General features: G+C 38.4%; 1 protein-coding gene and 1 pseudogene across 2 annotated transcripts; both read left to right on the forward strand.

The window, feature by feature from the left end:
- The first annotated feature begins 1,406 nt into the window (after positions 1 to 1,406).
- NTN4 (netrin 4) lies at positions 1,407 to 106,791 on the forward strand. 2 transcript variants are annotated; one of them, XM_060165280.1, is made up of 10 exons: positions 1,407 to 1,801; positions 4,638 to 5,167; positions 39,939 to 40,217; positions 64,446 to 64,572; positions 66,598 to 66,786; positions 90,482 to 90,695; positions 91,056 to 91,171; positions 97,380 to 97,448; positions 100,216 to 100,386; positions 105,388 to 106,791. In XM_060165280.1, the coding sequence occupies exons 1-10, from the start codon at positions 1,747 to 1,749 to the stop codon at positions 105,522 to 105,524; spliced, it is 1,887 nt and encodes a 628-aa protein (XP_060021263.1). In that variant the 5' UTR covers positions 1,407 to 1,746; the 3' UTR covers positions 105,525 to 106,791. The 2 variants fall into 2 exon arrangements, with proteins under 2 accessions (XP_060021263.1, XP_060021264.1); XM_060165281.1 differs by having other exon boundaries at positions 91,059 to 91,171.
- Positions 40,458 to 43,323, forward strand: LOC132529196 (small ribosomal subunit protein RACK1-like; annotated as a pseudogene).
- Positions 106,792 to 144,179: the final 37,388 nt, after the last annotated feature.

The raw sequence follows: 144,179 nt of genomic DNA on the forward strand, positions 1-144,179 counted from the left end.
TAATTTTAATGTCTCCCAAATGGATGATGCTGACCTTGCCCCAGTCCCTCCTGGGAGATATAAACTTCTTACGTGTCCCCAGCTGAGTCATAAATAATATCTACATATGCCCCAGAGCTCTGAACTGTCGTCATCAGTAACACACACAACTGAATGGTATCTGTAAAGTAGATAATTTTCTGGAAAATATTTAAAGGCACAAAATGAACACTGCAATAAAAAATTGCTTTCTACTTAACTTTAACCAATTTCCCTGGATGTGTACGTAGAATTATATCTTCACAGAACTTGCAAAAGTCCCAGACTCAAGGGCTGTGTAATCTTCCATAAGCAGCAGCCCTGAGCAATCCTATCCACAATTAGCTGCTTGCCGTCGCTACTAAATTGTTCCCCATACGTTATTACACAACATTATTGTTTCGCAGCACAACTGGAGAGAGAGTGCTTGGAAGGTCCAAAGAGGTTGTCTTAGTCGTGCCCCTGCCCCTAGACAAGGATGTTCTTAAACTGGGTACTAGCTAATCCTGTGACCCTTTTCTTTTAGCACCTTGAGTTTGAATTAGGGAACACGTTTTACATCAAAACAGATACACCTCGGATGAAGTAAGCATTGATTGTTTAGCCAGGATGCCCTCCCCCACCCCCCGAAAGTCAGCAGAGAAGCGGCGGATGCCACTTAGCAGTTAATGAGCTCTCCCTTGCCCTTGACCCCGGACTGGATCAGGGGTTCCATCCCTGGGTCGTTAGACTCTGGGAGAAGGGGTGGCGGGAGAAGAGGAGGGCTTGTTTTTGTTGGGGGATGTAGGAAGTAGGAGCTAGCCTGTTTCGCGGTTTTTTAAGCCCCTTGGCATGCCCTGACCTGATCAAGAGGGAGTCAACTGCTCTCTGGAATGTTCCGGGAGAAGGTGGGAGACTTCTTCCAGAGGAGGCCTGTGGGTGCTGGAGGGCACCAGGGGGGGTCACACAGGGAGATGCAGGGCAAGAGACGGGAGGGGCACGAGAGAAGCTGGGGTGCGAGGTGACGGACGCGCGCGGGGGCTGAGGCGGGCGGGTGGAGCTGGCAGCGAGGCAGCGGGGGCGGCTGGTCGGGCGAGAGGATCCCTCCCCGGGCGGCGGCGGCGACCCGACCGCGAGGGCTACTGCGCCCGGGCTGTCAAGCGAGCGCGGGGGGCGGGCGGGAGGAAGGGGTGGAGGTGCGAGGGGAGGAGGGCTGGCACCGGAGCGCCGCGGTGTCGGTGCAATAAAAATGCATCCCATGGAACTGCCCATGGAGAAGGACGGGACCGAGACGCAGCAGCAAGAGGACGTGGTAAAAGCGGAGGAGGACGCCCAGGAGGCGGTGGCGGCGGCGGCGGCGGCGGCGGCGGAGGCGGCCGGGAAGTGAAAGGTCTCGCAAAGTTCAGCGGCTGCTGCGGGCGCCGAGCCCCGGGCTAGAGGCGGAGGAGCTCGCAGGACCGCTCCGCGGGGCAGCGTGGCCAGGCGGGCTATGGTGCCGGGGCTCCCGCCGCCCCCGAGGTGCCCGCGCCCCTCCAGGCCGGTGCGCGAGGGTCACCCCACCGCCCGGCGCGGCCCCAGCCCGCAGCTCCCCGCCGCCGGCGCCCACTGACCGAGCCTGGCGCCCTAGAAGGAGGAAGAAATAAAGAGCCCGGTTCCTCCCGAGGACTGCTGGCGCTTCATCCCGCGGCCGCGAGGGCTCGACTCCTTCCCGCACCTGCCCGGCCCGGGTCCTCCCGGCTCCTCCCGGCCATGGGGAGCTGCGCGCGGCTGCTGCTGCTCTGGGGCTGCTCCGCGGTGGCCGCAGGTGGGTGGTGACGCTGCCGGGCCCCCAACCCCCTTCCTTCGCCCCTTGTGTGCCCCACCTCAGAACTCGGGGGTGCAGGCGAGTGCAGGTTGAGAGCGCAGAGCTCAGCTCCCAAGGATGAAATGAGTGGCCATGTTCCGCCTCCTTTCCCCGGGTCTCAGCAGTTTAAAATACTACTGATTTTTTTTTTTTTTTTTTTGCAACTGCGATACACATGCCTTTGGATAACCCGATATCCTGGGTGCGCCCTGCCGGAGACAGCGCGACCTTGGTTTTTTTTCTCGGTTTGGACTTGTAAAAAACTGCCTTTCCATTTTGTGAGGGAACAAAGGACCAAGCTCGCCATCCCCCGGCACTTCATGGCCTGAGGAATGATGGGGAGGGGTGGCCCAGCGACCCTGGGCGCGCGTGGGCCGGGGCCGCTCTCTTGTTGAGAGCGATCGCCGTTGTCCCCGACCTCATGCTGGGTACTAGGGAGCCAGGTAGGGACACCTGGGGCGGGGTGAGTGGCCTCTCCCTGGGCAGTGGCTAGAACTCAGTGAGACCCCGGGCTGGGACGATAGGTAGTGATCGCCCCGGGTTGCACGGAGCCGGCCTGCCGCCCTTGGGGAATTGGTACCCTGGCCGAGGCTCCGCGGGAGGTCGGAGGCGGGTCTGCTTCCTGTCTCGGTAACTGGACGACCGATAGAGGCGTCGTCAGATGCGCTCTCCCTCCCACTCCCGTCCCGGCTGCCTTGGGTTGCCCTTGGCCACCCGTTCCTAGCTTGCCGTTTCTAAATTTGGGAACCCCTTTTGCTCCTCTCCCTCCTCTTGCAGGTCACCTGGTTTCCAGCTAGGCGTAAGTGCGGTTCAGGGTGTAAGGGGGAAAGAAAGTGAGGGACTCTTTGGCCACTTGGTCTCTCAAACGCATCTCGCTTGCTCCAGAAAGGGGAGTGTGGGCTGGAGGGACGGACTGGTGGAGAGAGAGCACTGGCACACTTCTCCCTTCCCTTCGGTTTCATCCACTCAGCCCCCAGAGACGCTAGCATGAAGTAAAAGCCAGGCTTGGAGTCTGCATCCCAAACGCGTCGGACTCTTAGGAGCATCCTTGCTATACTTGGATGGTCACTTCTTTAGGGATCTCTAAGTATTGTGTCCACCGATTATTTATCTGGCTCCAGTCTTTTCTGGATTTCTTCCTAGTTTGGGGTGGGGACATCTAAAATTATTCAGTACTTTTCCCAAGGAGCCGTTAAAGGTCTAAGCTTTTACTTTAATTCTTGCTACTTATGCACCCCTGCATGCTGTTATGCATGCTCCCCCAGCCACAAGGTGAACTTTAATAAACCTTTCCCTTTTCAAACCGTGTTATGGCAAAAACATGCAAGCAATCAAGAGGTTGTAAATAAATATCACAAGGCAAGTGTTTCAAGTCAAAAATACTTGTACGGGCAGTATATGATTTTCCCTGAAATGCTTTACAGGTGAGTCATAGCACACTGTGTGTTTGGGTGATCCTGGCCACAAGCAACTGTTGCCGCAGCTAATCAGAAAAGTGGCAAACAGAGTCCAGGCATAACGCACACTTGAATTTGACATTTAAAAAATATGCCTAAGGAAGCCCTTTCTTATGGTTGCAAAGAACCATAAGGCTCGTGAGGCTCGTGATAGTCAGTTGAGTGTGTGAAATGTCTCTCTTTTGGTCTAAGCTGTCATTTGGCTTCTCCAACAGTATAGTGATAACGATTCAGAGATGCTCCCTCTTAAGAAGCAGAAACGTTCAATTAGCCGGAATTTGGGGTTTGACTTCTTTTTCCTTTTTTTCCCTCTCTGTTTTAACTTTTAAAATAGATAATTTTGCTTCAGGTATTCATAATTAAAATGACAAGCCCAAATTAAGGATTATATTATGTAGTCAGGATGTTAGTAGGTGTATAATGTTTATCATTTTAAGTAATTTTGAAACATTAAAGTCTGTTGGACCTTTGTTTGGGTGGAAGCGCATGTTTCTTTAGGAAGGTGTTTTAGTTCACAGATTATGTTTAAAGGTCCTGTTAGTGGCTGCCAGACTGTAAACATTCTCCTGTTAAGCAAACAGGTAACTACTGTAGAACCTGTCATAGGTAGAAGCACTCAAGAGGCAGAGAGGGTGTCAAATAAGCTTTTCTGTCATTTGGCAGTTTAGAGGGTTTTTTCTTACTTACATTTACTTGATATTAAAAATAGATATTGCACATCTTGGCTACAGTGGTCTCTAGCTTTGTATCCCTAAATGAGATCCCATTGTATACCAATACCTCATATTGATTTTCTTAGGGAATTGGTCCTTTCATGTTTTCGTCTTAAAAATATAGTAGAATTCTACATTTCCTCCTTAATGCATTCTCATAAACATGTTAGATAATGCTAAAGACTCAAATTATATTTGAAAGACTAAATTGAGTGATCTTAAAAACATTGTTGGTTTTTGGTATTATTTATGTCATGACTTCAAAAGCAAATGAGTGTATTTCAAAAATAGAGACTGTTAGAAAGCAGTCCCATTATCTTTACCCAATGTTTCCACTTTCCTTCCTCTTGCCCTTTACCCAAACTGATCTTATTTTCTTCTATGGGAATTTTACATGAAACGGGCACGCAGGCACACACTCACACACACACATGCACATTCACACACTTGCATATGCCAATAGTATAAATGCAGAACAGTATTCATGCTCAAATTCGGTAGCATTTCCTCTTTACTGAAAGCCTTGGGGCAATATGGGGATAACTCGACTGTTGAAGATGGACTAGGTGGACAAAAGAAGTTTCCAGATGGGTTTGTCTTGAATAACATATGCTCTCCCATCCCTAGGACTGAGTGGAGTGGCTGGAGTGAGTTCCCGCTGTGAAAAAGCCTGTAACCCTCGCATGGGAAATTTGGCTTTAGGAAGAAAACTCTGGGCAGACACCACCTGTGGTCAGAACGCCACTGAACTGTACTGCTTCTATAGTGAGAACACTGATCTGACTTGTCAGCAGCCCAAATGTGACAAATGCAGTGCTGCCCAGCCTCACCTGGCTCACCTGCCAGCTGCCATGGCAGACTCATCCTTCAGGTTTCCTCGCACGTGGTGGCAGTCTGCTGAGGATGTGCACAGAGAAAAGATCCAGTTAGACCTGGAAGCTGAATTCTACTTCACTCATCTGATTATGGTGTTCAAGTCCCCTAGGCCGGCAGCCATGGTGCTGGACCGGTCCCAGGACTTTGGGAAAACATGGAAGCCTTACAAGTACTTTGCAACTAACTGCCCGGCTACATTTGGCCTGGAAGATGATGTTGTCAAGAAGGGAGCTATTTGCACTTCTAGATACTCCAATCCTTTCCCGTGCACTGGAGGAGAGGTAAGGGCACATGTTTAACTCTACACTGTAAGTAAGGTAGAAAAATGTTACCAGCCCACATTTTTTTTAAAGCATGAAGGTATACTTGTAGCAACATGAGTGAAATTAGAATTTTTCATGAGCTTTATTTGTCATAAATTATTTCTCACCCTTAGACATGGATGTGTAATCATTTTCAAGCAGGTTGCCCACTGGCTAGGTTTAAGTCAGATTTCTAAGATTTTAATATTTTTCATTTTAAGAAAGAGGAAATATACAACATTATCATTTTGCCTTAGAGGTTTAAAAGGCTACTGATTTCTTCAGTTAGCAGGACTGATTACTGTGCTTCTGAAGAGGCAAGAGTTACTGAGACAGCCTGTTCCTGGAGCCCATGCTGGTATCTTCCTGAAACTGTTAGCATAAATAGGAAGTAAATAAAAACAAAACCAAGGGAGAAAAAAATATGTTTGTCAGAAGGATACTTTTATATAACAGAGGAGTTTTACTGGTAAGATTGCAAGAGTGCATAGCAAACAAATGAAGGTAGTTTCTTTTAAGATGCAGAAACTCTTTTTGGACACACATACACAATAGTTGCAGCTTAGAGTCTGGGGTCTATCCTGGGCGCAAGACCATCTCAATATCATTCTGCAAAACAGCCTCCTTAGCTACTAGTCCAATTTCTGTATGGAATGTTTACTCTTTGTTTCATATTTCCCCTCTCCTAAGGGGGAAACATGTCTTTTTTAACTTGTACAGATGTACCTAGAAAGCCCTCCCCCACTGAGATATGTGAAAACATGGAATTTAGAGGCAATTGAGAGAAAGCAGATTAAAAGAATAAAATACCTTCAACGTGTAGATCAAGAAATATCAATGCAGGAAAAAAGAGAAGAGAGAGTATAGTATTTCTAATTCTAGTACATGACACAAACACACAGAGTAGATAAGTGGTTCTCAACAAGGAGTGATTTTGTTACCCCCCCATCACGAGGGGGACATTTTTGCTGGGGAGAGGGACACTGTTGGCATCTAGTGGATGGAGGCCAGGGATGCCACTAAGCCTCCTACAGTGGGCAAGATAGCTTCCCTCCCACTCCTGTTCCCAACAAAGAATTGTTAGCTCAAAATGTCAATAGTGTCAAAGTCGAGAAAGCCTGGACCAGGTGTTAAGCATATATCCAATGCATGTATTACAATGGCTTCAGAGACTAACATAATCATTCTTCTAGCAGTCATTTATATTACTGTTCACAGGCTTCCCAGATGATTACATTTAGTAAACATTCATTGAGCCCCTACTATGTGTGTCAGGCATTGTACTCAGTGCTGCTAATTCTGTCTTTGGTTTGGGGGACAGGGGTGCTTGCCAGGGACTTGATGGAAGGACTGGTTTGGAAACTTCTTCTCCCTCCTACCACAGACCCATATGGACTTTTGCCATGTTACCCAGCTACTTCTTCTTCTGTGGACACTCCCCAGACCAGGAACGGAGTTGCTGGCACCAGAGCCGAGCAGGATGTGGTACAAGCAGCACACAGACTATTTTCCATTCTTAGTCTTCTTTCCATTCTTCTCTAAAGTTGGCTTAATATTGTAAACCTGCATGCACCCTGTCATGATGGACATTTTTAAAGATACCAGGACAGGAAAGAGACAGATAAGTTAGACTCATTGTTTTCTTCCGTGGAGAACACTTTGTGTTGCAAACAAATGAATGGCTTGAACTCTCAAATTGCTTTGGAATTGATCCACAGGCTCCTATCAGTTGCCTGCATCTCAGTGCTACTGGGCCATGTGTACCTATGAAGTAGCAAAAATAGAGTTTCAGTAACCAGATGGCAGGCATGCTTGCTTAGCAAATATCATATTGAATGTATTACAATGGCCCAGCAATTACTTAGAGATGACTAAAGGAACATTTATTTAACCTGTAGCAGAGCAAAATCTTGTCTTCTTTAAAGCCAAACTACTTATTGTCATCAACGCTTACATCAAATTTCAAGCAGAGACTAAAATTTACGTTAGATAGATCTTTCAATGTGCAGTCACCTTTTATATCCAGTTAAAAAAATTTTTTTTACTGTAGTTGTTATTTCAGCAGACATATTTCAACGGCAAGAAAAACATCAAGGGCCACCTAGTTCTCTCTAGAGCATTATTTGCAAGTGTACATTAAACTATCATAGAATTTCTTCCCTTCAGAGACAGGTTTGAGAATGAATCTTTCCCTCCTGAGTTAGAGAGTAGAAGAGAGTCTTCCTCAAAGGTAAGGACCAGAGGAAGCCCCCTAGGAAATGATTATTATCTACCTCTCGCATGTTGCTTTGGAATATAAATTAGTGCTGAGCTACAAATTAATTTTTCAGTACAACCCTGTATCCTCAATCACTCTCTTTGAAAACTGAGTGATCAGAAAAATAAGCCAATTAATCTAGCATCAAATAAGTAGTCTCAAATTTCATTTACTCCTTATTTATAATACTATAGACCTGTATCTTCCTCCATTCTATATAAGACTTCTCAGGCTTTCTCTAGGTATTATCCTACTACTCAGACTAACATAAATATATCCCAGACTTAATGTGTTTCCATTATTCATTCTAAAATATTTCTTTGGGCTTTTAGGGCCCTAGAGAGTCCTGTAGTTTCATGTCTAAGAAATCAGATATGCCCATCTTCAGAGTGGAAGGCACCAGTCATCTGAAAAAGGACTTTAAAAATATAGGCCCGAAAAATCCACCCAGAAGAATACTTTTTAAATCCAAGAATAATTTTTAAATTTAAATACTTTTTAAATCCAAGTCAAATCTACTACACAGAAACTTTCTAAACTGGTCAGCAGTTTCAAAGAATAGGATATGGTTATCCTAAAATGTGTCTCCTTTACAGGAGAGGAGATAGGCTCAGAGGTAGGGCGATTTGCCCAACGACATACAGTTAGTTAGTTATGTGGCAGCGCTAGGACTAAATCACAAGTCTTCTGACTTTAAGTGTAGTATTTGTTTCATAAAACCATGTTCTCTCTCCATTACCTCTAAGAATTGCTAGCAAAGAGCTATCTGCCTTTCTCCTCGCTCACTCTCTCACATTTGCTATTCATTTGGATGTGACATGAAGGTGAAAAAGAATTTGCCAGATGGCTTTCTCCTGAGCAGGAATGTCCTCTGAGATGTCAGTGGTGTTCTGGGAATGAAAGTTTCCATGGCCAAACCAGATTGGGAAACACTGACTGGGTTTAACAAAATTAGACATTTATAAGTATATAAATATTCTCATTATGTGTCCTCTGTCTCCAAGTGGGAAGTATAGGATGGGACATCCCCAAACTTATTTGCCCATGCAACCCTCTTTTTGCAGAACTCCGATGACTATCTTTCAGAACTCTAGAGATCCTCAGAGCACAACTTGGGAAATGCTGGGGTGGAGGTATTAAGTGCTCCCAAAATCCTGGTAAAAGGCACAGATGGGGAAGGTGTTGTTCAAGGGGTACGAAGTTTCAGTTATGCAAGATGAACAAGTTCTGGAGATCTAATGTACAACAGTATGACTATAGTTAACAATACTTTATTGTGTACTTGAAATTGTTAGGAGGGTGGATCTGGAGTATTCTCACCACACATACCGAAAAGTGGTGACTATCTGAGGTGATGGAAATGTTAACCTGAAAGTGGTGATTATTTCACAATATTTATGTATATCAAATCATCAAATTGTACACCTTAAATACATGCAATTCTTAATTTTCAAATATACCTCCATTTTATTTTTAAAAAAGGCACAGGCAGATGTGGTGCTTGGCATGGTACTGGGAATGGGGGTGGGGAAGGGGGAGATAGAGAACAAATAACTAAGTAAAATATACAGTATGCCAGAGTGTGATAGGTAGTAAGGAGAATATAAAACAGGGTAGGGGATAGGGAATGCTGGCAGGGGAGGGCTTGCTGTTTCTAAAACAGGTTGAAGGATTTGTGTTTGATGGAACAGACAGTGACAAGAACTCTGAGTTCCTGGCAAGTTTTCTTGAGTGAACAAAATCTGTACTTAAGGGTCCCATTCTTTCAACCTGTTGATATGGAAAAATGAAGTTGTGTATTAAAATGACAAACATTGGTAAAAATCCCTCTTGCTAGTGTTTCTTAAAATGAGAGCATTTGAAAAGGAACCTGAATGTCATTGATGGAAAAGCACATGACTGATGAGTAATCTGAAGCCTGAAGAGAGTTAAGTGACTTGTCTACAATTACTCAGCTGAAATTCGTACTTCCTGACTTCTAGCCCAGTGCTGTTTCCATTATCCTAGTTTGAAATTCCTTTGTACCAAGCTGTGTAGTGTGAAAGATACAAAAACTATATACATTCCTTTCCTTCGTAATCCTTACAGTCCAGTGGGTGAGAGATTACATGTGATAATTTATGGACTGATTGATTAAATAATGAGGTAGTGCATGATTAATTCCCCAAGTATGTTGTGAAAATAATGTGCTTTGCAAGATCTGAGTATCTATTTGTCTCTTTAGGCCATTGAAAAGGAGTATATTTCAATACCTTGTGATACCTTGTGATAAAGTCAATATGGCACAAATGTGCAGAAAATGATAAATTAATCAGGTTTTTACAGGTATTTATATGTATAATGTCCTAGACAATATTTAGGATTTTTAAACTGAAAAGATAAAACGAAGTAATACATGAGTAGAAATGCTTTCTAAACACTACTCTTTGGTTAGCTACTTGTTTTCTTCAGTCATTGAAATGCGCTCATGCCTCTTTTTTCAGCAGCATCAGTCATGAGTCATAGTGGCAGCTCTTATCTACTGAAGCTTTCCCATCTGCCAGGCATTCTGTAGAGTCCTCTGCATGCCTTATTTTCACAAGAACCCTGTTAGTTGGGTACAAGTATTGACCCCATTTTACAGACAAAGTACCTGAGACTTAGTGAGTCAGAGTAACTTGGTTAGAGTAAGTAAGTAATGAGCTAACCTGTGCCAGAGCTGGGATGATTAGCTTGCTTTAAAATTATTTATATGATTAGGTTTTGTTATAACTCCAAAATTAAAAACAAAACAAAACTAAAACTAAATTGCTCTGGTAATTATGAAACTGTAAAACTTACAGTTTAATTGATAATTTGTAATATGGGTTTGTGAACTTTGCATAATAAAGTTAATTTTTTTTACATTAGATAGAAAAATAACCAGTAAAGATTCTTTGCACTTAATGTTACCCAAGATCATTTAAAATAAACTATATGGGAATGAGTATTACAGTTCTTCAGTACCATTTAGCATACTTTTTATTTGATTGATTTGTTTGTTGGGTGGAAGGGAAATACTTTTTATCTAGTTGGTAACCGCTTTAAGTAATTCTTCTAAGTTATTAATGTTATGCTTTGAAGCATATTCTCAGCTACAATTTTGTTGAACTTTTTTGAAAATAAAATGTTGTATATATTTGTTTAGAGTGTTTCAATTATCCACACCCTGGGGCTACTCCCTTCCTGTAGGGGTGAGGCTAGAGACTTACAACAGCACATTTTAAAAAATGGCTTTAGTTTAAGGAAAACCCACAGGATGGTTATCAAATAAAATTATTCAAAGGAGCTACATTAAAAATTCGAACAAACCCAGAAATTAAATCAATAAACTTTGACTTATTGATTTCAATGGGTGAATACCCCCCCACCAAATACCTTCTTTCTAGCTATTAAAAAAATCTGTTTAGCATCTGCTTGCTTCGTATTTGTTCTACTTGATGGTTTAACTTTGCCAGTATTTGGTTGTAATTTTCTGGAAACTTTGAGAGATCAGATTGCAAAATGCTGCGTTAGTAACTGATGATTCATATTGAAAAATTAAGGCCAGACAATGAGGAACAGACACCTGGAGGTCAGGCATATCTGGGCATACAAGGTAACTTCCTACCAAGGAGCGGAGAACATAAACCAGGCTGGGAGTATTAGAGGTTGGGGGCTCTGGAAGATGAGGAAAATGAATCATGCCAGAGAATATGGAAGTTGTTGCTTCTGATCAGTAATCAGAATTGTCTGAAAAGTCACTGAACGTAATGTCTCTCTGGTCTGCACTCCCATGCACCCTGGTCACTCACATGTAACTATAATATCATGTCCCCCGTCTCTTCTATTCCTACAGTGGTCACTTCGTGAGGAACTTTGTCTCCTCTCTCCTTGTATTCACTCTGTGGCTCCCAGGCCCCCAACCTCTGAACCTAGCACAGATCCCCACAGGGCATGAATGTCCAGAGTACATGTGGAGAATACTTCAGGACAGCGAGGGGGCTGGTGCTGAACTGAATTATAGGAAAATAACTGTAAAATGATAATACTGTTGACTAATTGTGTTGGATGTTACACGACTCCTAAGTATCCTTTCAAACTAGTCATGATTCGTTCATTCTTCTTACAAATATTTATATAGTGTCTCCTATGTGCCAACTATTTTAGGAGTTGCGGACACACAGCAAAAAGTCAAAAACTGCTGCCCCTGAGATTACATTCTAAATGTAAGGTGCTAAACAAGTTAAGTAAGTAAAATATATGGAATGTTAGATAGTATCAATAATCAGTGTAAATTAAGAAAGAAAAAAAAAAAGCAGGGAAGGGGGCTAGGAAGTAGGAAGGGGGTTTTAAATGTTTAGACAGAGCTCCCAGGGAAAGCCTCACTGTGACTTTTAAATTAGGAACTGAAGGGAAGCAGAAATGAGTCATGGGCATGTCTAGGGGAAGAGCAAAGGCCCTGAGGAAGTCTGCCTCCTACTGATAGGACTGTGAAGAGGCTGGTGCTGAAGCAGAGGGGTTGAGGTGTAGTATAACAGGTGAGGTCAGAGGTCAGAGGGATAACGGGGAGGTGTGGGAGATTATGTGGAGTCTGATAAACAGGTGCCCAGGATGGCCCAAATTTACACCTAGATCACTTAAATCCTGTTCATTATTTGTAGCATCCCCTTTCACTCTCAAAGAGATCCCAGTTTGGACAATAAGTTATTATAGTCATTGAGTTTTACTCTGAATGATACTGGAAGCCAGTGGAGTCTTGAGCAGAGGGGCAATATGATCAATTTATTTTTAATAGGATTTCTCTGGTTTGTGTGTTAAGGAAAGACCAAAGGGGGAAGCAGGGAGACCAGCTAGAACGCTGTTGCAGTAATTCAGGCTAGATCTGATGGTGCCTGGACAGAAAGTAGCAGTGGAAATGGTAAAAAGCTGTTGAGTTCTGGATCGGTTTTATGGATAAAAGCCAACAGCATTTGCTGACAGGTTGGATGCAGGGTATGAGAGAAAGAGAGAAGTAAGCATGTTTTTAGCCTGAGCACCTGGAAGAATGGGATGGCCAATTACTGAGATGAAGAAGACTCTAGAGGGGACAGATTTGGAGAGGAATGCCAGGAGCTTATATGTGGACACGTTAGGTATGAGTTGCCTGTGAGACATCCAAGTGGAAATACCGAGTAGGCAGTTGGATCTGTGAGTTTAAAGTTCAGAGGAGGGTTCTGGACTAAATATATAAACTTGGGAGTCATCAGTGCAGAGATGATGTTTAAAGCCATGAAACTGGATGAGATCATCAAGGGAATGGGTGTGGATAGAAAAGAGGAAAGTCCAAGAACTGAGCCCAGGAGAGGATCAAAGTTAGTCCACTGACGCTGCCATTACCATAAACGCTTGGAACTGCCCAGGCTTATACAAGAACCAGTCTTACCAATCTGCGGGTTGGTAATTAAATGGTTGTTTAATTAAGCAACAACATGAATTCGAATAACATTGACTTGCTACAGTCGAAACAGAGGGTACAAATCTAAAATGAAAAGTCAGAGGGAAGGCATGAGAACTGCAACTTTAGGTTTTCAAAAGATGAACCGAAACAAATGAGGAGAAGGGAAAGCACTGAGCAGGTAATGAATGATGATAGAAAAGGGAGAGGGAACAGTATTGAAGGAGAATGATAACCCTTGAAAATATCATGCTGAAAGAGAAATGTTGATTTTAGGTGCTTTCAGATTTTAAGGGCCTCACATTCCATTTTATCTTGACTCATCCAACTTTTAATCTTTTTTTGACCCACAATTCCAGCTATAGGAGCAATTTTTTGGGATGATTTTTTTTAAAAGGCATTTTTTAAATGCCCCTGAGCTATTACAGTATTGGAAATGAAATTAAAATATAGCATTGTACACATTTTTTCTGCTTAGTGGGTTGTGAAATTTAATTTTCAAAATGTGACGGAGAACATCTACCTAAGGCAAGGGTGCTGTGCAGTTAATCCCGTTTATGTAGAAGTATTTACATTTTCACAATCTTGAAAAATATTAATGTTTTCATTAATGCTTATGTATTAATGTTTAGTTGTTCTATTAAGGAGGAGAAGAGAAAAGCATCATTTAGAGATCACAGTATAATATGCCAGTTTCTATTATGTTGGGCATTTTGTACACATCTCACTTTATCTCTAAGAAACAAGCTCTTTTCCTGGATAGTTTGTCTTGTTAACAAACAAACAAAAACAAAACACCAACCCTCTTCCTATGTCCTATTTCACTCGTCTTCCTAACTTTCCTGTAACTGACAGGAGCAGAAGTCTTTCAAGGCATCAGCTATGTTTGCCGATGTTACTTTACACTTCATAATCACAGTTCCTAAAACAAAACAAAAAAAGTATGAAAAACATTCAAATGCCTTCTGCGTGACATCATCTGTGCTAACACTCTGCCTTTCGGCAGCTACTGAAAAAGGTTTCAGTGTTTTCAAATTAAATCAAAGAGAGAAAATGTAATCACTCCCTTATACTGTTTAATCTCCATTAAGAATTTGTGTTTCTTTTTATTTCAGCCAACCTGACCTTGCTGAGGTCTTTGAGGCTTTCCATCAGTTCCTTTTGTAATTGATGCCTACATTTTTCTCATATCCTGTGTCCCAATGAATAACCCTCTGACTCCACTCCCACCTCCAAATAAAAAGCAAAAGTAAATGGAGGCCACATCAACCACTTCTCTGTCAGAAGAACTAGGCACCTCACTCTCCAACAACCCATGTTCACCATCCCAACACACCCAAAGGGGGAGGACACTACACTCAGCCTGTTGTAACAGTAGCTCTCTCTCTGATGATTACCAGAGTTCAGAAGAACATAGGCCCACTGGGGAATCCTTTCTGGGGTAGGGGACGTAGTGAAGAGGTATAGTTTGCAACAACAGAAAGGTAATCGTCAACTCCTGCCCACATGCTCTATCAATCCTCTTTGTTACTTTTGGCCATTTTTCTTTCTAATTTTTATTTCTTCTCTTTAACAATTTAGTTAGGTCACATTAGACCACTTCTTTTATCTCTTCTTTGGCCCCCAAATATCTATTTGTCTGCAAAAATGGACATGATACCTAGCCTGCTCCCATGATTTTCTCTCTGGAATCTTCTGTCAGTTCTCTCAACTCCATTGCCCCCTTGTCTGTCCATCACATCCCCATTCTAGATCAATTCTACTGTTCGCCTTCTCGCTCCTTCAGCTAAATAGCTGAACTCTAATGGGAAAAATAATAACACAATTGTGCTGAGAGATACCTCTACAGATTTATGTTTTCCAGCCTGAATTTGGCCCTCAAACTTCCCTGGAAATCCTTTTTCCGTCAGCTCCCTTTCATTCCTGCAATGACTCTTTCAAAGTGTCTTCTCCTCTCCCTAAAACCCCTTCTCACACCCATTGCTTGCTCTCAGCCAGAGTTTGCCTCTTACCTCACTGAGAAAATAAAGACCTAAACAAACAGCATCACTGTCTAACCCAGAAAGACCCATCAAGGCGAAAACTGAGATTCATTCTCGATTCTTTTCTCTCCTTCACCCAGCCTCAGCCAGTCCCCAGGGCCTGTCCCATTCTGCTACTGCAGTGTCTCTTGAGTACGTATGCTTCTCTCCATCCCCACAGCTACAAATGGTGGTGCAAATCATTTCTATGTATTATTGCAATGTTCTCCTGAAGGTTCTCTCTACTCTGTCTTGCTTGCTCCCCAATCTGTTCTCTGTACCACACTCTGAAGGATCTTTATGAAATCTAAAATGTCACTTCTCTGCTTAAAACCCTTCACTGACTCTCCAGTTTCCTCATAACGTAGTCCACGTTGTTTAATGGGGCACGCTAGGTCCTTTCTAATACCTGCTGCCTCAGCCTCTTCACTGCCGCTATGCCCCAGCCTCCAGCTCTATCTATTGAACCATCGTATTACCCCAAGGTGCCATGCTCTTTCTTATCCGCTGACCCTTGCACACATGCTTTCTTTTCCTGAGATGCTCCTCTCCCCAAGTCCTACCTCTCATCCACTTAGCCAAGTTGTCACTCAGGTATTTTTGGATGGATGGATGAAAGGATAGATAATTGCTATTGATCCTTAAGGACTTTCCTTAAACTTCACCTCTTTCCAAAATCCTGGGTTAGGTGCACTATGTATGTGCCTTACACCTGTGCATCCTTATCACACGCTCACCTCTGTCATGGCGTTTATCGCATTGTTCTGTGAGCTCCTTAAGGCAGTCCAGACCACACTTTGAGAAACGCTAGACTTGCATCTAACATGTTGCCTGCTAAATAGCTGTTTATCAAATATATGAACTCTGAGGCATTCTTATTGTTAAGATTATCTATAATAACTATTTGTTACCTTTTGTTGTTCATCTTTATGGCAGAGCACCTGGTCTGCAGGCACACTAAACAGTCTGTTTGAGAGATGACTTGCTAAATGTCTGTTAAGTTAGCCATTTAGGATGACAGATCCTAAGGCAGATAGTTAGTTAGTACAATTTCTCAACAAGAACAATGTCGTAGCCTCCATCCCTTTGCAAACCCAAACCATAGGCTCTATTTCTAATCTGCAAAGGCCTGGTACAAAGGGTTGCAGTTTAGATGGAAAGGTACAAATCTATCAACACCTGTTGGAAAACAGCAGAAGGTGCATGTAAAGGTTAACTGGGGGATTTTGTTTAGTTTTTCATTGAAATCATTGGAAATGATTGAATAGAGGGCCTCATGCTTCTGCTCCTGCAGTGCTTCCAGCTGGGCTTCTTTTCACAATGCTGTGTTGGGTGCAAAGGTGGGGTTTTTTTGTGATTCTGGAAAACAATCACCTTATGACATGGCCTCTGGACAAACCTGTGCAGCTATCTGGTTCACTCAGATAAACTGCCAAAGTTGTTACTCCCTATCCCTAAGAAATATTATTTCAAGTAAGCCAAACCCCACTCACCTGCATTTCTAGAGCTGGGAGGAGAAACTAGCTTTGAAGAAAGAGGTTTAAATATTCTTTTTTTGAAAAATCGAACCAAAAAAACTTAAAAATATAGAACTTGTAAGTTATGTCTCTTTCTTATTATCTGAACATCACTGTAGTATATTCCTGCCTTCAGGGAGCTCACAGTCTGATCGGGACTTTTAAATTGCTGTCTCTTAAAGTATAAAAAAATAATTGAAAGGTGGAGAAGGAAATTCCATGGAAAAGTGCACATGTGTGAAGAAGGTCAATGCTCAGAATGGTTGGAGAGTATGGAATGGTGGGGAATGGAGAAGAGAGAGGGATGAGGGAAGATGAGGCTAACCCTGAAGGCTCAGTGCAGATTATACAGGATCTAGTGTGCAAAGTATTTTGGACTTGATCCTGTGGGTAGTGGAGATCAATCAGTAGCTCTGGGTAAGGATAACATAATCAGAACTGTTTAAGAAAGACAACTCAGGGAACGTTGTGAAAGATTCTTGAGCAAAACTTATGAGATTAAACTTAATAGTGATAAATTCCTCTTTTCAAAAATCAGCTGTAATACCACCAAAGAGGTGTGACTTATCAGCCATTCATGTGAAAAAGACCTGAGGGTTTCGTTTGACTGTAATCTCAATGTGAGTCAACAATACATCACGACTGCCAAAAAAGCTAATGCAGTCTTAGGCTGCATTAATAGAAAAATAATGCTCCAAACAAAAAGAGAATAGTCCTTTTGTTGTGTTCTCTAGTCAAAGCACAGCTAGAATATTATGTTCAGGTCAAGATATTCCTATTTAGAGAAAGCTGAGCAGAATTGGTGAGATCAATTAGAAACCTCATTATATCATGAACAATTAACTTGGGATATTTCGCCTGTGAGAGAGGATTTATGGATGTTCAGGAATTGCTAGCATTCTTCAGATGTTTGAAGAGGGATTAAATGGACTCTGATGCTTTCAGAAAGCAAGAGTTTGACCAAAGAAAGACTTTTTAAAAAAACGGATGTATCCAAAAGACAAAGTGAGATCCATTGAGTTTCTCATCCCATGAAATGTTTCAGCTAAGGCTGAGTGAGCCTCTATGAGAGATGTTACAGAAAGGATTTGTGTACAGATTTGAAGATTTGTCTCAGGACCCCTTAATGTCTCATCCACCTCTGAATACATGGGTTATGCCATAGAGTGAGTAAATGACAAGAAAATTCTTTACATCCAAACTACTCCAATAGCAGGGGTCTTGGGCTGGATACTGCTTAGCTAGTCACATCAGTCTTCCTGCTAGCTAGGCAGGAGCCCTCAATTTTGGTGTAATCTTTTTGGGGAGATCTCATTTCTTGCAAGGTGAATGGGTCCTTCTTCTTAACCACTGAACATAAGGAAGTCACTTAACTGCTAAAGAAAAGGGTGTCAGCAGAAAAAGAAATGAGTCCCTACTCTCTCTGAGTCTCTATTTTGTATGTATAGATGATATTTTATCTATAGCTTGTATTTCTAATGCAGTGTGATAGCATAAGTGTAGGAGTTGGAGGCCCATATCAGGTCCATCACCAGGTTCTGGTGGTTCTATCTCTAATTGGTTCTCACCTCCACTGTTACCACTTTAATTCAAGTTCCACATCTCACACCCAATCCTCTCAAGTAGCTTCAATGGCTCTCTTTAATTTAGGGGTCTTAGACTCTTCATTTGTAAATTGAATCAATGTGAGAAAGGACAAAATAAGGCACATATAAATGTGTTTTATAAATGGCTAAGTGCTCTATAAATGCTAATTATTATTAACAATAATATAGTTCAATTACGTTATTAGTGAAGTGCACTTTTAGGTCACTTCATCCAGTCAATCAGCAAATATTTGGATGCCCACTATGTGTCTAGCACTATCTCAGGTTCTGGGGATACAGTAGTAAACAAAAATAGACATAAAATGCATTCTAAAGGCCAGGCAACTGACTTACAAATAAATTTTTAGAACACAAACCACTTGTAAGTTAGGGACATCCTGTACTAACATTGGTTAACTGTCAATGTTTTTCAAGAGCATCAAGGGTCTACATTTTTGCTTAGTGCTTTTGGACAGCTATTTAATTAGAGAACACATCAGTCTTGGTCATTTCATAGTAGAGTGAATATAAAGAATTATATACTTTTTTTATTAAAGCAGTAGCCCAGTCATCTTCACAAACAGGCAAAAATAGACTAGAAGGAGTTAGATTTAGAGAAAAATGAACAAATCCGATGTACAAAGAACAATTCATGTCTCTTCATTCCATATTTAGTTCTACATATCTATTGTGACTCTACAAATTCTTTTAAAACTATATTATGAATGTCAAGTACAAGATAAAGAACTAAGTTTTAAAAGATATTTTTAGATGGCAAAGTTATGTTAAGAGATAAGTATGAGCTTAAAGTAAAACTTCTTATCAAAACTGAAAAAAAATGTATCCACCTACACCTTGTTGGTATTTTGGACTCCAAGGAGGAATCTCCAAGTGATCCCAGTAAGAGGTTGCTCTGTAGGGAACTCAGAGTGAGTGAGCAAAGTTCAGTTCCTGACCCTGGTCTGGATTCCCTATTTGGACTTGTCTTTATTCTTTTGTTAAGAATAGATACTCTTCATGACTTTGTATGGTAGGTTTGTTGTTAAAATAAATGGTCTTTTAAAACAATATGCTTGAAAAAGTCTCTCTTGAAGTCCTGTTCAAGTTAGTCAGGGAGTTATAACATGTTTAAAAGATTATCAGTTTGAAATACTGTAACCAGAACAGGTGGGAAACACCTGTTTTCCAAGAACTTTATAAAATATGCACCAGGCGCACGTGGAAATTCATGGGCCAAGAGTTCAGTGATGTATTATTGCTGTTCCTTTTTAGTTCTGCTTTTTAAAAAGCCCAGTTGAGAAAGCATTTAGCTACTTCTGGACGTTCTAGCAGGTGCCGTAAGTGTAACCAGAAGGCTATGTTACTTGTGGAGCTGGCCGCTGGTACTTTCATCCTCAGAGGCCATTTTAATCTCCTGGTCAGTTTCAACCAGTCACCTTCATCCCTTCAGCTGCTTATGGAGACAGGGGGAACCAATTCTGTTCATATGTACCTACTGAATATTTAGACTGCTCTGGCCACCCCCAACTCCGCTTCGTTACGTCAGCCTTACCTGCCAGTTTGCCTGTCAGTTTAGTTGGTGTGTAACCAGAAATATTATTTTCTCATGAACTAAATAATACAATGACAGATACTATGGAAATATGCAGATAATGTTACGACATTCTATTCACATATAGAAGTGACTCTTCCCTTCCCTACCTCCCAAAATAATGACACTGGAATGGCAATCTTGCCTCCCTGTTTTACCGTGATTGTAGGTGCATGCTCAGTAGGCTACATAAATAATGTTCTCATGGCGAATTCATTTTTTTTTTTACTTTCATACCACTGTCCCTACTCATCAACTCCATTTCTTCCCAAATAGCTGTATTGAAATACTATAGGTGTTTTAAAATCTGAATATTCCTTAGGTTACAGAAAAACCTTTGAAATGCATTTGGATTGAAAAAGAATTGGGAAAAAATGTTCAGGAGTAGAGTTTAGAATTTGTTTGACATCTTAGAGGGGGAAATGTGAGGAAAATAGTGTCATTGGTTGCTTACATATATAAATAAAACAGAGGTCATTTGCTACCTAGCCAGAGTGGTAAATGGTCTAAAAACTACATGATATGAGACACTGTAGATATTTTACCTGGAAAATGAAAGTGAAGTTGGTGGCTGCCGTTAAATGTTTGAAGGACTTGCTTGTTGAAAGTAAAATAGACTTATTTTGTGTAGCTTCAAGATCAGTATTAGAAGTTACAGAGGACAGATCTAGCTTAACACAGAGGAACTTTTTGATAATTAGAATCATCAAAAAATGAAATATGCTGCCTGATGAGGGTGTGGGATCTAATAGAGAACAGATGGGTATCAGCCATTCTAGAGGAACTTCCAGCATTGAGAAATTTGGTTAAACGGCCTTACGTGCTCTTCTGATTTAAAAAAATAATATTTGGGGCTGTTTTCTGACACCGCTTTTCACAGAGCTCGCTCAATTTTCAAGAATTCGGGAACAACTGAAATCCTACGCATGACTGATTTTTCTTATTCAGTTTTGTATCCAGAGTACCTAGCACAGTGCCTGATACAAAGTATCTCCTCAATAAATAATGGTTGAATGAATAAATGCTTCTTTGATTAAAAGGCTTAATGTCACATAGACCTGGAATTTTATCTTTAATCACAGCTCTGTCATCACTCAGAAATGACACTGCTGATAAGAGACACAATTAGGATTTATATTAGCCAAGCTTGCAATCTATCCAGGTTGGAAATGTCTTTTTCTTATCTAAAGTATGAGAAAAAAACATTTTTAGAAACTGAAATGAGATTTAATTTGTTTCTCTTTGGAGGTCAGGATTTTTGTTATGGGCGTTCATGCTCTGTAAGCTCAATGGCTTAAACATCCTGAAAATTCTGTACTTCCAGTTCTTCTCTATAAATCTCTACTCTGGAGTGGAAGGAAACATAGACTAATTTTATAGTATTTATTGTTTTCCATCTTTTTAAAAATTTTTTATTTATTTATTTTTGGCTACGTTGAGTCTTCATTGCTCTGTGCGGACTTTCTCTAGTTGTGGCGAGTGGGGGCTACTCTTCCTTGCAGTGTGCGGGCTTCTCATTGCAGTGGCTTCTCTTGTTGTGGAGCATGGGCTCTAGGCGTGCAGACTCAGTAGTTGTGGCTCGTGGGCTCTAGAGCACGGGCTCAGTAGTTGTGGTGCACGGGCTTAGTTGCTCTGCAGCATGTGGGATCTTCCCGGAGCAGGGCTTGAACCCGTGTCCCCTGGATTTGCAGGCGGATTTTTTTTTTTAATAAATTTATTTTATTTATTTATTTTTGGCTGCGTTAGGTCTTTGTTGCGTGGGCTTTCTCTAGTTGTGGCGAGTGGAGGCTACTCTTCGTTGCGGTGCACGGGCTTCTCACTGAGGTGGCTTCTCTTGTGGATCACGGGTTTTAGGCATGCGGGCTTCAGTAGTTGTGGCTCGCAGGCTCAGTAGTTGTGGCGTACGGGTTTAGTTGCTCTGCAGCATGTGGGATCTTCCCAGACCAGGGCTCGAACCCGTGTTCCCTGCATTGGCAGGCGGATTCTTTTTTTTTTTTTTTTATAAATAATAATATTGTGAAAGAACTTGGCTCGTTGACGGAACATGGTGTTTTGTTTTGTTTTTTTTCAGATGTTTGGGGTAGGAGTTTAATTAATTAATTTATTTTTGCTGTGTTGGGTCTTCGTTTCTGTGTGAGGGCTTTCTCTAGTTGTGGCAAGCGGGGGCCACTCTTCATCGCGGTATGCGGGCCTCTCACTATCGCGGCCTCTCTTGTTGCGGAGCACAGGCTCCAGACGCTCAGGCTCAGTAGTTGTGGCTCACAGGCCCAGCCGCTCCGCGGCATGTGGGATCCTCCCAGACCAGGGCTCAAACCCGTGTCCCCTGCATTAGCAGGCAGATTCTCAACCACTGCGCCACCAGGGAAGTCCCTTGTTTTCTATCTCTACAAACATATAAATTAGGGATACCAGTCTTTCAGTTGAACTGATTGTACTTCATTACATGTAGGTCAAAGTAGAGAAAATAATATCTACTTTTTATCTTTTAAGCCAGTTTATTGGCTTTTATTTCTGCAAGTTTCTCCTTCTAATTAGCTTTCAGCTCTCTTCTTTAATTAATCTCTTGCAATTAATCCTTGTATGTCAGACTAGAACTTAATGGGAAAAGGTGTATGAGATTTATCTCTACTGGGAAAACTTTTCATGGTGGCGATCAACACCTATCTTCAAGGTCTCCTACAAGTGAAGGACAAAGTGGCCCTATGCTACCTATTACCATAGTAATAGCAAATATTTATCTGTGGTTTAGAGAAAGTCAGGAGGTCCCTTTGAAGTCTATTTGTTTTGTAGCCAGGATCTCCCCTCCAGGGTAACAGTGTTTAAAGTTTGATATATTTTTTAAACCTTAAGCAGTACATTTTGGTTGCTCCTGATTAAGTCTCTTGAATGAAAAGTTGAAAGCACATTCTAGTGGAGGTTTGCATTATGAAAATCCTCCAATAGGCACACAAATGTTCAATAAGAAAGCTAGTTTTAAAGTCAAACTAATTGGGACTTCCCTGGTGGCACAGTGGTTAAGAATCCTCCTGCCAATGCAGGGGACACGGGTTCGAGCCCTAGTCCAGGAAGATCCCACATGCTGTGGAGCAACTAAGCCCACGCACCACAACTACTCAACCTGCACTCTAGAACCCACGAGCCACAACTGCTGAGCCCACATGCCACAACTACTGAAGCCCGGGTGCCTAGAGCCTGTGCTCTGCAACAAGAGAAGCCGCCGCAATGAGAAGCCCATGCACTGCAATGAAGAGTAGCCCCTGCATGCCGCAACTAGAGGAAAGCCTGCGTGCAGCAACAAAGACCCAACCCAGACAGATAAATAAATAAGTAAATAAATTTATAGTAAAAAATAATAAAATAAAATAAAGTCAAGCTAATTGCCATCTGTGGTTTTCTATGGTACATAGTTAGGGAAAGTGTTTGTTTTTAATTTATATGTATATATGCATTTTTATAAGGAAGATTAATTGAGGAGATAAACAGAGGGGAATAAAAATTTTAAAGCCTTTAACATGAAAAAATGGCTGAAAATTTTTGCCACAATGGACAATTTCCCTGGCATTCAGTCTTGTTAGCGTTTAAGAGTTGTCTTACTCTTTTTTTTTTTTTTGAGTTGTCTTACTCTTAAAGAGGAGGATAAAAGAAAAGAACTACGTATTTATAGAAATGTAGATATAGTAGACTTAGAGAATTCTTCTGGGTGTTAACAACTGAGTGTTCATGGTTTATCTTTTTTCAATGTGGGTAGGTTTTGTAAGTAAACTGGAGATCCAAGGCTGACTCTTCTAGTGCACTTCATTTAAAGGAATATCTCAATTGCTGTGCTTCAGGAAAATTCACTTTTCCGTGTGCACAATTTTACATTCTGCATTAAAGTACCTTGATATTACAGTTAAGCAACTGAGGCATAGAAGAGGGTAAAGAGCTTTGTTCTGATCGTGTTGAATGACAGCAGGGCCAAAGTGAAACCCTAGGAACTTTTAATTCAGTAAGTGAAATAGCTACCCAGAGCTATTGTAATATCATCTACTTTGAAAAAAAAAAGGGGGGGATATCTGCAACACTATGGTTTCTGCTCCTTAAATACTGAGTACACCTCCAAATACAACAAATTATAGAAAGCAGTTTCATTTGCAAGTTTCATTTGCTCAAGGGAAAGATCTCAGGTAGAATCCTCTACCCTTTAGGGAGGAAAGGGAGATGGATAGGGAAGGAATAAGAAAGAAAGAATAATTACATTTAAGTATTCAAAGTGATCTCCTTAAAATCAGTTAGGTTTTCCCTTTTGTCTCATTTCTGACACTCAAGAAGTTGCAACATATTAAAAGTTAGCAGTTTGAAATGGGATTTCTTCTTCTGCTTGTGAAGGATTAACTGCTGTAGGAATTACCTTTCCACATTAAAAAACTACAAGACGAGGAAAAAATATGTGATACAATTATTTCAGACTGGCCAACAGGCAGCACAAGACTGATCTCTGGGGAAACAAATATGACAAGCCCTGTGACTGTCCAGCTTATTGATGGGGCATTTCTAAGGCATGGCATAGGAAGGGGAACCCAGAGTCCAGTGATCTCACTGACTTGAGGAGATCAGTGCTCAAGGAGGCCAAGGCAGCTAGAATTTGTGGGGAAGAATACTGGAAAAGAGGAAGCTGCAGAAAGAGAGAAGTCCAAAGATCTGTCCAAAGGTCCCCTCAAATCTTTGGCTGAATACTGAGCTGCTTATGTGTGAACTAAAACTCTATGAGAGGGGGAAAAGAACTGATAGAATGCAGAGGCTAGCTGAACAATTCCTAGTATTCCCAGAAGGCTGAGAATAGTTCATGTTCCTACCACCCAAAGTGGAAAGACCTCATAATTCACAGGCACTGGGAAGGGTTCTCAGAAGGGTCCTCAGATGGCCTTACTAGTGGGGTTAAATTAGCTCTAGAATAAAGACTAAACTGGATTCACCCTAACGAAAATTAAAAACAATGCTCAAAACAATTTGACCCCAAGTAAATTAACTGCAGAACAAAGTCTAACCCTACTTAGAGAAATGCATCAAAATCAAGCAACCAGCAACATAATATTTACAAATGTCTAATGATTAATCAAAATTAACAACCATGACACACTAGTATATACAAAATAGGTAACTAATAAGGACCTACTGTATAGCACAGGGAACTCTTCTCAATACTCTGTAATGACCAAATGGGAAAACAATCTAAAAAAGATTGGATATATGTATGTGTATAACTGATTCACTTTGCTGTACAGCAGAAACTAACACAACACTGTAAATCAACTGTACTCCAATAAAAATAAAATAACATAAAAGATCAAAAAAAATATAACAACCATGAGAATATGACTCCTGATCAGAAGAAAAGTCAATTAATAGAAACATAATCAGAAATGACACAGCTGATAGAATGGGCAGACAAAGGCAATTAAAGCAGCTATTATAAATATGCTCCATATGTTGAAGAAAACACAAACACTGAAGATAGAAATAGAAGATATAAAAAAAGATCCAAATGGAGCTTCTAAAGATGAAAAATGCAATATCTGAAATGAAAATATACTGCAAGGGGTTAACAGCAGATTAGATAGTGCAGAAGAAAAAACTGGTGAACCCAACAACATAACAATGGAAACTATACATTAATGAAGTACATAGAGAAAAGAGAATTAAATGAAAAGAGTATTAGTGAACTGTGGGACAATATTGAGTGATCTGACATTCATGTAGTTGGAATCTAAAAGGATAAGCAGAGGACAAAAAAAATTTTTTTTAAGGAATAACAGGCAAATCTTTTCTAAACTTGATGGAAAGTATAAATCCACAGATCTAATAAGATCAATAAACTTCAAGCAAAAGAAACATGAAGAAAACTATACCAAACAAAGCCGTCAAGGTGATTCAATGAAGAAAAGCTAGTCTTTCCAACAAACAGTGCTGGAATAATTGGATATCCACATGCAAAAAAAGAAAAAAGAAGAAGAAGAAGAAAGAAAATAAAGAACTTAGTTCTCAGCACTTAGTTCACACCATATAGAAAAATTAACTTGAAATGGACTGTATATCTAAATGTAAGAGGTAAAACGATAAAACTTCTAGGAGAAAATATTTATGACCTTGAGTTAGGCAAAAATTTCTTATCTGGGACACAAAAAGCACAAATCATAAAAGGAAAATATTTATAATTGAATTTCATAAAAATTAAAAACTTTTGCTTTTAAGACACCATTAAGAAAATGAAAAAGACAAACCTCAGACTGGAAGAAAGTATTTGCCAATCACATATCTGAATATATATTTACATATCACAACTCATAACTCAACAAGAAGAAAAACAACAAGAATAAAAATGGCAAAAGATTTGAACAGATACTTTACCAAAGAAGATGTATATCAAATAAACACATGAAAAGATGCTCAACACCATTAGTCAACAGGGAAATGCACATTAAAACCACAATGAGAGACTGTTCACATTCACTATCAAGGCTAAAATTAAGAAGACTAACAATACCAAGTGCTGGTGAGAACGTGTAGCAACTACAATTTTCATCATACATTGCTAGGAGAAATGCAAAATAGTACAATTACCTTAGAAAACAGACTTGCAATTCCCAATAAAGTTAAACACGCTTTTATCAAACCACCTAGAAATTCCTCTAAGTACCCATGAAAAATAACTTAGGTTCTCACAATGACTTCTATGTGAATGACCTTAGCACTTTTATTCATAATAGCCAAAATCTGTAAACAACCCAAATGTCTATCAATGGATGAATGAATAAACAAACTGCCAAAATTCTTCAATTGCTTCTTTCTTGCTTCCTTTACTTTGTCCCTTATTCTTTCTTGAAACCTTTACAAACCGTTCCTTATTCCATCTAGGCTCTCAAAAGTCTTCTGTGAGCCAGCCAACCCCTCCCCCATTTTTTTCCTCAATCTTCTTCCTTGCCTCCTGAATTGAATATGCCATTAATAACTACATTTTCTTTCTTTGCATTCTCACTTCCTTTGGCTTTTACGAAAATGAATTTTCATTATTTTCCTACATTGCTCACTGATCCTTCTTTTGTATTATTTCTGGCTCATCTCCTTTCTTCTGGCCTCTAACTATGAGTGGCCCCTAAAACTTAGCCTTTAGTTCTTAGTTTTTGTTCTAATATTCATTTTTTTTGCCTCTCACCTATGGGTGTTCTGCCCCACCCTTCCCCCACTGCCTCCACCATGGTTCAAGCTCTTCTCTTTGCCAGATTTATTCTCCTGCTCCAATTATTTATATCCCCTGATCACTTGCTTTAGACTTTTAATTATTCTATAACCAAACAAAATTAGTTGTGATGTAATGGTAATAACACTGAACTTGGACTCCAACAACCTGGGTTCAAGTACTAGCTCTGTCACTTACTAGGTAGGTAAGTTTGGACATGTCAACTAACACCTTCTCAGGGTTTCTATATCTGAAAAATGGCAATGAATAATAACCACACCATAGGTTTACTGTAAGGATGAAATGAGATAAATAAAGGTGAACGCAGTTTGTGACATGTAAATCCTTATCAAGCATGAGTATCATATTTCCACAAATATGTGTTAACTCTTCTACGTGCCAAGCATTCGCTGTACACTGGTAGGCAAGCAAACAAGGCCCTCTGCACTCATGGGGCTCACAGTCTAGAGAGGAATATAAGCAATTAAAATAGACATGGTTAAGTTTTAAGTCTGAAAGAAATAACAGGTGCTTGAAGTAGCACGTTGGAAGAACATCTTGTCTAGGCGTGCAGTGGAGAGGAATGGTGAAGAAAGTGACATCTAGGATGACACCTAAAAGATAGGTAATGAGTTGGCCAAGTAAGGAGGTCAAGCAGTGGGTGACAGTGGCAAAGAGGTGTGAAAAGTATTCCAGGCAGTAGAATTTTATGGGCATAGGCTGGGAAGGGAAGGGAGAGAGACCGTGGCGCTTTCTAGGAACAGAAAGTGTTCAGTATGACTGGAGTATATCAAGTTGAGTACACAGAGAGGGAGCAAGAATTGGAATTTTCACAGGCAGTGAAAGCAGAGAGATCATGCATGCAATTTCCAGCATCGGTGAGGCAAACAGAAGGTATCAGGGACCCAAGATGAAGCAGAGGGTATTCCAGACTGTAGGCCGAACATGGTTCTAGGAAACAGAAGGTAAATGCTGAGAAGATACTCAGGTTGACATACAATCCACATCTGAAGGGCCCGTCAATGAATCCTAGCCACTGGGCTGCATTTACTGATAGGGCTCAGTCCCAAAGAAGAGAGACTGGCAAAAACAAGGCATGTCCCTAATAAAAAGCTATTCACCAATCAATTTTATTTATAAAGAGCAGTAATTTTTCAAGGTGTTTCTATATCTGATATCTTTTTAAAAATCTTCACTGTATCCCTGTGAGCCAAACAAGAGTAGCTATCGTTACTTTTATGAAGGGTACAGTTATTCACATCCATTAATAAAATAAAGGTGGCAGGCACAGTTAGTCCCATCCATTATTAACATGACAAGGGGAAATGGGATAAATCATATATAATATTTTCCTTAATCCTCCACTTTAAATTTAACTTTAATTCAGGAATGGCTAGCTGCCAAACAAGTATAAAGTGGGATATAATGGAAAAATCATTAGATTGGAGGTCAGGAAACTGGGTACTAGTCTTAGCTCTGTCACAAGCCTATGGATTGACCTTTGGCAAATCACTTTAAGCACTCTGCGTCTCAGTTTCCACTAGTTGGACTAGATCATCAATTGCTAAGGACTCTTTTGACACTCAAATCCTATGACTCCAAGTACTGAGGGCAAAGGAAAAGCTGGGATTCCAAATGTATTGAAAAATGTTTTAAAATTTATTTTTAGCCCCAATCTTTATTTTTATTTTGGTCTTTCTGTCTTGTTTCTTGTTCCTCCTTGCAGTTCTGTCGTTTCCCTTCCCCCTGAAGATATTTAAGAAGCTGCCTTTTCATCATTTTAAAACTGTAAATATGCCCTTGAAACATGCAAAGAGGCTTTTGTGTACTTACAAATCGAGGTTATTATAGTACAAGTAAGTCACTTGAGTGCACTGCATTCCTCAGCTTGCTCCATTGAGAGCTTTATTAGCTTATATTGTCCTATCTTAGAAGAACTAGTTGAGTAGATAAGACTCTCCCACTTTAAAAGGTGGGCTATCTGATGAAAAAGGGTGCTTAATGCTCTAGAGTGTAAGCAAAAGGATTTTGGCACTGCCCAAAGACAGACACACTTCTCTAAGACAAGCAGGTGCTCCACTTAAAGTGGCACAGACAAGGACAAATGTTCTAAAATTAAACCAACCAGCTGCTCCGCCACAGATGCCCACCTGTTAATTATGCTATCTTTTCCTTGTCCAGCCTTCTCTCTCCATGAAACCGGAACTCTCCACTCATGGCAACCCTTAAAAAGCCTGAAACTTCACATACTTTCCCAAAGGTTACCTACCCAGGAAAGCAGAAAGCTGGTTTCAAAAACATATTAGGGTACATGTACTCAAAGAATCTGTGCTCTTTGAGCTTTTCGTCTCAAATTCCTAAAACCTCAACTTAAATGGTGCCAGCAACTAACTTCAGAAGTCAAGTGACATAAAGCCATCCTTGTTTGCGTGGTGACAGTATAAAACTAGAGTGTGTGGATCGCACTAAATTTTAGGAACTTTTTAAGTATGGGAATTTGCACTTTTGAGATAGCTTGATAAACAGCAGAAATGAAGACAAATATATCAGTTTCTATGTTTAGGTCTTAGGTGTGTCATCAACCTAACAATATACAGAACAGTTGTCAATGTGTAGTAGTTATGAGATTCAAATGAATTTATCAGATGCTATTTGTAAACAACTAGTAAACAACCACATAAAACAAATGATGGCTTTATAATGTAATTGGAAATATTTCTTTTTTTTCTTTTTCCATTGAAAAAGAGGTAAATATATTTTTATATTTAACATAATTTTTAAGAGAGAATAAAACATATATATATATATATATATATTTCCAAAAGAAACACTGGAAGGAAAACTAAGAACAAATAAAAGGCACTGCCTTCAGAGGAGGGAGAGGACATCAATAATATGAGACTTTTCTAGATAGACTCTATATTATAGTTTTGCCTATGGAAGCAAAAATGTTTTACATATTTTAAAAAAATGAAATCAAGAAGAAAAAAGGCATCTGTAAAGGAAATATTTCTTAATACAGATGTTACTCTAACCAGGCTTAAGTAGAGTAGGGAAGAAGTGTGATTATTTTTCTAATATAGAGTTAGTTATTACTGTAGATTATATTAGGCAAAAGTACCAGGGATTCCTCTCTAAATGGGTTGTCATCCTGGCAGTTGGTGTAAATTTATTACTGAAAATACATTATTCAAATTTGGCACTCAAAAAGTATTTTCATATTGACTAATAGTAAATCCATTTTTTTCAATAAAGTAAAATTTTTAAGTAAAACTTTTAAGTGGTATAAGATTAGCAAACAACTAAGATACCTTTAAGATGATAAAGTTTCTTGTGAAGTACTATGTGCCTAGTATATTCTCTTATGAATAAAATTCACATTATATAAATAAAATTTTATTACATTTATATTATTATTATTTTGGGGGGTGGCCACACCATGCAGCGTGTGGGATTTTAGTTCCCTGACCAGAGATCAAACTCGTGCCCTCTGCAGTGGAAGCGCAGATTCTTAACCACCAGACCGCAAGGGAATTCCCATATTATTATTCTTGTATCAGAAAATAAAAATAAATCTGTCTTAACATGATTCTATATTGGCTCAGTCTTTCAATATGTATTGTTGAGAATCTATCAGACAGTAGTACATGGGAATACAAAGATGCATCACAGCATAGCATAAACATAAAAATATAAAGTAGAAGATTATAATAAGTATCATAAATTATAAAGAAAGTTATAGTGAAGGTTTACCTGTCTATTAAAATATACAAATTACCAAAATTGAATTATCGAATAAACTTATAAAGTTTAAATGCTTATGTTTTCAATTATTTTTCCTATTTCTTAGTTTGATAAGCCCCATAAGAAAACTCATTTGTTCTTCAAGCCTTTTTATCTGCGGAATGGAACCACACTTCTAGCTTTATTATGAAAATTTCAATATGTCATTTCTATGATATTTTTATACAAAAATAAGGGCTTAGTCCAATTACAGTTTTATAAATTGTATTTTATACAATTAAGCTCTCTCGGTTCTTTAGACTTCAGCTCTCAGCCAAGATGCAATAACGAGAACCAGACTAACCCTACTGCCTGAAACAACTTGAAAAAAAAAAATGGACAAAATATAGATGAACCATGTTTTCAGGTGCTGCACATCAGGCAGTAGAGGACAGTGATCCCTGGGAGAGCAAAAGCAAATGAGGTGAACCCTATGATTGCCCCAGCTTATTGCCTGGAGTTTCCAGGCTGGAGTACAGGGAGGAGGAACCTAGGAGGAGCCTAATGGATTTCCTGAATTAAAGAGCTGAGAGTCTGGGAAGGCCAAGGTGGCTACAGTTTTCAGGGCAGAGTACCAGAGAAGAAACAGCTGCACTGGAAGAGGCTTCCAGAGATCTACAGATGGTCCCCCTCAAGTCTGCAACTGAGTACTGATCAACACATGTGTTTAAGAAAACTACCTGAGGCCAGAGAAAGAACCACCCTAAAGGACAGAGGGAGAAAATCCTCAGAGGTTATATAGGACCAGGACTAGTCAGCCAGAATGGAAAACCTTATAATTCAACCTTGTGATGCATCAGTAGAGTAATTAGAAGGGTACTGCCTGAGTAAAAGTACAGAGCCAGCCCAATACTAATGAATGCATCGGCCCCACCTAACAAAACTTAAAAGCAAGCCTCAAAAGGAGCGAGCTATTTCCAAGTAACTGCACCCCAGAAAAGAACTCAAGAATACAAAAATATCCCAGCAATCAACAAGGTAAAATTCACAGGCTTCCCTGGTGGTGGCCTGGGTTTGATCCCTGGTCAGGGAACTAAGATCCCACAAGCTGCGTGGCACAGACAAAAAAAAAAAAAAACATGGAATGGGATTAGTAGGTTAGACACTACAGAAGCGAAGATTTGTGAAGTTCAATATAGAGCAATAGAAATATGATCCAATATGAAACACAGGGAGAAAAAAATGCAGAAAAATAAATAAATAAATCAGCAATTTAAATAAATCAGTGAATTGTGGAACACTTTCAAGCAATCTAATATATGTGTAGTTGGAGTCCATGAAGGAGAGAAGAGAGAGGAGGGGAACAGAAAATTTAAGAAATAATGGCTGAAATTTTTCTAAATTTGACTGTAACTATAAATCCACAGATCCAAGAAGTACAACAAACCTTAAACACATGAAACAGGAAGAAAAATACCCCAAGGCACATCATAATCAAATAGTTTAACAACCAATAGTAAAGAGAAAACCTTGAGGCAGCAAGAGGGGGGAAAAATAACACATTATATACAAAAGAACAAATACAAGAGTGGCAGCTTTTGTACAAAAACAATGCAAGCCAAAAGACAGTGGGGCAGAACCCTGAAAGCAAAAAAATTGTTAACCTAGACTTCTATACCTGGCAAAAATAGCTTTCAAAAATGAAGAAGAAGGGACTTCCCTGGTGGCACAGTGGTTGAGAGTCTGCCTGCCAATGCAGGGGACACGGGTTCGAGTCCTGGTCTGGGAAGATCCCACATGCCATGGAGCAACTAAGGCCATGCGCCACAACTACTGAGCCCACACGCCGCCACTACTGAAGCCCGTGCGCCTAGAGCCTGTGCTCCGCAACAAGAGAAGCCACTGCAATGAGAAGCCCGTGCACTGCAACAAAGAGTAGCCCCCGCTCACCGCGACTAGAGAAAGCCTGTGCGCAGCAGCAACGAAGACCCAATGCAGCCCAAAATAAATAAATACATAAATATTTTTTTAAATGAAGAAATAAAGAATTTTTCAGGCATAAAAAGCAAAAAAAAAAACCAAAAAACAAAAAACCAGCAGAGCTGCACTACAGGAAATGTTAAAAAAAGTCCTTTAGGCAGAAGAAAAATGATACCAGATGGATATCTAGATCTGTGCAAAGGCATAAAGATCATCAAAAAGGGAAAATAGGTGGCTATATGTAAAATAATTGTTTTCTTATTTTTAAAATCTCTTTAAAAGATAATTGACTTTTTAGAGAAAAAATATTAACAATGTGTTATGGACTTTATAATATATATAGAAGTCAAATGCATGAAAACAACACAGATTGAGGGGAGGAAATGGGAGTACACTGCTGTAAGTGTCTTAAAGTATATGTGAAGTGATAAACATTAGTTAAAGATAGACTGTGCTAAGTTAAAGATGTATACTATAAATCCTAAAGCAATCACTATTTTTTCTAAAAGAGTTATGACTAATAAACAAAAACAGAAGTAAAAAGGACCCTAAATGTTCAATCCAACAGAAGAGAGAAAAAGAAGGGCACAGAATATAAAGCAAAAAGCAAGATGGTAGATTAAACACAACCATATCAACAATCACATTAAATTTAAAAGGTTTAAACACTCCAATTAAAGGCAGAGATTATCAAATTGAATAAAAAATTTTAAAAGACACAATTATGATGCTTATAAGAAATCCACTTTAAATATTAAGACATAAGTAAGTTAAAAGGAGAAGAATGGAAAAAGATATACCATGCTAACACTAATCAAAAGCTTTTGATAGTGGCTATATTATTATCAGACAAAGTAGATTTCAGATAAGAGAATATTACCAGGGATAAAGAGGGACATTTCATACTAATCAAGAGCCAATTAATCAAGAGAATATAACAACCTTACATGTTTATGCACCTAATAACAAGGCTTCAAATTGCATGAAGCAAGAACTGCAAGAAGGAATAGATAAATTGATAATTATAGTTGGAGATTTCAACAACTTTCTCTCTGAAATTGACAGAACAAGTAGAGAAAATCAGTGAGGCTATAGATGATTTGAATAACACTGTCAACCAGCTTGATCTGATTAACATTTATATAACACTTCACCAGCAACAGTAGTATATACAATCTTTTCAAGGGCACGGGAGCATTTATCAAGATAGACCATATTCTGGGCCATAAAACAAGTACCAATAGATGTAAAAGGATTCAAATCATACAAAGTATATTCCCTGACCACAAAGGAATTACTTAGAAATCAATAATAGGAAGGTATCTGGGAAATCCCCAAATATTTGGAAGTTAAATAACATATTTTTGGATAACCCATGGGTCAAAGAAGACATCAAAAGGAAAATTAGAAAGCATTTGAACTGAATTAAAAATGAAAACACAACACAGAAAAATTTATGAGCTGCAGCTAAAGAAGCACTTAGGGGAAAAGACGGTCTCAAATCAATGGTCTACAGTTCCATTTTCAGAAACTAGTAAAAGAAAAGAAAATTAAACCCAAAGGAAGCAGAAGAAAGTAATAAAGATAAAAGCAAAAATGAAATAGAAAAATAGAGAAAAATCACTGAAACCAAAAGCTGCTCTTTTGAGAATATGAAGATGTCTAGGGTTTCAAAAACCATTAAATAACAGTTGCAGCTATGATCCTGAAGCTTCTATTTTTGGTAACTAAGAAAACTAGACCAGAAACCATGGGAAATATCTAGTATTTGTATGTGTTTGGGTGCTTGCTCATGCCTGCCTGATTTGTTTTCTGAAGAACATGAAAGATCTTGTGTGCTACTGAAGAGAAAGAATCCATAAAGCCGTTTGAAATGTATTACCTATTTTTACATAGGTATTTATGCAAATGTGTGTGTTCACATGCTCCTCATCAAGAGTGCAGAACTGGTGGTAAGACCATCTTGCTTTCTTTATTTTTCTAAACCCTATTCCCTATTTGGCTTCTCCTTTTAAAAATGCTATTTGGAGAAATCATTCATTCATTTATTCGTTCAACATAATTATGAAATGCTACAATATGCCAAAGACTGTGGGACATGCTGGGGGACACAGCTGTTAACCAGACAAACAAGATGCCTGCCCACTGAGCAGAGTCTAATGTGAGATACAGACAAGTAAATAGGCAATAACAATGTACTAGTGTAAAAATGCTGTCATGGAAAGAGCAAGTGCCAGAGGAGTCCGTGGGATGGTAATGAACTTGGACCTGAAATATTCCTCAAGCTAGCAGCTGAAAAGTTTTTTTTTAATGTGATAACTAAGTTTCTCAAATTATTATGATTCAACACAGGCAATAAAATTTTAGGTACAAAGCAATATGTCAGGTATGAGTTCAATACTGAAAGAATTCCTTGATTATTACGTACCAAATACTTCCTCTACTTCTTATTCTGTTCACACTGTGTTAATACTCTGTTGAAATTTCTATCTCAGAGTATAAATAAGACATAAAGAATACAATTTTTACTAACTTTCAGTATTATTGAGAGTTTTTTGTAAGTATTCCAGAAAAGAAAGAACATATAGGTGATTCTAACCTGTTCAGAACTTCTTAAAGATCTCTTTGTTTTAGTGGGGCATAAGAAGTGGCAGAACCTAAGCCAAGATTCCAGATCCTTAGGCAAAGTTTGAGGGATTCCAGGATTAGAGAAGTGAGGCAAGACCAGAGAAATGTGAAGATTCCAAAGATTATGTAGGAAAGGGTCCATGATTCATTCAAGAAACTCAGATAGCTTTTAAAACTATGCATTCCGGGGCTTCCCTGGTGGCGCAGTGGTTGAGAATCTGCCTGCCAATGCAGGGGACACGGGTTCGAGCCCTGGTCTGGGAAGATCCCACATGCCGCGGAGCAACTAGGCCCGTGAGCCACAACTACTGAGCCTGCGCGTCTGGAGCCTGTGCTCCGCAACAAGAGAGACCGCGATAGTGAGGGGCCCGCGCACCGTGATGAAGAGTGGCCCCCGCTTGCCGCAACTAGAGAAAGGCCTCGCACAGAAACGAAGACCCAACACAGCCAAAAAATAAATTAATCAATTAATTTTAAAAAAAAATTTAAAAAAACAACAACTATGCATTCCTTTAACTCTTGATTTTCTCATTTGGAAATGTGTCAGGATATTATTATAAACTTCCATATTCTAGCTACAAGACTGTACATTGTAATGTTATACTGAAAAGTTGGAAACAACTTAGATGACTAACAGTAGCAGTCTGGCTGAATAAACTATGTCATATCCACACAATGGAATTCTAACCAGGTTTTAAATTATGTAGCAGTGTTTCTCAAAATTTATTGTGCATCAGAATCACTTGGAAGGCTTGTTGAAGCACAGATTTCTGGGCCCCATCTCCAGAATTTTTGATTTGTCAATCTGGTGTAGGGCCCAAGAATTTACATATCTAACAAGTTTCCAGGTTGATACTGATGATATTAGTCTGGGGGCCACACTTTGAGAACTACTGATGTATGTAGAGTTATTTTTAACGATTTGGAAGAATATTCACAAAGTGTTGCTAAGTTGAAACAAAGTTGTTTACATTATATTTTGTATTTATACATATAGAAGTTTAGATGGAAAAATATTATCAAGCTGGTATCCCTGGTTGCCTTTAGGATGGATTGAATTGTAGTTTTTTAATGTCTTCTACATTTTGAGTGACAGATTTTTCTGTAATGAGCATAGTATTAATCACTAAAACATAATCAAATTTCTTAGTTAAAAAAATAAGATCATGAAATCCTGGCCAATGGCACTAACAAGCTGGAAACATCAAAGTGGGCTTGATCCTAATCCCCCTCTGGCTTTTTAACTATGTCTTGTTAGGAGTGCATCTTCAGAAGCAATCACAGGCAGAGGAACAGTGATGGGCCCATAGGTACATCCAGTTCCTGATGGGGACAAAAACAGAAGAGGCTGATATTATATGGAGGGCTTCTACACTTTTTCTTCCTTCATTTAAGTAGTGCCATACAGGCTTCTTCTGGGGATATTTGAAGAAAAACTGGGTGGGACCCAAAAGGCGACCTGCCAGAAGTTTGAAGCATCTGGATTGGCACACTCTTTGTTTCCTGACACAGGGTAGATCCATTTCCCAGGGTATCAGATTAAGGCGTCTCCTTTCTGGAAAAAAGATTTCATGGTTTAAATTCCCATCCACTTTTGTGTCTGTGGCACTCCGCTGTCTCCTTTCCAGCACGCAGCCTCAGGGGTCATGATGTCCGTTCCCTGCTGATATCAGCGTGCCAACTGTGGTGTCATGCACACCAAGCACAGAGCCGCCATTCAGCTTCCACAGTCTGGGTCCAGGAAGCAAAAGAGCTTCTAAGTTCCTACAAACCTTGACAGATCTTCCTGTAGTCCTGCATGTGCTGAACAATTCTCACGGGGAGGGAGACAGAGGGAACTAGGGTAAATGTCAAGGGTAAATATGTGCCAGGAGCAGAGACAGCAAACAGTTGCCACCAATGTTCAGGAAAAGGATGGGTGGGTGACAGTGTAGCATGCAATAGACTTTTCAGTGGAATACTTATTTAGTTAGCACTGGTTACCTTTTTCCATGTCCTTGCACCACTGTGCTTGATAAATTGGGAGGCAGCCACATCACTGATCTTATTTAGAGCAAGAGTGCGTCACAAATGTCTAACATAATGCCAGTGTTTGGGAGTCATATGGAAAATAAACCCCATGTAAAGCTCACAATGGATTCAATGCTTTTTAAAAATTTTTTTTAATGATTCAAAATATGAAATCATGTTCTGATTTAGGCTGTTGTTAAAAGAAAAAGACATTAATTCTATATTGACTTTCAAATAGGTGACATATTGTTTATTGGAAAATTTTATTCCATACTATGTTGCTTTCTACCATTTTCCATGTGAATAAATGGTGCAGAATATTGTTTAAGATACAACTTTTTTAAGTTTTGCAAGTTCAAAATTAGCTACATATGCAGATACTGGTTAGTAATTCATTATTGGTAACTATTGCTTTAATACAACTTCTCACCTGTCCCCTTCTGGTGCTATGACATGAATTCAGTGTGTCAATCTGTTTAGGACCCTGTAAAAGGAAGTTATTTGAAATTCTCACCTATTATTTGAGTGCCAAGAACAATGTTATAGTTAATCAATTCATTTACCAAAAATTTATTGAATACCTATTCTGTGCCAGGCACTGTCCTGGGATACACCAGTGACTCCGCTCAAGAAGTTTACATTCTTGGGACTTCCCTGGTGGTGCAGTGGTTAAAACTGTGCTTCCATTGCAGGGGGCACCGGTTCTATCCGTGGTCTGGGAACTAAGATTCTGCATGCCACGTGGCCCCCCCAAAAAAAAAAAATCAAGTTTACATTCTAGACGAGGAAGACAGTAAAACATTAAGCAACTACAACTAAAATGTGCAGGTGGTAATAACACTAAGAAAAAAAATAAAGCAGGGCCATTATAAGGACTTTGTATTTTATTCTGAGAGACATGGGAGGTCTTTAGGTGCGTGTAGATCTAAGCAAGGACATGGTCCAATTTCTGTTAATAGAGAATCACTCTGGCTGCTGGATGGAGAATTGGCTATAGGAGGCCTAGTGCTGATTATCACCTTCCCTTAAGTTATATTTCATTGAGGACAGTTCTGTACCAATAGACCTGGAGATGTGATCCTACAGAGTAGATTCTTGCCTTTTTATACTTTCCGTGCAAAAGCAATTTATAAAATGAAATTTTTCTATCCAAAGTATTCCTTAAAGAAAAAAATTTTTTTTCTGGAAAGTTACTTTTAGGTACATTCTCTCTAAATGGGAGTTTATCCAAAGCTTACTTTTTAATAATTACTTTACTTTCATACTACAGTCAGCCCTCTGTATCCACAGGCTCCACATCTGCAGATATGGAGGGCCAACTAAGGGACTTGAGCATTTGCAAAATTTGATATCCAGGGGGGCCTGGAACCGATCCCCCACGAATACCAAGGGACGACCGTTATGTGGTTATCAAAATATTTCTGTTTTTTTGTAAATAGGGTTTTTTTGACATATTTTTAAGAAGTCAAGAGATGCTTAAGAATTTTTCAGAGGAGCTTTGTATTTCTTACTATATAAATCAACAAGATTGATTGAGGTGTTTTTTTTTTAACTGCATAATGAGGTGTAACAGTGTTGCCCTCCTTATAATAATGCTTTATGTTACATTATATTTATATTCATTGGTTTCCATGGGCAGTGATTTCCCTTTGCATTAACCTCTACTCCTCCAAAGTAACAGGTCCACTAGAGAATTTGCACCACCCCACCCCAAGGCCCATTTTATTGCCCCTGTATAATGTATAGACTCACAGACATGTCCAAAGTCTGTCCCTTCTGAGCCTTCCTCCCTCTGGTTTCCTCCTCAGAACTAAAGCCTTAAGTTGCCTGTAGAGTCTGTCTATAACCTACACAATAAAAAGTCTCATTACTTAGTTACACCTTGCATTTAACCAAAAGTGCTGTTAACTAACTTGATCAGGTACATTACTCACTGCCTTGGATTCAAGTGACTTCTGACTAATTTTAGAAATCAAATCCACCCTCAAAGGGTTGTATATTTACTTCCAGTAAAAATATTCCAAATATATGCCACAAGTTGCAAGGCAGATCCAGAAAAGGAGAATCAAAAATACTCATAGCGAAAGTGGTCCCAATTAATAACTGATGAGTCTTTAAAAGGGTCATACCTCATTTAGAAATATAAGTGCCTGGATCTTTATTTTGCAGTCACTTCCTAACTGGTCTTCGTGCTTCTATCCTTTACCCTTTATAATCCATTCTCCTCGCAGAAGCAAGAGAGAGTTACCTTTTTTAAAAATGCAAATCAGATCACATCACTTCTCTGCCTATTACCTTCCAGTGGCTTCCCACTACAGTTAGGATAACTCCACCACGGCCTATAAAGGGCTCTCTATTCATGATCTGTCATACGTGGCCTCTGTCCTCCTCTCCACTGCCCCCTTGTCCCCTGAACTCTAGTCACACTGGTCTTGTTCTTCCTTGGATAAGCCAAGCTTGATTCCACTTCAAGGCCTTCAAACTGGCTGTTCCTTCTGCCCAGAATGCTCTTCCCCCAAGATCTTTGTATGGCTGCCTTCAACCCAAGAGTCAGATTTCTGCTGATTACTCAATTTATACTACTTCTGCATCCCAACAGGCAGCACATCTGTTCCTTAGAATAACAGGGCAGCTCTTCCCCAGGGGTGATCAAGGTCTGAAAACCTCTTGTTATCTTATCACTTGCAGATAATAAAAGGTATAAATCAAACCAGTACTACACGGGGCAAATAGTTCAGGGTTTGCACACAGTCCTATATATGCACAGCATTTTCTTTTTCTTTACAGGTTATTTTCAGAGCTTTGTCACCACCGTATGATGTGGAGAACCCTTACAGTGCCAAAGTGCAGGAGCAGCTAAAGATCACCAACCTCCGTGTGCAGCTGCTAAAACGACAGTCTTGTCCCTGTCAGAGAAACAACCTGAATGCAAAGCCTCAACATTTTACGCACTATGCAATCTATGATTTCATTGTCAAGGGCAGCTGCTTCTGTAATGGCCACGCTGATCAGTGTATACCTGTTGATGGCTTCAGACCTGTCAAGGCCCCTGGAGCATTCCACGTGGTATGTAAAACAAGTCCTCACTTACGAAAAAAAATCATTTGGTAGTCTAAGTTCCCTTAGAGTGTGTCTGTGCTTACATGGTTCTTCTTCTTTCTTCCTCTGCTGATTCACTTCTCTGACTCCATGCCCATCCTATAAAGTGCCTATTAACTTGTTTTTTAATCTTCGATTTTAGAATTATAAATAGTCAAGTATGATAACCAGATTCCTTGGAAAACATCCATGCCAGTTTTTAGTACCATGACTTCCAGATATAAAGTGTAAGGCGAGCAGTAGAAGAGGTTGGCATAATCATATTTGTGGCATTATCACATGGAAACCAGCTTTGACAGTAAATGCATGCCATTGTTAAGGAGATTTTAGAGTGTAAAAAATAAGAACTTCAATTTAATGCCCAGTATCTTTTGCTGGCCAGCCAGTAGAATGAAGAGTAATTTTCCTCTGTAAAGAGTAGCCTCTCACCCTAAGGCAGACTTAAATGCTCTCTCCTCTAGGCTCACACTTCTCACTGCGCTTTCCTCTGAACTTTTACTTGTTTGCATCTCCCAGGAGATCACGAACTTCCTGAGGACAGGGACTGTGTGATCTTCATATCCTCAGGACCGAGTGTATTACCTGAGCCAGAAGAAGGTGTTCAGTAGGTGTTTGGTTGAATGATAGCAACATAGGAATAGGGAGATGATGAAAATTACTGTCATTGTCTTCACCTCATCTTCTTCCAGAAAAGATACAGAGTGGCTCAGACAGCAAGTACCTTGTTGGGATGCATCCAGAGCTGTGAATGAGGATTAGGCAAGTAGGAGAGCACTCTAATTCTTTCTTTTTATGTTTTGCTCTGATATTTCTAATCAAACCAAACCAAAAATAAATAAATAAAACTTAAAAGGCCTCAGAATATCCTTACTTCATTACCTAAAGAGTAGACTTACACATTTGTCTTCTTTCTCCCAGCCCTGATATAGGTACAGCCGTGAGGGACCATGAACCAGTTAGCCAGCAGGACAGTCTGTGTTAGCTGGGCTGAGTTGCTGGGGTGCAGAATAGCATTGGGGTAACTGAAATGACTAGGACAGTAGCCAGGAAGTTACAAAAATAGAAACAATGCTGTTACTTCTAGAAGTGAAGCTGGGGCTTCCAAGTTGAAGGGAGTGCAATACTCATTCAACAAACATCTACTAGTTTCTACTCATTAATGGACTTTTGAACCAATATTGTTTCAAATAAAGGATGGAATAATTTGTTATACCTAAGTTAATTGGGTTCAGGTATTATTCAAATAGAAAATAACCTAGATATTCTAGATACATGTCAACCAACTAGACTGAAACAGGAAAATTTGCATGAGGTAAGATGCTAATAAATTTCTGCCATTATATTTAAGTGCATTAGCGAAGGAGAGCCGGCTGGCTGCAATGTTCTGAATGTTTTTGTCCCCGCCCCCAAATTTGTATGTTGAGACCCTAATCCCAATGCGATGGTATATGGAGGTGGAGCCTTTGGGAAGTAATTAGGTCATGAGAGGGGAGCCCTCATGAATGGGATCAGTGCTCTTAAAAGAAGAGGCCAGACAGCTAGCTAACTCTGTTTCTGCCATGTGAGGACACAGTGAGAAGTCTGCAGTCTACAACCTGGAAGAATGCTTTTACCAGTACCTGACCATGCTGACACCCTGATCTCAGACTTCTAGCCTCCAAAACTGTGAGAAATACATTTCTGTTATTTATCATCCACCCAGTCTATGGAACTTTGTTCTAGCAGCCCAAACGGACCATGACACTGGCCTTTTGTTTCCTCAACTATCTTTGTAATCCAAGCCTTATAGGATTATTTCAGGGTAGAGTCCTGAGCAAAAGGACAGATACAAGCTTAGAGGCCCCCAAAACATGGCCCAGAATAGGCCATATCTGATTTGTCTCATGACCTATGAGACAACCTGAATGGCTCTGGTCAACCAAACTAAATTACCAGAGTTCTCAAGAGCCTTATAAAGCATTCATGAGTATGGTTTAAAAGCAATAGTTTTGAGACTTCCCTGGTAGTCCAGTGGTTAAGACTCCACGCGTCCACTGCAGGGGGCATGGTTTCGATCCCTGGTTGGGGAAATAAGATCCTGCATGCCACATGGCCCAAAAAAAAAAAAAAAAAAAAAAAAGCAGTGGTTTCTTTTTTTTTTTTTTTAAAGTAAATCCTCTGAATGTAAACTTTCAAAGAGTTAGCAACACTTTCTTAGGCTGAAGAGAAAATTCTGGAAGTTTTTATTATTCACTCTGGGTATATGCAAATAGACTGTCCAGGGTGAGAGCCACTGGGAGTGGGTATCTTGCATTTGCTTCTCACCCGATAGCAGCAATCCCATCATCATCTCCTGTGCCCGGGACAAGCTGGCCAACGTATGGAACCTGGAATACTGCAAACTGAAATCCAACCGTATCAGCCCCCCGGGCCACCTGAACACTGTGACTGTCTCTCCAGATGGATCCCTCTGTGCTTCTGAAGGCAAGGGTGGCCAGGTCATGCTGTGGCACCTCAATAAAAGCAAGCACCTTTATATGCCAGATGGTGGGGACATCATCAATTCCCTGTGCTTTAGCCTCAACCACTGCTGGCTCTGTGCCACCACGGGCCCCAACACCCAGCTCTGGGACTTGGAGGGCAAGGTCACTGTAAATGAACTGAAGCAAGAAGTTATCAGTACCAGCAGCAAAGCAGAGCCACCCAGTACACCTCTCTGACCTGGTCTGCTGATGGCAAAAGTCTTAAAATACAACTGTTCTCTACAATCATCTGCCAGCCTACCAAGGCTTGGACAGTGGTGATGGTAACATGGATGTCTGGGCTGTGCACCACTTCATTCAAGAGGGCATTAGTGTTTGTCTCTGCCGATCCTATGCCAAGAACACGGGCTTACATGGTGAGCATGTGGGAGCCTTCACTGTGGTCCTACAAAGATGCTGATGAAGCCAAAAGGGTGGAGTCACATTTGAAGATCTCGATCCATCCCATGTATTCTCAATGGAGCCCTGACTGCCTTAACCATTGTGACCAGCCTGGATTTGCAAAAACAACGGTTGCAAGAAGTGAAAGGCATGGCCAACTGTGTCATTAGATTCGGATTCAGCTTGTCTCCAGCCTCAAGAAAGAGGGCTTCTCCCACAATGGGCAGCAACATCGCTAACCAAAGTGGCATGTTTTATTTCACAGGGCTAATGCCTGAACAGGTGGAGTGGCTGACCAAGGAATTCTCCATCTACATGACAAAGGTCAGCCACATCTCTGTGGCAGGGGACACAGACAACTGGGCTACCTTGCTCATGACATCCACCAGGTCACCAAGTGAGTTCCCTGATGAGAGGGAACAGAGACAACCTTCCTGTCTTCAGCCTCTGCAGTTGTGAGATTCACACGGAGGATGAGGGAGGGTGAATCATTTTTTTCAGCCACAGTGCTTAACACTCAGCAATGTGTTTCTCAGAAAAGAACATGTAGTGAAATGGGGCAGAAACATCCGTGGCTGGTCTCTGGAACTTTGTGGCTCTAAACAAAATTTTCCCCATACTTGTATTTCCAGCTTTTCTGTAAGAATTTACATGTGTAAGGAAGTAAGAGCCCCCCAAAACCTGCCAATCACTCCATTGTAATATTTCAGAAGCTTGAACTGAAGCGCCCTGCAGTGTCGGGGGTTCCTCTGTGGATCCAGCATGTGAAATAGCCCCTGTCCAAGGCTTCGTGAGAAGACCTAGCTCTGACATTAACGGTCAGCCTGTTTGTTCTCCAGTGGTTGAGGAGCCTTGTCAACAGACCATATTACAGAAATCGTGTTCTGTGAAAACCAGCAAGTCTGCTGCCACTGCCACAAGAAAAAGAAAAGATGCCGTCTCCTGTCTTACATAAGTGAAAAGAAAGAAGGCTCTCCTTTTTAATACTTGCAGGCATTTTTAATGTTCCTCTCTTTTCCCTTATCACTGCTGTTCTTTTCCTTAGAAAGATCTAGAACTAGCCTAGATTTTCATCCTGTTCTACTACTTGATTGACCATCAACCCCATCCTATCAGGATTTACTTACTTGAAGAATGAAGAACATCATTTACTGCTCATCCCATACCCTCACCTCTCTCAGCAAGGAGTAGTGGAGAGTAGGTAACTGCACTTTATTTCAGCAACCTCTTCAGTGATTATCTCCTGTCGGGATGTTGCCTCTGGCCAGTCGGACCTCATACTTTCATTCAACGTGGTTGTACAGTCACTCATTTCATATCATGAGTAGGCCAGTGCAGTGTTGTACCAGACAAGAGAATTCCCTGGGCTTTGGTGTTAATCTTTGTGTGCTGCCAGCCAGGCTTAGGCTTTTCCCTTTGGAAAGGTAACCTTCATCTGCTCTAATCATGTAGACTTATTGCAGCTTGGTTTCTCTGCCACACTAAAGTTACTGTAGACCCTGCCCCCCGCCACCCAAATAGATAATTATCAACCTAAAAAGAGGATCTGGATAACCATGAAAAGGGGATTGTATAGTAAGTGGTTTTTTCCATTTCAAAAGGATATTAGAATGAGAAGTCTCCATCCTAGAAGACCCTATGGGATGGAAACCTCATTTCCTTACTCATCTCAGGCTCCTTTGAAATTGGAAGCCATATCTTCTTAAAATAATACTCATCTTGTGACATCCTACTCCCCAGCTTATGTACTGATTTCAACTTCTGCAACAATGCTGGTAGCCCCCCGTGCTGTAACTATAGCATGTACCAAAACCAGGCAAGACCAAGTCACACGTGGAGCTAGGGCCAGGTAAGGGGTTAGAAACAGGTAAGTGGCCAAGGCCATGATGGCTTGCAGGGATCTGGTTCCAGAAGAACTCTCTTTAAAAAAAAAAAAAAAAAAAAAAAAGCCATAAGCAATTGGACCAGCAGAGGCTTATGACTGGAAATGTGAATGGTTCTGGTTTCAGATTTTTCCCATCCCTAAGCTTAGGTGCATTTTATTTTCATGTATATATTTCTTCTCGATTATAAAGAGCTGGTATTAAATTTGGACATAGTTGCCTGGTTTGAATGTGATATTCTTATCCCTATGATTGCTTAGCTGAGCAAACTGCACATTAAACGCATAGTCTTTTGCTTTATTAAGAGCATGGTCATAAGGTCAATTGTCCTCGCATATTTGTGTATCTGTGAACACCATTCATTATACATATGCAGCTGTAAATAACCAGATTCATAAATTGCGCCTGCAGAACAGAAGGTAGCCTCTTAAGAGAGCATTCTTTTACTAGTCAGCTTGTCATAGGTATGTGTGTATAAATCTGACTTTCTTTAGCACAGTTTTTCTTTATATCAGTCATTCTCAACGTGTGGTCTCTGCACCAGCAGCATCAGGATTACCTCAGAACTTGTTATAATTGCAAATATATATCCAGTCCTACTGAATCAGAAATTCTAAAAATGGGGCTCAGGAATCTGTGTTTAACAAGCCCTCAGGTGATTCCAGTGCTTGCTAAAGTTTGAGAGCTGCTGCTTTATAGACTATGCCAAATCCCCTGCAGCCAATGTTGTGAGGATGAGTAATTAGTTAATGAAATCTGGTTTTACGGGCTAGAATTTTTGATGGCTAATGACAGAGAACTAGGGAAGTTAATGGAAATGATACTTAGTCTGTTTCTTAAGCTACATAAGATTTTAGGGCCATTTTCCTTCTTTGGAAGAGGCGGGTAGGAAAAGGCATGAAGTGGGGTACCAGTTCGCAACCTCATTTACCTTTAAACACTCCTCCTGTGTCTTTTAAAGTAGTACCACCTTTTCCATGTTTCCCCTTCTTCCCAATCCATTCCATTTAGCCTTCACCAGTTCAGTTTTTCCTTATCTGTTCATGTCACTGGAAGGCAGAACAGCACAGTGTTTAAGACCCTAGCATTGGAGTCAAATAGATCTGGATTTGACTCCCCACAGCATTTACTAAATTAATGTCTCACTGAACCTCAGTTCCCTAAGAAAATGAGAACAATGTCTACCTTATATAGTTATTGTGAGGCTTAAAAGTATGATAGCCAGTGCCTGGCGTATGGTAGCCTCTATCTACATTGCTGTTGTTATCTTATATTATCTCAGCCTTTTCTACCACATTTCTCACAGACACTTTCTCCCCAGTAGCGACAGGAATAAATCATAGTGTATGTGCTTTTTGACATGTTTACAAGGCTAGAGTTTTTGTGTCAAGGAAAACTGTACTTTGATTCCAGCCTGCTGGGATCCCAGAAACTATGTGAAGAGGAGATCTCAAGCTTTTTCTCCTTGCAGCTGGGGAGAACTGATGTAGTTCTCTTTTTCCCAGCAGCTGGTGATTTTACAGCTGTTGGATGATGGATGGTAATAAGAAGGAACATGGAACGTTTCATTGTTTTACTAAAATATCATTCATTGGATAACAAGAGGCCATAGAATGCCGTGGAGAATTGTTTAAATGCCTTGAGTTACACTAAGGTTAAAGTGGATTTTTCTTTTGTAACCAGAAACTCATTATAAAAGAGTGTCAACATTTTGACTAATGTGTTCTGAATCTAAAAGAAAACATTAAAACCTATGGAACCATAATGTGGGTTTTGAGGAAAATATTACTTAGCCTACCTAGCTGTGTAAGGCAAGTTTCAGAATCATTCATAAAGTTTCATTACAAAAATTTTTCTCATCTGAATCTGAATACATTTATTCATGTTTTATATTTGCACATCTTATATGTCATGTTTTATAAATTCAGGACAGATTTAAGACCATAGTTTTCTTTTTAAAAATTCTTTATTGTACTGTGAATAAGCCAAATGGACAATAATAATTAGAAAGCTCTTGGCTCTTCAAGGTATTAAGGAAAAGAGCAGAGGGTTTAAAAACAATCAGTAAAGTTATTAAATGAGAATATTAAATCAGAATTTTAAAATATTTTCATAGAGCAAACATGCATGTATATTTGGAAATGAACATCTATAAATTAGTGTCAGGTCTTCTCAGCAGAGAAAAAAATAATTATCATGGATTATAAATACTGCTGATAATAGTTACAACTTTTTAAATGCTTATAGTGTGCCAGGTCTTGTGCTGTCATGTTACAAATGTTATTGAATTTAATCTTCACAACAACTGCATGAAGTATCATCATCACTTTCTTTCATAGGTGAGGAACTGAGGCCTGAGGCTTGGGAATGCTAACTGATTTCCCAAAAGTTAATAAAAAGTAGAGCTCAGGTTAAATTCACCACCCATTCTCTTTTTGTTGTTGTGTTGTTAAAAACTTAATCTGTACTTAATCTATACTTGATATTATGCCAAGAACAGAGTAAAAAAGAGGGGAGAAAGCACAGGAGGGCAAGTGTGGTAGGGGTGGGCTCAAGCGATTGATTATCATCATGGATCATGGAATCTAAACTGAGCAAAGGGAATTCCCTGGTGGTCCAGTGGTTAGCTTTCACTGCCGAGGGCATGGGTCTGTGTGGCCCAGCCAAAAAATAAATAAAAAATAAACTGAGCAAAGAGGGAAGTGAGGACACAAGAGAGCAAACACTAGTCCCACAACCAAAGTTTCCTTGTTTTATATTTTATAAAGCCCTTTCCCATGCATTATTTCACTTGATCCTTACTACAATCCTAGAAGATAAGCATTTTTGTTTCTATTCTGCAGATAAGGGGAACTGAGGTACAGATAGATTAATTTACCTGCTTGTAGTCACAGTGATAGAGAGCAATTTCTCACATTCAGAGTTCTTACTACCATACCCTACCTCCACCACCAATATGGTACCAAGAAAAAAACTCTCATTAAAAAGACTATTTTTATAGGAATAGGTAATCTATCCAAGTCATCTAATTTCTGTTGAACCAGAAATTATCATTGATTCTCTCTTCTCTTCTATTCATTACTGAAATGGCTCAAAGGGAAAAAAGAAAGAGTAAAAGCAATAAGTTTGGAAAATCTACAAAGAAAATAATTCAGAAGTGACTATCTTTTGGGGGGTATGAATCATCTTTGATCAGTATCTTTGGTTTTATTAGGAAGAGGGATTTCTGGATCTACCATTCTTTACTTCCATCTTTAGCCATAAATCATTTTCACTGCTAATGAAAGGCAGCAGCAATCCCAAGCAGTTCACTTGTCACATTAGACCAGGAGGAATGGGTAATCCTATCACCAAGGGGCGTGCAATGTTGTATTCCTAATATTAACAAAAGAGAAACTGTCAGCTTGATGCAGTTAGTGTGAGACTATTCTCAATTCATTTCAAGGTCTCAGAGTTCTTCTTTCAATATTCCTACATTAGTATAGTATAACTTTGCCAGTCATCCCTTGGCAGTGAATAACTACGTAGAAGGTGTACAGAGAGTTTTTTATACTTCATTTACTACCTTGTGTTTCCTAGTAGCAGGGCAAGTCAGTAAAACATGTTCATGGCTGCAAATTGTTAGTGTTTTGACTATAAGATTGCAAATGAATCTAGCCTTATTTTCCCTCTAAACAGTAAGACACACTCTCTTCTAATGGCAAAAGTTGCCTGAGATTACTCTTTTTATTTGATGATTAGGAAACCAGAAGACTTTAAACCTAGAGGCGTTACAAAATAATTTTTGCACTCAGGAAAGGAATTCCCTGTGGGGTTCCTTTCAAGGGTTCCCCCAGAACATTTAAGTATTTGTTTATAGGCTTTTGACTACTTCACAGAGAGGTTGAAGGATAAAAATACCAGAAAGCTAAAATGTTAGTGTGAGAGCTGACATCGCTGAAAGTAAAATATAAGCCAATAGGAAAGTAGGTTGATTCTCCAAATAGTATAATATTTGTACATTCAACTTTTCATGAACATGCTTTACAGAAAGTGAATCACATGTATTTTTAGGTCAAAATTTGGGCACTGTAAGGATACAAAAATGAGTTTCTTTAACAGGTTTAAGCTGCTAGTTCTATAGATTGGGAAACAACAACTTAAATTTGACATTTTTCCTACTGTAAAATACTCCTCAGATATTCAAGGCATATCTCACTTTGCCAATTTTCTTATGAATATTTCCTTTTCAGTCCAGTAGCATTTGGGTGTCCATCCTGTGGATAGCTGGGAGCCTAGAGTCAGATCTCTGGATCTGGAAAGTCTAGTCTCCCTGTTTAATTGCTAAGATAATGGAGTGAGTGGAGGGTGAAGCTACATGGAAAGAGAAAAGCTGAGGTTACAGATTATCTGACTTCTGGTTCACAACCCCAGGTCTCATATCTCTGTGGTATTTCATTTGTGTCTTGCCAATTTTGTAAGAGCTGGAAATGTACTTCAATTTGTCTTAAAACAATTACATTCAGTAGAAGATAAGTTGTAATTTAAGTCCTGTTCCCTCTTATGAGGCGAATTTTAGTTAAAGGTTAAAATACACACACGCACACACATACAGACAAGTATATAGATATATATAATAATTATTCCACAAGATGGAGGAACCTCACAGCCATTTCAAATAGTGAGGAAGACAAGGTCTCTTAATCTTGGCATTCAAAACCTTAATGCTATAATTGGAGCTAGAGTCATCTTAGCAATGTAAATATTTAATGGAATAAAATAGTACATGTGTGGGGATACAGAAGTAGTATGGTATTTGTTAATTCTTAATAAGATTTTTTTAATCATATGGAATTCTGATACTTTTTTAACTCTCGAGCTCTTTAGATAGAAAAAGCAGAGAAAATTATGGTTTCAAAAACTACAGTATATTGTATATGGAAATGGAAAAATGATTACTTTTTCCTACTATTAAATATGTTATATATACAAACAATTATGAAATTTGTAAAAGTAAACACTGATCAAGTGTCTTTGTCCTTCAATTTTTGCATCTCTAAGGGCACCAGTACCAGGCATGTAACTTAGCTGGCTCAGTCAGCTCTCAGAATTCCTGAAGGGCAATGGTTTCATTGTTTCCCAGATAAGCCCCTAGTAGGCATTAAAATTAAAGGAAACATGGAATTGTAGTATTTCCATGTGCTGAATAGAGGCTAAAGATCATAATTGTAGTATATTTATCTTCTAATTCTCATTTGTAATTTAATTCAATTCTCATATGTAATAAAAAGAGAATTACACTTAGGCACCTAACTTCACTAACATGCAAAGCAAAGAATGACAGTCTATTTTATCAAGCAAGTAGGTTATTAGTGGCCTTGACACAAAGCCTCAATCATTCCTCAGACCTCTAAGAGTCCGCTGTACTTATCACGATTAAAATATTTACTTCACTCTGTTATTTGCTTACATATCCAGCTTTCCCTATCTGCTAAACTATCTGATTTTTTAATGGCAGATACTGGGATAGTCACCATGTCTAGCATATAGTGGGTTCAAAAAATCCCCAGTCAATATATGAATGAATTAATCAATGGCATTGAAAAAATAAGAGATTCATTTCAGATAATAATGTTAAAAATATCAATAATAATGACTGTTCTTGATTGTGTCACACATCTACATATATTTTCTCTTTTAATTCTCAAATACATGGAGCCAGTACTATTATCCTTATTTTATAGGTAGGAAACTATGTCTTGTTATTAAGGAATTTACCCAAGATGATTGAGAGCAGGGATTGGAAACCCCATGTATCTAATTCCAAAATTTATTCTCTTTATGTCACATTTATCTACATAATGCTAAGAAAAGAACCCAATTTAAAAATGGGCAAAGGAAAAAAAAAATGGGCAAAGGTTTAAATAGGTATTTTTCCAAAGAAGACATGCAAATGTCCAATAAGCCCATGAAAAGATGCTTGACATTCGTAGGCATTAGGGAAATGCAAATCAAAACCACAATGAGATACTGCTTCACATCCACTAGAACGACTATAACCAAAAAGACAGATAATAACAAGTGTTAATGAGGATGTAGAGAAATTGGAACCCTCATACATTGCTGGCAGGAATGTAAAATGGTGCTGCTGCTGTATGGCAGGTCCTCAAAAAGTTTAACATAGAGTTATTATATGATCCAGCGATTCTACTCCTCAGTATCTGCCCAAGTGAATTGAAAACATATGTCTACACAAAACCTTTTACATGAATGTTCATAGCAGCATTATTCATAGGAGCCAAAAAGTGGAAACAACCCAGTGTCCATCAACTGATGAATGAATAAACAAACTGTGGTATATCCATACAATGGAGTATTATCCAACCATAAAAAGGAATGCAGTACTGATACATGCTACAACGTAAATGAACCTTGAAAACAGTATGCTAAGTGAGAGAAGCCAGACACAAAAGGCCACATATTGTATTATTCCTTTTCTATGAAATGTCCAGAAAAAGCAAATCCATAAAGACAAAGTAGGTTAGTGGTTGCCAGGAGTTGGAGCTCAGGGAGGAATGGGGAATGACTGCTTAATGGGCACAAGTTTTCTTTTTGGGGTGATGGAAATTCTCTGGAATTAGGTGATGGCAATGATTGCACAATTTTTTGGATATTCTAAAAACCACTGAATTGCATGCTTTACAATTGTTAAAATGATGAATTTTATGCTATGTGAATATAATCTCAATAAGAAAAAATCAAAAGCTAAAAAACAAACCAACCAACCCATGGCTGGTTATAAGGGAACTTTACAAAATGAATGTATTTCTTTTCAAGTCCCAGTCATTAAGCCAACTGTTTTAAAAAGCAGTACCTTTGGATGGATGGGTATTGAAGAAAACCAATTCTTTCAGTATCTGTGGTTGTTGTTTCTGGACATATTCAAATGATCACAGATGTGGTAATGACTGCTTTCTGATAGAGTTACCAAACAAGCATAAGTTTTTAATATCAGTACTTCCACCTTAACCTTTCATATGAGCATACTCAATAATGAAGACAATATTTTACAAGATTCACCTGGAAACAAGCAATTTTCCAATATGAAAAGAAGCACCTGAATGAATTAATTCAACAACAAAAGACTATGGAAGAAAACATGCCCTAGCAACTGGCTTCTTGTACTATAATCAGGGGCTCATTTATCTTAAGTCAACTTTTGTAACACCCTCTGCACTGTATAGAATACTGAGTGACAGTTAAACAGAACTGTCAAGAAAAAAGGAAAACAGTGGGAAATGTGAACTAGAATGAATTTTTAAAAAAAGAAAGAAAAAACTTTGTATAAGAATGCAAAATAGTGGGTGACAAGGAATTTTCCTTTAAAATAACCAAAAGCTATGTGAATACATTGAGCAAGCGAATGTCAATGTGGTGAAAAGTACTTAATAATCCCCCACAGCATTTCTAATAGAATTTACCTGGTCCCCAACTAATTATAAAAACCCATCTAAATCCTCAAAGACATTGAACAAAACCCCACAAGACCTTCCTTCTTTCTTGCATCAAATGCTGCTTGACAGATAAGTTGCTTACAAAACGAGTTCTAGTTTTTCCCTTCACTTAGTTTCTTAGGTTCTTGTCTGATAGTTTTAACAGCATAGGAGAAGTTATATATTGTTAATTCTACTTTTGCTATTTCTTTCTAAGATTATTCAAATTAAATAGATACTAAAAAATTGAAATTGATATGATCCCTTTTTCCCTCCAGAGATTTTATCATAAGAAGTTATTTTAGGTGTTTGTGGGAAGGAAAAAAAAAAATCTTCCTGATGACATCACTGTTCTAAGATGGAAGCCTCTAATATTTTAGAACTCTCTTGGGAGTTCTGTTCCCTGTTTTGCCACTGATTTGTGTTGTGACCTTGGAAAAGTTTAAATATAAAAAGACAAGTGCAAAGTGAACTTATGAAAACAAGACTTAACTGAGATCAAACGAAGAGCAGAGATGGATTGGTCACACGGCTATGTATGATAGCAACTGTCCCAGTGACTCAACACAGTAACGCAGGCAGTAATCGGGCTTGAAAGAAATTTCAGATGCCTTAGCTGTATACTAAGATAGTTTCTTATATAGTACTTTAGGAAAGTCAAAGTCTGCCTATAAAAAAGAACTGCAGCAAGACTCTAATGATATTTGTCAGTCTTATCTTGAAGAAATTGTAGCTGTTATAGAGGAGAAAAGGAGATAATTTGATATTATGAGGCAATTCCTCAGATACACTGAAATAAATGTCTTAAAATCAGAGTACCTTACTTTATTGCATTGTACACATGCAAATCTGAAACCAAATTATGCATGTAACCTAACTATTCATTTGTAGGATTTATCCAAATAAATATACCTGTTGGACAGACATCATTTTTAAAAGCCCAGTAGTCAGAAGTAATTTTTAAAAACCATTGGAAACAAAAAGCAAATAAGAAATAGTTTTATGTAAGGAAGTAATGATAGAAAAAACATCACATAAATTGGTAATAGTATGATCTTATCTAAATATAATCTTCATAAGCTTCCTGAGCATCACAATTTTTAGTTTAATGCTATTTTCACTTTTTTTTTTTTTTTTGGCGGTACACGGGCCTCTCACTGTTGTGGCCTCTCCCGTTGCGGAGCACAGGCTCCGGACGCGCAGGCTCAGCGGCCATGGTTCACGGGCCCAGCCGCTCCGCGGCATGTGGGATCTTCCCAGACCAGAACTTGAACCCATGTCCCCTGCATTGGCAGGCGGATTCTTAACCACTGCACCACCAGGGAAGTCCCAAGGATACATTTTTAAAGAGTAAAGCCATGACTGTCACACAGATATAAAATAAACATGTGTCAACCATTTTACTTAACTCTGTAATTAATGAGGTACCAGTAAGACCTTATAACTGCTTCAAAGGAAAATTCGAAGAACCACACATACACTGGTAAATGAAGAAATATACAAAGAGGTGCAAAATAGGTCAATATGAAGGGTAATGATCAATTGCATTGTCAGACACAACTGATTTGCATTTCTATGGACAAGAGTTATTTGAATTATTATTCATTTTCTACAACTTACAGAGTTGTAAAATGGTTCAGTGATATGATAATAAAATGCAAAGATGGGCAGAAGACCTAAGTAGACATTCTCCAGAGAAGACATACAGGTGGCCAACAGGCATGTGAAAAGATGCCCAGCATCACTAATTATTAGAGAAATGCAAATCAAAACTACAATGTGGTATCACCTCACACCAGCCAGAACGGCCATCATTAAAAATTCTTCAAATAATAAATGCTGGAGAGGGTGTGGAGAAAAGGGAACCCTCTTGCACTGCTGGTGGGAATGTAAATTGATACAGCCACTATGGAGAACAGTATGACAGCTCCTTAAAAAACTAAAAACAGAACTACCATACGACCCAGCAATCCCACTACTGGGCATATACCCTGAGAAAACCATAATTCAAAAAGAGTCATGTACCACAATGTTCACTGCAGCTCTATTTACAATAGCCAGGACATGGAAGCAACCTAAGTGTCCATCAACAGATGAATGGATAAAGAAGATGTGGCACATATACACAATGGAATATTACTCAGCCATAAAAAGAAAAGAAATTGAGTTGTTTGTGGTGAGGTGGATGGACCTAGAGTCTGTCATACAGAGTGAAGTAAGTCAGAAAGAGAAAAACAAATACCGTATGCTAACACATATATATGAAATCTAAGAAAAAAAAAAAAGATCATGAAGAACCTAGGGGTAAGACAGGAATAAAGACACAGACCTACTAGAGCATGGACTTGAGGATATGGGGAGGGGTAGGGGTAGGCTGTGACGAGGTGAGAGAGTGGCATGGACATATATACACTACCAAATGTAAAATAGATAGCTAGTGGGAAGCAGCTGCATAGCACAGGGAGATCAGCTCGGTGCTTTGTGACCGCCTAGAGGGGTGGGAGGAAGGGAGACACAGGAGGGAAGAGATATGGGAACATGTGTATATGTATAACTGATTCACTTTGGTATAAAGCAGAAACTAACACACCACTGTAAAGCAATTATACTCCAATAAAGATGTTAAAAAAAAAAAAAGGCAGAGATAACCCACAAAAGTATGCTAGCCAGAACACTTAGTCTTTTTTTTTTGGCGTGGGGTTGGGGCGAGGGGGGGGGCAGCATTTCAAAGTTTATCTGAATTTTACCAAACAAAAAGAACATTATTTGTTAATTAGGGAAATATGCAAAGAAAATTATTCTGATAATGTTGATAATGTTGTTTCCCAAAACTTGCTACATTTGAACCTTTTAAGCCCATTGTTATAAATAAAAGTAGTCCCTATACCTGGACTAACAAAGAGAGAGAGATTTTCTTTATTCTAGGAAATCATCACTGAAGGGTAAGAGAGAATCCTACCTAAAATTTACTGAAGAACCCAAAATTTAAACTAAAGTGCTCACTTTAAAACCATTGTTGAGCTAATATTACATTTTAAAACAATGGGAATATTTTAAAACCTTCTTTCATGTGGCTTTTAAATAAGGTTACGTTATTAACCCTATTTTTTAACTCAAAAGTGTTTTGAAATTTATTTGGAAAGCCCAAAATGCTTTTTTCTGTCCTGGAGTAGTTTCTGCCTTCCTTTCTGCAGGGAAGTTGGTTTGGAAAGTTTGTTTGGGCTTTGTTTTGTTTTTGGTTTTGACCAATCATCTAAGTTCACAGAAAGCGCCATGATGAATGTTGAAAGATAAACCACAAAACTTGATTTTAGTTCTTAGTTCTAGCTGTAATACTACAAAACAGAGGTCTGCTGAAACACATCTTTACGAAATCTTAAAATTAATGTCCACAATTTGGAGTACACAGATTTAGTAGCATTTGGAAATTGTGTGTGTGTGGATTCACGCTTCTGAATACTACTTCAACTCCTGGTTTCATATGATAAATAGCATGCACAATGGCACAGAAAAACTGCCATTTCGATATATAAATAAAAGCTTTGGGGCATACAAAGTTTTGTACATGAAAAAATGGAAATAAGCCAGCAACCTGAATCTAAAAATGAACCTGAATCATTAGGCTATGCACAGTGTTCTCACTTACCATTCTTTATAAATTAAAACTAACTGTTTAAAAGCCATCACACTACATAATATTACTATCTATCCCTACCAAATCATATCTAATAGTGGGAGCACATAACAAAAGGGAGGCTATTCACAAAGAGCAAATCTTTAATTAGAATTCATTTACATTCCTATTATCTCCATTTGCAAATTTATTCAGGGGAGTTTCTGATAAGTTAAAGAGTTGTTAATACTTGCAGTGGCCCAGAAATGCCCCTAGGAGGCATCAGAATTTTCAGTGTACAGACAGATTTTACACTGAACCAATGAGAATCTAAAAGTATTCTCTACCAGTACATGCACTGAACTTATTCATGCCAGGTATGGGAAATGGGGGCCAATCTTCCTATATTCACCCATCTTGAAAACTGCTAGGTTTCTCCCAGAGGAATAGGACAAATAATCCATTCAAGAACTTAATACCCTTGAAATGGCTCACTTTGAGTCCAAACCAGCCTTTGTCCCAAGGAGCTCTTCAAGGACAAATTGGTTTGAAACATACCAATATTATTTAAGTAACACACTGAAGAGATCTGGCCAAAGTAGATCTCTCAAAAATCCTACTCCCCAGGGTCTTCAGAATAGTATAGTTTAAGGATTAAGATGGTGGCTCTGGAGTCAGACGGCTAGAATTCAAATAGCTCCACCATTTACTGGCTTTGTGACCTTGGGCAAATTACTTAAACTCTTTGGGCTTCAGTTTCCTCATTTATGAAATGGAAGTAATATACCTACCTTATTCTTGTGTAAATCCAATGAATATTTATACAATGCCTAGAACAGTGCCTGGTACATAGTAAATGCTAATCAATATTAACTACTACTATTAATTGTTATTATTTATCGTCATCATTATCATCATCTTCTTCTTCATCTTTATTGTTCCCATTTCCCTCCCTGACTAATCCATGTTCCTTGGGCCTACAGTAGTTCTCCCAGATCAACTACAGACGACCACTCTATGTAACATCATATTTACCAATATTCCTTGACCAGAAGCACTCTGGACAAAGTTGAATGTCTTTCAATCCTACTCTGCCTGAAATCCTGCTCTGTGACAAACAAAAGTATCCTATTCCCACTTCAAATGAATAATTAGCACCCTGCTTTCTTGGGAAGTTTTTAAAATGGAACTAAACTCAATAACTAAGGTTCTCAATGCTCATTTGAATATACATTGGCTGAATAAAATTAACACATATTGATTGAAAACCCATTATATGCCAGTTACTGGGGATTCAAAGAAATTTAAGCCACAGTTTCTTCCCTGCAAGAGTTTAGTGGAGAGAGGTATATAAACACGATTACCATACAGTGTACTTACATGCAGTTTTCCTATGAAATTTGTTTTGGCTCCATGCATGTTTTTTGTTTTTGTTTTTTTTCCAGGTTTGTCAGCCAGAGCAAGGTTCTTGGCAAAATAGTGAAGTAGGCACAGTTTGTCTTTGGCTCCTTCCCTCTCCCCTTTAGACATTCCCTTTCCTTCCACCAGGAAACTACTTCCTCCTTTAAGCAACTCTGAATACAGTTTTAGGATTGAAAACAGATGGTTATAATCCCTGCTGATATGTTTGTTGCTAATAATTTAAGGATTTACGCCTTCTGAGCTTAAGTACATTTTTGTAGGGAGCTCTTGAACCTAAAGCACCATTCAGAAGCTAAAGGAATGAGTCCCAATAGGAAGAATTTCAGGCAACAGGCTGACAGGGAAGCCTCTCGTGGCTGATTTTCATTCTTTACTCATAATTGTTTCTGCTCTATACCTCTATTTTTTTGCCCATGCTTTCTTACAAGACCCGTTTTCTCTAGTGTTAAAGTATAGACCAAGGAATAGACTGTAGAACTTTTCAACTTCTTATATTCTTGCTATATATATTACTGGGCAAGGGTTTGGAATACTCGGGCTTCAGCCTATTTTATCTCATTCTGACAGTATGTTTCAAGCCCCCTTTTACCAAACTCAATTACTATGCTTTATATTCACCATAGAACTCCCGCTTCTTCTGTTAAATTAAAACATGCAAACCTTTAATAGGGGTAGAGGAATATTTTATTTGTTAATGAAAAGACGTGTTTTCCTCACAATGCTTTCTATTCAAAGGTTTATGCTGTAGCATTGTTGTGCCTGTTTTTGCCCTGCTTAAGAGGAGCAGGTTCTAACAGGCTGGCCGTTATTAGAATTTATCTCTTTTCATGCATAAGAAGTTCATTCTTTTAGAAGTTAATCCTTTTCTCTAAAAGGGACATACTATCTCTTTAGAAATTAAATCATTTTTTTGCCTTTACATTTTGTCTTAAGGTGCTACAAAGCATTGTTCCACTTTCTAAATCATTTGTCATAGCTAAATGGAGGTCCGTGAATTGCCACAGCTGCCTTTAAGTGGGCATTTTTCTTAGGTTCATAGAATAGGCACTGTTTGTATCCTTTTTTCACAAACATTTTTTAAAGTTCCAATGATGGTATGAAAGAATATTCATTTCCCATTGGAATTCAAAGAATGAAAATAAAATCATGTATATGTAAACAATAATGGCACAAGAGCCCAAGGAAATTAGTCAATTGATGAAATTCAGGAATTTCTGAATATTTAGCTGTAAAATCTTTTTTTCCGCTAACTTTCATTATAAAGTTTAGTAGGACATGAACAATAGTTGGTCCTTTCTTTCTTGGAAAGCAGTTGGGAAGTAAATTTTATCAGACATTCACAAAACAATTCAGTTAATTTGAGTCCTTCAAAGCTTTAACCAGACTGATTATTCGCTTTGGTAATTCCATTATGGTGAGTGCCTGTGGTGAGCATCACTAGATGATGAAATATACCTTTATTTGGAAGGCAGGTGCTAGAATGACAGTCTACAATTACTGTAGTCACAAGCCAATGGGGAAAATGCAGTTCAGAAGGAGGAAAACAGTAGAAGAAAAATCAGAAAGAATACAATTTAGTTTAGGTATAGTCATTATTGACAAATGCAAATCCATCTTCAGAGACTATTAACATTTATTTTTCATTTGTGCCACATCAGGTAGTACCTGCAAAAAAGAAGAGATATTCTCCTAGCTCTCCCTTGTTTGACTTTCACATCATTTGGAAACATGCTGCATTGGAGAGATGCCAACAGGACCCAGCCATATGACATTTAAGTCTTATCTGGTAGCTCAGAAAGGATTATGGGTAGTTGCCTACAACCAGGCAGTATTCACAATACAGAACAGCAGGGCTTAGAATCATAGAACCTTAAGACTAGAAGGACCTTACAAGTTGTCAAAGCCAATCTTCCATCTAATGTTTAAATATTCTACAACATCTTGATAAGTGATTGTCCAACCCATATGCTTGACATGGCAAACAACCAGATTCTCACAACCTCCTGCCATGGCCAATTTCCTCAACTCTGTGTTTGCTGACTACTAGAAGGCCTACTGCCCCAAAGAGAACAATTAAAAAGCAGCTTTTTGGGCTTCCCTGGTGGCACAGTGGTTAAGAATCTGCCTGCCAATGCAGGGGGCACGGGTTCGAGCCCTGGTCCAGGAAGATCCCACATACTGTGCAGCAACTAAGCCTGTGTGCCACAACTACTGAGCCTGCACTCTAGAACCCATGAGTCACAACTAGTGAAGACCACGTGCCTAGAGCCCATGCTACGCAACAAGAGAAGCCACCGCAATGAGAAGTCTTCACACCTCAACGAAGAGTAGCCCCTGCTCCCACAACTAGAGAAAGCTTGTGCGCAGCAACAAAGACCCAACAGAGACAAAAATAAATAAATAAATAAATAAAAAAGAAAGCAGCTTTTCTAAGCAAGATGTGTATCTTCCAATGACGGATTTGAAAGAATCATTTCCTCATTTTGCACCCACCTAGATTCTTACTTCTATAGCCTTACATATGAAGGAGTGGTATTTTCTCTTCCATGTCTATTTGCCTCTAATATATAATATGTGTCAAAGTGCACAGGTATTAATGAGCAAGCTGTTCCAGTAATTCCTTAAATTACTGGTTCAAAGTTTGTATGATTCCCTCCCTGTAAGATAAATATGCTAAAAATGACTTGCAAGTAGGTTAATATTAGTAACAAATAAATACTATTAGACATGAGGCTGAAAACTTGGCCTCTGTGCACCGGTGCTCAATCAAATCTTGGAGACAGAGTTTTGGGTGAAGTAGAAAAGAATAGCTTTATTGCTTTGCCAGGCAAAGAAGGACACAGCGCTCATGCCTCTCAAAAGTGTGTGTCCCAACCTGGGAGGATTTGGTGAGGAGTTTTATAGCAATGGTTCAAGGGCGGAATTGTTGATAAGGGTCAGGGTGTGTGCAGGGCCTGCACTCCTTTAATCTGGCCTCAGGTAGTCTCTCTTGATAAGCTTCTCTGGAATGAAGAATGCTAACATCTTCCATTTGTTGGGAATTTTAGTTCTGTAAAGAGCTTAAAGGTATTGTTATGTGCGTCCCTTGAGGCAGAAGCAGGACCCTGCCCCAAGGCTGCACTACTGTTTCTTGGCTGCTCCTCCCTTATCTTTGCATCGCCTCCATTCCTTGATTAGCAACTGTTTGGACCTGCTCTTTGGAACTCAGGGAAGGTCATGGAGGCTGAAGACTATTCCCTGCAAACAAAAAACAGGGGACACAGAAAGGCTTTCATGCCCAGGAGTCCCACAGGGTCTTGCTTGGTTTCAGATATAGGTAGGAAAACTTTTGACATCAACAGAAAAAACATACTCTCAGCATAGAAAAGGAGTTTATGAAATTCATAGAATATCCAAAATGCCAAGGTATTATCTAAGAGGTATACCTCTTAGATAATTAGGAGTTGTAGATTTTTTTGTTGAAATAGATTTCTCATTTTCCAATTATAAAGCCAGACACCACTCTTCAACTAAGCCTTAAATACATAATCCCATTTTCCTGCTCTTTATCTAGCTTATGTTTGTGTACCAAATAAGAGCTATGTTTAACTTGTTACTAAATTTTCCTTTTTCTGTTTTGTTTTTTTTTTTCAGTGAAGACCTAGTTTTACTTGCACATTTTTCACGAGCATCAAATAGTGGGTGATCTTTCAAGCTTGAACTGTAACAGTTGTATTGCTGAGGAAGGATTTCTTGTTTCAAATGGTCTAGGTAATGATTTACAGCTATTTTTGGTAATTCTCAAAATGACAGCTCCTTGAATTTTTCTGTGTGCAGAAATATTTGCTGGGCTGGCATCTTTCAGACCCTGGGAGGTTCATCCCAATCCTTGGCATGCAGGAATGAGGGAATGCTCTGAAATCTTTACTCCAGAGGGAACTGACCTGTCCACATTATCTTGTGATACATGTGAATGTTTGATGAGGTTTCCCTAAATGTCTGTGGCCTCCTGAGGCCTGGAATTTGTGGGCCAGGACTAACCTATGAGTTGGGTGAAATTACATATAGGCCTTGGGCATTCCAAGACCAAACCAGATAAACTGACTTATGATGATAGTTTAGTTCCTCTAAAGAAAAGTAGCAATAATTTGCAGCATCTATGTTTATATAGTATTCAATAAATGGTTGTTTTAAAAGTAGGAAGGATACAAAAAAGCAATAAAATAAAAATTAACAACCTTTTAAAATTCCAAACATTATCAGAAAATACATTTGACTGCCATTGCTGTTGGAAGGTATAAGCTGGGGTAAAAATTTTGGAAAAGAAATAATAAAGGAGGGGGAAGAAACAACATAACAGACAAGATAGGAGATAAAAAGAAATCTTTTAAAAGAGAGGAAAATAAAGTATATTTAATATACCTTTCAATCACTTCCTACTCAAAAATCTTCAATGGATCTTCAGTATTACAGAATAAATTCATCATTCTTAAGCTCTATAATGTATTCCGTGGTCTAGATAGAACGTACTTATTCAACACATGTCCTCTGGTTTACTTACTGACTATTCAGAATATTCCTTTGGGGTTATCTTCTTGTCTTTGCTCCCTAAGGAAAATCCTATGTACTCTTCAAGACACAACCTCAGGGACCACACTTAGGGTTTTATACAGATAGCAATTATTGACCTTGGTCTCTACTATATTTACTTTGGATTTCTTAACATTGTTTCAAATGCCCTCCTCAGATAGTATTCCATATAATCTCCGTAACAGCAATGATGAATTAGGGATGGTTTATTCTAGGAATTTGGACTCTAATTCTATCAAATATTTGTATCCTGGGTGTTTTGTACGTAGTGGTTTGTTTTTTATTTTTTCACAGGTTATTATAGAATTTAGACAGTTACAAAACTGCTTTTTCTGCTAATCTTCATTATGCTACTAACTTGTGCCAGCTACATAAGTATGCCTTCGCTTCACTAAATTCTTCAACTTTGGAAGATTTTTCTTATTCATTTTTTCAAAAGACTCCATTTTGTTTGAAATCAGGATCTAGTACAAGTAAACAAAGGATCATCCATCTTTTTAGAGCCTTTAAAGAATCTTACCGTTCAAATCTAGAATATGACACAAATGAACTTATCTACGAAACAGAAACAGACTCACAGACATTGAGAACAGACTTGTGATTAGTAAGGAGGAGGGGGTTGAAGAGGGAAGAAGTTGGAGTTTGGGGTTAGCAGATGCAAACTATTAGAAATAGAATGGATAAACAAGGTCTTACTGTATAGCACAGTGAACTATATTCAATATCCTGTGATAAACCATAATGGAGGGCTTCCCTGGTGGCGCAGTGGTTGAGAGTCTGCCTGCTGATGCAGGGGACACGGATTCGTGCCCTGGTCTGGGAAGATCCCACATGCCGCGGAGCGGCTGAGCCCGTGAGCCATGGCCACTGAGCCTGCGCGTCCGGAGCCTGTGCTCTGCAACGGGAGAGGCCACAACAGTGAGAGGCCCGCGTACCGCAAAAAAAAAACCCATAATGGAAAATATGAAAAAGAATATATATATATATATACACACACACACACACATAACTGAATCACTTTGCTGTACAGTAGAAATTAACGCAACATTGTAAATCAACTATATTTCAATTAAAAAAGAATCTTACCATGTAGAAGTTATTTTATAGAATAACTATTTATTTGATAGAATAAATTTCTAAAAATTAATATTTGGGATCATCTGGAATACTTCCTAATAACTAAGTATTGCCCTGAATTCCAGTAGCAAAATGCATTTATTGACACATGATGTCATGACTGTACAAATGAACGTTTTGTAAAGCAGCTCAGAATGGGATTCCCAAATTTGGATCTATGAGGTATTGTTGTTGTTTTCTTGAGAAACAGTATAAGAGGTAAATCAGCATAAAGGTAATAAATTATATCAACCCGTCAACAATTATTTAATGAATATCTACAAGAGAGAGTTGCTATGTTAGGCAATGTTTGGTACACAAAGCATTACAAAACATTTTTTCTGTCTTTAAGCAAAGTATGATGTAGCTGGAGAAAAAAAAAATTTACATAGAAAAAATTACAGATAAACAAGACAATAAATAAATACCTAAGAAACAAAATGATGTTGGAATTCAAAGAATGCAGAAATCACCATAGATTAGCAGTTGTTGAGGACCATGAGAGGGACTGGGTTTTGAGATGGTTCTTGAAGTTGGGCAGTATTTCTGACAGGCAGAAGGGAAGAGACTTTCCAGGAAGAGGAAACAAAATTAACCAAGCTGCAGTGCTAGGAGGCTAGGGGAAATCTGTGAATGTGTGGAGACTTCCCTGGTGGTGCAGTGGTTAAGAATCCGCCTGCCAATGCAGAGGACACGGGTTCTATCCCTGGTCTGGGAGGAGCCCACATGCCGCAGAGCAACTAAGCCCGTGCACCACAGCTACTGAGCCTGCGCTCTAGAGCCTGCGAGCCACAACTACTGAGCCCGTGTGCCACAACTACTGAAGCCCGTGCGCCTAGAGCCCGTACTCCGAAACAAGAGAAGCCACCACAATGAGAAGCCCATGCACCACAACGAAGACCCAATGCAGCCACAAATAAATAAATAAATAAATAACCAAAAACAAAAAAACAAAACAAAACAAAACAAAAAAAATTTAAGTAAATGCCTAGCCAGTATCTCAGAACTGCTCATTAGGGTCACATATCCTATAGCCAAGGATATGAATTAACAACAAGACAAACTAAAGAAAGGATCTTTCATCTTGATGACTAACTTCTCAGCAAAAATGAATGAATGTCATATGGCTAAAGCCAACCAATGAGATGAGGTTGTGGGAAGAGTGTTCTTTCCTAGCACTGTTTGTGCTCATAGTGCTTACTTATTTTTGTTTGCAGGTCCATGGAAAGTGTATGTGTAAGCACAACACGGCAGGCACCCACTGCCAACATTGTGCACCTTTATACAATGACCGCCCCTGGGAGGCAGCTGATGGCAAAACAGGGTCTCCAAAAGAGTGCAGAAGTAAGTACCAAACCACAGACTCAAAGCCGCCTTTGTAAAGTAAACATCTATGGACTCCTTGTTGTCTCTAGAAACACAATATAAGGTAGTAGCCCATATCAAACATAAACCATATCACTGCCCACTGTAACTTCAGCCATTTGGAAACAATTACTGCTTGCAAAATCACCGATATACTATTTTGCCAATAATGTGTTGCCCATTTGCTGGGACACTATGTGGGACCTAAGCACCCTCCCTGAGACTTTGACATAATAAAACATGGCTAGATGCAAGAGCAACTGAGGATTAGAATGTGCAGTTACCATCATAGCTGAGATATTGAATTATAATCATGAAAATAGCTATCTTGAATTCAATTCTCAAAACAACCCTATAAAGTAGGTGGTGTTAATCCCATTTTAGAGATCAGGAAACTGAGGCTCAATAAGATTAAGTAACTTGCCAAAGTTAGTAAATGATAGAGTCAGGACTTGATCCCTGCTCTTCAGACTCCAAATTAAATGCTTTTTTTCCTGTAATACCATAATGCCTTTCTTTTCACTTATGATACTTGTAGTGACAAATTAGATTTAAAACTAAGCCAGTTCGTCAAGAATGAGACTAACATTGCCATGGCTAACTTTGGGTTTGAGGTTGGAGATTAGATAGAAGGGTAAAAACTATGGGAACATGAATCATTTTTTTTCTTTGCAATTCAAAATGAAATATACATGAAATAGAAATACACATGCACAGAGAAATACACATGGCCTTAACAATGTTTACACTCACAGACTTCAGTTTTACTAGGATTTAAAGGCAAGTGCAGTGGGTAAAACTGTGAGAAGTCTCTTCCCTTACATAATTTGGAATCATAACTGATTTATTTTAGTTTCTAGGAAATGTAAAGGATTTCCTCTAAGCATAACTCTTAAATTATCTTACAATATGCTTTTTAAAGACTATGAGTCTGGTCAAAGTATCATAACACATCAAGGAAACAATGAAAAACAATAGCACAAACATTTTCAAATGCAGTTGACCTCCAGAAAAAAGTCTGGATACTTATTCAAATCACTCATCAAGAGAATCTAAAGAATTTCTCCTAAATTCCTAAATCACTCATCAAGAGAATCTAAAGAATTTCTCCTAAATTCCTAGAGTGCCATTCTGGCCCTTTCCACCGAAACCAGCTGCATATCTAAACGCATATAGAACACAGAGACTTGTCACTTGGCACTATTGACTGATAATCTTAGAAATGCCTTTGAGAAATTGTTATATGAGAAACTCTGCAAGCCTCTTCTATAAGAAAATTAAGGCTTCTATAGGAGACTACCTCGTACTCACCAGTACAGCAATAGCTGAGGAATAGTACTTCATGAAAGGTAAATCAATCTATCTGCCAAGTTACTAACCCCTGTCCACCAGAAGGTTCCTTCTAGGCTCGGAGGAAGGAGGGAGGGAAGGAGGGGAGAAAGAGAAGGAAGGAAGGAAGAAAGGAAAGCAGCTGCTGAAGGCCAGAGGAAATGGGGTGAAAGAGTTCTTAATGTATAAATGTTTTTATACTGTTTTGAATCTTGTACTGTGAAAATGTATACTACTAAAAAAACTAAATTTTTTTTAATGGAAGTATAGTTGATTTACAATGTTGTGTTAATTTCTGCTGTACAGCAAAGTGATTCAGTTATACATACAGATAGATGTATGTACATATATATACATTCTTTTAAAAATATTCTTTTCCATTACGGTTTATCACAGGATATTGAATATAGTTCCCTGTGCTGTACAGTAAGACCTTGTTGTTTATCCATTCTATATATAATTGTTTGCATCTGCTAACCCCGAACTGCCACTCCGTCCCTTCCCCATCTCCCCTCCCCCTTGGCAACCACAAGTCTGTTCTCTATGTCTCTGAATGTGAAAAAACTAAATTTTTAAAAATTAGGAATCAGCTTATCCTACTTTTAACTGCCTGAATATTAGAGAACCTGTCATTTTATTTTTAATTCTTTGTTTTCCTCCCATGCTTTTTTCCAGCCTGCAAGTGCAATGGACATGCTGATGCCTGTCACTTTGACATTAATGTGTGGGAGGCGTCAGGGAATCGTAGTGGTGGCGTCTGCAATGACTGTCAGCACAACACAGAAGGTCAGCATTGCCAACGATGTAAGCCAGGCTTCTACCGGGACCTCCGAAGACCTTTCTCTGCCCCAGATGCTTGCAAATGTAAGTGAATTAATGGTTACTGGAAAAAAAAAAAAGGTTGATTTGTACAAAAGAGATGACTCTCCATCCTTCATTTGCTCACGCATGGGAGAGAGGTCATGAAATTCTCAGACAATCCACTCACACCCATCAGTTAACTTCATTGATAAGGGGTAAGAATTTTCAATCTGTTAGGTGGAAACAGTATAATATTCTTAAAGACAATGTCCTTTCTCACTCTCCATGAAGTAAAATTGTTTCCTATAGCACCTCATTTTGGAAAACAAGATGTCTAATAAGAGAGAAAAAAGAATGATGAAGAGGGAGATATATTTAAGATCATCTTAAGACCAAACATATGAGTAGGACGCAGACAATAATGGACTCAAATAGACGAAAGAAAGAGTGGTTATCTGCACTTGGGTCACTCTAGTGTTCATCTCTGCAGTGAATTTGAACACCTGAAAAATGACAGGTTTTGGTTTCATTGTGAACGCAATTTGGTTGACTCTGCTCTAATGTAGCAATGAATTTAGAACATAACAATAATTCCCTACTCTCCCCCCAAATACTAAACTGTTACAGAATGGTTCTGCTTTTTTGTTGGTATAACTCCAAGAAGAGGTTTATTTGAAAAAAGAGTAGAATCTTCAAAGATCTGCTCAATTAATGAGACATTACCTGAAACATGACTGTGAAAGATATATGCAGAGCTTAAGTAGAAGTCCAGTGTGGATGAATAGTCATTTAACTACATGAGCATTTCCACGTCTGTCAACTCAGAAATTATTAGATAACAGAAACCACTCAAGACTGTTAATGGAGATGAATGATCATGCCCTTCCTTTCCCCGCCAAGGACTCCATGTTCTAGATCAAAAACAGTGACAGGAAAGGAGCAATACAATGGGAAACAATCATTTAAAATCTTGGGTTCATTTTTAATTTAAAGGAAAAATTCTATTGCTCTTGAAAATACAGTTTTAACCTCAAGCAGGAGATACCTACATGAAATATGAGTGGTCTTCCTTGTTACAAGCTTTCTCTCTTAGACTGTGGAAGATAGAATGTGCAACAGCTCCCTTTCAACCTTGAGCCCCAAATTTGGATTTACGTCATAATATTTCTCCAAGAATTCTGTTTTACTCCTGCTCCTTGTTGTACTCAGACTTTCATTTTAATAGGTTTCAAACAGATCTAGAGTAGAAGCTTTCCCTGCCCCTTATGGCCGTGTCATCCTATGCCAGCTGTTGAAGCTCTTTGCACTTCGATTTCCTTCTCCCAACAGGGTTGTAATGAGAACTACATAAGCTAAAGTATGTGGAGTGTTTAGCGCATTGCTTGTCATATAGTAAGCCCCCAAGAAATGAAAACTAGTATTATAATAACTGTTGTCCTATAAGATAGACAGTGGGAAATAATACTATAGAGTTTCTACTCTTTATTGACTAAATATACCTTATGTCAGAGATAATTACTTCTTTAAAATCCACAGTACCTTAGGGACTAAGTTTCCTTAACTCCATGTACTGACTGAAGGGTCTGCTTATGAAATTTCAATCTAGAATATATTCAGCCCTAACACCATTTGTACAGGATATATTTAAATAGATATGTATGTGTGTATTCCACATCCTCAGACCACTAGTAGAAATGTCTAAAAATAAGAATGTATGGACTAACAAGCAGATGAAACAGGAAAGGAAATTCATTTGTCATTGAGTAACTTAGATACTTGTAACTGTCTTGTATAGCAACAGGCAACATTTTCAAAAAGATACTGTTATATAGCACTGACTTGAAACAGTATGTTGTACAAAGTACCTAATGTATTCATTCCTTCATTCATTCATTTGTTCATTCAATGGATATACATTGAGTGCCTACTATGTGCCAAGGGCTTAGGATGTGTTCAGGAACAAAACAAAGACCCCTGCGCTCAAGGAGCTTATATTCTAGCAGAGAAGACATACAATAAATATAAGTAATAAGTGAAATATATAGTATGTTAGAAGGTGATAAGTGCTTTTATCACCAAAACAAGTTTAGAAAGATCCAAGGTGCCAGAGATTTGGCATAAGGAGTGACAAGATGCAGTATTTTTTTTTATTTTCCCCCAGTTTTATTGAGAAATGATTGGTATATAGCATTGTATAAGTTTAAGGTGTACAACATAATAATTTAGTATATGTATAATGGTGAAATGATCACCACAGTAAGTTTAATTAACATCCATCACCTCACATAGTTACAGTTTTTTTCCTTGTGATGAGAACTTTTATGATGTACTCTCTTAGCAATTTTCACATATACAGTATGGTATTAACTATAGTTATCATGTTGTACATTACAACCCCAAAACTTATTTATCTTGTAACTGGAAGTTTGTGGGGTTTTCTGGTTTTTTTTTAACTTAGTTGAAGTTAACAAGCAAACCAGTGATTCTCAAAGTGTGGTTGCGGGGCCATCAGCAACAGCATCACGTGGGAAATGTGTTAGAAATGCAAATTCTCAGACTCCAGCCCAGACCAACTGAATCAAAAATTCTTTGGGTGGAGCCCAGAAATCTGAGTTTTCCAAGCCCTCCAGGTGTTTCTGATGCAAGCTAAAGTTTGAGAAACACTGGTCTAGTTGAAGGTTCCCCCAATTTTACTTACATTGGTTAAAACAAACCCAGTTTCTAATATCTAACTAACATTCAAGTATCTCCTATGTTCTGGTATAGCAAATGGCTGGTCACTTTCATTAGAGTAACAAGTAGAAGATCTACAAGAACAGTGAAAGAAAACTTTGAAACATTGATTAGGGCTAGATTTTAGAGAGTCTTGTATGCTATCCTAAAAATTTTAGTATTTATTCCCTAGGGTACTGGGGGCCAAGTGATTTAATTAGGAAAGTTTCATATATTTCAAATATATTTTACTGATATAATGTTCAGATTAATTTGAAAGCATTGCATATTATGCACTGCGTTTTACTTTACTAATCAAACTTTAAATTCTGCAGCTTTATAAAATTGTAAGGTGAGTAAATGTACAAAAGATTCAAACAGTGACTTTTTAAAAAAATGTCTGTGTCTTACCAATAAAAAGAGAAATAGAAAGGTTTATTGGCAGACTTGGAGCCAAGATAAATACCTTGTGTTTTGTTTTGTTTTGTTACTGTTCTATGTTCAAGCTACTGCTCATATTCTTACAAAACGTAAAAAGGTTGCCAGCTCTAACTATGTAAATCCTAGAGGGCTCATGGCTTCAGAGTTTTATAAAAAGAGCATGAAAGAGGAGATTATTTTAAAAGTTACCCCACTACTTATATAGCTCTTCTAGGGACTTGTGCCAGAAAGGCTTTATAGGTTTTTGGTCCCCAAACTACAGTTCTATAAAAACATAAGCAAAATTTGAGAAGGTAGCTAAAACTAACAAAACACATAACTTTTTATTATTTTTTAGCCTGTGAGACAGTATTTTCCATATTATAGTGTTTGATTTCCAAGGTCAATAGACTTGAGCAAAATTAGGACATTTAAAAAACGTATTCTTAAAAAAAAAAAAAAGTATTCTTTCATTCTACAAATTCTTATTGAACACTACTGTGTGCTAATTCTTGGGAATTATAACAGTGAGCAAGAGACACAGTCTTTTTAAAGAGCTTATGAATGCGTGTGTATATAAATGTATATATATATATATATACACACACACACATATGTGTGTGTGTGTATGTATGTGTGTGTGTGTATAGGCAACTAGTGATATATACGTGTGTGTGTTAGATCACACAAGTATGACCAGTATTGTTTAGAGAGTGTACAGGGCAGCTCATAGGAGGGGCAATGAACAAGAGTTAATTTTTTGATTAAGGAGACCTGAAGTTTAATAGGAATCAACATAACATGGGTAGGAATATTCCCAGCAGAGAGAACAACCAGTGCTAAAAAGGAGCAGAAGGAAGAAAGACTATAGCATGTTCAAAGAACTGAAAAAATTTCAAAATGGTTATAGAGGCAAAAAAAGAGGGGGAGGACAATAAAGGAGTATGAGGATGAGAGAAATAGAGAAGATGGGTGGTTGGCTAGAGGTGCCCTCATCTTGGACGCCTCAGTCAGTGAGATGGTGTGGATTGAACTATCCACAAGTAGATGATAATCAGTCAATAGGTACCTTTAGTATAATTACCTGGACCCTGCCAATTGATATTTATAGGCAATATCCAAGTGTCCGAAGACCAAAGGTATCAAAGCTATTCTAATGAAAACTGCATGAAGAGCACATTAATATATTTAAAAGAAAGAAGGAAAGAAAGAGAGAAAGAGAGAAAGAAAGAAAGAAAGAAAGAAAGAAAGAAAGAAAGAAAGAAAGAAAGAAAGGAAGGAAGGAAGGAAGAAAGAAAGAAAGAAAGAAAGAAAGAAAGAAAGAAAGAAAGAAAGAAAGAAAGAAAGAAAGAAGAAAGAAAGAGAAGGGAAGGGAGGGAGGGAGGAAGAAAACATTATAAGACAATTGTAACATACTTGTCTGGATTAGTTTCTCAACCCCTTAAATTATAGAATTCCCCTGCATCTGGGGTACTGAAAGACTTCAAGCTAGAAGCTACTACCAATAATTCATATTGCTAATCACTCCTAGTTAAAAACATGTACACAATACTTGCACCAAGTAGGGGGATTATGAAAATAACTGGTACCAATTTAGTCCTTTTAGCATAATTTGTAGGTGGTGGATGGATTAGTATGGAAGATCTGTATTTCCTTTTTTCGTTTTCTAGACATACCCTTGATCCTGGGTAGGCTGCCTGAGGAAGGTGTATCTCCATTCACTTTATGACTATTCCAGCATATGTTTGGGGCAGAGATGCCTGTGTCCACTTCCCTAGCATGGGTTTTCTTACTGGCACCTTCTTCCAGAACATTATTCTGGTTCTTCCCTTCCCTTTTCTGAGCCAGGGGTAAATTCCACCACTTATTAGCACATTCAATTTTTTTCTCTTTCAAGTATTTTCCATACTATACTGTTTGACTGGCAATGTTTGGCAACATTTTCATTTTTATTTAGTAATATTTTCTTATCATTAACTCCCTCCTTAGCAGATGTGTCTCTATATCACCTTTACAGTTACCAAGGCTGATAATAAAGTGTATGACAAATAGGTTAATGTACTTAACAGTTATTAAGTACCTACAGTACACCACATTTCACACTAAGTGCTGATAGAAATATCGCTAGAGCTACAACTTTTCTGCCCATTGGGTCCCACTTTACTTTTATGAGGAAGGTAGTATCAAGAAAACAAGTGGATACCTCTAAAAATTTAAACTATCTCAGTGTGTGTGGCTCTATCAACTGCATGTACAATGTTATTCAAAGTAACAATTTTATTATATTTACTCTACTGTGCTTACCAGGCAGAAAAGTAACCTGATACTCAGTGTGTGGTCCAAAGACCAGCTGCACTGGCATCATCCAGTTGCTGATTAGAAGTAGCAGAACCTCTGATCCCACCCCAGACCTACTGAATCAAACATGCGCTTTACCAAAATTCTCAGGTGGTTGTGTTATATTAAAGTTTGAGAATGCTGCAGAGTACTTTTCATCAAGGGTTAAATGCAGTTAGCATTTACTCTACAGTTAATTTTAAAAAATTAGTTAGCCAGACAGAATATCCCACTATTCCCTTAGCATCCAAATTAACCAGAGTTTGCATCTCTGTTTGTATGCACATAGACTTAGATTTTTTTAATGAATTACATAGAGATTTATTGAGGAAAAAATGGAAATCTGGATAAATGTGCTTCTATGATATAGCATTTTCCAAAGTTTGATTCATGGAACACTAACTCCGAAAGGTGTTAATGGGAACTAGATATGGGGAAATTTTTCTACAGCCTTCAAATTCAGGAAGTGGTGAATTAATCAAAGGTTTCTTTTCTTCAGGATTTCTCAGAGCTTTAATATGCTAGTGTTCATGATAAACCTCCTATAGAGCTCTGAAGTCTGTCTCCCAAATCTAATCAGAGAATGCTTTTCTTACAGAGCATCTTTTAGGACCAGCATTCTACAGAATGCATGGGAAATACTGCTATTGTCTTGTGGCCATATCTATATGAAGAGTCACTTACAAAGACATATCCTAGAAGATTCCTTCTGTATGTTTGTTCCTCATTTCCAAGTGCTAGAGCCTACAACTGTATATTAAGGAAATAATAAACTTTATATTTCTATCAGTGAAATAATTACAAACATAATATTAAATAGGCCTGGACAATTACCGTCTATTTGGATTATCAGTGACAATGTGTCAAAACCTTCTCACCCTTATTTCCTAGTTTATGTCTTCTCAGGAGTTGGAACTATTGAAAGCCTGAAACAGCAGGTCGAAGTTTATAAATCATAGCTCAATTTAGCCAAAGAAGCACTTATTGGAAAAACATCTCCTCTATGGCAGGCACTGCAGTAAGCACTAGCTCTGAAAAAGATGAAAAGGTCTTCCCTAAAGGATCTTACATTCTAGATGGGGAGAAATTTATAGTAACACATCATTTCAATACACTGTGGTGATGGTAAGGATATAATAGTAATAGCTGACATTTATTGAGTGCCTACTCTTTTCTGTTCACTGTTCAAAGGGCTGTATATTTAGTAACTCACTTAACTTTCACAAAAGCACAAAAGTATTAATGTCCCCCCATCATATGAGGAAAATGCAATGAAAGCGACACATGAAGTGCCTCAAGGAGAGTTTGGGGGTGGTGTGAGGGCAATTAAGGGGAGGCTTCCTTAGAAAGATGCCTTCCATACTTCCTTGGTGGCTGTTTTTATTTTTTCCTTTTAAAGTGCTGAAATACAAAGTTTGTCCTACTTTCTAATCGATGATTGCCTTTGTTGCCTTTAACGAGATAATCTAGAAAAGGGAATGAATTGATGTTTATTCTTCCTCACAGAATCTATATACTATACATTGAACAGAATACTCAGGACTTACTGGCCCCATGGATGTTCTAGGCTATTTTTTTCCTCCTGACAAACATCATGCTAAATACTATGGTCCTATGTGTACACTTGTAGTTAATGGCCATAAGTTCACCAAAGCTGAATAAACAGGGCCCTGAACCAAATCTACTAGCCAATAGATTTATTCCTGTGAGAAATTAAATCATCTTTGTTCTCAATTCCTCTTTATTTTAACCTTAACTAGAGTCAACTGTGGGACCCAAACAATCAACTACACATTTTCATAGTCAAGAAATTACTTCTGAGGATTTTAGAGATGTTGTTTGTTCTTTTTTAAGACTAGTGGAGATCATTGAAACTGAATTTATTTCTACAACTCAGAAAAAAATTTTTTTTTTTAAAGACAGTGCATTTAACGTCTATAAACACAAGAGACAACGTGAATCTCTCCAGCTGAATCTAGGGCTGAGAGCAGAATGGAGGCGCAAACTGGTTGTTAAGATACATGAGAAACATAACTATCACTGTGTACTGAGACACTTGGAGGAATACTGTCTCTTTGTTCTAAAAGAGAAGTCTCTTCTACACAGATGTAGTGACAGACGTAGGGACACCAAGGGGGGAAAGTGTGTGTGTGTGTGTGTGTGTGTGTGTGTGTGTGATGAACTGGGAGATTGGAATCGACATATATACACTAATGTGTATAAAATGGAAAACTAATAAGAACCTACTGTGTAAAAAAATAAATAAAGAGAAGCTTCTTCTAGAGTAGCTCACTTGAAATCTTTAAAGTCACTTATGTGCCTTTAGTAGCCTATAACCTAAGTAGATTTTCCTATGGCAAGCATATTAAAAATAGAATAATCCTACTGCACAGTGGCACGCTGGCTTTCTAGGGGGGAGAAAGCCCTGATTTGTAGCACTGGTCAATTTCTATGGTTTAAATATTCCCACCATGGGGATTTCCCTGGTGGTCCACGGTTAAGACTCCACACTCCCAATGCAGGGGACCCAGGTTCGATCCCTGGTCAGGGAACTAGGTCCTACATGCATGTCACAACTAAGAGTTCGCATGCTGCAACTAAAGATCCCGCGTGCCACAACTAAAAGATCCTGCATGCCGCAACAAAGACCCCACACGTGGCAATGAAGATCCCATGTGCCGCAACTAAGACCCAGCGCAGCCAAATAAATAAATAATAAATAAATATTATAAATAAATAAATATTCCCACCACGGCCTATTTCAAGCTACCATATATATTTTTTTAATATCAGGAACTCAGACTCTAAACCAAAAGTGGGATGGTTTCTCTCCTTTGAACAAAGTCTGGCTTCCACTTTCACAGCCCCCTTATCTGATCTCAAGCACTGTTGCTATCTAGTAACTGGTTTCCAAACCTGTATGTGGACCAGAATCACTTGGGAAAAGTTGCTGAAATATGAAATTTCAGAGCCCTGCCCTAGATCTGCTGAATCAGAATCTCCAACAGGGATGGAGACAGAAATTTGTATTTTATTTTAAAAAGCATCATTGGTGATTCTGACTCAGCCTTTTGGTCTCCAGGCTAGCATGTGAGAACCACTACACATACTATTCCTGTTTCTAGTGTGAACTCTGTTCACCTTCATCCTTGGATCAAAGATTTTGAGCTAATTATCATCTATAACTTAATCCATTCCCTGAATTAGCCATATCTCTGGTGGAAAATCCTAAAGGATTACTAAAACTCTGGCTAGACATGTTTTTCCTGACTCAATGATAGATATAAATGCTGGTAAGCATTCATTCAATTATCTTCTCCCACATAAGGCTGTCTAACTCAGAACCTCTGTTTTCCTCCAAGAAAATTTCTGGAAGAATTCTAGGATGTCTGTTTTTCATGTAACAGTTTCAAAATAAATACCAAGCAATTCCATTCACAGGATTCCCTTACTCATAGTGTACAGGTTTATTTACCATAAATACCTCATACTTTAAAGTGAATTATTATAATGAGATCAGAATTTATAATAAAATTAGCTTATCACTACACTGACAATTTGCTTTTACTTCCATGTTTACATATTCCAGAACATAGCATTAAACTAGTATAAGTACATTATGTTGGTATTGAAATAAATATTGAAGCCAGTACTTCATGAAGTCCCATCCTCCCCCACTTCCCTATTCTTTTAACACCAAAGGATATGTTAAATGTTCAACGGGTGGGAAATTGATTGGGTATGGAATATTGACAGCTAGTCCATGACATTTTTCTATAGAAAATTTCCCTTCCTTTAGTGGGACACGTGGATTGAAACAGATGTTTTATAGAACAGAAGAAATGCTTTATAGAACAGAATTAGTTCTCTTTTTGGGAAATAGCCAGTTAGTTACTTTACAACGAATGAATTGACTTTTATGTCAAGACATATTTTTGACTATTGCATAGTCTCTTTCTACATCTAAAGAAAAATCAGCAAATGGAAAAGAAAGTATCATTCATTCTCTGTCAGAGTAAACAACCTCTTGAAGAACTGACATGCCCTTCCTTCTTCCCTGGTGGGACAAAATAAATGTATTCAACTAACTGCCTTTTAACAGAGAGTGAATAAAAATAAACTTAGTCCCTCTGCCCTAAAACCTAAACCAAATGTTTACCAAGATAGTGTCTGGTTACTTGGTTACCATTACCCTAAGTAGCAAGCTATCTCTGTAAAGAAAGAGTTCTATCATCCATTCAAATCTCTCTTGTGTTCCTTCTTGCTTTTTATTTCTTCTTTCTTCTTTCTGGCTTAGATGAAAACTGTTCAACTGATGAAAATACAAGTGCCTTGAGTGGGTGACTATCTTGCTGCAGACCATCTTTCCATCCTTCACAGTCTACTCAGATATCACCTTCTCAACATGGTCGCAAGAAGAATCACTGTCTCTCTCTGCTTGTACCTCTATTTAACAACTATTTCATTCTACCTTTAGCATGGTTATTCTTTACCTTCAAATTGTCTTTGAAGTATAATTGTTAAATTAATAAAATCCAGAATACCTTATCACAATATCACCTTCCATTTTTCATTCTTGTGCCCGTATTCCAGTCCATCTCAGAAAAGAATTGTTCCCCAAGGGTCATTGACATTTCTTCCAGTAGTAGCTCAGTGGGCTTTTTCTTTCAAATTGTAGTTTTAGCAAATCCACATGAAGTCATCTTACGTCATATAAACAACATAGACATCTTTGTTTTATTTTGGAAGCAACTGTGAATGATTCCAGCATAGAACCAATATGAAGTAACTGTTTTTGAAAAGCAAACTTTAAATAGAACAGTGACTTGGCAATAAGAGTTGGGAAACTTTAATCTCAGTTTTAAAAAAATCTAGGACGTAAAACCGGAAGGTTAAGAAGTGAAAGAGCTAGGTAAAATACATATATCATTATGTAATAATCATACTAGAACTATCCTTTAAAAAGCTTAAATAACATTAAAATTCACCACAAAAAGGAGACATTTTATGAACTGGTGAATAATAAAAGTCAGTCAAATTTTGGAAGAGAAGTGGGAGAGGTCATGGAATTCTCTAAAATGTCTCTAGAACAGTTCACTGAATAAATAAATAATATGCTATTCTGCATTTGATGAGAAGAAGCATTAAATAATCAAGCAAATAATTATAAAATATCTAAACTCTCAGAAAGCCTAGACAAAACTAGATGGGGTATAAAGAAGAGAACTAGCATTTGTTGAGTGGCTATTATAGGTCAGACACTGTGCTGGGCAATTTACATAAGTTTTCTCATTTAGCAATCTTTACAAGTTAGGTGGTATCTTTTGTATTTTATAAATGAGGACACCAAGGCTTAAATTGACTACATAATTTGTCCAAGTTCACACAGCTGGTCAGAGGCAGAGATTTGAACCCAGATTTGTCTGACCCCAAAGACTTTGATCCAAAGACCTATAAAGATCCGAAGAACTTGATTCCATACTGTGACCTAACTGATGAAAACAAAATGAGTACACAAAGGCAGAAATAATCGGAAATTTTATATATATATATATATATATATACACACACACACACACACACACACACACACACACACACACACTTGCATTCTTGAATCTTAAGAGCTGTATTTATCTTAAGGAATCTTAGTATAAGAAAGGTGGAGGTAAATGGAGAGTGCTTCAAATAGACCAACAAAACAGTCAGGAAAAGAGAGATACTAATGAATAAATATGAAAGAAGATAAATATTCTCAGATCAACTAGTAAACTGCTCAGGGAGAATACAACAACTTTTTACATATACTTGAAAGGTATAAAGGGACATAGGGAGGGGCAAAGAATAATTTAACTTACCTAGAACAATGAGTCATAATTACATATAATTGGATGAAAGTGAGGAAAGGAATTTCAGATTGATTAATGTGAAAAAAAATGTTTTGCTGCCAGTGAGAGGCATTTATGGGTGGGGAATCTCTCCCACAGAGTTAGAATAAAGAACTTTTCTTACAAATAATAAATAACAGTACTTGACTGAGTGTAGCATTAAATGTAGGAAGCAGTCTTGCACTCATGCAGGGAACAGTCTTGCACTGGGAAGATTCAGAATATTCTGTTCTGTTTGACCATTTCAGTTCTTTATGAATTTGCTGTGTTTGTTCTGTTTCTAATATCTTAGTGTTGCAATGCTATGATGCTAAGATACTAAAAACCTGTGAAAGTAATAGTATGAGCCTTTTAGGAGGTTCATCAAAACATAAAATCATTTCCTGGTTGTTGCTCATTGAGAGGCACATTCATTCAACAGAGATTAAGTTCTGAAAATGGGTCAGTCATGGTCCTAGGTTTTGGGGATACAGAGATGAAAAGACATGGCCCCTACCTTCTAGGCCTTCACAATGTACTATGGAGACAGCAATGAGGCGAAAAATCATAACAAAATTACTTTGGAGGCCAGAAGACCATCAGTCATTAAGAAATATCTATTAACTGGCTATAATTAATCCATTTTTAAAAAACTCAACAAGGATTTACTCAGTGCCTATCATGTGGCAGCCCTATCCTATTCACGGTATATACAACAAAACAGTCCCTTACCCCATGGGAACAAACTATAAATAAATTTACCCAAGTAAATATGTAAATTAACAACTGCATTAAGTATTAAGAAAAAAAGGGTACCATGACACAATCTAGCAGAGGCTAACCCATCAGTTCCATGGAGATAAATGGAGTCAATAGGGATTCTTTCTCCAAAGGAAAAAGGAGTTAGAGATGACCCCAGTTTCTCACTAGATGCCTAGCTAGGAACTAGGCACCCGAGTGGTACCTGAGTGGCCTGGGAATATAGAAGACTGTCTTCAACAAAAAAGATAACGGCGTATGATCAAACCAAATTCTCCAAAGCAAAATACATTGTCCAAAATTGTACTAAAAAGTTTTCCCATAGTAAAATTTGTCTGTACACTTAAAAGTACTTTCTTCAATTTTAACTAAAGTAGCAACCTAGGAATATAAAATCGGCTATTTAGCTTGCTAAGATCTCTTAGATATACTCAGAAATAAATAGGAACTGGCTCAGTTACAACTAGTAAACAGGAAAGGAATGATACAGAAATCAAACTGAGGGTCTGAGCAGTGGTCACATAGTGAAGCATTAAAAATAAAGGGCATTGGGACTTCCCTGGCTGTCCAGTGCTTAAGACTGTGTGCTTCCACTGCAGAGGGTACAGTTTGATCCCTGGTAGTGGAACTAAGATTCTGTATGCTGCGTGGTGTGGCCAAAAATAAGTAAATAAATAAAATAAAAATTCAGTGGGAATATATTCAAACAATTGAATTTAAAAAAAATTTTTAAAGGGCATGACTTTTGTATTTATTTGCATTGCCCATTTAAAAGCTTATAGAAGACAGATAGGAAATACACTTAAATACCTTATATTTATTTTTAAAAAGCATTTAATAGAGGCAAGAATGAATAGATCTCATGCATAAATGGATCTCTTTCTTTTGTGTGGGATGTACAGTTCAGGAGATATTGCATTTCAGTAACTGATAGGCAAATCCTAATTTAGATTATTTTCTTATTAAATTTATTCTAGTGTAATTTTTTTTTTGAAATTAACATATTGAATATTGTGGAACAAGCTATCTTTGAATACAATGTATATAACATTTAAAGGATGAATAAAAAGATGCTCCTTAGGAGAGTAAAGGGGTAAAAACCATATTGTCTTTGAGTAAAGTTCATTTAGTTTTTTCTCTATTATTTGTAGCTATCCATCCACTAGCAAAAAAAAAAAAAAAACAACAGTTGATAGTAGAAGGAGAAAATAATGCCAAAAAAATGTAGAAGACTTCATTTTATCTAACATTTAACTTCACACTTAAGATAGTAATGACAGTTCATACTGGCTCCTTCTGTTTGGAGCTACATCTCAAAGTCATCTTCTGTTCCTTCTAAGAACCTCAGCAGGAAGCTGGACAGCTTTCAAAATGGCTTTGATATTAAAAATTCTCCATCAGAAATTCTGTAGGGCCTTGGCCTTTGCAGGAGAAAACAATGTTGGGAGGCTGGGAGGCGCAGCTGAAGGAGTGGCCACTGAGCAGTGGTGAAAGGGCTTGACGAGCAGTTTCTTTCCCAGCTGAGGGCCTTGAACTTTGAGTTCTGTTTTTAGAAAAGCTAAATCAGGAGCAAATACTTTCAGGGTATTTTGCTCCAAGTGTAGCTTTTACTAATAAAATGGCAAAAGCTAGAGCCATCAGGTAATACTAAGGAGTTCGGGCAATTTAAAAAAGGTGAGATGCTAAACTCAGCAGGCTGTTTCTGCTGCACACTTGGCACTGTGGATCACTCTGAGTGAAAGATGTGAAGACTCATAGAGCTCAAGTGAAGGTGGGAATAAAGATGAAAAGGCAGCAGTGGTCTCCTGCGACTCTACCACCAAATGCTTTAGCAACCCCATCAAAATAAAGGAAGCCATAACTCTTCCATTATGTTCCTGGCCATTTTGTACCCATGTTTACATGCTTATTATGTTCATGTAGATTGACAGCTGTGACTTTTGTCCTACATTCCATGGCAGGGTATCTCCCTATAAGCAGCAGGATCATAGATAATACCCTACTTTTTCTCAACATACTGTGATCCAAAAAATGAAAGTAATAGCCGATTAATTTTTTTTTTAAGCAAAGAAAGGAACATGTAACAAGAGAGTAACCTAATTCTATAGGATTTAGATTAGTCAAGAAAGCTGTTTGCCACCAGTTCCTCACAGGTGCAAAGCAAGGAATTTCAGCCTATTTTGAAAGCCAGTTAGATCATTAATTTCCTTAAAAAACAACCCATATCTATAATGAGGCAGTTATTATTCTTTCTTCTGTGTTTCCATGCACCCTGGTCTACCTCTGTTTTAACATTTACTGCCCTGTAATTATTTATTTGCATATCTCTCTTCCCTCTCTGAAGAGATATGACTGTATTTGTCTTTGTATCTTCAGCCCCTAGCATAATTCATGTTAACACTAAAGCTCAAGAACTCTTTGATAAAGGTATAATGAATGAATGAATGAATGAATGATGGACGTTTTAAAACCAATATGTTTCATCCAGATAACAATAATAGTTATTATCTAAGCATATGGTACCACTAAATGCCTGAAACATTGCTACACATATACACTATCTCATTTAGTCCTCACACAAACAACTCTATAGCCTAGGTATTTTTACTCTTCCTTCATGAATGAGAAAACTGAGACTTGAGGGGGTTAATTTCACAGTCATATAAGGAGTAAGCCTCATAACCAGAATTTGAACTCTTCTAGTCTAACTCCTAAGTTTGTGCCCTTACCAACTCTATTACATTGCCTTTGTTTTATTTTATGTCTTCCTGAGATATTACAAGTACTTTCCAGACAGCTGTATTTATTGTCAGCCTTTGTGATTGAAACAATTATTAGTTTAGAGCCTTACAGATACACAAGGTTATTTAAAAACGTGTTCACCCGTTGTTTCATTAATAGTTATGTTTCCTAGGAGAAAAGCAGCGCATGTCCTCTTTTCTGTGCATGCTCTATGGAGGGACAATACTTCACAAAATAGATGTAATTACAAATATATATCTGTAATATATATTTGTAAAATTTGTACAACATTTAGCAATTATCTAAATTCATTATTTGAAGGAAAATTGTTGTGAAATCTTTTGTAAAGTACCCATTTCCTCTATCTCATCTGTTCTGGAAGTTTTGTATTACTATGTCATGTTTTCTTATAACAGGACATACCAGTATAGAACATACTGTTTAAAATAAGATGTTTTCATTATTAAAGAAATCTTGTGACAATAGTGAGGAATTAAAATGACATTTTTAATAATTTTGCTTTGCCAATATGATTATGTGAGAGCAGCCTAGGGCAAATTTTCTTTTGGGGGGTAGTGGTAATAATTACTCCAGTAATGATTTGCTACCTAGGTAGACCACATAGTTTCTAAACATATCTGGTTACCAGGCAAGTTTTGGCTGTCAAGAACAATTTACCACAGCTGAATACACCAAAAGTGGTAATGAAACAAATAATTAAATTTAGAATAATAGTATATGATGTTAGTTCAATCTTTACTATTGGGTTTTATGTCTAACAAGGAGAAAGCTGAAGTCAAGGATTTATGTCACTGCAATTGGGTTCTAATTTGACGTTCATCATAATGAATGCATAAAAAGTAAGTGCTTAGGTTGCATTTTAGAATCAACAATTGGTAAGAAATATATGTCGGGGCTTCCCTGGTGGTGCAGTGGTTAAGAATCCACCTGCCAATGCAGGGGACACGGGTTCGAGCCCTGGTCCGGGAAGATCCCACATGCCATGGAGCAACTAAGCCCATGTGCCATAACTACCGAGCCTGCGCTCTAGAGCCCGCGAGCCACAACTACTGAAGCCTGCGTGCCACAACTACTGAAGCCCACATGTCTAGAGCCCGTGCTCCGCAACAAGAGGAGCCACCGCAATGAGAAGCCTGCGCACCGCAACAAAGAGTAGCCCCCGCTCGCCACAACTAGAGAAAGCCTGCACACAACAACGAAGACTCGTAGCCAAAAGTAATACATTAATAAAATAAATAAATTAAAAAGAAATATATGTTGGAGGATCAGAACCTGAACCAGAATCTAAGAAGAAACTTTTTTTTCCCCCCAAGCAAGAAGAAAATATATTTGCATTTTGGAAGAAAATAAGAAATGTAGATTATGTGTGTCAGATATTGCCTGCTGTACAAACTTCAAGAGATAGGTATGCAAGGCAAGCCTCCGTGTGCAGTCCGAAAAAGTATGCCATGAAAGGTGTCAGGGCCTTCTGCCTGAAGCTAGTTCTGCATAGTTTCCAAATGGTATTTTTATCTTGTAATTATGTGAAAAGTCACATTGACAGAAATCCACTAGCACATGTGATAGAATCACATTCTTCTCTGGCCATTCCTGAAATGTGTGTAGGTTTTAAAATATATGGCAGGGCTTCCCTTGTGACGCAGTGGTTGAGAATCCACCTGCCAACACAGGGGAAACGGGTTCGAGCCCTGGTCCAGGAAGATCCCACATGCCACAGAGCAACTAAGCCCGTGCGCCACAACTACTGAGCCTGCGCTCTAGAACCCGCGAGCTACAACTACTGAAGCCTGTGCACCTAGAGCCCGTGCTCCGCAACAAGAGAAGTTGCAAATGGCATAGAACATGCACTTTGAACCTCCCCAGTTTTTCTTTGTGTTTCAAGTACTGGTCCAGCTCCTGGAAGGCCACCTAGATCAGGATGGAGACAATAACTAGAAGCCTAAAAGGCCTACACTGTCGTTGAGAACTTATGGCTACCATCCAGCAGATGGACAGGTGGACAATGCTGTCCACCGCAATGAGAAGCCCACCACACCACAACGAAGAGTGGCCCCTGCTCACCGCAGCTAGAGAAAGCCTGCTCATAGCAATGAAGACCCAACGCAGCCAAAAATAAAATAAATAAATTTATTTAAAAATTAAATAAATAAAATAAAATACATGGCAGTACAGAGAAGTCAAATCCTAGAAAGGATTGGATCTTCTATTAGAGTAAAAGATAATGGTGGTGGTGGTGGAATACCATATAATAATAGATGAGAGTCCTACATTGTCTTTCTTCTGGCTCCCTGTCTGCTGTCAAGAACCAAGTTGACTTAACTGAATCATACAGTAACTATTGGTTTAGTCACCTCAAAATGATGAAATGTTTATACTGGATTATGGGATTTAATTTAAAGTCATAGCATTTTGATACATTCATGTTACATATTATATAATACCTCTAAATTATTTAATTAAAAACAAATGAAAAATCAAAAGTGCTTTGCTATCTTAAGAGAAAATGCCTAATGTTTTCATAATGAGGCCCAACCAAAAGAAAAAATATCTGGGGATTTAATGTGGAAATAGTGATCACCGTAACTGTATGAATTAAAATAAAACTGGTCTCCTGAGAAATTCAGCGTTTTAGAAGCAAAATGTTTACTTCTCTCTTGTGTTAGGTAAGTTTTTTTTTAATCTTGTAATAATTATTCTTCTAAATTATGAATCTCTTTAAGGGCCAAGACTGTCTTATCCCTAGGAGTTTGTTCAGTATTTAGCACATAGTAGATGCTCATTAAATGTCTGTTGAGTAAGTGAACAGATAAATAAATGCTGCCTTAAACAAACACACACATTGTTATCCTTTCGAACAAAATCTATTATGGTGTTTTCCTCCTCTGTCCTTTGTAAATAGTTTCTTTTATCACTGCCTTTTAATTCAATTTAACAGTCTGTTTTAGAACAATAATCCAATAGAAAATAGGGAAAGATCAAGAAGACAGACTTCACAGAAGAGGAATAAGAATAAAAACAAACAAAAACAGTCTTTTTTTGAGCAGCCATAATTTGCTATCTGCTAATTGCCTGTTAAGTGCTAGGGACATACATTATGGCTCATTTAACTCTCGGTACCACCTGGTAAAATAGAAATGCGGGGCTCATAAAGGTAAAAATTTAGCTAGGAGTTGCACCCAAGTCTACCTCCACTAAACCCTTCAGAGGATAGGTGAGTGAGACCCATGTTCACCTTCAAGGAATTTACATACCGGTTTGACAGAGAAAAGTAAACCTCTGACTGTCTGAAATGCAAAGTAGAAGAGACCAGAGCGATAAGAAGAAGTGTTATTTTTAAAGCACTAGAGGGTTTCAAAGAAAGGATGAAATCATATTCAACTGTGCTGAAATAAGGAATGACTTCTCAAAGAAGGTAAACTTGTCCATTAGATGGGTAACTGGAATGGCTGCTTTGGGCTTCATACTTGGTGAGGTGGGAGAGGGTAGCAGAGGGAAGGGTGCTGCATCTCTTTTCTGAATATCACTGAATATGAGTTTTGAAGTTCTGTCTTTACAAGAAAGGTGCAAACAGAGCTGCTACCTTGAGCACTTCCACTGCTCCAAATGGTTGAATCGCTTTGACCATACCCTTCCAGCGACAACTTTAGGGGTGACACTTGAATAGATCTTAAAGGACGTGTAGAATTTTGGAAGATAGATATAGGAGAAAAGATTTCCCTATTGAAATTAATAAAGGTACAGAAACAGGAAAGGTTGGGGGTTCATTTAATTAGAATGAAGGCTATCTGCAAGAATTCATCCCATTCGATTAGAATAAGGGCTATAGGCAAGAGAGTAATGAAAAGTAAGACCGGAAAAGTGGGCTAGGGCCATAGTATGAGGATCTTAAATGTTTGATTAAGGGGCAGTTGTGTTTTGTAGACTACAAATGCTTCGTAAACATTAGAATTATTAACTAACACATGTTGGTTGAGTAAGCAAATAAATGAATATTCTCAAGAAGATAATTTTTACCTTTTGTTTAAAAAAAAAAAAGGCAATATTCCATGCCCTTACTGTAGTGGTTCTCAACCAAGGAGAGCATAAGGGAGGAGAGGAAGGGTGTGTTTCACATATGTAAGATGTAAAGAACTTTTGCAGACTTCTCACATTCCTGCTGGTTTGGGAACCACTGCACTAATGATTATAGGCTTAACAAAATTAAAGAGATCTAAACAGAGTACTACACCATCAATACCTGCATTTCTTCAGCTCCTGTTCTCACAAGTCACCAACACCTTCCTGTTTGACAGCATTACTGTGCTATTATAAATCTTATGTGACTTACTCATTCTGTGTTGTCTTACATTGTTAATCACTTGAAACTTTCTCATCCTTTGGTTTCTATAACAACACCTACTTGATTCTTTTCCCTCTCTATCTGGTCCTTATCTGCCTGGACCAGTGTTCCACCCTTGGTTGCCTTCTCACTCTATACACTATCCCTGGGAAATCTCATCCAGCCCTCCTAGTTTCAATCCCCATCTGCTGACAACTCTCAACACTGTATTTGTGACCCCAACCTTCTCCTACACTTCAGATTATTATTTCCAGTTGTGTATTATAACTTATTGGTGCATCCTTCAGACATCTCAAACTTAGTATGTCTAACCCTGAACTCACTCTCTTCTCCCTCCCTTCCCTATCTCCACCCCAACATGGATTCACCTATCCCAACCTGCTCTAGTCATTCACTTTCATAAACTACAAACCTCAAAATCTTCCTCCGTTTCTGTTTGTCCCTCAACAATGCATTCTTCCTCCTCATCCAGATGGCCTCTGAACCCTATCAATTCACTATTAAAAAAAATAAGGTTTTCTCCCATTCCTTCATCTGCTGTCTTAGTCAAGTTCCTTGTTCTCTCTCATTTCTTTGGTTTCTCTGCCATCAGTCTCCCCCTACTGCAGTCTATTTCACACAATGATGCCAAAGTAACTGTCAAAATTAAATTATAACCATGTCATAGTTCTGCTTTTTTAACATTTTACTTCCTATGATTCTTTATACCCATAAGACAAAATTCAACTTCTTGGGTTAGGCCCTGCCTCAGTCTGGCTCCAAACCTAACTCTATAGCTTTTTCTTCAGGCTCATCAGCTCCAACTGCTTTCCACTCAATGCACACTCTAGACACAGTAACCTTCTCACAGTCCCCAAATAGGCCCTTTCACATATGACTCCTACAGCCTGGAATGTCCTTCAGGTCAATTCCGTAAATTCTTATTTGGGCATCTACTATGTACCAGGCTCTGTTCTGGGGCATAGAAAGCAAAAATAAGAAGATAAAGATCCTTCTGTCAATGAGTTCAGAGTCCAGTAATAAGGGAGACAGGCACATAAATAATAATGCACTGTGATACACACAGAATAGAAATACATACAAAGAACAGAGGCAGCATAGAAGAGAGGGTGGTTAATTGTCTGGAAGGCGTGGGACAAGGAAGCGTAAAGGTAAAAGCAATGCAGGCACAGCCAGGGGCACTGAGGCATGAAAGAGTTTCACGTTTTCAGGAAGCAGGAAGAGCTTCCACATATAATGCAGAAACATAAAATGCAATGAGGATGAACCATACACTTAAAAATGGTTAAGATGGTAAATGTTATGGTATGTGTTTTTTACCACAATTAAAATTTTGTTTTAATTATTTAAAAGAAATGCAACGGGGAGAGAATCTAAAGACAGGCTGAAATAAGCAACTGCCTATCTTCCCCTCCTTTTCACCTTGCAAACTCCTACTCATCTTTTAGGATCAACTCAGATGTCTAAATGACCCCTCCTTTGTGGATCCTATGTGAGACCCTCAGCCTGTGCACCCCTCCTCTGTGCTCTTACAGAGCTCTATCAGAGTGCTAATCACAGATTATGGAAATGTTTTGTTTATTCCTCTGTTTCCCCCACACGGATATGAGCTCCTTGACTCATATCCGTGAGTCACCATAACTTATACAGGCATAGACTCTATGCTTCTACAAGAATTATCTAATGAATTCATTAGTTATTTAACTCACTATTAACTAACCATATGCCATACACTATACTAAGTGCTTTATATACGTGATCTCCTTTCACCCTTACAACTGTATGAGGGTAGATATTGTTCTCTTTTCCATTTTATAGAAGAGAAAACTGAGAAAACGAGAGGCTAGGTATCTTGCCAAAAGTCACACAGTTAGTAGTTGATGTGAAGCCAGATTGAAGCCAAACAGAGCTTTTAATGACAAAGAAAGTAATCAATAGAGTAAGTTTCCAAGGGGATAAAGGAGGGAGTGGGATCTAGAAAGTTAATTGAGAAGATTCAGAAGGAAGAGCCGGGCCGGCAGGTGTCAGACTCTGTGCTATGCACCTTGCTGAAGTAATCTCATTTAAAATAGTTTCATCCTCATCAAATCTCCGTGTAATGTAGATACCCAAATGAAGAAACCGACATTCACAAAAGTTAAATTTTTTGTCCAAAATCACAGAGCTTGTGAGAGACAAGGCCATAAAGCAAGATCTCTTCCAGCTTTCTCATTTGATTCTTAGAGAAAAGCGTGGAAAGTTGAAGATAAAGAGATTTTGAGGTGGAGAAAAGATTACCTGAGGACCTTATCAGTGAATCAGAATCTTCAGACCAAGTGGTGAGGGTGAATTAAAAAGCCTGGAGAAATTTTGGGACACCCACTGTGAGGAATTTTATTTAAAAAAAATAGACAGGGACAACTGAATAAATAGGGCTAATGAGCATCAGTTAGGGGACCCTACTGAGGTTAGGGTACACAAATTTGTGATAAACCCAACAAGCACATTTTTTTTTTACTTTGTTCAGCTACTCTTGCTAGCCCATGAACAAAGAAAGTGTTGGGGATTGTCAAACTGAGCAGTAGGCAATCGCAGGAGTTGGGAGAGGGCTGAGGGGAAGGACTTTTGATTAATAGAAAGGACTTGCAGAAGTGGCTGATTATAGATTCTAGTCTGAGGAGCTGTCTTAGCCCATACAGGCTGCTATAACAAGATACCATAGACTAGGTGGCTTAAAGGGTAAACGTTTATTCCCCACAGTTGGAGAAATAACTGGAGGTTGAAGTCCGCAATATGGTACCAGCATGGTCCAGTTCTGGTGAGAGCTCTCTTCTGGGTTGCAGACTGCCAACCTCTGTTGTTGCCTCACATCCTTCACAAAGAAGAGAGCTCTGCATTCTTCATTCCCTTATAAGGGCACCAATCTCATCTCCCCCAAATTGTATCCAAACCTCCTAAAGGCCCCCCACCTCTAAATACCATCACATTGGGGATTAGGCTTCAACATACAAATCTGAAGCCGGGGGACACAAACGTTGAACAAATCAAATTAAGCTTTCTTCCTATACCAAACCTGAACTCTCCCACTTGTATAGGGTTGGAGAAACAACCTATCATTTTATCTGGGGTCACTATAAATTGATGACTACTAACCTCAAAAGGTGGCCTTTATGCTGCTGGCAATTATACTTCACTTCCTAAGTGTCTCATTCACTCTCCCACTCCCATTCTTCATCATCTCTCTCACCTGATGACCTTGCTTTCTATTTCATCCAGAAAATACAAGCAATCAGGGGACTTCCCTGGTGGTACAGTGGTTAAGAATCTGCCTGCCAATGCAGGGGACACGGGTTCAATCCCTGGTCCGGGAAGATCCCACATTGCTGCGGGGCAACTAAGCCCGTGCGCCACAACTACTGAGCCCACGCGCTGCAACTATTGAGCCCACGTGCCACAACTACTGAAGCCTGCATGCTCTAGAGCCTTCATGCTGCAACTACTGAGCCCGTGCTCCGCAACGAGAAGCCACTGCAATGAGAAGTCCGCACACCGCAACAAAGAGTAGCCCCCACTTGCTGCAACTAGAGAAAGCCCGGGCACAGCAACAAAGACCCAGCGCAGCCAAAAAAAAATGCAAGCAATCAGAAGAAAAATCCCACCGGCTCCCGCCACTGCATCTATTCACTTCCCTGCATTTGTATCCATATGCTCTGCCTTCTGTCCTATTACTATGAACTAATCATGCTCCTACCCAAGTCCAACACCTCCTCTTCTACACCAAATCCCATCCTTTTTTTCCTCACTCAAGTATCCCTTTAAAAATTCTCCCATCTCTCTTCTACTCATCAATTTTTCCCTTTCTACTGGTTCATTTCCATCAACATCAAACATGCTGTAATTTCCCCTATCTTAAAACAATCAAAACAGACAAAAATTCAAACCTTCACTTCAGTTCATATATCCATTCGGTATTAGCTACCACCACATTTCTGTGCCCTTATAGAAAAGCTCACAACAGAGCTGTCTGTTCTCTTGCTCAGATTACTCTATTCCCATTCTCTCCTGAGTTTTCTTCAGTGAGGTTCGCCACTCACTGTTACACTGAAACCGTTCCTGCCAAGGACACCGGTGGTCTTCATGCTGTCAAGTACAGTGACCCATTCCTGTTCCTCATCTTCTTGGACCTGTCAGCATTTAACACAGTTGATGTCGTCCACCTCCTTGAAACTTTGTTTGGCTTCCAGAACACCATGCGCTCATGAATTTTTTCCTTTCTCACTAACTGCTCCTTCTTTGTTTTCTTTGCTGATTCATTCTCATCACCCCAAACAAAAGCCATTCATATTTAATGCCTTTAATTTTAGGATAAATTAGGTGGTTTAGCAGCAGATGTGCTTTTCTGATGATATCTTCTTATCTGTCATTTAATTAGCTTTCATTCATTGAGCATACACCAAGTGGGTAAAGGAGGAGACTCAGAGATATGCTGTGTGGTGAAGGGAAGCCAGTTTAGGATGGCTGGGCCTAATCTCCACAGATAATCTGGTCACTCATTGGTCCTTGTGTGTCCTCTCTGTTGTAGTGTGTTCCTGTCATCCAGTTGGATCAGCTGTCCTTCCTTTCAGCTCAGTGACCTTCTGTGACCCCAGCAACGGTGACTGCCCTTGCAAGCCTGGGGTGGCAGGGCCACATTGCGACAGGTGTATGGTGGGATACTGGGGCTTCGGAGCCTATGGCTGCAGGCCTTGTGACTGTGCAGGGAGCTGCGACCCTCTCACAGGAGACTGCATCAGCAGGTGAATGTGCATGGCTCTTGTTCTCACCTCTGTGTCTTTCAGATTCTTTTGAAGATCTGGTAGTGATTTGGAAAACGTTGCATGCCGCTAGTGGACAAAGATGTATTTGCACATCTCTTTAAAAAATTTTTGTCAAAGTGCAGAGTCAAGTAATTTGTTCTTGCAAGATTCTAGAGATGGCCTGGTTCATTCTGCAAAATAAATTATTCTTTTTAACAATAAGTCCTTTACAACACTATTTCTGAAAAGTGAAAGGATGGGAAGGTAGCTAATAAGGTTTAAATCTCTAGAAATACATTCATTTCATTCAAGTTCTAAGAAATTCCTTAATAAGTTCTTCATCATTTTCTATTTTATTAGCAGCACAGACATAGACTGGCATCATGAAATTCCTAACTTCCATTCCATGCACAATAAGAGTGAACCAACCTGGGAGTGGGAGGATGAGCAAGGATTTTCTGCACTTCGACATTCAGGTGAGACAATAGATATTACTGCGTCTAGTCATATTTCCGGGTCTGGTCTTGAGGAACAGTGATTCATGACAAACCAGAGAACAGATTTTGGATCTTACAAGGGGAACTCTAGTTCTAAGGTTAACAAAGTAGTGACCCCCGTAAATATAAAACTCTTAAACATAGCTAAATGGTATTTAACAAGCTTTTGTTTATTTTCTGATTGTTAGAATAACATGTAATTAGTACAGAAAATTTGGAAAATGCAGAATATCACAGTAAAAAAAACCCTCCAAATCTCACTATCCCACTGTTAATACTTTGGTAAGATTTTTCTTTTTTTTTTGCTGTGGACCATTTTTAAAGTCTTTATTGAATTTGTTACAATATTGCTTCGGTTTTATGTTTTGGTTTTTTGGCCATGACGCATGTGGGATCTTAGCTCCCTGACCAGGGATTAAACCCACGCCCTCTGCATTGGAAGACGAAATCTTAACCACTGAACCGCCAGGGAAGTCCCTTCCTCGCTCTAAAACATACTGTTTTACACAGCTGAGAGCTAACTCAATGGAAATGTACAGATTCATTTAAAGGAAAAACATTCCTACAGACCTAGTGTATGTAACTCAGTACAAAGCAAAAGCTAGCTGTGAACTCCTTATGTTTAAAGCTTTTAACCAACTATAAAACAAAAATAATTTTACAAACTAAATATAAGCCAAATAAAACTAATAAAATTCAAATTAACATTAACTGAATATGAAAAATGATTTTTACTGACGCCAAAACACTGTTTACTACATAAATATGATTCCTTGAGTTTATCAAGTCTATACTCCTCTTTATTCTGATTTAATTTTCCTGTGATGTTTACGTGTTCTGTCATTTGAGGAGCAGGCTGTGATACTGGCGTGAACACAAATTTCTGTGTTCATCCTATCTCTATTCTTTTCTCATAGAAACTCAAGTGGTTCTATTTAGCATCAACTTAAATCATGTCACAAATACAAATGTGGACAAGAAATCTTGTTGTCAGCATTTGGTTGTAAAGTGCTCACCAAATCATCCAAATAAAACTTAAAATAACATTAAAATATTTTTTATTATTAAACACGACAAACACCAAAAATGTGATATGAACACCCATATGAACACCTTCTAGTGTTATGAAATCTTGATTTTGCCATAATTGCCTCATATTTTCATTTAAATTCTACAGATGCATTTGAAGCCCCTGATGTACCAATCTACAAGTTGACTAGCCTTCCTTACTCCACAGAATAACCACTAACGTGAATTTTGGTGTTCATCATCCACTTTCACATTTTTACTATTTTACTATATATATATATTAAATAGTATATAATTAATATATTTATATATTTATGTAATGTTTTAAAAATCTCATGTACATGGTAACTTACCTACCCTTTAATTTTTTTTTTTTTTAGTTAAATGTGTACTTTTTTTAGATTTATCCATTCTATTATATGAATACAACACTCTGTATTCTCCCATTGTTTGCCATTTAGGTTATTTCCAATTTCCAATTTTCCACTATTATATATAATGCTACCATGAATGTTCTCTTATATGTGTTATATTGTGTACTTGAGAAGGAGTTTCACTAGATCAGGGGCTGGCAAACTACAGCCCTCAGGCCAAATGTGGCCTGCCATCTACTTTTCTACAGGCTAAGCTGCCTGCTCTAAGGTTTAAATGGTTATATAAGTTATTTTAAATGGTTATATAAGTACCTACATAAAATCTTTAATTTTTCCCCATGGCCACAAAGCCTAAAATATTTATTATCTGTTCCATTATAGAAAATGTTTGCTGACCCTTGTTCTGGGGTACAATCTAGACACTGTTGGGTCACAGTGTGCTTATTGTCAAATTTACCATTTATTGCAAAATAGCTCTCTCAAGTGGTTGCATAAATTTGCATTCCACCAGCAAAGTATGACACCCTGTTGTTCCACATCCTCACAAATAAGTACTTTGTACTTATTTAACAAATGTCTATATAGCATACACAAGGGGCCAAGCAGTATTCTAACTCGCTAATAACTCAGGCACAGTTTAATTCATTCAATATTTATTGGGCTTCTAAAACTGATGTTATCAAACCTCTAAATTTTTGCCAATCTGATGGGTGTGAAATGGGACCTTGTCATTTTAATTGCATTTTCCTGATTAGTAATTTTTCATGGTTTCTTGGACTTTCAGGTTTCTTTTTCTGTGAATTTCCTATTTGTAATTTTCTTACTAATTTGTAGGAATGCTTTATAGACTCATTCATTTGACAATATTTATCGAATACTCATACTACATGCCAGTGCTGTAAATCTAGTAATTGAACAGACAAAAACCTCAGTCTCCAAGGAGTTCACATTCATGCAGAGAAAGACAGCTAATAAGTTAAATATTTAATGATGTTTAATATAATAGACAAATAAAGCAGGGATGTGGGATAAGAAATACTTGAGAGGGACATACTTTTAAATGGGGTGATCAGAAAAGTCCTATGAAAGGACTTTTGAGAAAAAAACCTGAGGAAGGTAAGGGAGTGAGCTATACAGATAACAGAGGAAAGAGAGTTTAGGCAGAAGATACAGCAAGTACAGAAACCCTGAGGTGAGACTAGGCCTGACTTATTTAGGGAACAGCAAGGAGGCCAGTGTGGCTGAAGCAGAGTAAGAAACCACAGTTTTAACACCTTCTCATAGAGAATTTATGGACCTTTCAAGAATCAGGAACTCAAGTTACAGAAACACTTGGTATCTGCAATTCCATATCATGGGTTTTTTTCACTTAACATAATCTTATGATCATTTTCCTAATTGGTTTCATTTTAATTCACAACAGGAAAGAAGGTGGGAAAGATAAGGTAATATGAAGTTGTCATATTTATCTTTTTTAGCATTTGAAAAGGAAAACTCTTTCCCATTAATTTTGTGCCTTAATGCTACGTAGTCTGAACTCTATGATGTTAACTTTAATAACAACTTTTGAAAGATTTCTTCTCTTTTTCTAACACAATCGTTTTCAGAATTCTCCAACTTTGTCTGCCAAGCCAAATCTGTAAAAATCAAGGTTCTAGTGCCATAAGACATTCATTAAGCCAATCATCATGTTACTAGGGAGGGAGCTGGCAGCACACTAATGAAGCACATAACGGTGCTGGCATCAGACTAACTCCAGACTCTCACATCCATAACAGCTGTTAGGTCTATGATGTCCCCAGAGAGTCTCTGAAATTCATCTGGATGAGCTCCGGACTGAGGAAGAGACTGTTCAGTCTCCTGCTACAGCAATATTCCCAATGAGTATAAAATAGTGCCCCTGGGCACCTTTTTCAACAGAAAAGTGATAATCAGTTTTCTAAGCACTGTGGTTCATTTTCAAATGTATGTGCCTACATACCTATTTACCTGCCATAAGTTTCCATAACTAGGAATATAATGCACTATACCAAGATACTCTTAATTTCTACCACTTCTTGTGGGGTAGAGAGCATCAGATGTAAAATTTCACTTCCTGTCCAACAAAACTGGCTTTAACTAGTACCAGAGAACTGTAAGCAATACTTTTTTTTGAAACGTTCTAACAACCCAGTATAACTAAATAGGTTTTCCTCTTCTTCCAAATTTCTTTTAAGAAAACACATCTGGGCTGAAGCCTAATCAAAAAAAGATTTATTCAAAAGCAAATTTTAATGTCTGATTTCTTAACATATGAAAAGGGAGTATTGGAAAGCAGCCAAGGAAAGGTCTTCAAGTAACAGACTTATTCATGTTCTTTTTATTAAATTTTTTTTCTTTTTATACAATTTTAAGGGTTACTTTCCATTTACAGTTATTACTATATTCACTATAAATATTCACTATATTCCCCATGTTGTACAATACATCCTTGAGCCTATTTTATACCCAATAGTTTGTACCTCCCACTCCCCCACCCCAATATTGTCCCTCCCTACTCATGTTCTTATAGGCTCAAGGACAAAGGGAAGAGCATTATGTTGAGGAGTAAGATATGCATGGTAGTTACCATACTCTTCTGCTTTGGTGGAATCATCAAAGGCCATGAGCTGTCCACTCAGGTTACTACAGTTTCTGAATGAGCAATCCTCTGCTTTGTTTAGATGATAAGCAATATTACTTAACAAATCACAACAGCTCATTTTAAGCATCTTTGATTTAATCTTTCCCACTATTTAATTCCACTGTGATTTTCTACTTGCAGATCTCCTTCTGGTTTCTCAAGAAACTTTAGCTAGAGCCGATATGTCAATATTTTCCATTTTCCATATCTACCTACCTAGTCTCACCAGAATCACACTCTCATTTCCACATGTATGTCTGTCAGCATCTCTAATTCATTATATTCTCCTCGTACTAGACCTCTGTTGTTTTTTGCCTGACCAGATCCCTTTCCCCTTCTTTCTTGCTATTTCTGTGGTAGCTCAACCCAGTTTTTCTTTGGGGAACCACTCTTCTGCCATTTAATACAGTCTTAGAGAGGTCAATCAGATGTTCTGTCCCTAGAGTTTAAATCTTGAGCTGAAAGTGGCAAATTCTGAAAATGATTAGAGTTCATGATTCCAATGGCAAAGCCGTAAAGAGACTGCCCAATAGATCTCTGGCGCTCTCTTGTTTCTTGTCCTTTCAGAGTTCTGGTTCTTCAGCTTTTTCTCCTTTCTATGAGCTACTCAATAAACTTTCAATAATTAAGTTAGACTATTGATTACTACCAAAAAAAAAAAAACGTAATACACTCCTAAAATGCTCTCCTTCTCCTAACTTCCCTATTTCTGTTAGTGAAACTACAATCCTCTCTGTCACCTTGGCTGAAAATTTCAAGTACATTTTTATGCTTCCTCATAAAATTGGATGCTTGTCCTCATCCAATGCAGTGACAGGATTTGTAGACCTGTAGACCCTAACTCTGCAGCATCCCTTGATATTTCTTCCTATCTACACCCATGGCCACCTCTCAGACCCACATCCCATCTGCCTTAAAAAGACAGTACAATGGAAAGATTGGGGGCTTCAGATTCTCCCCGACCCAGGCTTAAAATCTGGCTTTTCTACTTGTTAGCTATACGCTGCCTTGAACAAGCTAATTAACCTCTCTGAGCCTTCCTTTTTTCATTTGTTAATAGTACCTATCTCATAACCTAACTGTAAATATTAAATAAGATCATATGGATAAAATTCCTTATAAAGTTTATGGCTTATAGTTGGTATTCAATTTAGTTACTGTTGTGTGTTACCAATTTCACGAGTTTCTAACTGGTCCCTGCCTTCATATTTTCTCCATTCCAATAGTTTTGATACAGTAATGCCAGATTAATTTTCATATATATATTTTTAAATTAATGTAACTTCTTTAAGCTGATAGCTTTGAAAATTCCCCTTTATCTAACAAATTAAATTCAGGCCCTAACTGCATATCAGTCAAGGTCCTCCATGATACCTTCTATTATTCTCAACTCAGTCTGTACCCAGGATAAACAGAACAACTGGTTCTTCCATGAACACTCTCTCCTCTTTCTCTTACATTTCTTTGCTCATCCTTTTATCTCTGTATTCCTGTCAAATTTCTATTTGTTAGAATCTTAGACTATTGTAAATAGTAAATAAATAATAAATAAATAAATAATAAATAAATACTTAGTAAATAAATGTAAAAGACTTAAAATAGTGTCTGGCATGTAGTAAGTGCTCCCCAGTAAATGTTACCTGCTGTTATGCCACTCAGTGCCTATAAAATGCAATGTGTGAGGGTAGGAGGGGAGGGGTTAGGGAAGAGGTAGAATTATATCTAATTGTTAAATCAGTAAGAATGAAAATCCTGGGGAATTCCCTGGTGGTCTAGTGGTTAGGATTCTGTGCTCTCACTGCCGAGGGCCCGTGTTTGATCCCTGGTCGGGGAACTAAAATCCCACAAGCTGAGCGGCATGGCCAAAAAAAAAAAGAATGAAAATCGTACCCATTCTGGGCTTTAAGCATATAAAGATGAATAAGACATAACCATCGTCCTCAAGGATCACAGTCTAGAGAGGAAACAGGTACATAAATAAGTATAAGAATGCTATTATAGACTATGTACAAAGGCATTTTGAAAGTCTTCCAAAGATTTCTTGAATTTACTTGCAATTGTTGTTTGTTTTGTTTTACTTTTTTTCTAAATAACTAACACCATGTTCATTTACTTTCTGTAGGTAAATGTGAGTGTAAGGAACAGGTGTTAAGAAACTCCAAGGCATTCTGTGGAATGAAATATTCATACGGTGAGTTTGAAGTGCTTGAATGCTTCTAAGGATCTATTCAAACTAAGTAGGAAGAGTTTTTAAGGAAATGGGTGGCCTGGTTTATCACATTCACAGTAAATCAAAGCACTAGTCTTATATAATAATAGTAAACATAGTAGTCTGGCCTTGACCTAGATTCTCCTAATAGAGATGGTGTTGAATGTAATGGTGAGAGCAGGAGGCTTTAGAGCAAAAGCAGGGTTATCCTGCTATGTGGAAAAGAGGCAAACAAGAAAAAGAAAAAAATCATGACACGTAATCCTTTCTTATAAATGCTTCTTGTATTAGTAATCTAAAAGGGAAGTCTCTAGCCACTTAAATGATTCTCAGCCAGTTTATCCTGTAGTACTACTAGGCAGCAATCACTTTAAAGCTGTATATTTCACAGTGATTAAAAGCTCAGGCTTTGGGCTCAGACCTACATGGGTTTTATTTGTGGTTTATTGGGTGGGTAACTTAACGTCTCCAGACTTCCTCCTCTGTAAAATAGGGATGACGCCACCTTCCCCATGAAATGAGAATTTTGAAAAGCACACAGCACATTACCTTGCACATACTAGATGCTCAGTCAGTGTTAGGGAAGGAAGGGGAAATATAGTGGGGAGGCCTTGAGACAAGCTCTCTGCCTGAGTCTCTTCCCTGCCCTCTCTATATACTCTAGACTCCTCTACCTTCCAAATGCCAGGAAAATACAGTGTATGGACAAAGGAAAATACCATTGCCCTAAGTAAAGACTGTTACTATCTTCAAATTCTAAATGGCTTTATGTTTATTATTAAGTATATTAAAGATGCCTTATCCTGCCAACATATCATTGACTAGTGTCTGAATCTTTTTATTATTCCATAATGTATACAGCATTATTTATTATTTATGCATTACAATGAAGAGAAAGTTTTAAGTCATGATTTCTGAAACAAAATGTTTAGGTTCTTGATAACATTGTATTTATTCTCATAAAAGATAAAAACACAAATGTTAAAAACCTCATAAATCTTATCTAAAATTATGTGCATATTTCCCTCCTTTCACCTGCCAACCTGGTTAAATAATAGAAGCAAACTTTTGAAATGCATAGTGCCCAGTAAAGAAAAGTCAGTTTAGAGGGAAAGGTATTTACTATTAAAAGCAAAAAAATATGACAATTTAGTCCAAAGTCATTCAGTTCAATAGAAATATCAACTGGTTTTCATTATCACATAGATTCAGTAGCTCTTTGACTGAATTTACAACCACATTGATATCTTTTAATACAACTGTATTATTTTCTGCTTAAGAGAACTTGAATGCTTTTAATGATGTCATGAAGTATCTTGGTCTTATTAAGTGCAATACACCTACAGACTTGGGGAAAAATGGTCTCCCCCTCCCCATTCTCTGACTTAATAGAAAAAATACTCGATTCATTTTTATTCTTTTAGCAAATATTTATTGAGTTATAATAGTGAATTGATAAGGTTCCTGCTCTCTTTGAGCTAGAAAAATAATAGTGAACATTTATTGAGCATTGGCCATGTGCAAGGGGCTACTACAATATGTACCCTTCATGCATTTATCTTATCAGAGTTCTAGTCCAAAGTCTACCTCTAATCAATCAGGCATACAGGTTTGAGCAGTTCACTTAAAACTCGCTTCCTCATACATAAAACAAGACTAGATGAGCTCTTAAGAGCCCTTAGACGTCTAAAATTTGGTGAATCTATAATTTGGTGCATTTGGTGAATCTATAAAGAAAACATGGCCATCTGACAGCCATATTCTCAGGATATGGTACCAGCCAAGATAGGGTTCTTTTATTACACACAATCTTCCATCATCTTCCAAGATATAGATGAGCCAGTAAGAACTCTCCTAATAATACAGAACGTTGCATTCAGTGTTCCTTAGGTCTATGTTTTTCCCCACCCCAATTTATCCCATTACTTGATCCCTACCCACATCCATTTCATAGATGGAAAAACATAATAGAATCAGGAGTCATATCGAAAACTGGAGCTCTGCCATCACGTAGGACAGCTTCCTAATCCCAGTCAGCTTGCATTACACCAGGGAAGAAAATTAAGTAATCAATAATATTATTTAATCTCTTTAGAATACGTAAAATATGTCCTGGCAGTAACATTTTGCTTTTTGTCATAACATTACACAAAGCTAGCTATAAGAGTATAATATAGTCAGAATCTAAATAAAAACCAGGATAACAATTCTACTTCCTGTGCATCTTTTTTCTATTTAGATTTGATAGCTGAATGTGTTTAAGATTTATTTGCAGTAGGCAAATGGCTGATATTCTCTTAGCATAGTGATATGGACAGAAGTAGCAGTTGAAAAATGTTAAGAAAGAAGAGGATAGTTAATATAGATAAATGAGATGAAGTCAGTGCAAAATCAATGAGCCTAATGATTTTCTTTCTTTTTATTGAGGTATATACAGTTAATGTACAATATTATATGTTTCAGGTGTACAACTAATGATTCACAATTTTTAAAGGTTATATTCCATTTACAGTTATTATAAAATATTGGCTATATTCCCTGTGTTGTACAATATATTCTTGTAGCTTATCTATTTTATACATAGTAGTTTGTACCTCTTAATCCCTAATGATTTTTAAAGCAAATTTCCACATTATCATCATTGGTTCACTTTTCCATTATACTCTGAAATGCATATTTAAGTTGTTCAGAGTTCAAAGGATAGTATGAAATTCTATGCATTTTGACTTTTGGAATTGTGTTGTTACAGTGCTAAAAATAAAGATTTTATCAGCTCATGATAAAGGATCTCATGCTGAGGTCAATGTGAAGATTAAAAAAGTCTTAAAATCCACCAAATTGAAAATTTTACGAGGAAAACGAACATTATATCCAGAATCATGGACTAACAGAGGCTGCACTTGTCCAATCCTCAACCCTGGTGAGCATTAGTCTCGTCTAGCTTGTTACCTACCGTGTTTCTGCTGATTTGCTGCTTGTCCTACATTCTCTGAACCACAACCTAAATAAACTCAGCAAGAGTATCTCTCCTTTTCACCATCTGATCTAGGGAAAATCCAAATGGAATTCTTTGAACTGACATCAAAAAATTTTTTCTCTTTCACATGCTCTATAAAAGTAAAATATTTTAAAATCCAGCAATATAATATTTTCTGTCCTGAAAGAGAAGTCTCAGATTGGTTCCAGGTGTCAGTAGCAAGGAAAGCACTTTCATGAATTTATCTGCCAATAATACTGTATTGGAAAGCTAGGTCCTATTATGATGCCCTGGTTAGAACTTGCTCCCAAAAGGAAGTTCAAATGCAAAATTCCATCTGTGCAAATAATATCGAATTCATTTTTACTGTTGCATGAGAAGCATCTGTTTCTCCTGGATAGAAAACAACTCTCAAGTTCTCATCATCTTCTTTTTCATTAAATGACCTTTTGGTTTCAAATTAGAAACAGCAAAAACAAACAAACAACAACAAAACTACAGAATCTTAGAGAAACTTGGAGTGGAGGAAAATTTGCACTTTAAAACATTGTGGCAGACATAGAGGCAAGCAAGTAAGGATGGGATTCATATCTGTTCACTCTACAAGTACACTCATACTGTGTCGTAAGCTGCTTATTTCTGTCTCCCTCATTAAATTTGAGGATGGGATTTAGATTTTTGACCATACTATCTCCAGGGCCTACCATTAGTACCCAAATAATAGTAACAAAGTACCCACAGAGTAAGTTCTAGTAAAACAAATAATATATTTTTTAATCTTCTGTATTTCCTTGTTTATGAAGTTGCCAGCTGTGTCTTAATGGCACTGCTGAAACAGGTGCATAATTTGTGTTCTGGATCTAATTCTTTTCAAATTTAAGTCCAGGAAACCACAGTTATGTTAAGAAGTCATTTATGGGTTTTGGTTAATAAATTTGAGAGAAATAGATAACTGAGTGAGAGAAAGAGAGAGAAAAACTATCAATAAAATATTCCCCACAACCTAAACGATCTACACAGTGATATAAAACTCTTGACTTTTGACCATTGACTAATCTCTCACACCCTTTTATACCTCTTCATATTTTATTTAAATTAATCTAAATTTTAATAAGGAAAAATTTAAAGACATTTTAAAATAAATATGTTTACAAAGAACAAATGAAGTAATCAGAATCTTGGATTTTGAATACCGGAGACTAGGAGTCATCAATTTAAGTTCTGTTTCCCGGGGCTCTTTCTATAAGCACTTTCTACTATCTTGGCAAAACAAAAAGAAAGAAAGAAAGAAAGAAATCCACTCAGTTTTTTAGTAAGACATTATAAACAAAAGCTTTGACAATCTGAGCCACCCTCCAGGAAGTGAATTACACTTCCTAATCAGATTTCTGCCAAATAGAGTAAAAGAATCAACTGAGCTCATCACAATTGAAAACATAAGCACAATTATTCAAAGAATTCTTGAAAACATGTTTATTCACTTTGATGAAAAGACTAGAACCTGCCAAAGCAAAACCAGACACTCTTTCATTTCACTTTGTTTTTCCATTTTACAAGTTCAATAGCTAAGGCCAAAGAAAGCTGATAAGAAAACTCTGAAACTTTACACGCCAACATTTCCTTCGCTACTTTTGAGAAGGAGTAATCTAATTGGCATCCCTGCAAATTCATTCATTCCTACATTCATACATACATTTACTCATTCATCAATCATATATATTAGAATACCAAGACTAGCACTAAAGTATTATATTTTCTTTCTCTATGGATACAAAGTAAACTTTGCACCCTCAAACTTATAGCAAGGTTGGGACTTCCCTGGTGGCGCAGTGATTAAGAATCTGCCTGCCAATGCAGGGGACATGGGTTTGAGCCCTGGGCTGGGAAGATCCCCACATGCCGCAGAGCAACTAAGCCCATGTGCCACAACTACTGAGCCTGCGCTCTAGAGCCTGTGAGCCACAACTACTGAGCCTGCGTGCCACAACTACTGCAGCCCGCGTGCCTAGAGCCTGTGCTCCGCAACAAAGAGAAGGCACCACAATGACAAACCCGCGCACCGCAACAAAGAGTAGCCCCCGCTCACCACAACTAGAGAAAGCCCGCGCACAGCAACGAAGACCCAACGCAGCCAAAAAATAAAAATAAATAAATAAATAAATAAATAAAAACTTATAGCAAGGTAGATGTCAAAAGCATAGAGATAGGAAGATAAAATGTAAATGCTAATAAGTGATACAACAGGTAACATTGTTTTCCACGCTAACGTTTGGTATGATGCTGTTCCATAATTTATGGATTTATTCAGCATCATTTTTATTAGTTTAATTTATATTTATACTTCAAAGTAATGGCAAACTCCTATAATATTTGTTCTATTTATAGTTTCAAAGTAAATTCATTTAAAATACTAGACCTAACACTGAAAGTTTCCTAAAAATTGTTTATCACATTTTTAAATGAGGATTTTATTATTTTAGAGATGATACAAACAATATCAAGATGATTATGTTTGGGGTTTTTTTGTTTTTTTTTTTTAAGACGATTATGTTTTAACTAGTCTGTTAATCAAATATTGGGATTCTTTTTCATGAAGAAGCTAAGGTTACCCTTTAAAGAATTTAAATACCTTATAATCCATCTTACGTATATATATATATATGTATATATTTTAACAAAAATGAAATCATAAGTATATGCTTCATTCTGCAACCTACTTTATGCAGTTATTATCTTTACCTTCAGTTTTAATTTTCATATATTCTAATACTCAGATCATATTCCAATTTCCCAATTGATCCCAAAATGTTCTTTAGACGTGGTTTGTCCTTGCCAGTATTCAATCCAGAATCACACATTGTATCTAGTTTTTAAGTCCCTCAAGTATCTTTTATTCATGCAGAGTTTCTTTTTAGTATTGAAGAAATTATTATTGTTGAAGAAACCAGGCCAGGTGTCCTGTAGATTATCCTGCCTTCTATATTTGTCTGGTTGGTTCTTTGTGGTGTCATTTAGCTTGTCTCTCTACTTCCTATATTTCTTGTAATCATAAAGGAAAGCTTGATAGACTCAAGATAAACATTTTGTCTAGAATTCATCATAGATATTGTTGTGTGCTTCATGTTAAATCACATCATGTTAAATCACATCACAAGATATATAGTACCTGGATGACCCACCGTCAGGGTTGCTAAACTTGACTCTGGGGTTGGAGTGATTACAGTCTGATCTCTCCATTGGGTTTCCTTTTGAGACTAGAAAACAATGAGTATGAGTTACTTAGTCACTAAGCAAACATCCAGTTCCCCATTAACTATTCAATTTAATGATTTTATCACCAATTCAATTGGCAATCCCTTCCTCAATGAATAATTTCATTAGAATTTTGAGAAATGATGTTTTTCTAATTTCACCTAATTCCCTTCATTTATCAATTAACATTATTCTGTAAGAGGACTTTCTCTCCCAAGCTGGGCTATTAGGTTACCATGAAATATAGTTCCTATTATAAAAGCACGATAAATGCTAAATTCTTTCCTTTAATTTTCAATTTCCAAAGTAAGGAATGGCTTTAACAACTGTCTCAAGACGACAAGTTAATTTTTCTCTGGATTTCTCTTTTTTGAGTATCACTTTGGAATTATGGATTTTTGTTGATTCAGTATATTAACACACACACAATTATTACATTCTTGGTGCTCAAATTATCACAACTTTGGTGAGTTATAACCCTCCCTTGCTGGTTCCTGTATCCTTTTAAAACGATTCCCATTAAGCTTTGAAAGCTTCCTTGTTTTTTTTAGCACAATAAGAAATCCCATGCTTACCTTGTATCTTCCTGCCCTGGACCTAAAAAAAGCATTTCTTCAAGAAGCCTTGTTTAGTTTTGTTTTGTCTTTAGTGAGACCTGTTATTAGAGACATTATGTTTGTTACAGGTGTTCACTACCACTGGAATGACATTTTTAAAGCCATTTTAGTGAATGAACAAGACTGTATATATTAAACCATGAGCTTAAATTGATATTTTCAATTGAATTTTAACATCTTGTGTTTTCCCTTAACTTGAGTTTTAAAGTATATGTCTCTTGATCTTATATAGGAAAGTTTTATTTTATAAATGTAATTACTTATTTGCTCTACCCTATAATATTAAAGAAAATTGTTTCAAAATACTAATATTGATATTACTACAGACATGTACCGAGGGAGATTATCACATTTCTTTTTATTAATGTATGGATAATGAGATTGTCCTTTTGGATTCTTATGTTTGTTAGCCAAAATTTTTACTTGAAGCCTGAAAAGAATTTTGAATTATAAAGTCAGCACTAGTCAAGTCTCATCTTTTTTTTAAGTATGACAAACAAACATTCTATATTCCAAAAACACACTGACTTTATATAGGAGATATGTGTTATTTTGTATAATCCATAGCTCTCTTCCAATACGTTTTCCCAAATGATTGTTTCACTTTTATAAAATCCTCCTTAATATACACTACTATACATAGTGAGTCTCCAAGAAATATTGAACTGTAGCAGCATGTTAAGTACCCACAGAATCCTCACTTCTTCACCATAGAGGGAAAGAGTAAAAGTTCAACAATCAGACAGGCCTGAACTTGAGTCAGCGTGCACTGCTTACTGGCAAACACTGTTTCTCAATCTTGCCAAGCCTCTGTTTCCTCATTTGTAAAACAAGGAAAGAAGAAAGGTAATACCTACTTCATAGGGTTATTTTCAAGATTAAATGAGATAATACATTTAGAGCACTTAGCACATAATAAATATTTACTAAGTGTCAGCTATTATTGCATATGACTCCCTATTTCAACTATGAATTTATAAAACTGTGAACCATGTATATATAAAACTGCTAAAGTCATATCTCTCCCTTCACTAAACTATGATACTACATAGTCCCTAATTTTGTTCTCTTTCAGGTTTGGAGTACCTTGTAGCAGGACATGAGGATGTAAGAACAGGCAAACTAGTCGTGAATATGAAAAGTTTTGTCCAGCACTGGAAACCATCTCTTGGAAGAAAAGTCATGGATATTTTGAAAAGAGAGTGCAAGTAGCAGAAAAGGTGTATAGCACATAATGGCAATTCTCTATGTACAAAACACAAACTTAATGGAAAGGAGACCTCAAAGATGAAACTGGAAATTTTTTTTAGTGCCAAAATATATAGAAATGTTCCAATGCATGACCCTTGTCTACCCTATCTCTTTTGGGCCCATGTTTAAATACAGTTTGTTTCATAAAGTGGAATGAAAAATCCAATACCGATACCTATTTTCTATAGGACTGATTCTGAAATTCATAACTATTAAGAATATTTTAATAGCAGTAATCCATTAAGGGCAATGCACGTAACAAGGACTCCTCCCATCTTCAGATATGTTACTTACATTTGTGCTACTTGGAGTAATTAATGAGATTTTAAGGAATCCCCAACCCTACTATCAGAAAAGGTGTTTCTTAAAAAGAGCCTTCTCTTGCGTGATGTGTGTGAACTTTGGTCTGTGGGGTGTTAAATGGAACCTCTCCACATGTATATAGTATTTCATTGTATAAAGCACTTTACTACCTACCACTTGTGTTGTGAAAGTTTGGAGACTGCCGTTGACAGAAAAAAAAAGAAGAAAAGGGCACGTAAGAAAACCTGCTGAAACAGAAGCACTGTCACTACGTGTGGAAAAAAAGTGGAACTTGTACTCTTTAGAGTTGAACACTTGAGAGTAACTATGTGAAGATGCAACCTGAAAGGAGAATATGTTTGCATGAAGTCTCAGCTTTGGGATAGAGGTTAGATTCCACAGATACCGGCCATGATGAAACTTTTAAAAAAACTGAACAAGAAGAGACTCTAAGAGAAAGGAGTCATAAGTGTAGAAAATGCTTGGATAAAGAGAAAATGGACTTTAAATTTTAAAAGCCCATTTATTTGCAATGCACTTGTATACACTTCAAAAATTATTGTAGACACAATTTGTTTTATTTTTGTGTTTAGTATTTAAACCTGAATATGGAAACAGTTTCCTCCTTATCTTTATTAACAGTATATGGTCATTCTATTCACTCATTTTTTGACTCAATGTATGTGATAGTTCACCAAATTACAGTTTTTCATTATTATTTCTCTTCTGTACTCATGCATAACCACTATACATATCATTTCTTCTGTACTTGAATATATAAAACCTGAACCACAGTGCCATAAGATTAACTTCACATACAGAACATATTTTTCCTGAGGTCCTGTGGACTTGCAAAATATATATATATATTGCTCTGTTAATTTTTTATATTTCATATATGTAATAAAGGAATATGATCTCCTGATTTTTGCCTCATTTCCTGATCAACTCTTTCACTGATGCTAAAGATTACCTTCTCTTAATGAGGGAACTCAAATCTAATTCCTTAAACTAAGAAAATCAAATAAGGACCTGGTATTTCTACTCTTATATTCTAGGGTTTGGGGATGGAGTGGAAGCTAATTCAGATGGGTTTACTTTCTGTAGCTGTTGGACGTGAACTTTTTCATCAGATGCATTGCATTTTTTTATATTACATTTACTTTTTTTTTTTTTTTTTGCGGTACGTGGGCCTCTCACTGTTGTGGCCTCTCCCGTTGTGGAGCACAGGCTCCGGACGCCATGGCTTACGGGCCCAGCTGCTCCGCGGCATGTGGGATCCTCCCGGACCAGGGCACGAACCCGTGTCCCCTGCATCGGCAGGCGGACTCTCAACCATTGCACCACTAGGGAAGCCCTTACATTTACTTTTTAACTAATTTAAAAAGTAATAAAAGTTCACTGTTGAAAATACAGAAAACCATAATGAGAAAAAAAAGATGCCTATATTCCAACAATCGTGATAATAGCTGTTAGCAGTTTAGTGTAGATGCTGCTAGACTACTTTGTATGCATATACATACCTCTTATAGAATTGGAATTATACTATACATACTCTTATGAAGTCTGCTTTTATAACCTGTAGCATATCTCTTAGTTTCTTACCTATTCCTATCTTATCCTCATAGATGGAATGCTAACTAGTAGACATCATTTACAAGCAACTTATAAAACATGGTGGTAAGTACATCATACCAAGAAAAATATTTTAAGTATGTCAGATATAGGATTTTCTTAAGTTTCAAAATTGCCAGGTTGCCTTCTTTTCCATTTCACTTTATATAAAATAGCTACTACACATTAAAAAGAAGAATATAAATAATGTCTATTTTTTAAAAGAGTAGAAAGATGCCCACAATATATTATTCAGTGAAAGAAAATGACAGAACAATACTTATAGTATTAGCTCCCACCCCCAAAACACATTTATAATAATACAGCATCTCGGGCTTCCCTGGTGGTGCAGTGGTTGAGAGTCCGCCTGCCGATGCAGGGGACACGGGTTCGTGCCCTGGTCCGGGAAGATCCCACATGCCGCGGAGCGGCTGGGTCCATGAGCCATGGCCGCTGAGCCTGCGCATCCAGAGCCTGTGCTCCACAACGGGAGAGGCCACAACAGTGAAAGGCCCGCGTACTGCAAAAAAAAAAAAAAGAAAGAAAGAAAAAAATAATATAGCATCTCAAAAGTTCTGACAGATAGATTATAGCAGTATTTACCCCTGCAGGGGAAAGAGAATTCTCACCTTGTATTTTGCATATGTCTGCATTGCTTGACTTTCTTTCATTGGTCACGTACTGCTTTTGTAATTTATTTTTTAAACACTTAATTTTTTTTTTTAATTTATTTATTTATTTATTTTTGGCCGTGTTGGGTCTTCGCTGCTGCACACGGGCTTTTCTCTTGTTGCGGCGAGCGGGGGCTACTCTTCGTTGCGGTGTGCGGGCTTCTCATTGCAGTGGCTTTTCTTGTTGCGGAGCACGGGCTCTAGGCATGTGGGCTTCAGTAGTTCTGGCTCACGGGCTCTAGAGCACAGGCTCAGTAGTTGTAGCGCACGGGCTTAGTTGCTCCGCGGCACGTGGGATCTTCCCGGACCAGGGATTGAATCCGTGTCCCCTGCGTTGGCAGGCGGATTCTCAACCACTGCACCACCAGGGAAGCCCTAAACACTTAAAATTTAATCAACTGTTTTTAAAGTATGTTCAAGCAAAAGCATAACTGAAAGTTTAATTTAGCTAGTTTACCAAATTGCTGGGCCCCTATATGGTTTTCCAGTCTTTTTTTGTTTTTGTTTTTGTTTTTTGCGGTTACGCGGGCCTCTCACTGTTGTGGCCTCTCCCGTTGTGGAGCACAGGCTCCGGACGCGCAGGCCCAGCGGCCATGGCTCACGGGCCCAGCCACTCCGCGGCATGTGAGATCCTCCCGGACTGGGGCACGAACCCGCGTCCCCTGCATCGGCAGGTGGACTCTCAACCACTGCGCCACCAGGGAAGCCCTTCCAGTCTTTTTGATTAAAATCTTCATTAGGTGCTGTTTCAACACCTTTTCTGGCAACATTCCAAAAACATAGGTCACTGTTACAATCATTTTTTAATCTTTTGATTCTTAAATCATTTGCAGCCCTTTCACTGCAGTTTTAATTTCCTATGAGCATTATTGGCTTCCAAAGTGAAAAAAAAAGGAAAGAGAAAGAAAAATAGAAGGAACCTTATGTTCCTCTTTGTAAAAGTAAACAACAAAATGAAATGTGAGCAAGCCGCCCCCTGACCCCACTCCCATTCCATCATTCCATCATTCTGCCACACTTCTGTATACTTTCTCACCCTTGGCATCTTTCAAAATAACCATCACAGTACCAAGGCAACAGAATCACATAAAACTTCCATCTATGGCTTCAGATGAACATGAATACTTCCTTCACGAGCTAGTGGGAAAGTCTCTGCCCCCAGAGCTTTATTCTCTGTAGTGTGGGGCTTTATTAGCCAGCAGATTAGTTGCATAATCTCCACATACCTATGTGCATAATTTGTCTGAGGTCAACCCAGTCTATGCCTTCTTATTACATCACTTTCCCCATAGAGGAATGTTACTAATATTTGGTATTTGATGCAATGGAAATTCTCAATCGCAGGATAATCTTTTAATAGTGAGGTCAAATCTGTAGGGATATGATGGCGAGTCCAAAAAGCAGTGTGCATCTGGCTATATTAAACAGAGAGCAAGGCCTGTTACGGGTAAACATAGTTCTTTGGGATACTTTGGGTTCTTGCAGAACAAGTCCCTTTCTAAATGATTAGAGACTTATCTACTCTGAAGGGTGGGAAAAAAAAAACCCTTGAAAATTCCTTGTGCTGGCTGTCCCTTTGCCACTGCTCTGGAATGCCTGAGAACAAGGAGCACGAACACCGCCTTGGCTGTTGAGAGTTTTGTCAGAGGCCCCAGGACTGAATCGCCTTTGTGTTCATTGTTTCAATGAGAAGCAGTCCCCTAACCTAACTTTATCAAAGAGCCAAATTACTCACGATTTATTTCCCACAGTTTGGAAGGAAAATATTTATGAATAACCTCAAGTTTGCAAGGGAGATTGGTATGATAAAAATGGAATAGAAGCAAAAGGGTGTGTGCCTTGCATGACGGATTTTTTTAAATCTCAGAGAATGATTTGTCTGAGAATACTTTTTGAAAACCAATGCCCTTGTTCCTGCTTTCCTACACTTGCGCCAAAGGGATTTAAACATTTCTCTACTTCTTGAGCATTACTGACTGTGTTTGAGACCTGCAATATTTTAAATGACAAATTCTCAGCTCTATTATTAGTCAACTCACATAGGGTGAATGACCCAAAAAAGCAAAATACTAGTGAGAGAGAAAGAAATATGCACGGGGCCAAATAGATAGTTCCAGAATTGAGAAGCATGTTCTGTTAAGAGAGAGTTTTAGTAAATGCTGAACACATCTCTAGTTTCTTACTAGGTAGTCACAGGTGGGTGGCTGTGTTCCAAAGTGTGATCATTAATAATGAGTCAATTTAGAAATCCAAAGCTCTCCAAGATTTACTGGGGATGATCAAATCATAGTGCACTTATCTGAATAGAGGGGAATGGCAGCCAGGCAGGGAAACTTGCTTCCCAGAAAGAAAAATAACCACTGTCAGCAAATTTTCACAGTGTGAACAACATGGTCCACCCAGAGACACCCTGGACACCCCCTCCTCAGCCAGGGTACCGTCAAGGATTTCAAACGTGGTGAATAAAAAATAAGAAAGATAATATATCAGTAGAAATCAATAACTAAGAAGACACTTTTCAAAATGTTTTACATGTGTTATTCTTATTTGATCCTCCTAAGCACACGTAAAGGACATATTATTACCTCCATTTCCCAGATAAGGAAACTGAGGCACAGAGAGACTAAATTGTCCAAGGACACTCAGCTAATAATTGTGACACCTGGGTTTAAACCCAAGCATTCTAATTCCCAGAGTCCATATTTCAACCACTAAAAGGGGATCCTAGCATTCAGAAAGGAATTCACGTGAGATGATGCCAACTGCACCATTTTCTCCATTGGCCATTTCATTTATTTATTATTTATTTATTTATTTATTGAAGTATAGTTGATTTACAATGTTGTGTTAGTTTCTGATGTACAGCGAAGTGACTCAGTTATACATATATATACATTCTTTTTCATATTCTTTTCCCCTATGGTTTATTATAGGATATTGAATATAGTTCCCTGTGCTATACAATAAGACCGTGTTGTTTATCCATTCTATATATAATAGTTTGCATCTGCTAGTCCCATACTCCCAATCCGACCGCCCCCCGCCCCCCTCCTCCTTGGCAACCACAAGTCTTTTCTCTGTGTCTGTGAGTCTGTTTCTGTTTCATAGATAAGTTCATTTGTGTCATATTTTAGACTCCACATGGCTGTTTCTTTTAGATCATAGTTGAGGGAAGAACACTGAAGGTCAGGATTTCTCCCAGTTTTCCTTCTCTATACTCCAGATTATAATGTATCCCATTATTCCACCTTGCGATTACATAATTTTCTACTATCTTTCTCATTATTACATTGCCATTAGAGTAAAACTGTTTACCATAATTTATACTAAGTTGAGATAATGAGTCCATTTTTATCTTTGCTCTTTTCCTCTTGATCTGATTTTCTGAGATCTATTTAGGTATAAGGTCCACTTTTGCATTTATCAGTAATGTCCCTGAATAAGCTACTATACAATTCAACAGCATTTCAATCAGTTCTCTCAGCTCTAAATTTTGCTGTGTAGAGCAACTCTGCTTGCAAGATAAATGAGAAGGAATTACACCAGAAAGACACAAGGAAACGGAAAAAAATAGAGAATGTAGGCACTTGTCAACCAAGGAGAGAGAGCAAGAGGCAAGAAAGAAGGGGTAAAGATATAAGAGAATAAAGGAAAGCAACAGCTGGAAAAGGAGCCAGGTGATCTGTTCTAGTAAGAATATGCAAAATATTTTAAAGTAGAACATACTCAGTCAACCAATTCTTCCATTGGTTGACTGAAGTATGTTCATAGATACTTCACATAGATATCATGATTTATATGAGATCACTGCAAATATTTATTACAAAATTTTTCCATCCAACTCTTTTGCTCTCAGTTATGTTTGAGGAGTCAGAAAAGCTAAAAAAGATAAAGCAACAGAGAAACCTTAGGTGATAGTAATTAGGAAATTAGGAAACCAATTGGTTTTACCATATATTGAAATAGAATTTTAAATTTACCTTTTACAAGGTACATAGTCATCAAAATATTTAATACCAGTAAGCACTGCCTAAGACTCATCTTAATAATGATTATCACTTTTGCCCTTATTAAGTGCCAGATGCTGTGCTAAATTTTATACGACTTACCTCAGACCTCAGTTAACAATCTTGTGAAGCTGGTACTGTATTAGACAGAAACTGAGGGCCAGAGGGTTACTTGTCCAAGGTCACCAAACAAGCAGAAAAGCTGAGATCTGAGCCCTGATTTTAACCCCTTTTAACCCCTATGATCTACTGAAGCCTCCAAACCAATGATTCTCAAATAATGTCCATAAAAATCAACAGACATGTTTGTTAAAGTGCAGAGTCCCAGGCCCCTATCTCACAACATCTGTTTCAGAAGGTCTGGGTGGGGACCCGGGAGGGACAATTTAATAAGCACCAGTGGTGACGCTGATACAGGTGGTCTATAGAAAAGACTTTGAGAAACACTGCTCTAGACACTTTTACAGAATAGTCTCAACAAAGTCAGAATTATCACTAGTTCTGCTTCTACAAATGCATCTCCCTCTGGTCATAAATCTACTTGGCCTTCATCACACATATTATTTTATGAATAACCGAATCATTAGTCCTGTTATGGTTACCCAAGAACTAAAATGGTGGAAAAAGGGAATTGAAAAGAGATTCCTCCAACTATTATATACCCTACTTCTTAACCTGGCCTGAAACGGAATTACGAAATGCCGGAACTTGTCTTTGATATCTTAGCTCCTTGGTCCATTTTGGGCAATCTCCTCCCAAATGCCTATTGGCTTCATACTGCTCAGAGTCTACACGAAGATGCTACACAAAACTCTGAACTCCCAACATTCCCTCCAGCCTTTAACAGTATACTTACTTGTCAAGATGCTACTCTTGACCAAGAGATTGGTAGATTGATAAGATAAAATAAGTCATTCTAATGAGATACTTTCCCGTTTTCCCACTTTCCTTTTTCCCAAACACAATGTTTTATTAACTCAAATAAACCATGCGTGTCTGCAGAAAACATTTAATGGGTGATTCTTATCATGGGAATTTCAGGCACTGATGGCAGGCCAGTGGAAGAGATATTTTTGGTCAGCTGTGCCTTTCAATGCCTCATAAATCAGGACGCTTAGGCAGCTTCCTAATTACCCTTTAGGCAGTGCCAGTCCTACTCACACACTCAATTGTACCCCACTCAGAAGCTTAAGAAGTTAGGAGAAAGGTAAAAAGCAGTGACATTGGGAAAGGAAAGCATTGGGGACCATCTAACTTACCCTCTCTCAGAAGTAAGGATTCAAGCCACAAATAAAATACGAATCCACACAGACTTCACATTTTGCTTTCCCATTCCTGTAAATGAGAAGTAAAATCTAGGATAACATTTTCCTTGATACGTATGGGGAGAAAAACCAAGGAAATGTACACAACTTGCATCACAGCGAATAGAATTCCTTAACCTCGGCAATACTCATTATACATACACACACGCTCCAACCTCTTACACAGGGACACTTGCCCAGAAGTGACCTTCAGCAGCCTTGAGAGCTTTTTATAACAATTGAGAATACACAACTGGATATTTTTATCAGCGTGTTCTCTGCCTTTGATAAATGTTGCACTAAGCAGTTTGAAGCAAAAACACAGTGATTACATTATTTTTAATGCAGTATCTACAAGTATACTTAATTTGCATCCTCCAGAATTTCACAAGTCTCGCCAAATGTCTCAGGAAAGAAGGCTAACTTTAAGAAAGATTCCTCTAAGTTTTCACTTGTCCCCAAATGTTATCCTACTTGGATTAGGTAAAAGCTATTTGAGAAGTGATGTTTTAAAGCCTCATATAGGCCACAGTTGATTTTTCAGGACTCTGATTCAATATCTTTATGAAATGTGTTTTCAGTTTTTAAGTAGAAAATAAAAATAACACATGTATAAAAACAGAACAATAAGTACCTTGCAACCTGAAGAGTTCTTTAAAATCTATTTTTACGGCAGTAAGTAGATGCTAGCCTAGCTTACTCTCCCATTGAGTAGGTCGTCCATTGTGTAAATTCTTATTAAAACAACATGATTTATGGAAGGTAGGGGTAGAACCAGCATTTTCAGAGTGCCAAACACCATCACGATCCTCATCTCAATTAGTCCTCAGAACAAAGTTTTGAAGACAGGTCTTTCTTATGACCCTCCTATGCAGTGGGCATTGTTCTGGGTCCTGGGGATACAGTGGTGAACAAAACAAAATTCCTACTCTCATAGAGCTTACATTTTAGTAGGGGAGGCCATTCAGAAGATAGATATAATAATCCCTGCTCTATATCCACACTGTAGGAATTATTTATGGAGCACTCAACGCCCTAAATGATTTAAGAGAAATATTCTTTCTTCAGCACTAAAGGGAAAATTCAATGCAATGGACCCTATCCTCTTGATTGCACTGAACACTGTTTTCCCCCAGATGAACTGAAAGCAGTAAATGACTAAATTCTTCAGAGTGGAAAGCTGTTAAAATTGGCTAATGAACACAAAGCAGGCGTTCTGAGTTACACTAAATGCCTGGGGGGAAGCAGCAGAATTCTTCCTCCCACCACCCATTATGGAGCTGACAAGGTCCTGCTCTGTGCCGTGCTCATTAATTTTCCTGTTGGCTTTAAAGATTTACAACAGCTCTGACACTCATGCATGAGAATCACAGGGATCCCATGTGCCCAAGCTGTGGTGCACTGGCCAGCTTTGCTCCCCACAAACCTGCTGGGGGCTCATGTACTCCAGTCACGAGAGCTCGGGAAGATTCACTTGCCTCTGTGAGAAATAACAGTGATCATAATAAAAAAAGAAATTCTAAGCATTCTTTCAAGCCATTGGGAAGTTCCAGCACATTCCAGCTGCAAAAGAATTCAAGTTCCTCCACTTATGTCAAAGCTTCAGCACCATCATTGTATGCTTTGTACATTTAATAGACCGAGGTCTAGTAATTAACTCTACAAATTCTCTCCCTGCCTTTTTTTTTTAAATCATGAACCACAAGCTGATTCTATAGGGAGGTCAGTCTGGGATTTGGTGAATTATCCTCAGGTTTTGAGCAATGACTTTTCAGAGGTTCGAAGATTTTCAACTTCAAGGATTGCTATTCCAGAGCAGAGTCATCGTTTGTGATCTGGAAATTTTGCAGAACAGTTTATTCCTTAAGCTTCAGAAATCTACATCTATGACTACTGATGGCTGTTCTAAGAAGTCTTCACTCCTTTCAGGGTCCTGAAAATCAAATGCTCCTGTGTCCTTTTCTAGGTCCAACTGCATCCTCCAAATCATCCTTGTTTGAATTTCTCCTGCAAATTTCATTCTCACTTGTGATTCTTTTGCGGAGCAGTGGGGGAGGGGGGGCACCGCAGGGCTTGTGAGATGTTAGTTCCCCAACTAGGGATTGAATCAGGGCCCTCTGCAGCGAAAGCCTGGAGTCCTAACCACTTGACCACCAGGGAATTCTTTTTAGGAGACTCACTTCCTGCTTACCTCCTCTTTGCTATTTCTTCCTCTATAAAGAAAGGGAGGAAAAATAATAGAAAAATATGAGAAGTTGCTCCAATTTTTCTTAAGGCAAATAAAAAAAAATTATCCCATCATTAAGAAGTGCCCCAAAGGAGCTTCAACTGATACAAACTTAGGCTACTGTTACTAGGAGTCAAAAACACTGACCTTGATAACAGAGCAGGGATAATTATTACACTCTGCAAACAGAAACTTATTTTTGGCCACACTGTGTGGCTTGCAAGATCTTAGTTCCCCAGCCAGGGATCAAACACAGGCCAGGGCAGTGAAAGCGCTGAGTCCTAACCACTGGACCTTCAGGGTATTCCCAGAAACCATTTCTTTACAGAGCCACAGATTGAGTATATATTTCCTCCAACATAGAGTACACATGCACTTATTCTAATAATTGAGAGGTGGAAGGGGGGGAGAAAACTAATGCAATTCAAACACTAGCAAACAGAAATCTGATTGAGAAGATAATACAAACAAGCAACAGTATGTCACACCGGGATAAGTGCTATTAATGAACCACAAAAATGCATGCTGAGGAAGCCCTGAATGAGAGATTCTTAGAGACATTAAAGAGAAGGTGATTTGGCTGTGTCTAACAGCAACTTCTCCGCTTTTGAATTTCACTAGGCAAAGGGGATAGACTCTACATTGTAGTTTATAATGACTAGGATGGCTCTAATGTCCTGACTCCCCTGAAATCCAGATACTGTTGTCATTGAGATCTGCTTTATATGCATTATCTTCACAACAATGAGGCCGGTGCTATTATTATTCCCATGTTACTCCTGAGGAAGAGGAAGCCCAAGTGAGCAACTAGGCCCTTGTCACAGGCAGTAAGTGATAGAGCAAGAGTACAAGCCCAGTTCTGAGCCCCAGAGCCTGTGTTCTTAGTCATTATACTGTAGTCCTTCTTCTTTAACATGTGCTTTCTCAGTCTGCAGAGGCAGCCAACTGCTCTGACTCTCCCTGAATCTCTCTCTTCCTTCTGGCCCTCTGCACCATTTGCTGGAAGAACTCAGGAACTGAGTCCTGAGACAATGAACTGGTAACTCTTCCTGCAGCTAGGCACCATCATTAGTAGGAGCTTCAGCATCTCCATTCTGTTCTCCCTATTAAGCCTGGCAAATGATGACTTCCCTACAATCTTTTTTAAAAAAATCACTGAGTGTAGGGAATGGTGCCATCGTGGCCCCATTACCTAAGAGTATGCCCTATGGGACTGGTACGGGTGGTACTCTGGTTGCCTAAAAATGAAACCAAACATCTTGGACAGCAATGATAGTGATAACTACTTCTAGACCACCACCTTAGAAGGATGGAAAATAACACATCATAATAAGATAATTACTCATTTTCATACTTAGTCTATTTTCTTCCATTAGGTTGTACAAGCTCTTTGAGGGCAGAGATCATATCTGTTTTGTTCATATTTTATCCCCTATGCATACCAAAGTGCCTGGCAGATAGCAGGTACTCAGAAAATATTTGTCAAATGAATAAATAGGTGATATCCCCCAAAGCATATTCAACTATTCCCTTTTCCTTATTTATTCAATCATTCAACATTTATTGAACAGCAGCTACAAAAAGAAACAGCTTATTGGCATGGTTAAGTACACAGAATCTAAACTCTGATTTCCTGGATTCAAATACTGGTTCTGTCACTTACCAGCTGTGTGGCCCTGGGTGAGCCAACTAACCCTTCTGTATTTTATATTCCCAATCTGTAAAATGGGGGAAGTAATAGTACCAACCTCACAAGGCTGTTATAAGGATGAAGTGAATTCACATAGATAAAGTATTTAGAACAGCACCTGGCATATAATAAATAGTAGGTGTTTACAAGGATGAAGAAGATGAGGATGTTCTAAGCTTCAGGGCACTGGAGGTACAATAGTGAAGAAATCAGACAGGTCCCTGTGTGCATGTAACTTACATTCTAGTGGGAGAAACAAACAATAAACTTACAAAGAATCAGTGAAACCATTTCAAATAGTTTTAAACACTGTGAAGGAAATGACACTTTCCTGGTGTTGAGAAATGAACACTGAGGTGGAATTTTAAGAATTTTACTAAGGAGGGATCAACCTCTGTGGAAGGGAGGAAAAGGAACCAGAAGCAGGCAGAAGAAGAAGCTGCACTGCAAAGCAGCCCCAACGATAGCCCCAGCCCATGCTACAAGGAGAGCTGGAGTGGAATGACGCTTTGGGGAGGTCCCGAGTGGGGCTGAGGTGACCAGACCTTTAGACCCCTCTCTGGATGTAGGCTACCCTAGGAAGGGTGATGACCTTGCTCTCTGCAGCTGAAGCAGTCCCTAAAGGGGCTGACAGCTGAAGACTGCCTGTTGCCATCGAAGGGAGATAGGGCAGCACAACACAGTATGCATTCCACCCAGCAGATATGATGGTGGGGGTGGGTCACTACCTAAAAAATGTGGTCATGGAAGGCCTCTCTGAGGAGGTAATATTTAAGCTGGTAACTATACAGTGAGGAGGTGGCAGCCACATAAATAGAGCAGAGAAAGCATTCTTATTAAAGGAAATAGCCAGTACCGTGTCCCCCAGGGCAGAACAAGTCAGGAGTGTTCGAAGTTCAAACAGCCAGCCAGGCCCGAGAGTTGTATAAAATGAGGTCTGAAGAGGCAGGCAGGGGCCGGAGCATGAGAACCTTGCAACAGTTTGGATTTTATTCTAGATAATGATGAGTAGCAACTGGAGGGAAGAGGCAGGATCTGATTTATTCTTTTAAAAGATCCCTCTGGCTGATATGTGGGGAATAGATTAAAGAAAGGATACAAGTGAAGGCAGAAAGGCCAATTAAAAGGTTGTGGAAATTTTCCCAACAGGCAATGGTATGTTGATGAAGATGAGAAAAGTGGCTGTATTTATATGCAGTATTCTGCAGGAAACCCCACAGGGCTTGCTAATGGATTAAATGAGGAAAGTGAAGAAAAGGAGACTCAGGAATGACTCCTAGTTTTTTCGGCTTGAACAACTGGAAGGATGATGGTATGTACTGAGATGGCAAAAGGTAGATTTAGGGTTGAAAATAAAGAGTCCATCTTGGATTTTTTTGGTTTGAGATACCCACTAGACATCAGTGGAGATGTCAAGTCGTCAGCTGGATATAAAAGTCTGGAGCACAAAAAAGAGACGTCAAAGCCTAAAGATTTATATTTGGGAGTCATAGGTAAATAGATGTTGCTATTGCCACGTAACCATTCCCAACACTCAGTGGCAAAAAAGAACAACAATTTATTTTTGCTCACATCTGTAGATTGTCTGGGGTTTAATCTAGGCATCTCTGCTTCTATCTGCAGGTATATGGGTCAGACAGGTGGCTCTACTCTATGCGTCTCTCATCCTCCATCAGGCCAGCCAGGCAAAGGCAAAGGCAATGGCAGACGCTCAAGAGGACAAGAGGAAACATGCTAGGCCTTGAGAAAGTCCTAGGAAATGAAAACAGGATGTGAAAAAGATATCTGCACTCCCATGTTTACTATAGCAGTATTCACAGTAGCCAAGATGCAGAAACAACCTAAGTGTCTGTCAGTGAATGAATGGATAAAGAAAGAAGATGTGGTATGTATGCATACACATATATACATAATATTTTATTATATATAGTGGAATATTATTCAGCCATGAGAAAGAAGGAAATCCTGCCATTTGCACAACATAGATGGACCTTGAGAGCTTTAGGCTTAGTGAGATAAGCCAGACGAAGACAAATATTTTATATCATTTACCTGTATAATCAAAAAAAGCCAAACTCGTAAAAATAGAGAGCAGAATGGTGGTTAGGCCAGGTTCGCAATTCCAGGCTGCTGTTCAGACTTATCCCCTGAGTCCCTGCTGCTCTCCTTCCCCGGTCCCAGCCCTGTCTGTTCTCCCAGACTGCTCACCACACACTGAAAATTCACGGAGTTCAGAACATGGCGATAGCCCTCACTGTGCTAGCATAGGCTCTATTCTTTCTTCACCAGTCCTCCTCATCTCTGGCTTGACATCTTTCCACCTTGTACAAATGCTTTTCCTACTTAAAGTCCCACTTGGCCCCTCTAGGGACTCTTAGCAGGGGGTTGAGGTGGGGAGAGGGTGTGAGCAAGTAATGATCCTGAAAGGCAGCCATTCTGTCTACTACATGGCTTAATCTGCACCATTTTCCAAGAATCCTAAAAGGCACCAACAAATATCTCACATAATGAAATATTATTGTTGGTATTATATAGTAGTTTGGCTTGGAGAATTTATCCTACATTCTCATGCCAGGGCTTCCATCAGAACAGGTGTTCTTTCCTGGAACACAAGGATTACTTGAAATGAGCTATAGTTTAAAACAAGAAGTCATTATTGGATAGATGCTAGGATTTTCCTTGTTGATTTTAAGGGACCATGATGTTTATCTATAATTCATACATCTTCAGTTGCTATGCATGGTATTTTCCTGTTGTCTGTTAGCTAAATATTCTTTCGCTGACTGGTCCTAGTGAGATATGGAGAAAATCATAAAACGAAATTAGGAAATAATGACATCAGCTTTCAGATCGCAAAAGACAATATGGAAACAAATAGTTACTCCCTGGTACATGTGGGGCACTGGTTCCAGGATCCCCCACAGACACCGAAATCCACAGATGCTCAAGCCCCTTACATAAAATGGCGTGAGTTGCATAAAACCTACAGACATCCTCCCATCCTCCTGTATACTTTAAATCATCTCTAGATTACTTATATACCTAATACAATGTAAATGCTATGTAAGTAGTTGTAAATACAATGTAAATGCTATGCAGACAGTTGCCAGTTTACGGCAAATTTAAGTTTTGCTTTTTGAAACTTTCTGGGATTTATTTTTCGAATATTTTTGATCCTTGCTCGGTTGAATCTGCGGTTGCAGAAACCTCAGATAGGGAGGGCTGGCTGTATTCTGCTTTAATTCTGGTTCACACTGTTAACAAAGGATTGAATTTGGCAAAGCTGGAAACTGCTAACTGCTTGGTCACTGCCATTTAGTAAAAATTTATTTCCCTAAACTCAACAGTACTTCATCTGGCTGTGGTGCTCACTGGGAAATTTCCAATAACATGTGAAACTCTCTCAGATTTCACCACTCCTGGGTTCTAGTTATACCTCCTTGCCACAAAATCATTTTGTGGTCTCTGCCTCTTCCTTCATTCTTTGCCCTGAAAATAAGGCAAAGAGTAACTATGCTGCCCACCTGATGACAGAGCCACTCAGAGCTTCCTGTGCTTCCTGTGCTCACAGGCATCTTCAAAAAACAGCTTTAACTTTGGTCCCTGCTCTCAGGCTATTTCATTATTTGATTTACTTGAAAGTTTGTGATACCCAGACTGAATTACTTTTGCCTGGTGGGGACCAGAGTCTCTTTAGTCTCAGGCTGCCTGTTGCTCCCTTCAGCCATGGCTTGCCCCAGTGGCAAAGCTCTTATACACGCTGATGCCCCTTGTTGCCTCAGGAGTTGGTTACACTTCTTAGAGGGACACTGCAATACCTTTGTCAAAGGGTGGTTCATAGCAGTTTCTCCACTGAATATACATATTGCTTGCATAGATAGTATCTCACAGCTCTTCCCAAAAAGGCTTTTTTGAATTGAACTTGTGTAAGACCCTAAAAATAATTAAAGTGGGGAAGCTAAAGGAACACACCACAGACACACTCAAAGCTGCCGTTTGACTTTATCATTTGGGTCTCTGAGGCAGGACATGGGCCCACTGACTCTCTTTTAGCTCATGTCTTTGAGTGTGTTCTTGGCCCTTCCTGCATGACTACCAGCCCTAATACCGCCCCCAGATGAAAAAGTGATGCATGTGCAAAACAAGCCTTGAGTATTTCTTAGTTCCCCCAACACAGACATACAACACCCTAGGTTATACTGGTAAAGGAATGGAGTCTATGACTAGAGCCTGTGTCAGAGTCAGTTCACTTCAAATATTTACTGAGAACCTTGTTTATGCCCAATACCAAAAAGTTCTTGGCACCCAGCTATCATCACTAGTCCCGACAGCTTTCTCTGAAAGCGTCATTACATCACATGCTTTTCACAGCCCTCACTGCCCTCCAGTAGCTATGGTGCAATACTGGGTAACTGCTGACTGTTGAATGGAGCAAAAGCCTGGGCCACAGATGGACCAAAGACAGACGCAGTACAGCTGACTCCTCCATCCCTCCTGTACCCTCCAAAAGACTCCGAGTAAAGAGTACCTCTATGTTACCCTCATTATTTTGTACTTCCCTCCTTTGTTTCATTACTTGTTTCATATCTGTTACTTAGATTGTAAACATAGACCAAATGCCAAGACAGAGATCAAGCCACTAGGAAACCCAGTTCCGTGTGCCAGACCCACCTCTGTGCTATGTTTATTTAGAGATGGCAGGAAAAAGGTGCCACATGGCTCAGTGCTCATTTGCTTCCTGCTCTGTTAGGTATTAAATCCCAGAAACCTGCGCAAGGCTCGGTCTCCCTGACTATGGCCAACTGACTAGAACACTAACCCCCGGCTTTATGCCCAAAGAGTGTTTTCTCTTCTCCTCTCCTCTTCTCTTTTCCTTTTACTTCTCTTCTCTTCCCAAGGGCCTGTGAACCAAACACCATAATATAACAAGCAAGAAGTATATGTTGCAGAGACTTCTCTTCTTTATGGTTCCACTCATAGAAAAATAAAAAAGAACTGTTGATTATCTTAACCTGCACATAACTTGTAGGACAAAAAGATTCCTGTGAAATAATCCTCCCTTAATAAATTCCCTTCGCCATTGTAAACTAAGACATGACCTTCAAGCATTAATAACCAGACGATACAACATTTGTGTGTTATTTAGCTTATTGCTTTTGTTAATGAACACGCCTATGGTTACACTACTTTCCACTCAAACTTGAAAAAATTTTTTTACCAATGCATCTATACTTTTGCTCCATTTTTTAATTATTATTTTTTTACCTCCTAGCCAGGATCTTTTAATGTTTTGAGATTATCTCATAACAATGGCTAATTTATTAAGTCCTGGAAAATTATAACAGTAAGTTTTTTTGCAAACTTTTGGCATGCTGGAGATTTTTGGTTAAAAAAAAAAAAAAGATTGTGGCAGATCCAGCAGAGACCACTGTCATTTTTGTACCATCTGATCCCCATTATGAAGTGATTTTTATCAAAATGGGAAGTGATCATCTGGCAGCATAAACAACACTGGAAAAGCTAATTCAATACATCAGAGGGGTTATTCCATGTCATCTACATGCTCAAACAAGAGGGAGAGAACATGAGCTTTAATAAATCCTCAGTTTCTAGCCAAAGGCCTTTCAGAGCTCTTGGCTGCCTCATCATTTGTCTGGAATTATGAAAGAAAGGAAGCTTTTGGAGATGAAGGAGGAACTCTGATTTACCATAAAAAGATTTGGACTGTACAATTTGCTCAGTATTCTACATGAGTATCTAATAATCATGTAATTATCTAATAATTATTATCTCATTTTACCTATGAGGAAATAAGACTAAAAAGAGTTAAGAAATTTACTCATTGTCAGGCAGCTGGGAAGTGATGGATCTGGAATGCTAACCTTTCCACAACGTCCACATCATACAAGAGGATATCAGAGGGTGCTGCTGGTCTTTATCAGTGATTCCATTTCAGTCCTACACATTGCCTGGTTACTGGGCATGATGTATATCACTGGTGACTCAGATCACAGTGTTTATGGGGCCCATAACAAATATTATTGAGAAACTACCATGTGCCAGGTACTGTTCTAGGTGCAAGAGATACAACAGTGAATAAATGGACAAAGTCCCTGTTCCCACTGGGTTTACATTCTAATAAGGGGAAACTGACAAACAAATACGTACATAATAATGTCAGGTAGGGATAAGCACTATGAAGAAAAATGAAGAAGGTTAAGGAGGAAAAGAGAAAACTTCAGTGGGGGTACTACTCAATTTAGGTGGTCAGGGAAACCCTCTCTGATAAGAAGACCTCTGAGCAAAGAGTGAAGGAAATGAAGGGAGGGAGAAGAAAGTGAACCATGTGATATCCACGGAAAGAGAATCCCAGGCAGAAGGAACATCAAGTGAAGAGCCTAAGGAGGGTGCTCTGTACATTGAGGGGAAAGCACTGAAGATGCCAGTGTGGCTGCAGCGGAGTAAACAAACGGGAGAGTTCAAAGAGATGAGGTGGAATGGGTGGCAGGGAGGGAAGATCATTAAGGACCCTGCAGAGTCTGTAAATGTTTTGAATTTCACCACAGTAAGTCCCCTACAAACGAACCTTCAGGTTGTGAACTTTCAAATATGCGAACGTGTGTTCCATTAATGTCAGGTGTGAGTGAAATTGCAGCTTGCCCTCCACCTCCTATTGCTGACGATCCTTCACCTCTACCATCTCCCACCTCCTCTCCCTCCTCCAGTCAGTAACTCTTCTTGCCTGTTCACTTGATGCCAGCCCCCGTATGCCAGCTGTTGTGCTGTACTACTGTACTTTTCAAGGTACTGTACAGTAAGATTAAAAATGTTTTATTTTTTTTGTGTTTGTTTTTTATGTACTATTTGTGTGAAAAGTATTATAAGCCTATTACAGTAGAGTACTATATAGCCGATTGTGTTAGTTGGGTACCGAGGCTAACTTTGTTGGACTTAGGAACAAATTGGACCTACGAGCGTGCTCTTGGAACGGAACTCGTTCGCAGGTAGGGGACTTACTATATATGAGATGGAAAGTCTTTGGGAGGTTTTCATCTGAGGAATGACACAGTCTGGGTTATGTTTTAGGAGAATCACTGTTAATTAGCCTATTGACTTGGCTGCCTCTAGTCAGTAAGGCCCCAAACTACACATAGAATGAGAAGTAGGATGGTAGTACAAAGAACATGGGCTTTGGAATGAGACAGGTCTGGGTCCAGACCTTAGGCTCAATCATCTGCTGCTTTATTAACTTTACACTAGTTATTTAAACTCTCTGAACCTCAGTTTCCTCAACTGCAAAAGGAGAATAACATAACCTACTCTACAGAGCTATTAATTAAATGAGATATTTATAAAGCACCTGAAATATAGTAGTCAGCACTAAAAATATAAAAATAACTAACCATTGTAGTTATTTAACTTAGTAATTAAGTTTTGGATTATTTTATCATTATTACAAATAATACAGGCAAGCCCCAGGTTAAATTATATTTCTTCTCTGCTATGAGAATAATAACAATAACAAATTAATGGGAAAAATAAAGGAAGTGCTCTTTCTCCCTTCTTAAAAAACAACTTTGTATTTGGGGAAATTTCCAAATGTATACAAAATTAAAGCAAGTAATCTAACGAATCTCCATGTACACAGTGTCAATAATGAGCATTTATTCAATCTTATTTCACCTTATTTTTCTGGAATGTTTTAAAACTAAAATATATTATCATTTCACCTATAAATACTTCAGTTTGTATCCCTAACAGGAAATAACTTTTTTTTAAATATAACCCCAACACAATGATCATATCTAACAAAACTAACAATCATTTCTTTTTTCTGTTGTTTTGTTTTTGTTTTTGTTTTTGCCGTATGAGGGCCTCTCACTGTTGTGGCCTCTCCCGTTGAGGAGCACAGGCTCCAGACGCGCAGGCTCAGTGGCCATGGCTCACGGGCCCAGCCGCTCCGCGGCATGTGGGATCTTCCCGGACCAGGGCACGAATCCGTGTCCCCTGCATTGGCAGGCGGACTCTCAACCACTGCGCCACCAGGGAAGCCCAATCATTTCTTTTTTAAAAAACAATCATTTCTTAATATCGTCTAGTACCCATTCTATGATCAAATTTCTCAGTTGTATCAAAAGTATCTTTTTACAGTTGTTTTGCTCAAATCAGGATCTCAACCAGGCCCACAGATTTCGGTTGGCTGATATGGCACTCAAGTCTCCTTTTATCTGTAACAGTACATCCTTCTTCTTCTTTTCCCCCCAGGATGTCTGTTTTTGAAGAAACTGTCATTTGAAGGATAAGCTCATTTAATGGCAGGTTAATAATGTCCCCTCCATATGCAAAGGATAAGAAACCTACATATTGTACTGTAGACACATTCCAAATGTTTTCAGAGAATAAGAGGAAAGTTTTATTTTTCTAAGAGAGGAGATTGACACTAGCAACTCTTGTAGAGAAAATGCCACTTAACATGGTGAGGAAATGACCAAGAGTGGACTTAGACTCTTTAACATGGACATAAAGGACTGTTGTGGAAATGGACCATATTACCTGAGGGCTTTCTTCCAGTCCTAGAATCCTCTGAAACCTACCTTTAGATATGTATTCAGATGATCACCATGGGATAATGACCAACACAATTCCTGTTTTATGTTAAAGAGCAATCAGAAATTTTCCTTGTTGGTAGGAAAAGACAAGATTACTTCCTGTCCTAGTGAAAAGGAGATGGGTCAGTTATTACTATGGAAGGCCTATATTGCCCTTAGAACTGATGATGCAATTGGGTTGGTTTAGCTAAATTCAACTCTGAAGTCATAGCTAGAGCTAGTTGGGTTTCACTAGTTCTTTCAGGTAATTATTTAGAGCAAGACCCAAAAGAATTAAAGGGCTACTGATAAATTCTGATTGAGCATAAGTGATTTTCTGAGATGGGAGGAAAGAAAACCAGGTAAAGGTAGGCTCTGTTGATTCCATATCATGTTATGAATAAGTTTTGCCAAAGGCTCAGTTGTAGAAATAACTACTGAGGAGCTAAACTGGCAAGATCTTGTCCAGGAACTGACTTCTGGAAGGAAGTCAAAAACTTAAATTTAGATATTGGTTCCCACACACTTTATTTAACCATCAAGTACAAAATTCCTTTATAGACCTCAATTAAAGGTCAGAATTAGAAATTAAGTATTTGTATTCATTGCAAATTATTTTGGACTTGGGGAATCCTTTGAAATGTCCATGTGAGTCAACATGAGGTGGGAGTTGGAAAAAGAAAGCATGGTCTCCCACTCATAGCTAATTCTGGCTCTGGTAATCAGGGAAACACAAGAGGCAGCCAAGTATGGACTGGCAGCTCCGACTAGCTTATTTTGTTATTTTGTCTTTCGCTCAATAGTCAACCTTCCTTCGGCATTCACTGGAGTATGACCTAGCACTAGGCCCACTGTGTTCTGAGTATAATAATTCTTCATCAAAACATGAAGCCAGGAGTCTGGTTTAACACTGACACTCTCTCTTAATTAAGATGAATAATTCAGAAAGAGATTTTTGTTGGCAAACAAATCACAGAAGGAAATTAGTGGTCTACAGCAGCGGTCCTCAACCTTTTTGGCACCAGGGCTGCCAGTTTCATGGAAGACAATTTTTCCATGGAATGGGGTGGCAGCGGGGAGATGGTTTGGGGATGATTCACACACATTACATTTACTGTGCACTTTATTTCTGTTATTATTACATTGTAATATATAATGAAATAATTATACAACCCAGCATAATGCAGAATCAGTGGGAGCCCTGACCTTGTTTTCACTTGCCACTCACTGATGGGGTTTTGATATGAGTCTGAAAGCAATTGATTTTATTATGGTCTCTGTGCAGTCAAACCTCTCTGCTAATGATAATCTGTATTTGTAGCCACTCACCAGCGCTAGCATCACTGCCTCAGCTCCACCTCAGATCATCAGGCATTACATTCTCGTAAGGAGCGCACAACCTAGATCCCTCGCGTGCACAGTTCACAGTAGGATTTGCACTCCTATGAGAATCTAATGCCACTGCTGATCGGACAGGAGGTGGAGCTCAGGCAGTAATGCGAGCGACGGGGAACAGCTGTAAATACAGATGAAGCTTTGCTCGCTCCACTCACCTCCTGCTGTGCGGCCTGGCTCCTACAGGCCATGGACTGGTACTGTCCGTGGCCCAGGGGTTGGGGACACCTGGTCTACAGGACACAAGGCAGAATAGTGGAGAGAAAACAGAATGACAGGAGAAGAACATAGATAGGAGAAAGAAAGAACATTTTTAAAAAATATACCCCAAATATCTGATGAAAAGGAAAATATAAGATGGGGGGGAAAATGTGGGAAAAGAAATTACAGTGATAACTTTGGGTACAAAGATGTTTTTAAAAATTGGCACACCTAGGATTATGGGGGGGAAATGTCTAGTCTCTTCTGTGCTGGGCTGGCTGTGGGGAAGAGCAGGAGAGGTCAAGCATAGCCTAGTATGTGCTTCATCGGTACTAACAAAAAGAGGAATGAGTGAGGCTCTTTCTTGGGTAAGGCCTCCCCTGTGCAAGCAAAGGCCTGAACTGTCCCACCGGGGCTTGGTCTCTGGGGTATGAGGAAGACATGACCAGCCTATCCAACCTATGTATGCTTTTTATATTACTATTCACCTCTCTTAAAGCTCAGAATTGATGAAAAGCAGAAAAAAATTTTTAAGTCTTTAATTTTAAATTTCAATGGGAGGAATTTTGGTTAGATTTAATCAACTTGATAATAAGTTGCTTTAAAAGAAAAAAATGAAAAGCTGACAACTAATAAGGGCTTTTCCTTGGAAGAAAGCATAATGTATTGATTCTGTTTCTTCCAACTAGAATCAGTAAGACCAATGGGAAAATATGGGGAGACAGATTTCAACTCAATACTCATAAGAACTTTTTAACACTTTTATTGGCCCAATCATGAAACATGCCACCCCTTGAAGAGGTGAGATCTATGACACTGGAAACAGTCAAGATGGGATGACTTCCCATCAGGAAAATTGAATACTAGTGGTTTCCAACATTTGTAGGTATAAGGACCCCTTTTAGGTTTAGTATTTGTGCTCTTAGTATCTATTAAGAAACCGTGATGACTAATGCCACAGAACTATCCACTTAAAAATGGTTAAAATGGTAAATTTATGTTGTGAATAGTTTACTACAATAAAAAAAATCATGATGGCAAAATATGAATTTAGTAATGCTTTTAAAATAAATCTGTATTTTTATGACACATATGTTAGGAAAAACATGTTCATTATTTCCTTTATTTATTTATGTATGGAATGCATAATATATCCCAGGCACCAAGTGAGGCACTAAAGATACAAGAGTGAGTAAAAACCAATATGGCACCTGACTTCCTAAAGTACATATATATGCAAGACTTGTTATTTATTGATCCACAGACAGTGCTGTTTCACATGCTGATTAGAGAACACTGTCTCTAATTCCCCAGTATCTCAGGAGTCCTCAGCTCACAGTTTGAGAACTACTGGTATAAAGCAATCTCCTCCTTCTTTAACCATCAAATCTCTACGGTATGCATTATAAATGAAAACACAGGTCAGGAACAACACTTGGCTACAGGTAATATGTTAAAGTGTGAAAAGTTCACCCCATGCTGACTTGGTCACAAGAAGATAGATTTAGGATCTTTTTCATGGTAACCCAATATGCCCTTGACAGGAATATGAAGGTGATTGATACATGTTGATTTGTTATTCTAAGTTTGGACTTTAGTTGCTATAGTACGAAAGCTAAAAAAAGAAAAGCACACTTTTTTAAAGTTCTTATGAAGGATTATTTAGGGGCATCTAAAACAGGACTATGAACAACTAGTTTAAAATAAAGAGGTTTTGCTTTAACATCACACTCAATTTTGGTGTTGTAAAAGAACGGTCAGATAGTTAACAATTTACCTGATATCTTGGGTGTCTGCCAAGGGTACCTGCTGATTTCATTCTAAAATGTGTTCTGCCAGGGGCTACAAATGAGAGGGATTCCTCTGTTTTGTATCTGTGTTTGACACATGGTTTTTTAGGAGAGGAGTCAGGGGAGAAGGAGGGTCTTTTTTATTCAGCTATACACTTTGACAACGCAGAGCCCCTGAATAATCAGATTGTTTTTTTCCTCCACTTGGCCCCCAACTGAGCAGGTTGCAATCCTTTCCTAACTGGAGCGCTGCAGGGGGTGTGACAAGTGGAGACTTTACTGGACATTTGCATTCAAAGAATTAATAAAAATTCCTCATTTGCCTGAAAGCCCCATGAAGTTTATAACCTTGACGCTTTATAACCCCCTACACTGGTTTCTCTCCTGGTATGGCCAAACAAACCAACATAAATCTGTATTTTAAAGAATGCAATTAGTAATGTGCTACTGGACCACATACTGGAACTATGCAGTTCCCTGGCCACAGAATTTCACAAAAGGGAAACAAACAATACAGAACAATGAAAAGCATTCCCTGGGCTATATTAACCTTTAGGTCACCCATATTAATGGCAGCTATTCCATGTGAACATTTCTTATTTCAGGCAAAGTCTATTGAGGACAAAAGGTCAAAATGGCCTTTCTTTGGGGTTGACAGAGAAGAACTTTTTTTCCCTTATTCTTGGTTGGAAATTATATTATTGGTGCTTCCTGGGGGTGATTTTCAAGGTTTAGTTTGCAAATCTACCTTAGGGTTCTCTGTGATCTGTTTCTACAGCAGTACCTGATCCCAGTCTGCCTCTGTGGTCCTCCTGTACTCTACTTGGGGCAACACAGAAAGAGGTAATTAGGGCTGTTGCCAAATCCACAAGACTCCTGAGAATGGGTCTGGCAGGAGAAAGTGATAGACTCTACCATCAACACCCTGCAGTGCAGGGGGAGCACCAGGAAGAGGGTACCTAATGGAAAATTCAAAAATGTTTCCTGAGCCAGAGGCGAGAGAAGAAACCTGGCCCTGAGCACGGCACTGAAGAAGATAGAGAGCACAGGACATTGATTAACACCCCACAGGGCTGCCTCTCTTGTGTAACCTTAAAAAAGGAATTTCTTAGAAGTGGAATCCCAAACTAGCTAGACCACTGAGGGCTTTGATAGAGACCCAGGCGCCCTCTAGAGGCGACATTGAGGTTTCCAGTCACTGTGTGGCTTGAGAATGTTTGGGAAGGGGTGGGGGTAGTTACCAAACACATAAACTGGAGAAAGTCCCCAAGAGCAGCAGTACCATTGGGAGCTGCCAAGAAAGCCCAGCTGATGAGAATGGTTCCCAAGAATAGCAGTGTCGGGCTCTGTCTTCCCTTCCTGTTTGTCACCCTTGAGGGAAACTGAAGTCAGTCTTTACTGGCTACATATACCTGGGGATGGAATAGGGAACGAGAAAAGGTGGTCTTCCCTTCTTTTGGAAACCACTCTGTGATCTTGAGCCCTAAATTTATCCTAAATTAGCTAGATCCTTGACTCCAAATTATTTCTTCTTATTTCTTCCCCTGTAAAACCCTTGCAGACTTCAACATTGTCACCTCCCCAGCGACCTAAGGCTGCTGCCTCTCACAATGCCCCTGATGAGACAGTTACTCTATTAAGCATAGCTTTCTTCAGCTGGGTCACCACCACTGCTCCCACTGCTCTGGCCTTGGGGATGCAGCGTCATTCTCCTCTTGGCCATACATTTTAAAGCATGCAACAGGCCTTTCTAGTAATTCATCACAGCAGACTACCACCTGTAAGAAGACTTCAACAAAGAATCAAAAGTAACCAACTGGAAGAGACCCTAAGATTATCTGCTAAATTTTGAACTAAATGCATTAGAATTATCTGAAGTGTTTGTTACAAACAAGATTAAGGGCCCCACTTCACACTTAGAATTTCTGCAAGTGGCTCTGAGATATCCGCATTCATAACAAGCTCCCCAGAAGATATATATGCACACCAACATTTGAATCACTGGCATGGGAAGTAATTTATGACTGCTATAAGATGTGGCTTCTTTCAGAGCCCACAGGACCAGCAACCAACAGGGGGAACCCTCAAGGCACATCCATGCCTCCTAGTTTTTAACCTGCATCCATGTGGCAAACATTGGCTCACCCCCACCACTGGTAGTGTACTGGCATGTCCATGCAGCAAAACCCAGTCAAAACACCAAGAGGTCCAGTGAGAGAAGAGTTCTCCCCTCATCCTGTCTAAGGCTCATCCAAGTGCTGCTTTTCCAGTCCCAGGAACTGTTTCTTTCAAGATGACTGAGTTTCCAACATGACAAATTTCCACTGGCATCATGGAAATCACCAGCCCAAACCACAAAGGTATGGTCTTACTCTGAGAATCTCAAGGATAATCACTTCAATACACTTCCAAAAGCCTGGGTCATCCCCTTCCCAAATAACACCAGAGCTCAGGCATAACAGTCCAAGCTGACTTCACCAATTTCAATCCAGTTCTTTTTAGAGTCCCGCCTCTCTTCTAAGATAAAGGTAGTGCCTATATCCCCTCCCTATAGTTCTCTTGGTCCTGGCTTGGACTATGTGATTAATCTTGCTTAACTAGAATACAACAGATCTTCCCAAGAAAAAGAGGTAACAGACAGAGGAGTCTTGATCCATACCTGGAAAAGAGACATTCCAAATTCTTTGATTCTAAAATGCCATCAATTCTCAGACAGAACATCAATATAATGCCGGGATTTTTTTTCAGTTACTTGCATACTATCATAAATATTTAAATTTAAATTTGGGTCCCTCAATGTCACTTAAAATAATTTCAAGATTACACTTTAATGTAGCATTGATAAGTTGTGTATTTAAAAGGGCATGAAAATAGAAGTATACTAAAGTATACTAAAGTTTAGAAGTATACTAAACGTACACAAAAATGTTTTACTAATAACAAATAGTATATATTTATGCATATAATTATTCTACTTTATTATACAATATTACATAGTTTGAGACTTTTTTAATTTATAAACTTCCAAATTACTTCTTATAGACAGCATGATATGTGACATCAAACACTGATCTCCATTTGGCCTAACACTTGCTGATTCCCTTTACCACTTTTAGGATTAACAAGATAATTTCAAAGCACAGTAATTAAAGAATGCCAGGATGGAGAGGGCAGATAGCAGAAGCAAGAAGAACTACAATCCCGCAGCCTGTGGAACAAAAACCACATTCACAGTAAGATAGACAAGATGAAAAGGCAGAGGGCTATGTACCAGATGAAGGAATGATAAAACCCCAGAAAAACAACTAAATGAAGTGGAGATAGGCAACCTCCAAGAAAAAGAATTCAGAATAATGACAGTGAGCATGATCCAGGACCTCGGAAAAAGAATGGAGGCAAAGATCAAGAAGATGCAAGAAATATTTAACAAAGACCTAGAAGAATTAAAAAACAAACAAACAGAAATGAACAATACAATAACTGAAATGAAAAATACACTAGAAGGAATCAATAGCAGAACAACTGAGGCAGAAGAACGGATAAGTGACCTGGAAGACAGAATGGTGGAATTTGCTGCTGCGGAACAGAATAAAGAAAAAAGAATGAAAAGAAATGAAGACAGCCTAAGAGACCTCTGGGACCACATTAAATGCAACAACATTGGCATTATAGGGGTCCCAGAAGGAGAAGAGAGAGAGAAAGGACCCGAGAAAATATTTGAAGAAATTATAGTCCAAAACTTCCCTAACATGGGAAAGGAAATAGCCACCCAAATCCAGGAAGCACAGAGAGTCCCATACAGGATAAACCCAAGGAGAAACATGCCGAGACACATAGTAATCAAATTGGAAAAAAATTAAAGACAAAGAAAAATTACTGAAAGCAGCAAGGGAAAAAGGACAAATAACATACAAGGGAACTCCCAGAAGGTTAACGGCTGATTTCTCAGCAGAAACTCTACAAGCCAGAAGGGAGTGGCATGACATATTTAAAGTGATGAAAGGGAAGAACCTACAACCAAGATTACACTACCTGGCAAGGATTTCATTCAAATTCGATGGAGAAATCAAAAGCTTTACAGACAAGCAAAAGCTAAGAGAATTCAGCACCACCAAACCAACTCTACAGCAAATGCTAAAGGAACTTCTCTAAGTGGGAAACACAGAGTAGAAAAGGACCTACAAAAACAAACCCAAAACAATTAAGAAAACGGTAATAGGAACATACATATCGATAATTACCTTAAACATGAATGGATGAAATGCTCCAACCAAAAGACACAGGCTCTCTGAATGGATATAAAAACAAAACCCATATATATACTGTCTACAAGAGACCCACTTCAGACCTAGGGACACATACAGACTGAAAGTGAGGGGATGGAAAAGGATATTCCATGAAAATGGAAATCAAAAGAAAGCTGGAGTAGCAATACTCGTATCAGATAAAATAGACTTTTTTTTTTCTTTTTTTGTGGTATGCGGGCCTCTCACTGTTGTGGCCTCTCCCATTGTGGAGCACAGGCTTCAGAAGCGCAGGCTCAGCAGCCATGGCTCACGGGCCTAGCCGCTCCACGGCATGTGGGATCTTCCCGGGCCGGGGCACGAACTCGTGTCCCGTGCATCGGCAGGCGGACTCTCAACCGCTGCACCACCAGGGAAGCCCAAACTAGACTTTAAAATAAAGAATGTTACAAGAGACAAGGAAGGACACTACATAATGATCAAGGGATCAATCCAAGAAGAAGATATAACAATTACAAATATATATGCACCTAACATAGGAGCACCTCAACACATAAGGCAACCACTAACAGCTATAGAAGAGGAAATCGACAGTAACACAATAATAGTGGGGGACTTTAACACCTCACTTACACCAATGGACAGATCATCCAAACAGAAAGTTAATAAGGAAACACAATCTTTAAATGACACAATAGACCAGATAGATTTAATTGATATTTATAGGACATTCCTACACTTTCTTCTCAAGTGCGTGCAGAACATCCTCCAGGATAGATCACATCTTGGATCACAAATCAAGCCTCAGTAAATTTAAGAAAATTGAAATCATATCAAGCATCTTTTCTGACCACAATGTTATGAGATTAGAAATCAATTACAGGGAAAAAAACATAAAAAACACAAACACATGGAGGCTAAGCAATACGTTACTAAATAATGAAGAGATCACTGAAGAAGTCAAAGAGGAAATCAAAAAATACCTAGAGACAAATGACAATGAAAATATGATGATCCAAAACCTATGGGATGCAGCAAAAGCAGTTCTAAGAGGGAGGTTTATAGCAACACAAGCCTACCTCAAGAAACAAGAAAAATCTCAAAAAACAATCTAACCTTACAGCTAAAGGAACTAGAGAAAGAAGAACAAACAAAATCCAAAGTTAGCAGAACGAAAGAAATCATAAAGATGAGAGCAGAAATAAACGTAACAGAAACAAAGAAAACAATAGCAAAGATCAAAAAACCAGAAGCCGGTTCATTGATAAGATAAACAAAATTGATAAACCATTAGCCAGACTCATCAAGAAAAAAAGGGAGAAGATTCAAAGCAATAGAATTAGAAATGAAAAAGAAGTAACAACTGACACTGAAGAAATACAAAGGATCATGAGAGATTACTATAAGCAACTATATGCCAATAAAATGGACAACCTGGAAGAAATGGACAAATTCTTAGAAAAGCACAACCTTCTGAGACTGAACCAGGAAGAAATAGAAAATATAAACAGACCAATCACAAGCAGTGAAGTTGAGACTGCGATTAAAAATCTTCCAATAAACAGGGGCTTCCCTGGTGGCGCAGTGGTTTAGAGTCCGCCTGCCGATGCAGGGGACACGGGTTCGTGCCCCGGTCCGGGAAGATCCCATGTGCCGCGGAGCGTTTGGGCCCGTGAGCCATGGCCGCTGAGCCTGCGCGTCCGGAGCCTGTGCTCCGTAAAGGGAGAGGCCACAACAGTGAGAGGCCCGTGTATCACAAAAAAAAAAAAAAGAACAAAAACAAAAATCTTCCAATAAACAAAAGCCCAGGACCAGTCAGCTTCACAGGCGAATTCTATCAAAGATTTAGAGAAGAGCTAACACCTATCCTTCTCAAACTCTTCCAAAATATAGCAGAGGGAGGAACACTCCCAAACTCATTCTACGAGGCCACCATCACCCTGATACCAAAACCAGACAAAGATGTCACAAAGAAAGAAAACTACAGACCAATATCACTGATGAACATAGATGCAGAAATCCTCAACAAAATACTAGCAAACAGAATCCAACAGCACTTTAAAAGGATCATACACCATGATCAAGTGGGATTTATCCCGGGAATGCAAGGATTCTTCAACATATGCAAATCAATCAATGTGATAAACCATATTCACAAATTGAAGGAGAAAAACCATATGATCATCTCAATAGATGCAGAAAAAGCTTTCGACAAAATTCAACACCCATTTTATGATAAAAACCCTCCAGAAAATAGGCATAGAGGAAACTTACCTCAACATAATAAAGGCTGTATATGACAAACCCACAGCCAACATTGTTCTCAATGGTGAAAAACTGAAACCATTTCCTCTAAGATCAGGAACAAGACAAGGTTGTCCCCTCTCACCACTATTATTCAACATAGTTTTGCAAGTTTTAGCCACAGCAATCAAAGAAGAAAAAGAAATAAAAGGAATCCAAATTGGAAAAGAAGAAGTAAAGCTGTCACTATATGCAGATGACATGATACTATACACAGAGAATCCTAAAGATGCTACCAGAAAACTACTAGAGCTAATCAATGAATTTGGTAAAGTAGCAGGGTACAAAATTAATGCACAGAAATCTCTTGCATTCCTATACACTAATGATGAAAAATCTGAAAGAGAAATTAAGGAAACACTCCCATTTACCATTGCAACAAAAAGAATAAAATACCTAGGAATAAACCTACCTAAGGAGACAAAAGACCTGTACGCAGAAAACTATAAGACACTGATGAAAGAAATTAAAGATGATACAAACAGATGGAGAGATATACCATGCTCTTGGATGGGAAGAATCAACATTGTGAAAATGACTATACTACCCAAAGCTGAGCAGATACCCTAGGATGTCCCTCCCCTCACCTGGCCTTTAAAAATGCTTTGCTGAAACGCTTCAAGGAGTTAGGGGTCTTTTTTGGGCACAAGCCACCTGTTCTCCTTGCATGGCCCTGCAACAAAGCTTTCTCTGCTCCAAACTTCGACGTTTCGGTTTGTTTGGCCTTACTGTGCGTCAGTCACAGGAACTTGCGTTCTGTAACAGAAATAGAATCTTAAGCCAGTCAGTCAGGAACTACCCAATCAACACTAGTGAGGTAATCTGCCTGACAGATCCGTGCCATCCCGTAAAAGAACGTGACCTTGACACAAACAATCCACTCTTTTTTTTTTTTTGTATACAGCAGGTTCTTATTAGTTATCTATTTTATACATATTAGTGTATATATGTCAATCCCAGCCATAAAAAGGAAGGAAATTGGGTCATTTGTAGAGACGTGGATGGATCTAGAGACTATCATACAGAGTGAAGTAAGTCAGAAAGAGGAAAATATCGTATATTAACGCATATATGTGGAACCTGGAAAAATGGTACAGGTGAACTGGTTTGCAGGGCAGAAATTGAGACACAGACGTAGAGAACAAACATATGGACACCAAGGGGGGAAGCAGCGGGGGGTGGGGGGCGGGGGGTGATGAATTGGGTGATTGGGATTGACATATATACACTAATATATATAAAATGGATAACTAGTAAGAACCTGCTGTATAAATAAATAAATAAAATAAAATTTAAAAAAAAATAAAGAATGCCAGGATATATTCTGTACTCTGCATTTGTTTCTATTTTCTTAGTTGAATTACATATGACTGTAAAAATCAGACAGGTTTCCTTGACTATTATCTAGAAAATTTTGACTTATATTTAGTGCCAGAATCTTTCATGATGTGTGAATCAGTCAAACCAATCTGTCCTATACTTGGCAATTTCCACTGCCTTTAACTGCATTGTAAGGCCTGTGACACATGTCACAGTAAGAATATTAAACAGTATTTGTGTGCGGCTCCCCTTCTTGGAACCAAGCATGTGGCTTTTGCTAATCAAGAAAATACAGTCAGCAAGCCAGTCTTAGAATGACAAACTTTTGTTCCCTCATAAAAAAATTTATATCCCATAGATTTTTTTTCCATGCCCTTTTGAATAAACAGTAACTTTACAATGCTACATTAAAGTGTAATCTTTTTGAAATTATTTTAAGTGACACTGAGGGACGTAAATTTAAATATTTATGATACTATGCAAATAACAACCAATGTGACAATCAAATGATAGAAATTTCTACACAAGGCTAAGTTTCCATGTACCTATAAAATGGTAACTATGTAAAATGTCTTTTGATGCACAGCTCTGTTGGCAGTTAAGAATTTCAGAATCATTGAAATGTAAAGAGGGAAAAAAAGCCTGGAAAGATACGACTCTACCTGCACCATTAAAAAATCTATTTTTTAACATTCAGAGCATGTTAATAAGTAGTTTTATATGTAGAAAAAATAACTCACACTATACACACACACACACAAATCAGCTTCAGGAAGTTTAAAAATTTAAATATGAAAAGCAAAACTTTGACACTGTTTAGAAAAAAAATATAGGATTTAGAAAAATGATCAGTAAACATCTAAAGAGATATTCAATCTCACTAGTAATCAGAGAAATGTAAATGTAAGCAATGAATGAGATGCCATCAGATTGACATAAATTAAGAAGTCTGATAATACCCAGCGATATTGAAGGGGTGGAAAAAATAGGAACTCTAATGCACTATAATTTGCATAACAGAGCAACTTGGCAATATCTAAGTTAAATGTACGTCCCACTTGTTGGTTTATACCATAGAAAAGCTCTCACACATGTGCATAAGGAAACACATCAAGTAAAAAACCTAAACATCCAGCAAAAGAAGAATAGGTAAATAAACTATGGTATATTTAAACAATGGCACAGGGTACAGCAGTTTAAATAAATGTATGAGAGCAACATCTGTCAACACATATAAATCTATTATGTTAAGCAAAAAATATAATAATTTGCAGACTATAGGTACCGTATACCATTCATATAAAGTTTAAAATCGTGCAAACAACCCTACCTACTGTTTATGGATGCATAACTCAAAAAAAAAAAAAGAGTATAAAACAGGCAAAAATAAGACAAAAACAAAAGCAGGCATGGAATGATAAACACCAACTTCAGGATAGTGGTTGTCACAGAAGAAGGACAGAGGAGGGGAACACACCATATCTCAACCAGTATATATTACTTTTTGGTACTCTTATGCCAAAAAAAGAAACAAAAAGATCTGAAAGAAATATGGTTAAATGCTAAGATTCTTTTAAGCTAGGTAGTGGTCATTTATTATTTGTCATATTATTTTATATACCTTTTCTGTATGCTTACTATATTTTATAATTTTATAAAGCGGAAAGACATTATATAAGATAGTAACAACAGAACTTTAAGACAACTGATACCTTGCTAGCTTTGTCTTCCACTGTATATGAGAGTTACTCCAAGTAGATAAACGCAAGTAAGTCAAAAGTTTTCTGTGACATACTTTAAACTTTAAAGTACTTTAAAGCATCAGCATAGGTATTAGGTATTGTAGCATATTGATTATTTCAACATAGAGGAACACAGGCTATTTCAACTAGACATAGCCTCTTAATCAAATCTGGACATTGAATTAGTTCATCTCTAAATTCCCTTCCACTCTTGACTATCAATATGTTAATTTATCTTGAACCATAAAGTATATAGTAAGATGGTGGTAAGTGAAAATAAAAAGCAAAGTGTAGGGCTTCCCTGGTGGCGCAGTGGTTGAGAGTCCGCCTGCCAATGCAGGGGACACGGGTTCGTGCCCCGGTCTGGGAAGATCCCACATGCCGCGGAGCGGCTGGGCCCGTGAGCCATGGCCGCTGAGCCTGCGCGTCTGGAGCCTGTGCTTTGCAACGGGAGAGGCCCCAGCAGTGAGAGGCCCGCGTACCGCAAAAAAAAAAAAAAAAAAAAAAAAAAGCAAAGTGTAACCTCCAAATGAAAGGTAAGCATTTCAAAACTCCCAACCAGTGGCCTAATAGTCTAAATCCAGAGTACAATTTATTTAGGCATCAAGTAATAATCAAATCAGATGGTCAATTGGATCACAGAGGTATTTCTAATTTAACACTATCTGAATGACCTTCTTGGCGCTTTTGGGAAAAACTGAATTGTGGAAAACTAAAAAAATTCAGAGAAGGACACTATAATCTCTTGTTCTCAAACTTTCTAATGTATCAGAACCACCTGTGTGTCTTGTGTTAAATATAGCTTCCTGGGCTCCACTGTAAAAATTCTGAAGTTTGAAGTGGGACTTAGCTTTGTCCTTCATGAGCCCCACAGATGATTTTAATGTACACAAATATTTGAGAAAGATACCAGCAGATTTACTGGTCATTTTACTTGGTTATTAATTACAGAATTGAAAACACATGGTTACAATTGTTCAGTTATTATTTACCTCCTCACTTAAAAAAAACTGATGCAACAATGATGATAATGATAGCAGTTAATAGCAAGCATATATTAATCTGAGGCAGAAATCATCCTACAATACTCTACATTATATAATCTCTTTAAAACTTCATAACAACCCCAGGAAATAGGTAGTATTACTATTATTATTCGTAGTAGTAGTAGTACCATCACGTGGTCTGACTTAACAGTGAGTGAGTGGCAATGCCAGGATTCCAACTCTGGCAAATTGACTTCAGAGCCTATACTATCAGCCACTACCTTACACTGCCTCTATAAATGGTACGATTACTAACAATAGCTCTTAATAACAATAGCTCTCATTTTATAGAGTACCTATATATAGTACCTCTCATATAGGCTCTCATCTATATGAGAGTACCTCTCATATAGAGTACCTATATGTGCTGAACTCTGTTAAAATATACATTATCTCATTTAATCCTCAAAGCATCTCTGCAAGTATTTCTATCCCTGTTTTACAGATGGGGAAACTGAGACTGAGAGATGGGGTAACACAGCCGTGAGGTGGCAGAACCCAAAGTTTAGGTCAGATCTGCTAACTCCTAAACCTATTACCTGTTTGCTACACCATGTTGCCTCTTGAACTATCAGTGGTCAGAACCCCAATTCCTGCCCACGTTTCTCCTTTTCCTGGCATTTTACCCTTGTCCTGCCTGGGTCAGTCATTCTCTATGATACAGTGACTCTAGAAATGTAGTGTCCATTATATCTGCTTCTGAAGGCCAAATATTCATTTTGAATACAGACCTGCCCCTTCAGGATAAGTTTTCATTTTCCCAGCCTTCTAAGGCTGTGGTTCCCAAATTTTGTTTTGACTGCTCAACCCTATCAGTAAAACATTTTGAGCACTAGTCCCATTCATATTTATTTATAAATTATATCATACAATAGGTACTCACATATCATGTATTTCATAAAGCATGGAAAATGTACATTTTAAATGAGATTTTAAAAATACAAATATACAAATATTTCTAATATTTTTTTCTAACATCCCTACTTTGGAGACTATATAACTTTAAGAAACTCTACTAGGTCGATGGCCAGAGTCCATGATCACAATTTAAAACGATAAAGCTTCAAGACAACAGCTCCTAACCTGACTGAGTTGAAAAACTTTTTTAAAAGATAGAATCTCAAGTCCCCTCCCCGCAAAGATTCTGACTTAGAACCTGTCAATGCCTCAGCTGTAGCTGATGCTCAGATGTGGAAACCACAGCTCTAAGAGACCCAGCCCTGGCCAGAGGACCACAGGGACAGTGACAATGGGGATTGTCTGTTTGGTCCTAACATCACCTCTCTCTATCACATCCCTCTGATAAACTCTGTCTCACAAGATTTCGATTATCCTTCTTATCTCGCTTTAATTTGGGAGGAGGGATTATTTATGCCAATTCTTTGGTTTTAGATGGAAGGAAGACTGTCCTAGGTAACAACAACTTTCCTGGTGGGCTGGTGCTCTATCCCTTTTAAAGAAAATTCCTTATTGTTCCATAGTATTACAGCAGTGCAAGCACAAAATAGCTTTTACTATTTTTTTTTTTTTTTTTTGGCTGTGTTGGGTCTTCGTTGCTGCACGCAGGCTTTCTCTAGTTGTGGCGAGCGGGGGCGACTCTTCGTTGGGGTATGTGGGCTTCTCATTGTGGTGGCTTCTCTTGTGGTGGAGCACGGGGTCTAAGCGCTCATGCTTCAGTAGTTGTGGCACTCGGGCTCAGTAGTTGTGGCTCATGGGCTCTAGAGCACAGGCTCAGTAGTTGTGGTGCATGGCCTTAGTTGCTCCACAGCATGTGGGATCTTCCCGGACCAGAGATTGAACCTGTGTCTCCTGCATTGGCAGGCGGATTCTTAACCACTGTGCCACCAGGGAAGTCCCACAAAATAGCTTTTAAATCTTCTGGCTTTGCTCAATGCATAAAAATTATTTATTAAAAATTAATTATTGCTTGTCCATGACCTTTGGGTTACATTTGCACTCAAAACACTACCACTTCTGAAGTGAATATATATATATATATATATATATATTTTTTTTTTTTTTTCGGTACGCGGGCCTCTCACTGTTGTGTCCTCTCCCGTTGCAGAGCACAGGCTTCGGACGCACAGGCTCAGTGGCCATGGCTCACGGGCCCAGCCGCTCCGCGGCATGTGGGATCTTCCTGGACCGGGGCACGAACTCGTGTCCCCTGCATCGGCAGGCGGACTCTCAACCACTGCGCCACCAGGGAAGCCCGAAAATAATAAATTTTAAAATTATTCACCCATTAAAGTCGAGGCGACTATAACTTTGGACTCACTAATGTTAGACTTAGGAACTTATCCTAAGAAAATAATCAAGATGCATCCAAAGATTTATGTTCAGTGGTATTCTGCTGAATGTTACTATAAAAAGGAAAAATTGAACCCAATCTAAATGTCCAACAATAGATATTTTGTTAAATAAATTGTGGTATGTTCGTCTGATTAAGCTTTAAAATCATGTTACCAAATAATACTGAAAGTAAAATGTACAAAATATCACATCGTGAGAGCAAAAGCAGATAGTAAAACACTGTTGGATTTATATAGATTTTTATATCAATTAGGTAAAAGAGAAAATGGTTGTGTGCATTTTTTAAAAAAGACTGGAAAGATGTAACAAAGTATTTGTTTTTATCTCTGATAAAATTTTAGGTGAAATTTTTCCAAATTTTCTACAACAAGCATTCTTTTACTTACATACAGATATACACATATATTTTGGTTTGTTGAAACACTGAAAAATGATTTTATTATGGAAGTATGCTTTGGTCCCTAAATCACTTTAATTTGAAAATCAGTGTAAATATAACTTTCAACATTTTATTATGGAGACCACTCAGTGATTACATATTATTATTCATATTACTAATTTAATTGTCATAAAATATTTAAGCCTTATTCATTTACATAGACATAATAAATAATATTCCTATGTTGTTTTTATCTCATCTGCTTTCCTTATTAACTATGCGTGAAAATAATATACAGAAAAATATTACCTGATATCCAGTACTGAAGAATAATAACAATAAGCATTCAAAGGGGCCTGCTAATAATAATATTGTTTCTTCTGTAGGAAAAGATAAACTTTAAGACAGTTAATCATAACCAATAGATGACTTTTGCTATGCAATGATACAACTTGGGTCTCCCATGATTCCCATGTATTATCTGTCTTTATATTAAACAATGTCAGCTTATATAATTGGGGGGCTTTAAATTACTAACACTAAAAATGATCAAAAAGAGAGCTACAGCTTATTCCTCAAGGTTCTTAGTCTTTTAGAAACAGTAAAAAAGGAATAAAGTTTTCAAACAGATATTTAAAAGTGTTGGCTTTTGTAATTCTTAATAGACCATCTCTTCACGGGATTTACACCATTGAAACCACAGATAAATCACAGAAGGAAAGCACCATCCATCTTATCATTCCAATGATGATGTGGCAGAGAAAGGAAAGGGAAAGTTTCCACCCAACAACCCAGCTTCAAGGCTTCATGGGTTGTTGGGACATAACAGCATGACCAGTTTTAACACGCCCATAAAACGGTATTCCTCTGACCACTTATTTAAAAGATTAATGCCACATATTGGAGGGAGGGTGTGAGTGTGAAGGTTGAGTTTAGTTGGTTTAGTGCTGATCGTTAAATTGAGCCATCAAATAATAATAATATTTTTCTCCAACTATGCAACATAGGACAAAATGGGAAGCTAAAAGAGCTATTCATCAGAACAAAATCTGAGCTCTGAGTCAACTGTTTACACATTGCAAATGTATTTCATCCACTTTAACACAACACCACCCCTGGGTGGCAATGCCTGCCAAGCTGGAGACCGTCAAGTTTAAGGGCCCAAAGAAGTTGACTATGGACTTTAAAATGTCCCCAAATGTACTGTTATCTCAGATGAAAAGGAAGCACCTGGATTTGGGACTAGCCCTTCTCATAAATCTGCTGCTGTATAAACTCCCAGCTTGGAATCTCTTCCTTCTACTTATACAGATGGTATCGTAACTGGAAAGGGTTTCCCAGATAAAAAGTAAGCATGGTTCAAGGTTGAGACCTTATTAGCATTTCCAAAGAGCTGTGAAAAGCCTCTATTCTCTCTCCCCTGCCAAGTAAATTTTGTTTTGCTGAGCTTTGGCACTGTTCCTCTGTTGTCATGGTGG

The sequence above is a fragment of the Lagenorhynchus albirostris genome, chromosome 11, assembly GCF_949774975.1.
Source record: "Lagenorhynchus albirostris chromosome 11, mLagAlb1.1, whole genome shotgun sequence".
Lineage (NCBI taxonomy): Eukaryota > Metazoa > Chordata > Mammalia > Artiodactyla > Delphinidae > Lagenorhynchus > Lagenorhynchus albirostris.

Coding starts and splice junctions, on each gene's coding strand:
- NTN4 (XM_060165280.1), top strand. CDS start 1,747: ATGGGGAGCTGCGCGCGGCTGCTGCTGCTCTGGGGCTGCTCCGCGGTG. Junction 64,573..66,597: donor GTCTCCAAAAGAGTGCAGAA/GTAAGTACCAAA, acceptor GCTTTTTTCCAG/CCTGCAAGTGCAATGGACAT. Junction 91,172..97,379: donor TTCTGCACTTCGACATTCAG/GTGAGACAATAG, acceptor TACTTTCTGTAG/GTAAATGTGAGTGTAAGGAA.